At 45.9% G+C, this 121,896-nt stretch overlaps 3 protein-coding genes across 6 annotated transcripts; 2 read left to right on the plus strand and 1 right to left on the minus strand.

Moving 5' to 3' along the window:
• The first annotated feature begins 18,840 nt into the window (after positions 1-18,840).
• TAX1BP3 (Tax1 binding protein 3) lies at positions 18,841-41,044 on the plus strand. 2 transcript variants are annotated; one of them, XM_029612114.1, is made up of 4 exons: positions 18,864-19,047; positions 26,104-26,223; positions 26,604-26,681; positions 38,518-41,044. In XM_029612114.1, exons 1-4 carry the CDS (start codon positions 19,009-19,011, stop codon positions 38,653-38,655), a joined length of 375 nt encoding a protein of 124 aa, XP_029467974.1. In that variant the 5' UTR covers positions 18,864-19,008; the 3' UTR covers positions 38,656-41,044. The 2 variants fall into 2 exon arrangements, with proteins under 2 accessions (XP_029467975.1, XP_029467974.1); XM_029612115.1 differs by lacking the exon at positions 26,604-26,681 and having other exon boundaries at positions 18,841-19,047.
• Positions 41,045-52,871: 11,827 nt separating this feature from the next.
• Positions 52,872-80,486, minus strand: CTNS (cystinosin, lysosomal cystine transporter). 3 transcript variants are annotated; one of them, XM_029611343.1, is made up of 11 exons: positions 80,358-80,486; positions 79,135-79,218; positions 69,743-69,821; positions 69,512-69,596; positions 69,265-69,368; positions 67,865-67,996; positions 61,215-61,314; positions 61,013-61,132; positions 59,997-60,167; positions 59,400-59,517; positions 52,872-54,226 (listed from the first exon to the last, which is right to left on the minus strand). In XM_029611343.1, the coding sequence occupies exons 2-11, from the start codon at positions 79,196-79,198 to the stop codon at positions 54,084-54,086; spliced, it is 1,116 nt and encodes a 371-aa protein (XP_029467203.1). In that variant the 5' UTR covers positions 79,199-79,218; positions 80,358-80,486; the 3' UTR covers positions 52,872-54,083. The 3 variants fall into 3 exon arrangements, with proteins under 3 accessions (XP_029467203.1, XP_029467202.1, XP_029467204.1); XM_029611342.1 differs by lacking the exon at positions 80,358-80,486 and adding an exon at positions 79,668-79,826; XM_029611344.1 differs by lacking the exon at positions 80,358-80,486 and adding an exon at positions 79,736-79,811.
• On the plus strand, positions 79,858-114,545 carry SHPK (sedoheptulokinase). The gene is made up of 7 exons (XM_029611341.1): positions 79,858-80,098; positions 80,447-80,588; positions 89,333-89,516; positions 90,287-90,439; positions 91,402-91,577; positions 98,469-98,669; positions 101,332-114,545. Exons 1-7 carry the CDS (start codon positions 79,967-79,969, stop codon positions 101,724-101,726), a joined length of 1,383 nt encoding a protein of 460 aa, XP_029467201.1. The 5' UTR covers positions 79,858-79,966; the 3' UTR covers positions 101,727-114,545.
• Positions 114,546-121,896: the final 7,351 nt, after the last annotated feature.

A 121,896-nucleotide genomic window follows, 5' to 3' on the forward strand; every position in this document is an offset into this window, starting at 1 on the left:
GTGAAAAAAATAATGCAGAAGATTTGAAAAAATTTCAAAGTGAGCCTCACGGGGAGTTGTAAAGTCCCGGTGGGGCTAACCTCCCTGGTTGAGACAGACAAGTAGCGGGTTGGTAACCCTTCTTTAGCGTGCTCCAGTTACTGTATGGCTGACATCTGGTGGTCCAGATCCCTTGGCTCTCGTTAGGCAGCGCTGTGACCCGCTGGTGATCCTGTCCGCTCCATCAAGGACCCAAGGAAGTATTTTATTTCTTTTTCTTACCTTGTTTGCTGGTAAAGTCAGAGGATCTCTGTCAGTGGTCTGCGCAGAAGGTGCTGGACTGCTAACAGTTGCTTGGCTGGATGGTGAATCTTCCAAAGAGCCAGTTCATTTCCTCTCAGTCCCTGGAGTATTTGGGGAAGCAGTTCGACACAAAAAGGGGGAGAGTATTCCTCACAGAAGACAGGTTGCTGAAGCTTCAGGGGCAAATTTGTCACCCCCTGGGGTTGTCAAGGCCCAGGGTTTGGGACTGTTTGCAGGTCCTGGTTTCATGGCTTCGACCTTGGAATTGGTCCCTTGAGCGTTTGCACATATGCGACCTCTCCAGAGGGTTCTTCTCTCCCAATGGAATCCTTTGTCAGGGGAATTTCATGTTTCTCTTCCGTTAGGGGGGAAAGCAGGAACAGTCTCTTTTTGGCTACTTCTGGCCTATATGCAAGGTGTTGCATATAGGGAAAAATAACCCTTGCTGTAGTTACACGGTTAGGTTCCATATTGGGAGCTACCACCCAGGAAAAAGATCTAGGCATCATAGTGGATAATACTTTAAAATCGTTGGCTCAGTGTGCTGCAGCAGTCAAAAAAGCAAACAGAATGTTAGGAATTATTAGGAAGGGAATGGTTAATAAAATGGAAAATGTCATAATGCCTCTATATTGCTCCATGGTGAGACCACACCTTGAATACTGTGTACAATTTTGGTCGCCACATCTCAAAAATGATATAGTTGCGATGGAGAAGGTACAGAGAAGGGCAACCAAAATGATAAAGGGGATGGAACAGCTCCCCTCTGAGGAAAGGCTGAATAGGTTAGGGCTGTTCAGCTTGGAGAAGAGACGGCTGAGGGGGGATATCATAGAGGTCTTTAAGATCATGAGAGGTCTTGAACGAGTAGATGTGACTCGGTTATTTACACTTTCGAATAATAGAAGGACTAGGGGGCATTCCATGAAGTTAGCAAGTAGCACATTTAAGACTAATCGGAGAAAATTCTTTTTCACTCAACGCACAATAAAGCTCTGGAATTTGTTGCTAGAGAGTGTGGTTAGTGCAGTTAGTGTAGCTGGGTTCAAAAAAGGTTTGGATAAGTTCTTGGAGGAGAAGTCCATTAACGGCTATTAATCAAGTTTACTTAGGGAATAGCCACTGCTATTAATTGCATCAGTAGCATGGGATTTTCTTAGTGTTTGGATAATTGCCAGGTTCTTGTGGCCTGGTTTGGCCTCTGTTGGAAACAGGATGCTGGGTTTGATGGACCCCTTGGTCTGAACCATCATGGCAATTTCTTATGTTCTTATGTCTGGAACAGGGAGTGCCTCTGGAAGTTCCGGATTGGGTGGTGGTCACTACCGATAACAGTCTCTCAGGCTGGGGAGCTGTGTGTCAGGATCAGATGGCCCAGGGCCGGTGGTAGAAGAGAGAGGCTTCTTGGTCTATCAATCGGTTAAAGATGAGAGCGGTGCAGTTTATATTATGTGCCTTTCTTCCAAGATTATGAGGTCATTTGGTGAGAGTTCTGATGGACAATGCGACCACGGTGGCTTACATCAACTGCCAGGGTGGAACCAGGAGTCTGGTGATGGCTCAGGAGGTGCAAGAATTAGTCCTCTGGGCAGAGCAGCATTTGGAGAGGATAGTGGAATTGCCCATTGCTGGAGTGGACAGCATACAAGCAGACTTCCTGAATCGCAAGGCGTTGGACTCAGGAGAGTGGGAGCACCGTAGTTCTTCAGCCGAAGAAGAGAGGACTGTGTGGAAAGCATCGACACTCTGATCCTGTCGTGGCCTCACAAGGCGCTGCTGAATGTCTTCCCACCATGGCCTCTGATGGATAAGGTGATACGGCGGATAGAGAAGCATCGGGGAGACGTGATTTTAGTGGCTCTGGCATGGCCATGCCATCCTTGGTTCGCGGACCTCATCAATACGACCATAGATGGGCCCCTGAAATTCAGACATCTAGGGAATTTTCTCTATCAGGACCCTATTTTTTCAGAACAGGTGGTTCACTTCTGTCTCATGGCCTGGCTTTTGAGAGAAGGCAACTAAGATGGCAGGGTTATCCCAAAGCGGTTATTACTACCTTACTGCAGGCCAGGTGGACTTCCATGACTCTATCTTATGTGCAGGTCTGGAAAGTCTTCGAGTCCTAATATGGGTCCAGATATGCAGGCACTGCAGGCTATAGTGGTGCATATTTTGACAAGCATAGAAGCAACAACATATTTTGGAGTACCTGACATAAGGAGTTGAGATTTATACATTGTTTGGAATCTACAAGTTTGAGGAGTTCTTTTTTGATAATAATCCCTGAAGAAGGAGTATTTCCGAAAAGCTGCAGTGTCGGGCGTTCAAGAGATTGGAACATACAGCGAGTTTTGAGTATTGGTTTCAATTTTGGCTCCTTGATGTGATAGTTTCTTTTCAATACGTGGTTTGTGAAAGATTCCTACAATCAAAAGATAAGTGAACTTTAAATTTTCAAAAATATATAAAAAGTGGATGGTGTTAGCACTGTTGGACTGAAATCCTGCACACTATATCTTTGAGTGACTGATGATTAAATTGTTTTTAATCATAAGAATCTGCATTTGAAACAGTAATTTTGAGAAAACCCAGTGCTTTATGATGGTCACATTAAAAGATAATTTTTAAGTGTGACAAGTAAAAGTTCTGTTCTCATTGATTTGCAGCGAGATATATTTAAGTGATTTCACATTGTTCTTGCACTTTTTGGGTTTGGTTTACCTTATTTTGACATTCCTGCAGGAGGGTTTGGTAAAAGGTTTGGATTTTAATTGTCTGAGGGTACAAGTAGTGCCCTTGGTTGTCTTCCTGGTAAAGTACAAGGTTATTTCTTGTCCACGAATCTGGATGTTATATGTTTATTTCGTGGGGTGAGGAACTTATGCCACCTGTGAGGAAGCCGTTTTGTCTTGGAATCTGAATTTGGTGCTTGCAGCTTTATGTGCAGTTCCGTTTGAACCTCTGAGGAGAGCAACTTTGAAGGATTTAATGCTTAAGGTGTTTTTTCTGGTGGCCATTTGTTCAGCAAGGATGATTTTGGAATTACAGGCTTTATCCTGCCGGGATCCATTTTTGCAGATTTCAGAGGCAGGGGTGTGGTTGTGTACAGAGCCCTCCTTTCTGCCAAAAAGTAGTGTTGAGGTTCTATGTTCATCAGACTGTGGAACTTCCGGCCTTTCCACATCTGGTTTCCTCAGCTCCCTCATGCAAGGGAGCTAAGACTTTTGGACGTCTGCCAGGCTTTGTTACGATATCTGAAGTTCATTAATGATTTTTATACATTGGATCACCTTTTGTACATTGAATCACCTTTTCTTTCTCTGGAATGGCCCAAGGAAGGGGCGTCAAGCTTCTCTAGCTGATAGTCAGTAAGACAGTGAATAAACAAGTTAGACTGTTTGTATTTTTAAATAGTCAGTCAATAAGGCAGCTAGTAAGCAGTAGGTAGTGTGTTTATTTTTAAAAGTCTGTAAGGCAGCTAGTAAGCAGAACTGAGTGTTTGTATTTAAAAAAAACCAACCCCCTCCCCAAAAAAAAAAAAAAAAAAGTAGCCAGAAGCTAGAAATAAGTTAGGAGCAGTGTATACCTAAGTAAAAAGGTTGAAAAGTTCAGTCCAGTTACTCACCTTGGAAAGGTGTTGAGGTAGTGTGACTTGGTTTGAATAGGTACCAACATTTGTTAATCAAGAGAACAGTGAGTCACTCTAGCTGACTAACTGAAGTTAGACTGTTTGTATGTCCGGGATGGTATAGAGTCCAAAGGATAAACATCCTGCATGAGACTAAATGCACAATTGAATATGGGTAGAAATCCCTTGTGTGTTGGGGAAGACTATAGTGATAGGAGTATACTACCGTCCACCTGGTCAAGATGGTGAGACGGACAGTGAAATGCTAAGAGAAATTAGGGAAGCTAACCAAATTGGTAGTGCGGTAATAATGGGAGACTTCAATTACCCCAATATTGACTGGGTAAATGTATCATCGGGACACGCTACAGAAATAAAGTTCCTGGATGGAATAAATGATAGCTTTATGGAGGAATTGGTTCAGGAACCGACGAGAGAGGGAGCAATTTTAGATCTAATTCTCAGTGGAGCACAAGATTTGATGAGAGAGGTAACGGTGGTGGGGCCGCTTGGCAATAGTGATCATAATATGATCAAATTTGAATTAACGACTGGAAGGGGGACAGTAAGCAAATCCACGGCTCTCGTGCTAAACTTTCAAAAGGGAAACTTTGATAAAATAAGAAAAATAGTTAGAAAAAAACTGAAAGGAGCAGCTACAAAAGTAAAAAGTGTGCAAGAGGCATGGTCATTGTTAAAAAAATACCATCCTAGAAGCACAATTCACATGTATTCCACACATTAAGAAAGGTGGAAAGCAGGCAAAACGATTATCGGCATGGTTAAAAGGGGAGGTGAAAGAAGCTATTTTAGCCAAAAGATCTTCATTCAAAAATTGGAAGAAGGATCCAACAGAGGAAAATAGGAAAATGCATTAACGTTGGCAAGTTAAATGTAAGACATTGATAAGACAGGCTAAGAGAGAATTTGAAAAGAAGTTGGCCATAGAGGCAAAAACTCACAGTAAAATCTTTTTAAAAAATATCCAAAGCAGAAAGCCTGTGAGGGAGTCAGGTGGAACGTTAGATGATCGAGGGGTTAAAGGGGCACTTAGAGAAGATAAGGCCATCGCGGAAAGATTAAATGATTTCTTTTCTTCGGTGTTTACTGAAGAGGATGTTGGGGAGGTACCTGTACTGGAGAAGGTTTTCATGGGTAATGATTCAGATGGACTGAACCAAATCACGGTGAACCTAGAAGATGTGGTAGACCTGATTGACAAACTGAAGAGTAGTAAATCACCTGGACCGGTTGGTATACACCCCAGAGTTCTGAAGGAACTAAAAAATGAAATTTCAGACCTATTAGTAAAAATTTGTAACCTGTCATTAAAATCATCCATTGTACCTGAGGACTAGAGGATAGCTAATGTAACCCTCATATTTAAAAAGGGCTCCAGGGGGATCTGGGAAATTACAGACCGGTTAGCCTGACTTCAGTGCCAGGAAAAATAGTGGAAAGTGTTCTAAACATCAAAATCACAGAACATATAGAAAGACATGGTTTAATGGAACAAAGTCAGCATGTCTTTACCCAAGGCAAGTCTTGCCTCACAAATCTGCTTCACTTTTTTGAAGGAGTTAATACACATGTGGATAAAGGTGAACCGGTAGGTGTAGTGTACTTGGATTTTCAGAAGGCATTTGATAAAGTTCCTCATGAGAGGCTTCTAGGAAAAGTAAAAAGTCATGGGATAGGTGGTGATATCCTTTCGTCGATTACAAATTGGCTAAAAGACAGGAAACAGAGAGTAGGATTAAATGGACAATTTTCTCAGTGGAAGGGAGTGGGCAGTGGAGTGCCTCAGGGATCTGTACTGGGACACTTACTTTTCAATATATTTATAAATGATCTGGAAAGAAATACGACGAGTGAGGTAATCAAATTTGCAGATGATACAAAATTGTTCAGAGTAGTTAAATCACAAGCAGATTATGAGAAATTGCAGGAAGACCTTGTGAGGCTGGAAAATTGGGCATCAAAATGGCAGATGAAATTTAATGTGGACAAGTGCAAGGTGATGCATATAGGGAAAAATAACCCATGCTATAGTTACACAATGTTAGGTTCTATATTAGGTGCTACTACCCAAGAAAGAGATCTAGGCGTCATAGTGGATAACACATTGAAATCATCGGTTCAGTGTGCTGCGGCAGTCAAAAAAGCAAACAGAATGTTGGGAATTATTAGAAAGGGAATGGTGAATAAAACGGAAAATGTCATAATGCCTCTTTATCACTCCATGGTGAGACCGCACCTTGAATATTGTGTACAATTCTGGTCGCCGCATCTCAAAAAAGATATAATTGCGATGGAGAAGGTACAGAGACGGGCTACTAAAATGATAAAGGGAATGAAACAGCTCCCCTATGAGGAAAGACTAAAGAGGTTAGGACTTTTCAGCTTGGAGGAGAGACGGCTGAGGGGGGATATGATAGAGGTGTTTAAAATCATGAGAGGTCTAGAACGGGTAGATGTGAATCGTTTTTTTTCTCTTTCGGATAATAGAAAGCCTAGGGGCACTCCATGAAGTTAGCATGTGGCACATTTAAAACTAATCGGAGAAAGTTCTTTTTCACTTAACGCACAATTAACCTCTGGAATTTGTTGCCAGAGGATGTGGTTAGTGCAGTTAGTATAGCTGTGTTTAAAAAAGGATTGGATAAGTTCTTGGAGGAGAAATCCATTACCTGCTATTAATTAAGTTGACTTAGATAATAACCACCGCTATTACTAGCAAGGGTAACATGTAATAGACTTAGTTTTTGGGTACTTGCCAGGTTCTTATGGCTTGGATTGGCCACTGTTGGAAACAGGATGCTGGGCTTGATGGACCCTTGGTCTGACCCAGTATGGCATGTTCTTATGGCTTACGCAGGCAATCAGATCGGCATATATTACTAGGGGTCGGTCAGTGCCTGAAGGTTTGAGGCCTCATTCAACGCATTCGCAGGCAGCGTCTTGGGCTGAGGCCAAGCAAGTGTCACTGCAGGAGATTTGCAGGGCAACGACTTGGAAGTTGGAGGTCAGGGCTCCGACTGAGGCCAGTTTTGGGAAGAGTGTTCTGCGAGCGGGACTCTCCAGGTCCCACCTAGTTTAGTGGGCTTAGATACATCCCAGAAGTCTGGACTGATATGGGTATGTACAGGAAAGGAAAATTGGTTCTTGCCTGCTAATGTTCGTTCCTGTAGTACCACCAATCAGTCCAGACACCTGCCCATGGTATAAAGGGGAGAGTCATCTGCTTGTTTTCATAGTTGTCAGAGTTACTGCAGAGTTGTTAGCAGGTCACTGAGTTGTTTTTACTTTACTTGGGTTCTTTCTTAGTATGTTACAGTATCTCCACCCTCTTGTTCATGGGGATTAGGGTGGGCTGTTAAAATTGTTTTAGTTTTGGTGTCTTGGCTTGGATACAGTTTCATATTGAGGGACCAAAGGTGGAACACTTTGTTATATGGCAGTTTCAGTATCTCCATCTGCTGGCAGGGGTACAAAACCCAGGAATCTGGACTGATCTGTGGTACCAAGATCATAGATTATAAAACCAAATACTCAGTAATCTGAGGAAATCACATCAATTCAAAAAAATAACCAACTGTTCCCCAGTTATCCCTTAATTTTTCTTAATTTGTTATCTTTTTTTGTGTGAATTATTTTTTTTTATTTCTAAATTTCAGTATTATTACAAGAACATTCGTCATCGCAATTTACAGAACAAATTTATACATTACTCAATACAAACAATCCACATATTATTAACAAAGAAATAAAACAATATTTGTTCTGATCCAATCAAATGGAAAAAATTTTAGGGACTCCTCTCTAGGAAAATTTGAGCAATACAATCAGGAATATTTTAAATTTCGAAAAAGTGTTAGGGATAACCCTATTTTCATACTTAATCCGGCTATCTAAGATAACAACAAAGCTCTAAGTTGATCTGGATCTATAAAGGAGTAATCTTTATCCTCAAATTTAACAATACACCTGCAGGAGTATTTTAAAAGGAAAAAACCTCCCTTATCCACCACTTGCTTTTTTAAAGCTAAAAATTCCCTCCTGCGTAATTTTGTTGTTCTAATTAAATCAGGAAACATCCACATTTTTTGCCCATAAAAGGTAGTCAATCTATTGTGGAAAAACTGTTTCAATATATTGTCTTTATCAGTGATAAATGCAAATTGTATTAACAAAGTACCTCTACTTTTGATTTCTAAATCTTCTTGTGATTTCTCTAGTAGATCTGAAATATTTAAGGAAACTTGAATATTATCTTTTTCCTCCTGTTGTTTTTTTCTTTAACCCCACATAAAAAAGCTCTATCACTGGCTAACACTGCTCAGGTACTTTAAGAACATTCAAGACATATAGTTTAAACAATTCAGCTGGCCCTAGATGTTTTAAAATGGGAAAATTCGTTATATTTAAAGACCTGACAGTATTTTCAAGATTTTCTAATCTTTTTTGAACTTCAAACTCAGTTTTAATTTGTTGGGTTTGCACCTTCTCAATTTGTACCATCTTATCTTCTATTTCATTTATCTTTTTATTTTGGATTTCTAATTTCCCATTATTAACCTTTACTGAGTTATTAGTTTCTCTAACTTCTTCAGTTAATTTTACTATAGATCTATCCAACTTTACCATGTAATTTCATAATGTCTCTAATGTAATGTTAGCAGGTTTCGAAACAACAAGTTTAAACATTTCAGATTTACTAGGTCCAATAGCTTTAGGAGTACTTTCTTCCTTAGGTATTATTTGAAGATTTCTATTTTCAACTACTTCCGATGTTTTTATAAATATTGGAGATTCTTGTTCCGTAATATTTACTTCCTTAAGATCTTCCTGGTTTACCCGTTGGATCCAAATCAATAAGAGATTCCTGGATAATTTCAGGCATTCCCGAAGAGATGCAGATGTGATATCGAAATATGGATCCATGTCGGGGCAGTGATTGAATGGAACATTAAAGTAAAGTTTTGGTTTTTGCTCTCTCTGACAAAATAAGAATAAGATGCTAACTATAAGGCTACCTGGGAGGGTCCTTCATGATGAGTGGTGGATCCGGAGATCCGGTTGAAGGTTTTAATAGAAAATAAAATTGAGTTTGAAATAATATTGGTACAAATTAAAAAAATAAATAAAGTAAAGCTGGACTTAAAGAGAACATATTTTGCGCTAATTACAAACTGTACTCATGAAGGTCCAACAAAGAGATATAACTCATATAATTCACAAAAAAAGATAAAAAATTAAGGGATAACTGGGGAATAGTTGGTTATTTTTTGGAACTGATTTGTGGTACTACAGGAATGAAAATTAGCAGGTAAGAACCAATTTTCCTTTCACCCTCTGTTGAAGGCTCATTTTGTGAGCGTAAACCTTACCTCCTATGCAGCAAGGAGTTTTATGCTCACAAAATGAGCATTCAAAAATATGTGGTCAGCTTAGCGCCCTCATGGAAATTCCTTGCTACTTAGTAGCAGCGGCTGTGACCAGATAGCCGGATAAATTGCGGGATAAATTGCAGAGGATGTCAGAACTCTCCCACTTGCAGCTTCTTCACCCTTCCCCTCTGGAGTAAAAATGTGTTTTAACTGGCTGAGCGCATGTTTTAACTCCCAACGCATTAGCATTCCATTAGGCTACTGCTTTCTACACATAAAATACAAACATGATTTGTGCATAATTTGTGTTTTTTACGTGCAAAAAGTCAGAGTTACAGGAATTCAAGATTCAACCAAATAGACTAACACTAGCCCCAGAAACTTTACTCCACTGATTACCAGGAGTCAAATTTCTGTTCAGGTTAGGAAACCATGAGTTAAGCCTGCCCACTTCTCTGCATTGGGCAATAATAGTTGATGCCTTCATTAATGCAGGATTTACATGGAGGAGGAGAATTTGTGTGCACGTGTAACATACCTCTAGGAACTAGGGCAGAGAAATGTTGAATCATCATTGTGACATGAAAAGACTGACAATAGAGTGCTGTCTCTTTAAGAGCTGGGGGGGGGGGGAAAGGAGATTCAAAATTGGATTGTCTGAGCATGTGCAAACAGATCACTGCTCAGCTTGAACAGAGTTCCTGCCCTGCTCTGAATTAATAAATATTATCTGTACTGATTAAGGTGAGCAGCCCTCTATAATTGTATTCATGTGTAATGTATTTATGTTAGTTAGCATTGTTTTGAGATGTATTGAAGTTGTTTTTACTTTATCTAAAGAGATTTATAAAAATTGGATTGTCTGAGCATGTGCAAACAGATCACTGCTCAGCTTGAACAGAGTTCCTGCCCTGCTCTGAATTAATAAATATTATCTGTACTGATTAAGGTTCTCTTTTCTGGAACCCTGCTGTGGACGACTTGGGAGTAATTGAACTGTGCCCTGTCAGGATTTGAAGCTCTTCTTTCGGATAGAGGCTGCTGTATTGTGGATTTGGCAGTTGAAGCAAAGAGCAGTACTGACGCCCTCTTCAGCTCTAAATTCAAATGGACACACAGTAGGATACAATCTGGGACTTTGCTTGTTCAGAGACTGCTTAAGGTCGGGTGCTATATCACATGCTGATTCTGGTTGAAATACTTAACATGAGTTATGACAAAGTTGAGTTTTCTCTTGTACTCTATACATGTGTTTATATGACAAATGCAGATGCTTAGGAAGTGAACAGATTTATTTCAGTCATTCATTCCAGTAAAGATAAAACTGTTACTCACTAAAGAGCGTGTGGATTCATTTCTGATACTGGGTTGGGAATCAAAGTGCAGGTTTCAGACACAAGGAGTCATAAAGAAAATTGAACTTCAAGGGTTACAACAAATTCTGGCGCCCAACGTGGGGCAGTGTTTTTTTTTTTTTCTTCTCTCTGTCTGACCTGCTACTGAGCGACCCAGCATCATTAGTGAAGTGAGCACAGTATTCTCTTTGTTTCTTTCTCATACAAAATGGAGTATTGCAAGTACTATGATTGTATTCCTGATAGATCTGTTATTCTGAGTTCTGTAAATCCTGAAATATCTTTAGCAAGTGTAGAAGATGCATTAAGCCCAGCGGGTGTAGTTACAAAATTGAAACGTTTAAGAGCTGAGTCATCTGATCAAGTTTTGTGTGAGTTTGAAGAACCGCTTTCTATAATTATTTTAGAAAGAATGAGCTTAAAAGGGGAACTGGACAGTCAGTGGATAATTTTACCTGTCTTAGATGAGACAGTATCAGAACAGAATGTTGAGTCGATGTCCCCTGAAGCATGCACTGACCCACTAGTGAGTGACATACTTTTAGATATGACAGATCGACTTCAAGAAGAATTAGCATATATAGCTGACAGTCATAAAATCAATATTCAAGATCTGAGGAAAAGAACATCTGCTCTCATGATTGAGAGTTTGGGGTCACAAGAAAAAGAAACACGAGATATGGATCAATCACCCCAGAGTATATTGCAGACTCCAGTTAAAAGCCAAAAAAACGTTCCCAAGTGGCGGGATGCTATGCTGACCCAACATTCTGTGGCAGTCAATTCTTCTCAATATTCCATTCCACCAATTTCTATTCCTGCGGATGTTTCAAAGGTTATAGTGGAGCATGTGATCAAAACTCCTAAGGAAAAGGGTGCAGAGTTGAATCATACGTACTAAAAAATTAAAGTTTTCTCTGGAAATGTCCCTAAACCTAGTAATGAAGGAGACTATGAAACTTGGCATATTCAAATTAAGCAATTACTGCAGGATCCAGATCTCACCGCAGGTGCAAAAAAAAGGAAATTAATTGAAAGTCTCCTTCCTCCAGCTTTAAATATTGTCTCTTACATAGATAAAAGCGCCACAGCAGAGCAGTGTTTAGAGGAACTGGAGAAGGCATATGGCAGTGTAACTAATGGAGAGGAATTATTTTTTCAATTATTGAAACTTTCCAGAATGGCAAAGAAAAATCTTCAGACTATTTGAGAAGGCTTCAGGTCCTGTTACAGAAAGTCGTGGAGCGGGGAATTTTCTTTGGGCTCGCCCCAGACAGGCAGTTACTACAACAGTTTGTACGTGGGTGCTGGGAGGAGACCCTGATTACCCGACTGCAATTGAGGGACTTATTAGAGAGCCAGTCGAAGAAACTGCCACAGTACTCGGAGCTGCTATTTAAAATTAGAACGATTGAGGAAGAAAGAAACATGAAAGAATCTAGGAGGATACGTCAATTGGGAGTTACCCAGATTAAACCTGTAAGCAGGACTTACCTAGCAAATGACATAAGCATTGCTCAACATATGACACCAGAGGCAAGTGAGTTTAAGGTGGGATCTGAGTTGGGAACATTTTCAGGAGAAGATAATGTTTTGCTCGCCCCATTGATCACTCATTGTAGAGCTGCCAATTCAGAAATAGTAAATAGCCCTGCTGCAAACAGCATGATGCGAAGAAACTCTTGGGTAGAGAAGATGCCTCAAAAAGGGAGGCATCATCCCAAGATACTTTCATTTTGCTATAACTGTGGAGAGAATGGACACATGATGGGAGAATGCATCAATCCTGTAAATGCTGCTCTAGTCCAACAGAAATTGCGGGAAAAATTTGAAAAAAAAAAAATACCCAGCATTAGGCAGGTTTCAAATACTCCTTTAAACTAAAAAGGTGCTTTTGCAAGGGGCAGACAAAGGCACCAAATGCAATTCAGATAAGTCCCAAAAGAAAAATATCCAGTGATCATATCCCACCATGTCCTCTACCAGATGATGTTTTGAAACGCCTCGTGGGAAAGGTTTGTTCTGCAACCGCTTATTTGGATGGTGTTCAGTGCCCTTGCTTAGTGGACACTGGCTCTCAAGTGACGTGCATAACACAAACCTTCTATGAAGACTATTTATCACATCGGAAGCTATACCCGCTAGAAGACTTACTTTGTGTTACGGGTGCAGGTCAACCTGTTCCTTATCTGGGGTATATTGAAGTTGAAGTACAGTTTCCCAAGGAGGCCTGTGGAAGTGGGAACAAATATTCTGTCCTTGCTCTAGTCTGTCCCGATCAAAAGAACAAACCCCTGCCTTTAATAGTGGGAACGAATATTCTCAGACATCTAATACATGACTGTAAAGAACTGGCTGGCCCAAATTACCTTAAGGAGTTAGCCATGGACAAAAATTGGGTAACTACATATCAGACCTATGTTTCTCATCAAAGTTCCAATCAAAGAGTTACTAGGCCAATGATGGCTAGATTGACCAGCACCAGACCAATAGTGTTCGAAAGGGATGAAGCGAAGGAAGTGGAATGCATTCTGAGAATGCCCAGACATGGTCAGAGTTTGTCCATATTGCTTGAGGCTTCAGAAAATTATCCTCTACCCGGAGGCTTACTAGTACAACCTCAACTCATCCGAACTGGCAGTAAGTCGCACACAAAGGCTAGGGTGCTAATGAAGAATATATCAGATTGTAGCATCAGTTTGCCTCCTAGAAGGACACTGGGTGTAGGTGAGCCAGTCGATATAGTGAGGACCATGAACGTTACAGGCTCGACCTATAAGGATGGTGCTAAACTAGAATCTATTGGAGAGGGTAACATGGAGTCTGAGAAGGTGTTGCTAGACTTCGGAGATTCTCCAATATCTGAAGAGTTTAAACAGCATATAGAAAAGAGAATTAATCAAGAGGCAAAAGGAGCATTTTCCTGTCATGACCTTGATATTGGATGTATTCCAGGAATAATGCATAAAATCACCCTGTTGGATCCAACTCCATTTAAAGAGCGCACACGTCATGTATCCCCAGCTGACTTTGAGGATCTCAGGCAGCACCTGAAGGAGCTATTAGCCACAGGAGTGATTGAGGAGTCTGATAGCCCTTATGCTTCACCTGTGGTATTGGTTAGAAAGAAGAATGGTACCTTGAGGATGGTTGTTGATTATCGTAAATTGAACAACATAACCAGAAAAGACTCCTATCCATTGCCTCGAATTGAAGAGACATTCACTCTCCTATCAGGTAGCAAGTGGTTCTCAGTACTAGATCTCAAGAGTGGGTACTATCAGATTGAGGTAGAAGAAATGGATAGGCCTAAAACTGCATTCACCACGCCCTTTGGAAACTGGCAATTTAAGAGAATGGCTCAAGGACTGACAAATGCTCCAGCAAGTTTTCAAAGAATGATAGAGAAAGTAATGACTGATATTAATCTACATGAAGTTGTGGCCTTCTTGGATGATCTTATAATATTCTCGGACACACTGGAAGAGCATGAGGACCGATTGATGAGGGTGTTACAACGACTGTTGAAATGCGGATTGAAGCTCTCTCCATCTAAATGTAAATTCTTTCAGAAGTCAGTGAAATATTTGGGTCATCATATCTCAGAGAAGGGGGTGCTCCCCGATGAAGAGAAAATTTCAGCCATTACTAAGTGGCCACAACCTAAAAACATTAGAGAGCTGCGATCTTTTCTAGGATTTGCGGGCTATTACCGAAGATTCGTGAATCAATACTCACGCTTGGTGAAGCCGCTCAGTAATCTGTTGGTGGGACTAACAAACAGTCGAAAGGATAGGAAAGAAGCCCGGATTCAAAGTCAGCAGCTATTGGGTACGCGGTGGACCTCAGAATGTCAGAAAGCATTCGAAATTATAAAGGAAAAACTCACGGTTGCCCCTGTGTTGGCTTTCGCAAATTGAAAGCTACCTTATGTATTACACACTGATGCCAGCACTACAGGGCTAGGCGCTGCACTTTACCAAATTCAAGAAGGAAAACTGCGAGTGATTTCATATGCCAGTCGTGGGCTCACTAAAAGTGAACGGAATTACCCTATCCACAAATTGGAATTTTTAGCCCTTAAATGGGCAGTTTGTGAAAAATTTCATGATTATCTATATGGTGCAGAGTTTAAAGTAGTGACAGATAATAACCCTCTGACGTACGTCCTGACGACTGCTAAACTGGATGCCACAGGTCATCGATGGTTAGCATCCCTCTCCCTGTACAACTTTGACATCGGATACAAATCTGGTAAAGCCAATATAGATGCTGACGGGTTGTCTAGGAGACCACATGATCCTGAAGAAGATGATGAAGAATTTTTGAAATATGAGGAGAGGGTTGCCAAGATGCTATCTCGTGTGAAGACAGATCAAGAAGGAATGGACACTCTATCTAAGGTAATATGTAAGGCGGCATTCCAGAAGCATGATGTCTCTATTTTGACACATATTTCAGAAGATTCGGGAGACTACGACACTCCCATTACACCTCATTCTACTTCCAAGTTTGAGTGCAGCCCTGGTGCCTTGGTGGAAATCTTACCTGCAGGAGGAGATGCTGTTCCAGATGATTTTGATGACCCGGACCTGTGGCCTGGACAACCCACCCTACCTGGGTTTACCTTGGGTGACTGGAGAGTGTTCCAGAGGGAAGACCCATGTTTATCCCAAGTCATAATGATGCTGGAGAGAGGTGAGAAATTTGAAGATCGAGACAGGAATCGGGAGCATCCAGAATTTCGATTATTCTTCAGAGAATGGCAAAAACTATGTCTTCAAGAGGGAGTACTTTTCAGAAAAGTGATGAGGAGTGGAGGACCACACCAACAACTTGTGATTCCAAGAAAATATCGTCAGAGAGCTCTGGAGGGGGTACATGATGAAACTGGCCATCTGGGTTGTGAACGGACCTTGGACTTAGCACGTGCACGTTTTTATTGGCCGAGAATGGCACATGGGGTAGAGCAATGGGTGAAGACATGCGAAAGATGTGTGCGGAGAAAAGCTAGAGCAGAAAAAGCAGCCCCCTTGGTAAATATAAAAGCTTACGCCCCCATGGAGCTAGTTTGCATTGACTTCCTTACCTTAGAGCCTGACGACAAGGATACACGAAATGTTTTGGTAGTCACGGATCACTTTACTAAGTATGCTCAGGCATATCCCACTAGAGATCAGACTGCAAGAACTGTTGCTGTTACCCTGTGGGAGAATTTCATCTGCCACTATGGATTTCCAAAACGAATCCATAGTGACCAAGGAGCCAATTTTGAATCTGAACTCATTTCAGAGCTATGTAGAATAGCAGGCACTAAATCCAGAACCACTCCATATCACCCTTGAGGAAATCCAGTAGAACGCTTCAATAGAACCTTAATAGAAATGTTGGGTACATTAGAGGATAAGCGTAAGGAACATTGGAGAAAATATGTTCGGCCACTAGTACATGCCTATAATTGTACTCGGAATGACAGTACTGGAATTTCTCCGTTTTTTCTCATGTTTGGAAGAGAACCTCGACTTCCAATAGACTTATGCTTCGGCATCAGTCCAGTGGGTCATAACGCTAAAACTCATCACCAATATGTACGAGAGTTACGTCAGAGGTTGAAGTATGCATACGAGCTGGCTACTCAGGAAGCTGAGAAACATCAACTAGCCAACAAACGCAGATGGGATGCGAAAGTAATGCCATCCTCAGTGGAAGAGGGTGATAGAGTATTGGTCAAGAATGTGAAGTTGAGGGGCAAGCACAAATTGGCTGATCGATGGGAGTCTTCAGTGTATATTGTGGTAAAACAAATTGAAGGTATACCAGTCTATGTGGTGAAGCCAGAAACAGGGGATGGACCCGAAAGGACGTTACACAGGGATCTACTGCGCCCCTGTGGATTTATTTCTGGAAGAGAAGAGGCTGATATTCACTGTGAACCATTCAATAGTACCAAGCAATTGAGGAAAAAGCAGAAGGAGGACGCTGAGGATAGTATGGATGGCTCTATTATGGAGAGCGGAAGTTCAGATCCAGCTGAACTGGATGAGTGTCCAATTACTGGTGAAATTCAGTCAAATGGAACATTAAATCCTAATGCGGAGGAGTTTCATCCAGAGTCATGGGAAGAGGATCCTGTGGAAGTTAGTATACCAGTAAATCATAACAATTCATGCGATTTGAACAGCTCAGTCAATGAAGAACAGCATGCATCCTCCTTGGGGAAGAAGAAAACTCTTGATGAATCAATGACTAAAATAGGACTTCTACCGTTACCTCAAAGATCGCAGAGACCAAGGAGACTGCCTAGTAGATTCGATGACTTTGAAGTGCAATTGCCCAAGGGGTTGCACAGCCACAACATATTGAGACAGTCATATTCAAGGAATCCATTAGAGGCGTGTATATCCATGCAGCAACTAAGTAGTATGATGCAAGAGATATTGAGCAAACAAACAGAGTTAATATATAAGCTGTGGACATAAATACCTGCCGGGGACGTCAGGTTTTAGGAGGGGACCATGTAACATACCTCTAGGAACTAGGGCAGAGAAATGTTGAATCATCATTGTGACATGAAAAGACTGACAATAGAGTGCTGTCTCTTTAAGAGCTGGGGGGGGGGGGGGGGAAAGGAGATTCAAAATTGGATTGTCTGAGCATGTGCAAACAGATCACTGCTCAGCTTGAACAGAGTTCCTGCCCTGCTCTGAATTAATAAATATTATCTGTACTGATTAAGGTGAGCAGCCCTCTATAATTGTATTCATGTGTAATGTATTTATGTTAGTTAGCATTGTTTTGAGATGTATTGAAGTTGTTTTTACTTTATCTAAAGAGATTTATAAAAATTGGATTGTCTGAGCATGTGCAAACAGATCACTGCTCAGCTTGAACAGAGTTCCTGCCCTGCTCTGAATTAATAAATATTATCTGTACTGATTAAGGTTCTCTTTTCTGGAACCCTGCTGTGGACGACTTGGGAGTAATTGAACTGTGCCCTGTCAGGATTTGAAGCTCTTCTTTCGGATAGAGGCTGCTGTATTGTGGATTTGGCAGTTGAAGCAAAGAGCAGTACTGACGCCCTCTTCAGCTCTAAATTCAAATGGACACACAGTAGGATACAATCTGGGACTTTGCTTGTTCAGAGACTGCTTAAGGTCGGGTGCTATATCACATGCTGATTCTGGTTGAAATACTTAACATGAGTTATGACAAAGTTGAGTTTTCTCTTGTACTCTATACATGTGTTTATATGACAAATGCAGATGCTTAGGAAGTGAACAGATTTATTTCAGTCATTCATTCCAGTAAAGATAAAACTGTTACTCACTAAAGAGCGTGTGGATTCATTTCTGATACTGGGTTGGGAATCAAAGTGCAGGTTTCAGACACAAGGAGTCATAAAGAAAATTGAACTTCAAGGGTTACACACGGTTTTACTCATGTTTGCGCACCTACTTGTTAAATCGGGAGTAAAGTTTTATTGAGAAAAATATGTGCACACAGCCCAATACACCTTTTCTGGGGCCTTAAATTATGAACCCTCTGGAGCAGGGAATTTCCTACTGTACCTGAAATGTAACTTTCCTTTTTGCTCAAATATGGAAAAGTATCAAATCTATAATCGAAATCCAAATGTGCACTACATCCCACATTTTGGAATGTCATCATAATTGCTGCTTTGGAAAATCAGATTTGCTTCATTTGAGATAGTACCAGGGTGAGCCAAAGTAAAAACATGACTGTAGACTAGTCATGCACAGAATTGAAATTACAGATGGTGCCTAAGCATACTCATGCAGTATCCTTGGGGCCGGAAACACGTTCCTGCACCGCGGGTTCTGTAAACGTGAGTATGCAAGCGACATTGGCCTACTGAAGGGAGGAAGTAAGTGGGAGAGACGGGATTACAGACACGTTACGTTGCCTTTGGGCTCTGTGGGCGTGAAAGACCAGACGCGCATGTGGTCCTGGGATCCGGGGCCAAGTCGTGATAGGAGCCGCGCTCCTGTGTTTCTGGGCTCTGTGGGCGGACTCGCTCGTGCACCGAGGGCGAGGTAGAACAGCGGACGCGCACGCGTTCTTGGGATAAGGGTGGCGTGGCGGGACTGCGGACGCGCTCGTGCACCCCTGAGCTCCTTGGGCAAGGTGGAACAGCGGACGCGCTCTGTGGGCGTGGAAGGCCAGGCGCGCGCGCGCGTCCTTGGGTTGCGGAGGGCGTGGCGGGGCAGCGGACGCGCTCGTGCACTCCTGGGTTCCGTGGGCGGGGCGCGCGCGAGTCTCTCCTCGCGCCGTGGGCTGCCGTTAATCTGGTGGGCTGCTGCCTGCGGGCTAGGAGCGCCGAGCCGCAGCCATGTCTCACACCCCGGGGCAGCCTGTCGCCACCGTCGTGGTAAGTCTGTGACCGGGAGGGCTTGACTGAGGGAACCCGGGCTGGAGCTGGCGCAGGCCTCCTCTCCTGCGGTAACGGGGAGCCTTCAGGCCCGGCTGTAGCACCTCTACACTTCCTCCGCCATTGCGGGCCGGATGCACTTCCACACGGGATTAGAAAGGAAAGCACTAACCTGCATCCAGTGTCAGTTAACTCTCGTAATTGACTTCCCAGCATTGTATCATATTTTCGCTGTTTTAGGTCTATTGTGGAGTTCGCTGTTTGCTTGCAGATGGCTTCTTGAGCTGCTGCAGTTTGTCTTTTCCAAAATCCGCAGCAGGGATTTTCTTGAACGTTTTGTCTTGCATCCTTTCTGTGTTTCTCTCAGAATTTGTTGAATGATGGACAAGAGTGTAGTTACAGGCATCACTAGAGGCTCCCTTTCTTTCTCAATCAATAGAGTGATATTTAGGTGGCAGATTGGTAACGGTACATTTCTGTATCAGTTATCAATTCAGATTATTGGTTTACTATTGGTAAAAGATGGCAGATAAGGTGAGCAGAGCACCACATCCCAAATTTTGGAATTTCATCATAATTACTGCTTTGGAAAATCAGGTTTGCTTCATTTGAGATGGTACCAGGGTGAGCCAAAGTAGAAATATGACTGTAGACTAGTTGTGCACGAATTGAAAACAGGTTTATCTTATAACTGCAGCCTGTTGGACTAAAGTAATTTTTCAGTAGTCTCTCAGTTTCTTTCAGAAGTGAAAGAGGATAAAAAATCATAAAGGAAATGATGTAATTTATTATAAGAAGTTTGGTGCAAAATTTTACTTCCTTGAAATGCTTGAAACTTAGTTTGGGAATAAGAACATAACATTGGAACATAAGAAGTGCCGTGCTGGGTCAGACCAAGGTCCATCGAGCCTAACATCATGTCTCTGACAGTGGCCAGTCCGGGTTACAAGTATCCAGACTGGCCACGGGTTCTCTATTTGTTGTAAAGAATCTCACTGTTCATGGCAGCCACGTTATCCCATATTGACTAAAAGCTTTTAGTTCTTTGTTTATAAGTTCATATAATAAAAAACAATTCTTAAGGCTCCGGTGCTTCCAAACTATTTGAGGACAAATTTTGATAAATCCTTTTGTCTATGCAATAACATCAAATGGATTTTTTTTCAGCCCTGCATTCTGTTTATAGTATTTTGACTCCTTTATATGTGAAAAGTAGTGGCCCATGTGTTGTAAAGAATTTGACATGTATTGAATGGCATTTGGCATTGGTAAAATCGATAAAACTGGTTCAGAATGTTACTAGCACTGCATTTTATCACTTTGGAGTTTTGTTAACTTTTGGTGCCCCCCCCCATCTAACTGAAGAGGAACAGAAGGAAATCAGAATTACTGTCATTTGTTTTCCTGGCACTGAGCCCAATGTCAGCACTTTGATTTTCATGTGTTGCAATTTTCTGCTGAGATGGTTGGAGGAAGAACTTTGCATGTCACTGGTCTTTGAATGTTGTCAGTATTTCCAGTAAGATTAGAAGCTGTTCTGTGTGAAATTAACACAAGGCGTTTTGTTTACTGCAGTTGAAATGAATCCCTAAGTTGTACTTTTTGTTCTGTTTGGTTAGACATCGCCCAGAAAAACATTTCTGTGCACAGAGCGAGAATTTGATTTTTCCCAAGATTTTATTTTGGTCTTGGCATCATTCTTGGAAATTGCTTTTATCTAGGACTGTCCAGTTTTTAGATCTTGATACAAGCACCAATTGTCACAGTTTAATTTCAGATGATGATCTTCATAGCCCAAGAATGAAAGAAACTCTTTTGAAAAGAAGATCCAGAGAAAGTTATAATGGGTGGACTGAGGGAAGTAATATAAAGCATAAGCCTTTCAGCTGTAAGAGTAAAAAAAAAAATAAATAAAAAAAAAGTGAAAACCGAAAAAGCTACCTGTTGAGAGTATGGGAATGGAGACATGGCATCTGCTGTACTGTATGACTTTTTCCCCCCTGTTAAATGCTTATGAAATTTAAAATAAATACCCCCATGGTAAATGACCCCCTAAGGTTGTTCCCAAGGCAGTGGAGGATGAATGACAATGCCAAGGTCACAACAGAGTCCTCTCTTCCATTAGGTAAACTAAGTGATTGCCTAGGGTGCCAAAATTTTGGGGGATGGCAAATGGCATCGCAAGAGAGAAGGGAATGGATGTGAAGGAGTTGTGGAGAGGGTGCTGGACAGGTGGTGTGGGGAAAGAGGAGAATGCTGGGTGGAAGAAGAAAAGAGATGCTGGACAAAGGGGATAGAGAAGGGGTGCCGAGCACTGTGGACAGAAAGCAAAAGGGTAGGGGGATGCAGGACTTCGCAGAGGGTAGTTGCTGAGCCAGAGCTGCTGTTGATAGGCAGATGTGTAAAGGAGATGACATAAGATTGAAGATTTGCCTACCGATGCCTAATATTCCTGCAGACTTAATTTTCAAAAAAGAAAACCATTTCACGGGACTGCAGACTGAAAGCTTTTTGACTGCATGTGAAAGCATGGAGATTCCAGTGCAGAATGGTAATTTATCTGTAAACTGGTTGGGCGATTGAATTTGGGCATGCCTACTTTTGTTCCTTTAGTTTGTATTTGTGCTGGGTGTGTTCTGGAGGCTGCTTGTGCAGTGTGATACTGACAGGGTGGTGCTCTTTTTCTTGCATTGTAGAAAGGAGAATCATATACTTATAAATTATTTGCAAATCCCAGAATTCCACATAGTCTTTTTGTTTGTTTTGTGAAAATGTTATTTTATATCACACTTTATCACCATTACGTTCTATTTTTCTATGAAAAAGACCATACGGCACATCTACATCTCCTGATCAGCTTTATAGTCCCTGTACTTGCCCATTTTTTCCTGAGTTTTGATACAATGCTCATCCCCTTCCCCTCCACAGAGAGGCAATTCCATGCATTTCTCTTTCTGTAAAGAAATATTTCTTTAATTACTCCTGAGTCTGCCCCCTTTTACTCTCATCCCATAACTTCATTCCAGAGCCTCCTTTCCATTGAAAGAGGCCTGATTCTGTGTTTTAACAGTACTCTGTCATATTTCCCGTTTCCCCGTCTTCTGGACAGAGTCTATCTGATTTATATCCATTTGAAGGTGAGGTCTCCAAATGAGGTCTCACCAGAGACGTATACAGACACATTATCACCCCCCCCCCCTTCCCTGCTTTTTCAATTAATCATTTTTTAATGGGGACGCACATTTCATGACAGTTAAAAATCTACAAGAAGAGCCTGTTTTCTGGAAAGCTCTTTGTTGGAATGTGATATTGTTTATGGTTACTAGGGGACTCGCTCAGACAAGAGCTGCCCAGGTTTTTTACGTGGAGGACTAAGAAAAGGAAAACAGCTGTTCATACTTCAGCTTTGCTACTGGTATATAATAGCCATACCCTAACTGGCTGAGCTGTGGTCAGTCATGGGAAGATGTATAAACTAGCCACTTGGAAACTTTAGTTTTTTGTGTTGTGTGGCATCCTGTTTGTGACCCATCAATGTTTTTAATGTGGCTGGGTTTTTGTTGTTTTTTTTCATCATTCTGAAAAAAATGGTTAAGTGCCTTTTGACTTTATGCTTTGGTTACAGGGACAAAAACAATACTTTCTGTAAAGATAAGAGCATAGTGCAACTCTGAATTCCCGATCTCGGTAATCTTTTGATTTCAGGATTTTTCTTCTTTTAGGTTAAGAATTATATGGTACTATTTTATGACCTTTCAAGGCAGGAAAGATTGTTTTCTGTTATCCCTAAGCTCTCTTGGTATCTCTGATTTCCCCCCCCCCCCCTTTCTAGGAAGGTCGCATATGGTGTGGGGTGGGAGCCCATCGTAATATCTTGGTGGCCCACCTCGTCACGTCCTCCACTACAAATTGAAAACTGCAGAAGTAATGGGTAGGCTGACACTTAAAAATCTCCTTTCAAGGTTGTAAAATTGCTTCTCTCAATTGGATCTGTAACTCTACCATTTAATGGGCCAGACAATGGAGTGCTGCAGCATTTTCCAAATTTTGTCACCTCCAGGATTTTGCTGCTGTAAACAAAGGTCGCATATGCTTGTTTGGAAATCTAGTCCTGTTTTCAAGGGGGAGCATTTTAGAGTTCATAAGTTTTGATGTTAGGGAAGTAAGGCAGAGGTGAACTGGGTGTATCGTGATGATACTAATAGGAGGAATTGCAAAAAGCAGGATTTTTTTGTTTTTATCAATGATCCCTTGAGTGTGGCATACCTTTATGCCAGCCCCAGACTGGTGTAAAAGTTGCCTCATTACAAGGGGTGCATTGGCCACATGGGAAATTTTTTGCATTGTGGGTATTAGCTAATAACATCATCTACATGGAATTTACATGTGATGAGCACTGTTAGCTATGTGCGTTTTGGATGCGCTAATCCCCGTATTGCATTGGGGATTATGGACACATGTCCAAAACACCCATCCAATCACGTGTTAAGCCAGGCGCTAGCCATAGCGCACGGTATTGTAATCAGCCCCTAAGTGGGCTATTGCTACTATTGCATTTGATTACTGCTGTTTTTGTTTTATTTAATTATTCTTGATTGATTTTTGGATTTTTAATCCATCTTTCCAAATAATGTTCAAGACAGCTTACAACATGTAGTATACAGATACAATAAGTGGATATCTGAGGCAACAAGTGATAGTGAGTTTGCCCAAGGTCACAAGGAGAAGAGCAGGATTCCCTGGTTCTTGGCCTATTGCTCTAACCACTAGGCTACCCCTTTTCTTTTCTTTTTTTTACTGTTTATTTAAGAGATTACATGCGGCCAAGTTACATTAATACACAAATAGGCTCAAGGTGTTATATAACATTACACAAAGTAGGGAAAAATATAGAGAATTCCAATTTACAGCTGTCAGCATATAGTGTGATATGCCATAAAACCTCCAATAACATTCCCAGAAAAGGTCGTATTTGAACTTGCTGTCTACTAAACAATAACGCAACTTTTCAATGCCAGCTATAGATCTAGTCTGGGATCTTCAGCTGCCAAACTTGGGTTAGTTTTCCAAGTAGTGTCAATTGTAAACTGGGCAGTCAAAAGCAATTGGGAAACTAAAGCCCTGCATTTAACAGGGACACTGGATCCTGCCTATTTATCATGCAGGCACAAAACCCTAGATAGATGAAAGGGACTCTCAAGAATATTGGATATTTCCTGCATGACAGCTGTCCAGAACTGGTTAACCCCCGGGCCACTCCCATCACATATGCCAATAAGCACCCAGACTGCCACACCCTCTCCAGCAGCCAGGGTCTGCATCAAGAAATATGGCAGCAAAGTAACTAGATGTTAGTTAGGTCCTATGAAGGAGGCAAATCATTAATTCCACTTTTTATAATGCAAATAGAACGTTTATGGGCCGAAACCCACAAGTGTTTCCAAAATATTTTTAGTAAAACTAAGATTCAAGTCATTATTCCATTTGTCTATTAGTCAGGGATCAGTGCCGTATCCAGGTTTGGCCTGCACAATACCCCAATAACCAACTGTAACACCATGCTGATGAGCATCCAAATCTTAAAAAAACCCAAAAAACTCCATTGAATTATGTATTCAAAACAGACGCAACACATCAATCAGATTAAAGACAGATTTGTGTACCTGAAAATACAAAGTCTGAAACCCATCCCCTAACTCCTTCACAAGATCCTCAAATGTTCTAAATCCAGAATCATCCATTTGTCCTATAAAAATAAAATCACACAAGAACATGAGTTGGGATTTACCAGAATTCTGAAAGATAAGAGAAAGAGGTGATAACTTTTTTCATCAGCAGTATTTAAGTGCAGTAAGACCTCTTGCCATACCCTTAAAGTATGGGCAACAATAGGACTACGCCAACACACTGACCAAATCAGCGAAGAAGGCGATGAGAGAAAAAGAAAAGCATGCAGACCCACCTCCCCAACACTGCTCCTTTTCTTGATGACACACGTGTATAGAATAGCTTACTGGATTTGAATAAAATTCACTGAGAGAATGAGTGGCAGCCTATGAGGGAGGATGGGAGCTTCTATTTCTGGGAATATCATCAGCACGTACTGCTTTGAAAAAACCCTGATATTTGTATTGCAGCAGATACTGTTGCCATGAAACAATGAGATTACACTGGTCTGCATGAGTGTAGTAGGTATATCTCACTGTTAGTGCAGCTGGCTGCAGTATTTTCTGATAGACTATTTATTTTTAAATTGGTCTCATATGAATAAAATGTAGCCATTAAGTGGCTTATTCATTTTTGCATACAAATTCAACACCATGAATCTTTTATCTTGGTGAAATGTGAAGTATATTATTATTGAATGATCCCCATTACTCATGAAATGTTTTTGAAGTCTAGGCAAGTGTACTCACCTAGACTTCAAAACAAAATGGCAAGAAACAGATTATAAGTCCAACATGAGAGCCAGTGCAAAATGTATTAGCTTACGTCTGCTTGTGAGATAAATCTTTGTTATTCAGACTTCAAAAACATACTTTATATTGAGAGGAAAATGCCACAGGCTAAATCCCAAACCAGTTGGTGCAGTCACCAGTCTGAAAAAACTTTTTCTTTATGTTTATTTTTTGGAATTTTTCTAAAAAAGCAGTCATATGCCCAGTATTGCCATTTCATTTTAAATATCTTGCTGGAGCAACTAGCTTATTAGCATATTTCCTTCAGCACATTCAATTCTAATTTTCAATAGTTTTCCAGTGGCTCGGCTATAGCTGTTAAACAATTTCTTTGATTTCATTTATGTTTGTGGCAGTCTTTATAACACAATCTGTTCCAATGAACATCAATTTCAGTAAATGCCACAAAATATCTTTATTTTTTTGAATTTTTCTAAAATAAGCAGAAGAATGCCTAGTACTGCTCTCATGTTGGACTTTCTGTAGTAAACCAGTGTTTCCCTGATATAGATTTACAAAGAAACAGATTGTATACATAATTTGGCCTTTGGTTTCATGTGAATGATGCATTATATTAGATGCTCTGATTCTCTTTCAGCAACGAGTTGAAATTCATAAACTGCGTCAAGACAAGAATTTGATTCTAGGATTCAGTATTGGTGGAGGGATTGATCAGGACCCTACTCAGAATCCCTTCTCTGAAGACAAAACTGACAAGGTTCGATGGGCTTTCATCACCAGATGTTGGGTTCCAATAGCCAGAGTCAGACTAAGAAAAAAGGCTAGCAGTAGTAAACAAACAGTAATATCACCTCTTTCTTTTCCTTTCTTCTTTCCATATCTCCTTTATCTGGACATTAAAAGAAAAGTGTTCACTTCAGTACTGGGCATATAGTGGTTCTTAATGGGTTGGGTACATAGCTTATTTAGAAAACAGATTTGGGATGGGACAATATATAATACATTTGACACATTTCATTACAAAGAAAGCAAGATCAGTAATGATATTTTTCCTTATATTGGTGGCATAAAATTTTTAGTTTTAATGGTGGTTACAGCTTTTTTTTATTGCTCTAACAAAAATGTTGCCTTTTACAGGGCATTTATGTAACCAGGGTAACAGAGGGAGGTCCCGCAGAGGTGGCAGGTCTTAAAATGGGCGACAAAATAATGCAGGTAACTAGAGAAACGGGATTCAGCAAATGCCTGGTTTGGAAACGAAGTAGATACCTTAGCTGTGCTCTCCTGCTTATCTATTTATAAGAATTAGAATGGTTTTTTTAATAGTAATTCCTTTTTCGTCTTGCAGACCAATCCAAAAACTTCTGGGATTTTTCCCTCTTTCACCAGCAGTCTGAGGAAGAGAATTTCTTTTTTTCCTTCGGTGCAATATATTCTGGGATAGCCAGAAATCCTGCAGTAGTTCTTTTCTTCCAGTGGGTGAAGACAGACTGGGATAACAGAAATTGTTTAAAAACCAAACAAAAAAAAAAACCAACCCACCTTCAAAGAACAAAGAGAAGCAGCTGTATGGTCCCCTTTATAAAGTCCAGACGTTTTCAGGCTGGTGCAAGGTTCCCCTTTCCCTACAGAGTGCTGGTGTTATGCAAACCAGGAAAGTGAAAGCAAAACTAAAGGGAACACTGAGGAGGAGCAGGACTGTGGCCCTAATTAGAACAATGGCGGATAGAGGGAGGAAGTGTCCCCACTGCGGCCACTGCAAGCAAAGCACCATAGTGGGCTCTTTCTGCCACAGATGCGAGAATGACCTGCTCAAGGAAGCCTCCAATGTAGGGAAAGGGAAATTGGTGGCGGGGAAGCAAAACAAATGCAGCAGCCACAAGTGAAATAGTGCAGGGGAAGGAGCTAACTCCCGCACAGAGACAGCCGTGGAAGGGCTGAACGTGGCAGGCCCAAGAAGGGAGCCTAGAGAGGAAGCAGGGCTAATAAGGGGCAGACTTCTAATAAGACGGAAGAGGAAGTGAGTAAGGATGACTTCTCTGAATTTATATTGATGCACAAAGCTTATCGTGAAATGAAGGGGGGTGAGGTAAAACAGAGTCACTTCCTGGATAAAGCTGGAGGAGGAGGGCCCAAGAGAGCCCCATAGAAAGCCAAAGCCCCTTAGGTCTCTTCCAGCAGAAGACAGTGGACCTCTAGAGTCAGGAGAGGATTCTGAGAGAGGGGAAGGAAAGGATATGGCAGTGAGACTGTTTAGAGGAGAACTAGGCCCTCTTATTCAACAAGTGGTCCAGTCCCTGGATCTGGGGGAAGAGGAGAAACCTGCAAGAAGAGGGGATACCCCATTCTAAAAGTTATAGAGGATAACCCCTTACACCAGGATGTCAAAGATATGATAAATCTAGAATGGGGCACCCCTGATACAGGGTTAAGGTCCAAATGTGCTATGTGTAACCTATATCCGCTGCAGCAAGAAGAAGCTGAGCAGTTTTTTAAACTAAGGATTGATGTCCCAGTAGCAAGAGGACCAATATTCCAGTAGAAGGCAGCGTAACCCCTAATGATATGAAGGCCTGTAAAATAGATTCCTTTCTGAAAAGGCCCTTGCAGGTGGCAAGCCTCTCCCTTCAGGCTGCAGTTTGTGGAGGTTATGTGGCTAGAGCCCTAATAAGGTGGATCCAGAAGTGGCGTGAAGCTGCAGGCCTATTAGCTGACTCTTCAGTCAGCTCAGAAGCAGGGGCAGCCTTTGTGGCAGACACGTATGATTTGGTAAGATTCTCTGCAAAGCAAGTAGCAACTGGGATTATGGCCTGGAGATATTTGGCAGTGGATGCTCCATCAAAAGCTCGCATTACTAAAGTTCCCTTTAAGGGCAGTTATTACGTGGAGAGGAAGAGAAATTAATGAAAAATTTGGGAGAGTTCAAGGCCCAAAGGTTGCCAGACTAGGAGCACATATAAAGGCCCGAGTTGGAGAGTATGGCAAAATAGAGCTAGAAGAGCCCAAGGGAGGCATCCCTTTTGAGGTAGCCAGAAAGGTTTTAGGGATAAAGCCCCCAGAGGTGAAGAGGGATTGAGAGAAGGCAAGTGCTGGGCTGGGGACCTACTCTTTAATCCCACTTGTGAGTGGATAGCAAAATTCTATGAAGAGTGGGCCCACATCACCAAGGACAGGTGGGTCCTAGAGATTATCCAAAAGGGGTATGCTCTGGAATTTGCCACCCCAGTTGTATATTAGTTTATAGTTTCCCCAGGGTATGCCAAGCAAAGAAAGAAGCAATTCAGGCAACATTAGAATGATTGCATCTACTAGAAGCTGTAGTACCGGTACCATAACAGCAAAGGGGGGGGGGGGGGAATCTAATTCCCTGTATTTTATGGTACCAATGAAAGAAGGCACCTTTCAGCTGGTATTAGACCTGAAGAAAGTAAACACACCTAAGAATCCCCAGGTTCAAAATGGAAACTTTATAGTCCATAATGGGTCAGTAAGAAGAGAGTTCCTTATCTATCAGAAGCATACTTACACACTCCTCAGAAGTATTTAAGATGTGCAGAATTAGGAAATCACTTTCAGTTCAAAGCATTGCACTTTGGCCTGGTGACGGTACCACGCGCATTTAGCAAGGTAATGGCAGTGGGAGCGGCTTTCTTGAGAGAGAGTATTTTGGTTCATTTGTACCTGGACAACTGACTGACTAGTCAGGGCCAGATCTTGCCAGGAGAGCAGCGAGGCTATGGCAACAGAGAGCTGCTAGAGAAACTGGGGTGGGTAGTAATGAGAGCAAGAACCAATTAAAGCCCTCATGACCCAAGAGAGGACCCTGAAGATACAGAACCAAGTGAGAAAGCTGCCATGACAACAAAAGCCCACAGTCAAGTTATATTCCCTGTACGTACCTGGATCAGTCCAGACCCTGGGTTATGTCACCAGTCCAGCAGAGGGAGGCAGAGAAAACATTCTAATGACTCTGACATATACTCTGGAGCACCACCTGCAGTCAATCAGTATTTCTCTGTCTCCCAGCAGAGGTGGAGGTCCCTAACCCCTGCAGTCTGTGGTAGTTTGTTATTTTTTTAGTCCGGCAATGGATCTCATGGCCACATTTCAGAATGCCAAAGCCCCTCTGTTCTTCAGCTGCAGGAGGGAAAGAGGAGCAGAAGGAGTAGATGCTCTGGTACTTCCTTGGCCAAGGGATGTTCTTCTCTACGTGTTCCCTCCCTGGCCTCTAATCGGCAAGGTTCTGCGTCGGATAGAAGTTCAACAAGTCAACGTTGTCTTAGTGGCTCTGGAGTGGCCATGCCGTCCATGGTTCGCGGACCTGGTCAGACTAGCACTGGATGGTCCCCTTCGATTTCGAGATCTTCCCTGCCTTCTGTCTTAGGGTCTGGTTTGTTTGGAAGATGTTGAACGCTTCTCTCTAGCGGCATGGCTTTTGAGAGGCGTCTGTTAAAGAATAAAGGTTGTTCAGATGCTGTAGTGACTATTTGATTGCGTTCTAAAAAACCTTCTACATCTTTGGCTTATGCAAGGGTGTGGAAGGTTTTTGAATCTTGGTGTAATGAGCATCAAGTAGATCCAGTTCACTCTTCAGTATCCAATATTTTATCTTTTTTACAAGACTGTTTAGCCAAGGGTTTGTCCTGTAGTTCCTTACGGGTACAAGTAGCAGCGCTTGGATGTTTTCGTGGTAAGGTTCAGGGATTATTCTTGGCTGCGCATCCGGATGTAGCGCGTTTTCTCAAAGGTGCCCAACATCTACGTCCTCCATTTCGGAATCCTTGTCCTGCTTGGAGTTTGAATTTGGTTCTTAGGGCTCTGTGTTCGGCTCCTTTTGAACCCCTTAATCATGCGACTTTGAAGGATCTCACATTGAAAGTGGAGTTTCTTGTGGTCATTTCTTCAGCTCGTAGAATTTCAGAGTTGCAGCCCTTGTCTTGCAGAGAGCCTTTTCTTAGAATTTCTGATACAGGAATTTCATTACGGACTGTACCATCTTTTTTTACCTAAGGTAGTATCTTCTTTCCATTTAAATCAGTCCATAGAGCTTCCGGCTTTTCCGTCTTTAAATCGTTTGGATCCTTCCTCTAGGGATCTTAAAAAAATTGGATGTACGACTAGCTCTGTTGCGTTATCTTGAAGTTACAAACAATTTTCGATTGTCTGATCATTTGTTTGTTTTGTGGAGTGGCCCTCGCAAAGGTCATAAGGTTTCGAAGGCTACGATTGCTCGTTGGTTAAAAGAGACAATTCATTCAGCTTATCTTCTAGCTCGTCGTGTCCTTCCTGAAGGGCTGAGAGCTCATTCTACTAGGTCACAGGCTACCTCTTGGGCAGAGTGTCAGTTAGTTTCTCCTCAGGAGATCTGTAAAGCAGCGACTTGGAAGTCGTTGCATACTTTTGCTCGTCATTACCGCTTGGATGTTCACGCTCCAAGTTCGGCAGCCTTCGGAGAGAGTGTTCTCCAAGCGGGACTCTCTGGGTCCCATCCTAATTGAATCAGCTCTGGTACATCCCAGGGTCTGGACTGATCCAGGTACGTACAGTGAAAGGAAAATTGGTTCTTACCTGCTAATTTTCGTTCCTGTAGTACCATGGATCATTCCAGACGCCCACCCTTTATGTCTGTGTATTATATTTGTCTTTTCGGAGAGTCCGCTCGTTCACTGTTTGGGTGATTAAACCGCCTTTCATGCTGTCTATTTTTCTTAATATTTTCTTGTTTATTCCCAAGATTTATTTTTTTTCGGGATTCTGCTTCCATTTAGGATTTGTGAGTTGGAAATTCATTCTCCTATTTAGATAGCTAGTTAATATGTTAGTAGTTAAATTTCTGCTTTGATACTGCTCAATACTGATTGACTGCAGGTGGTGCTCCAGGGTATACATCAGAGTCATTAGAATGTTTCTCTGCCTCCCTCTGCTGGATTGGTGACATAACCCAGGGTCTGGACTGATCCATGGTATTACAGGAACGGAAATTAGCAGGTAAGAACCAATTTTCCTTTTGCAGGTATTGGGAGCAATGGCGGGGGCCATAGACGTAGTCCTGTGAGCAAGGGCCCATGTGCATGCTCTTTTAATCAGCCCTACTAGTGAGATGGGCCCCACAGGGGCAGGACTATAACAGGAGCCTAAGACCTAACAGTCGGGGAAAACCTATATTGGTGGATGTTGGATACCAACATGAGTGCAGGATTGCAGACTGGAGGGCAGTAACAGATGTCAGCCAGGCAGGGTTGGGGGCTCATTATGGCAGGCACCACAAAGAAGGGGGTCAAAGACAGAAGCATCCTGGTCGATCAATCGGCTGGCTCTGAGAAAGTTTCACCCCAGCTTGCAGGGACAAGTGGTAAGGATATTCTAAGAGAGTCTGTGGCAGTAGCATATAGAAACAAGTAGGGAGGTATGCAAAATGCCCAGCTGCAAAAGAAGTTGAAAGCATTAATGGGGTGCACAGAAGTCCACCTGAAGGCTCTGTTGGCAACATCTATAGAAGGAAAGGCCAACATACATGCAGATTACGTCAGCAGACACACCTTGGATTCCCAGAGAATGGGAACTGGTGGAGGAAGCGTTCACGAAGATAGTACAAGCATGGAGGACCCCCATGCTGAGATTTGATGGCAACTTGGGAAAACATGACAGAAATGTTTTCGGTCAGAATAAAGAATGAGTTTCAAGGTGTGTAGACTGATCCAGAAGTGGCCAACAAACAAGTTACTGTGTGTGTTGCTGCCATGACCAATGATAGGAAGAGTCATTAGGAGGACCTCCTACCACAAGGGCTGGGTCATGTTAATGGTGCCCAGGTTACCATAGTACAGGGATCTCGTGAGGTTGTGGAAGAAGAATCCAATTAGGCTAGAAGGTATCAAGGGCCTTCTGCATTAAAGACCAGTGGCCATGGAAGACCCTGATCCCTAGTGTTTTATAGTCTGGCTGTTGAAAGGAGAAAAGTGAGAGCCAGGGAGGTACACAGAGGCAGTCATCAATACCTAACTTAAATCGAATAAATGCGCAACCTCCTTAGCATCCAGGAGTGTATGGAGGGTGTTTAAAGCAAGGTATAAGAAAAAGAGCATTATCCTTGCTAGCGCAGGGATATGGATAATCCTGGAATTCCTACAGAAGTGCCTGGTACTGAATTCCTTAAGGGTTCAAGTGGCAGCTCCTAGCATGTTATAGGATGCCAAGTGAAGTGGTCCTTAGTGGGATCCCACCCAGGTGTGGCACATTTTCTGAGGGCAGTAAAGCATGTCTGACCAGCAGGTAATGGCAGTTCCCTGTACGTACCTGGATCAGTCCAGACCCTGGGTTATGTCACCAATCCAGCAGAGGGAGGCAGAGAAACATTCTACTGACTCTGACTTGTACTCTGGGGTGCCACCTGCAGTCCATCAGTATTTCTCTGTCTCCCAGCAGAGGTGGACGTGCCTAACCCTGCAGTCTGTAGTAGTTTTTGTTTTTTCTAGTCAAGTCAAGGAGTTAATCTTTATTAGGTTCTCTATTTCTCTTTGTGAGAGTTTGTTCTTTTTATTTAAGTTATTTAAAAAAATAAGTTTTTTTTTCTTCACAGCTGTCTCACTGCCTCCCAGGAGGTTGAAAGGTCCTGAAGGGACTATCCCTCCTGGTTTTGAGGCCGCCGGAGTTGGGGAGGTTTTATAATACTGGGGGGCCCGGCTCACTCACCCTACTTGGAGCAGCTCCCGGGGTCCCCGGTGTTTTGGTCAGGTAAAAAAAAATATTTTTTTTTTCCTATTTCACGACAGCTGATTTGCGGTTTACTTAACTTTCGGTGTTCAGCGGTGCCGTACCTATTTATTTTCAGCCGGGGTTTATTTTATATTTTCATTTTAATTTCGCGCTGTTTTTTTCTTTACAATGCTGCGAGGCGCGGCCTGCCGCGCGTCTCTCCAGAGAGAGTTTCTGTTCCGCCTTACTCCCCGGGGGGAAAGGTTCGTCCATTTTACCAGCGAAAGAAGTGACTCTGCCGCCTCGTGCGGCCCTGAAACCTCGGCGCGGCTGCTCCCCTACCCCGGACCCGTTCCGTTGCAGTGCAGGAACGGAAGCTATTTTATCTTCTTTGAGGGCAGCGACACGGCAAATTATTCAGGGAGCTCCGGACCCGCCTCCCTTGTCGCCACAGCCGACGGTCCCTGGGGGGGACAAGCTGCGAGATACAAGGGTATGCTTATCTGATGAGAGCCTGGAGGAGATGTCACTCTTATTCTCCCCTCTCAGGGGATTTTATTCATTTTCTTCGGAAAGCTTATAAGTCCAGGAAGTTTTATAAAAAGCACAGGGATCACTCATCTGGAAAGGGTCTGAAGCCCCGCTCCTCCAAACGGGCGAGACCTAGCGATTTTGGACCTGGGTCAGCTCCGAAGTGTCCCCTTTGTTTAGGCCCAGATCAGTCTATTTTTTCTACTTCTGAGGATTCTGAACATGACTCTTTACCTATCCCGGATAAGTCCCTACCGGATGGGGATCTTGGTGGAGATCCTGCTTTGGGCAGTAGTTCTGACCCTCATATAGCGGATGGGGATGATCCCAAAGTAGTCTGCCTTTTTAGAAGGGAGGAACTTAGTCCTTTAATTCCAGCAATTTTACTGGAATTGGGTCTGGAGGCTCCGGCAAAGGATTCTCGGATGGGTAATATTGACCCAGTGTTGCTAGGCCTTAGGGGACCGATGACATCTTTTCCTTTTCATCTTTCTGTCACTGACCTTTTGTACCGGGAGTAGGACACTCCTGAATTAGGTCTTAAGGTAGCACAAGCTTTATGTAAAGAACATAAGAACATAAGAAATTGCCATGCTGGGTCAGACCAAGGGTCCATCAAGCCCAGCATCCTGTTTCCATCAGAGGCCAAACCAGAAGAACCTGGCAATTACCCAAACACTAAAAAGATCCCATGCTACTGATGCAATTAATAGCAGTGGCTATTCCCCAAGTAAACTTGATTAATAGCCATTAATGGACTTATCCTCCAATAACTTATCTAAAACCTTTTTTGAACCCAGCTACACTAACCACATCCTCTGGCAACAAATGCCAGAGCTTTATTGTGCATTGAGTGAAATGCCTCAGTCATGACATGCAGTGCCATGCTGTATTGCTACTGGAATTCTATCAATGCAAAACAATCCTGACCCGTATCAGTCCCAGTACTATGTCCCTGTACAGTTCTGCCAATGCACTCTGTCATTAAGTTCTATTCGCTATTACATGCAAAGGCCTTCACGAGATCCTCCACCTCATTCTACATCTGTAGTGGCCCATGCCATTTCCATATCGGCTGTCCACATAGCTCTAGAAGACCCCCCTGCTGTTCCATTATTGTCTGCCCAAGCAGCCCTGCCAATGCAGCTCAGATCTATAACTCCCCCTGCTATTCCAGTACAAGGCTTGCACATAGCTCCGCTGATGGTCCTCTGGTCAGATGGTGGGGGCTCTAGGACAAATCAAGAATGAGATATACTGATCGAACTGTCCACTCTGCCTAATACTATCAGCCCCACAGCTTCATGAAACCACCAGATCAAACTGTGTAGCGTATAATGAAGCTGAGAGACGTTGCTCTATGTACAGTTGGTGTATTCTCGTACTGTGAATACGGTTTTCATAGCAAGAGACACAGAAAAGGGGTTGAATTAGCACAAGTCTGAAACTTGTAAGCAGCAGCAGCACTGATTGCCAAGGCTTCAACCCTGCTTACTGTCCATTCGCAGATCTCTCAGGTGCATTCAGAATTCAGTCATCCTCGCATTTGCTCATCTCATGCTGGAATCTGAGCTGGCTGAATAGCACTGTAGGCAGCAACTCTTCAGGGGTTGAAGTTGTATCCATTACCTGAGGAGGCTTTGGAAATTTTAAAATTTCCCAAAGTGAATGCTGCTGTGTCAGCTGTCCACTAAGAGGACGACTATTCCAGTGACGGGTGCTACGGCTCTTAAAGATCTACAGGATCGTAAACTGGAAGTTCAGCTCAAGCGAATTTTTTAGGTTTCTGCTCTAGGTGTACGGGCGGCCATGTGTAGTAACTTGGCTTTATGAGCTGGCCTGCGATGGGTCCAGGCATTGCAAAACAATTCTTCCCTCTCTGAGGAGGTAGCACAAGCTGGTAGATTGGAGGCTACAGTAGCTTACAGCGCAGATGCTTTATATGATCTCATCAGGACCACGGCTCGCTCTATTGCTGCTTCAGTATCGGCTCGCAGACTCCTCTGGTTGAGGAATTGGTCTGCAGATGCATCCTCAAAAGCTCAGCTAGGGGCTTTACCCTTTAAAGGCAAATTGCTCTTTGGTAAGGAATTAGAAGATTTTATTTTGACCCTACGGGAAAATAAGGTCCACAAATTACCAGAGGATCGTCCTAGACCTCGAAACTCTCTCATCCTGCTCTCATTTTCGGTCTAGTAGAAGATTTTGTTCTTCTCGTCCTTCGGCTCCACCTGCTAAGCAGTCTTCAGATAGGCAACAGAATTGGTCTCAGTCCTTTCGTGGCCACCGCTTCGGAAGACCTGGATCTTCCCAAGCCTCAGCTGGTACAAAGTCTACCCAATTAGATATGGCCAGTCCTTTTCTCTGTTCCGATTATAGGGGGCAGACTGTCCCAGTTTTACGGGGAATGGGCCAGATTGACTACAGATCAGTGGGTTCTTTCTGTGATAAATCTAAAGCGTAACCTTGAAGCCGCCGAACAAAATCAAGGTTACGCTTCAACGAGTAGACGTTTTAGTGGCTCCGGCGTGGCCACGCCGTCCATGGTTCGCAGACCTGGTCAGTCTAGCGCTGGGCGGTCCCCTACGGTTTCGGGATCTACCATGCCTCCTGTCTCGGGGTCCGGTTTGTTTGGAAGAGGTCGAACGCTTCTCTCTATTGGCATGGCTTTTGAGAGGTGTTGGTTAAAGAATAAAGGTTACTCAGATGCTGTGATAACTACTTTATTACGTTCTCGTAAGCCTTCTACATCTTTGGCTTATGCGAGGGTGTGGAAAGTTTTTGAGTCATGGTGTTCCGAACATCAATTAGATCCGGTGCACTCTTCTGTTTCGGATATTTTATCTTTTTTACAAGATGGTTTAGCAAAAGGTTTGTCCAAGAGCTGCAACTTACGTGTCCAAGTTGCAGCTCTTGGATGTTTTCAGGGTAAGGTTCGGGGATTATCCTTGGCCTCACACCCGGATGTAGCTCGTTTTCTCAAAGGTGCTCAACATCTACGTCCTTTGTTCCGGAACCCTTGTCCAGCATGGAGTTTGAATTTGGTTGTTAGAGCTTTGTGTGCCGCTCCCTTTGAGCCCCTTAAACATATGACTTTGAAAGATCTTACGTTGAAGGCGGTTTTCCTTGTGGCCATCTCCTCCACTCGTAGAATTTCGGAGATGCAGGCCTTGTCTTGCAGAGAGCCCTTTCTTAGAATTTCTGATACGGGAATTTCATTACGTACTGTGCCTTCTTTTTTGCCCAAGGTTGTATCTTGGAAACATGATCATAAGGGTGCAGTTGGCTGTCTGCTCAGGTTTCTCAGAGAAAGAAGAGGTAGACATGAGAAGTCCATAGATTAAAATCATATTATTTCACTCACCTACTAATCTGCTCCCTCTGTCTCCTCAAAAAACTTGTACAAGTAGGTTGGTTGAGCTATGGCAGTAAGTTATTGGACTTCCGGCTATCCTATAATATATAGCACCAAAGAAAAAAGGAAGTTCTCTGCCTCCACCTGCTGGTGAGAGGGAAAATCCCAAAAATTTTTAGACTGGTCTGCTAGGACTCAAGGAAAACAAATTAACAAGTAAGATTAAATTTCATTGTATTTCCCACCCAAGTAATACAGGTATTGTATTTTCATCTTGTATCACCAGGAATGCGCTGTTGCAGGTTGATGGCATCACTAAGGGATTTTGATTGTTTCATTCAAATGATGCAGTGATTTCCAAACTTTATTCTTTTCAGTTCCCACATAACATAGTAAATGAGGCAGAAAAAGATCTAACTCTGTTAATCACAGCATGTTTTCTTTTATAGGGTACTAACTGCCACTCCATGCAGGTTCCCCCCCCCCCCCACCAGTCAAGGGTAGCAGCTGCCACTTCTTGCAGCTTATGCCCCGCTTCTTCTTATCCTTGTCTTCTAATGTTCAAGGTATAACACAGTCATAGGACCGGGGGGGTGGGGTGGAAATCCTATGACCACCAAAATGACTTCCAAAACTAAAATTAAAGCATGGTGTGAATTTTGAGCCTGGCAGTATCCTTCTACTCTTTTGGGCTTCCAGTTCAAATCAGAACTGGAGCTTTCACATGCAACTACCCTGGAATTTTTTCCACTATTATATATCCCTTCCACATTCACTTAGCCCAGTCATCACAACTGTGCTTCTTCTGGAACCATCCAATCATGAGAACATAGGAGGTGCCATGCTGGGTCAGACCAAGGGTCTAATAGGCCCAGCATACTGTCTCTGACAGTGGCTAATCTGGATCTTCTGGAAGTGTCACAGATCCCAAAAAGTAGATTCATGTCTTGTTGCCCATGCCCCAGTCTACCCAGCTAATAATTATTTATGGACTTTTCTTCCAGGGAACCTGTCATGGGTCCTAAATCCTACCACTAGATGTCATTGATGCACAGTGACATGTCCTGAGGCTGTGAATGGTAACATCCCATGCTCTGATTGGCCCAGGGAGTAGAAGACCTAATTTGGGAATTAAACCCAGGTCCCTGCACAGGGCACTGTGACACCAAGCTGGCCAAAATGTGTGTTTTCCTGCTCCTTATGCTAGAGACATGTGAAACCTTTTATATCTGTCTTGCTGTTCTACTCTGTACTTTTTTATTTTTCCTGGCTGGGTAACTGAAATCTTTTTGTAACCCAATTGCATACCATCTAAAACTCATTAATAGATCCAAACTAATCATTTGAATCTGTGAAAGATATGCATTTATTTGTCCAAAAGGTTATAAAGGAATGCTTGGTGCAGCCATGCTTGTAGACAATGGCTTAGGTGGTGATCTAAATTCTCCATCTTTCCTCTTGTGTTTGCAGGTGAATGGATGGGATATGACCATGGTGACTCATGACCAAGCTAGAAAAAGACTGACCAAGAAAAATGAGGAAGTGGTGCGACTTCTGGTGACAAGAAATTCCCTGCAAGAAGCTGTGCGGCAATCCATGATGGCATAAGGAGCCAAAGATGAGAGAGAAATCCATAGCTGAATACTGCAATCTTAGTAAAGACTGTCTGAGAAACACATGCACATTTGTAAGGCTGCAAGGAAAAGCTGTTTAGAAAAAAAAAAAAAGTCAATGAAATGTGTGCATTTCATTCCCGTCCCTAAAATCGACTTCTTGTAGCTCCCTTTGCAACAAGTCTTCTAAGTCTGTAAATCTGATTCTTGGCAGCATCTATTCTGTTGAATTTTAAGACGTGGGGTAGGTGTGTTTTTATAAGCCAGGCCTATCCATAACATCTTTCTAAAAAGTCTGTGAAAATAATTGGTTTGACTAATATAGTTGGCTAACGGCATCAGATTAGGTAATAGACTAATTATGAGATATCCATGATTGTGAAAGAGCTTTGTTTGGGTACAGCTCTACTATTTCCTTGTTTCTGAAGGTCTGATCTTTAGGAAGATGGAAGGGTTGTGACCTCTGTATTATTGGTACCTGTGAGCCATAATATTTCACTAGTGGGGGGAAAAAACATTGCTTCTTTCAAGCTGAGTTTGTGCATTTATAAACTGAATGGTGTCTCCTACTGGCAACAGCATTTGGTAATTTCATTAAACTATGAGCTTATATGGTTCAGTAGTTTGAAAAAAGTATTGAATATTTACAGTTCTAAATTTTAGTGTACAACAGCTATGGATTTTTTTCCTCTTGCAGTTTGTAAGCTCATGTTTTGTACATCTTCTTTCACACTCTTCACATTCTGGTATAGATATCGCCTATGAGTGAGTTCAAGGAGAAGAGAGAATTAGAATCATACCAAAGGAATGTAACAATTGTGGTATTGATGCAAAACCTTTTGTAAACCTTTTCTTATATGGAACCCAGGAAGACTTTTTGTGATCTAGTTGCACAACAGATTAGAGCAATACGTACAAGGGTGTAAATTCAATAAGTGCGTTGAGCTTCAAGAATGCCTCTCTGTATCTTTAGTGGACCAGATGGTGTAGAATACTTGTCACTGTATTTGTTAGTAAAGTCGGTAGCTTTTTCACTCTGTTCCTCTTACCCACTTATTGGAGCATTTAAACTGCAGCTTGAAATGTATTTTGTATAATGACTTTTCTAACTTTATCATGAACCGTTAATCTTGCCATGCTGTGCATGAATCCTTTCTAATTTCAGAGCTGCCATTGGGCAAGGGCATTTACAAAATAATGAGTGCTGATCTCATAAAAATGGGGCTTGTAGGTGGGCTGGTGTTTATATTGCTATCCAAAAAAGTAGAGCCCTGTCCAAGTATTTTCTAGAGGTAGACTTTTTTTTTTTTTTTTTTTTTTTACTTTGGGATCAAGGATTTAGTTAACTATTATAGGAGCAGATATTTAAATAAATCAGTAGCTGTCTGGCAAATATCCAGATTTGAGCACGAGCTGGGACAAGGGATAGGCAAGTCTGGCACCCTGCTTAGGGCACAATCAATGACAGTTTGGACTTTACAACCTTGTAAATAAACTAGTATGTTGAGAGGTAAAACTGTGTACTGTATACTTTCATGGGAGATGTCATTTTTCCAGTCTTGGATAGGGCACAACACTAATATGATCCTTTCTTTTTGGATCAGCATCTAAAAACCAGTCTTTTTTCCAAGGCTTTACTTCAGTTTTGGTGGACATTGTTTTTATCTATTATTGTGGTGGGCATTATATGTGAGATACTGCTCATTAGTGAGCTATAATGCCCTCCTTTTTAGTTTATTCTGAAGAATGAGAGGTTTTGACTGTGCCTTGCTAATTTACAAGAAAACGGTAAGCTTGTACTTGTCTTCAGTAAATTATTTACTGAAATTCTATTAGATGGCGGGGCTTGCAGGAAAATGTTCTAGTGCCTCTTGCAGATTCCAGCCCGCCCTCTCTCTGAAAGCACATCATGCTTTTCCTTCCGTCTTCAGATTTCTGTGCTTGTAATATTGTTTAGTGTTACTAAGTGCTGGTGTTTGTGTATAGCAGGATGCCTCTGGGCAGTATTTCTGAACAGATTTAGTTATTCTTTAGCTTAAACTCTAACCATGTATTGTAAATTTTTGTATTTCAACTTGTAAGGTGGTTTTAATTAACCTTTAGATAGTATAAAATAAGTTGTAAATATTAACAACACTAGGGAGGGTGTACACCACTGCTGCAGCACCATGAACAGTAAGCAGCCGGCACCCCTCTCTTATATCTGATTGAAACAGTACTTAAGTTGCTTTTGTATTTGGTGACTTTTCACTCAAACGCTGTGGTACTACTTTTTAAGCAGCCAGAACTTTTTAAAATATATTTTACAGAAAGTGTTTGTATACAGTTTTGTACTGCTGCTTAAACTTCTATGTTTGACACAAATAAACTTGAAACTGGGTTCCCTAAGTTGTCTTTTTCTTGTAATTGGCTGAGCATGATTTATTTACTGGAACATAAAGCAGGAGCACATGGCACTTGCCTTTGCCCTTAAAGTGTATTCTTACTTTTTTTTAATTTTTTTTATTCAGTAACTCACAAAGGTGAAAGAGGCCAAACTTTAACATTCCACTTAGGTAGAACATCTTGTGCCTGAGCTAAAATTTTGCCAGAACTTCTCAAATCACATACCAAACATTTTGTTTTACTTCATTTTAAAACCTTATTCCCTGTACGTACCTGGATCAGTCCAGACAGTGGGTTATGTCCCCAATCCAGCAGATGGAGTCAGCACAAGCTTTGAGGGGGCGTATCCATATATACTACTACCCCCTCTGCAGGAGTTCAGTATCTTCTGACTCCAGCAGATGCGAGTAGGGGAATCAGGCTTCCCCTCCTTTTCCTTTTTCTTCACTTTCTTGCTTGATTATGGCTTGCTTGTTGTCTTTTTCTGTGGATCAAGTTTGTATCAAGTTGTATTAAGTTAAAAAAAAAAAAAAAAAGGCAGAGTTCTTTCAACTTCTGGGGAGTGGCTTATCTTCCTTGTCTCTTCTCTGCGGCCTTGCTGTTTATTTCTCGTTGCAGCCAGGGGTAAGTTTGTTTTTCCTTTGTAGTTTTTTCCTTCACAGCTCAGGCCCCGGTGCCCGCGAAAGCCGGTGGAGCCGGCCTCTTCGCTCTTTACTCCCTCACCCGTGGCCATTTTACAGCTCCTCATGGGCTGCTGAGCCATTTAGGGAAAGATGTCTGGGGCGGGTCGTGTGGCCGGGAAGGCCCCCCCCCGCGGCACCCTCCTCTATTTTCGGACAGCGGGCAGTGCGGGCCGACCGGGCCCCCGAACAGCGGCGCTTTTGTGCGTGTGGCCCCCCCCCCCCGTGGCTTTTTCTTTTTTCCTACAGCAATCCCGATGCCGCGGCCGTCCCGCTGTGCGGCCTGCGGAGACCCGGGGTCCCGGATTTCCCGGGAGGACATTTATTTATTTATTTTTAGTTTTTATAAACCGACGTTCCTGTATAAAATACATATCACACCGGTGTACAGTGAAATAAAACTGTCGCCACGTGGGCGGCTTACATTATAACAAATAACATTATAAAGACATCTGTGCACGATGCCTTCCCGGGGGGGGGAAGGTACCTCACAGTCCCTGACTGATTTCTCTTTTTTGCCCGGGCGGTGGCCATTTTACATTCTGAGCGCCCTGAGGCGCAGGCCACGAGGGGGAACGGATCCCTGGAGGACTCTACCAGCGGGGGTGTTCCCCCGATTTTGGTGCAGGAACCAAGCGGCCAGGGAGCAGGAACCACGCCGCCCCCGAAGCACACCCGAGCAGGCCGGGGTTCTCTCCGGAGTTTATCCTGCTCATGCATACCGCTTATCTGCAGGGGCTGGAAGCACCTGTGGGACCCCCCCCTCCTAAGATCCCTTGGATGTCGCCCTCGACGCCGGCCCCCCCCCAACCCTCCGGGAGTGGGGGCCTCCCGCCTTCCTACCCGGGTCCGATCCACGCCCGCGGCAGTGGGGGCGGTGCCAGACCCAGCGGGACATGGACTTGACCTCCCGGACGGGGGACAAGGGGACGGCACGCAGGAGGGGGATGATCCGCGTATCCTATGCCTCTTCCAGAGGGAAGAGCTGGACGACCTCATCCCGCAGATCATCCAAGAATTAGATTTGGACCCGCCACCAGACCCGCCTGCCCCAGTAGCTCCCGCTGTCGTCACCCCTTCAAGGAAGGGAGATCCTATCCTGGCGGCACTCTGGCTGAGGGCTCGGGCTTTTCCCATTCATGACTCGTTTTTACAACTTCTCACCAGGGAATGGGACACCCCGGAGGCCTCCCTGAAGAGCAGCCGGGCTATGGAAAAGCTGTACCCGCTCCCCGAAGATTTTCTGGACCTCATCAAGGTCCCAAAGGTGGACTCCGCAGTGTCGGCGGTCACGAAGAGGACGACTATCCCAGTGACGGGAGGTGCAGCGTTGCGGGACACACAGGATCGTAAGTTGGAAGCTTTCCTTAAGCGGGTTTTCGAGGTCTCCGCTCTAGGTATGCGGGCAGTGATGTGCAGTTCGCTTGCCCAGCGGGCTAGTCTCCTTTGGGTGCAACAACTCCTCACGTCTCAGAACCTGCCGTCCGATGAGGCTGCCCAGGCAGATCGGCTAGAAGCCGCAGTGGCGTATGGGGCGGACGCCTCGTACGACCTTTTTCGGGTCCTCGCAAGATCCATGGTTTCGGTAGTGGCAGCACGACGACTACTGTGGCTACGCAATTGGGCGGCTGATACGTCCTCTAAGTCGAGTCTGGGCTCTCTTCCCTTCAGGGGCAAGTTCCTCTTTGGGGAGGATTTGGACCAGATCATCAAGTCCCTGGGGGAGAACGCTGTTCATCGGCTGCCGGAGGATAGGTTTCGACCATCCAGAGCGTTTTTTTCTCGGACCAGAGCGCAACGGCGCTACAGGGGATACAGACAGGCGGGCTCCCGGTCATCCGCCCCCAGGTCTCAGCCCTGGTCGCGCTCCTTTCGCGGGCATCGGCCCGCACGCACTACTCCCGGAACCGGGAACCCCTCTACCAAGTCTTCACAATGATGCCAGTCTCGCCCACTCCCCTGTCCCCAGGATTGGGGGCCAACTAACGTATTTCTACGCGGAGTGGGCACGGATCACCTCGGACCAGTGGGTCCTGGATACCATAAAACACGGCTACGCATTGGAATTTGTCCGCCCCCCCGCAGGGAAGGTTCATCTTTTCCCCCTGTGGCTCGGACCTCAAGAGAGGACGGGCCACTATTCCATCTATTTTGTCGTACCAAAGAAGGACGGTTCCTTCCGGCCTATCCTAGACCTCAAGGAAGTCAACAAATCCCTTCGAGTCGTTCGGTTCTGCATGGAAACGCTCCGGTCAGTGATTGCGGCAGTGCATCGGGGGGAGTTCCTCGCCTCCCTGGACTTAACGGAGGCCTACCTGCACATTCCCATCCGCCCGGACCACCACCGTTTCCTTCGTTTCAAAATTCTGGACCAGCATTTTCAGCTCACGGCTCTCCCATTCGGATTGGCAACAGCGCCGCGCACCTTCACCAAGATCATGGTAGTCGTGGCGGCAGCTCTCCGGAAGGAGGACATCCTGGTTCATCCTTATCTGGACGATTGGCTCCTCCGGGCGAAGTCATTCGATCATGGACGCTCAGCGGTGACTCGAGTAGTACGGTTTCTACATTCCCTGGGATGGGTAGTGAACTTCTCCAAGAGCTCCCTCATGCCCTCGCAACGCTTGGGTTTTTTTTGGGGGCGAACTTCGACACCCTACTGGGCAAAGTTTTTCTGCGCCAGGACAAAGCTCAATCCTTGCGGGATCACACACGACGGTTCTCTGTGTTACCAGAGCCCACCTCCTGGGACTACCTGCAACTCCTGGGAGTGATGGGGTCCACCATCGACCTTGTACCTTGGGCTTTTGCGCACCTCAGGACCTTACAGTGGGCGCTCCTCTCCCGTTGGAAACCAATATCGCAGGACTACCAGATGATTCTCCCGCTCCCGCAGAATGCCAGGGACAGTCTGGGCTGGTGGTTGGATCCGCCGAACCTGGCGCGTGGCGTGTCCCTCGATCTGCCAAATTGGGTGGTGGTGACCACCGATGCCAGTCTAGCAGGCTGGGGTGCAGTCTGCGATCGAAGCGCCACGCAGGGGACGTGGTCCACAGTGGAGGCGAAGTGGTCAATCAACCGTCTGGAAACCAGAGCGGTCCGGCTAGCTCTGCGACATTTCCTCCCGCTTCTTCGGAACTGGGAAGTCAGAATCCTATCGGACAACGCTACCACCGTGGCCTACATCAACCGACAAGGAGGCACGCGCAGCCCACAGGTCGCGCTCGAGGCAGCGCTGCTGATGCAATGGGCGGAGCGTCATCTCGTCCGGCTAACGGCCTCGCACATCGCTGGTGTGGACAACGTCCAGGCGGACTTCCTCAGTCGTCAACTGCTGGACCCCGGAGAGTGGTCTCTCTCCGACAAAGCGATGCAACTTCTTGTCCATCGGTGGGGGGGCCCCCCACTTGGATCTGATGGCGTCCGCTCTCAACGCCAAGGCTCCACGCTTCTTCAGTCGCCAGAGAGAGCGCGGCGCGGAGGGAGTGGATGCCCTGGTCCTCCCGTGGCCGCCACATCTTCTGCTCTACGCTTTTCCACCATGGCCCCTGGTGGGCAGGATGCTCCACAGAATAGAAAGCCATCAGGGGACCGTGGTTTTCGTCGCCCCAGAATGACCCAGGCGACCCTGGTTTGCTGACCTGCTACAGCTGGTGATCGACGGGCCAATCAGGCTGGGACAACTCCCCCAGCTCCTACATCAGGGCCCGGTATTTTTCGAGCAGGCAGAACTCTTCTGTCTTGCGGCCTGGCTTTTGAGAGGCGCCGCTTCTGGCGTCGGGGCTACCCGGAGGTGGTAGTATCCACGCTATTGCGGGCATGAAAGACATCGACGTCGGCGGCCTATGTTCGAGTCTGGAAGGTGTTCGAGCTGTGGTGCACCAGCCAGGCCACGAGACCCGCTAAGGCTTCTGTACCTCAGATCCTTCAGTTTCTACAGGCGGTGGTGGAAAAAGGGCTCGCCTATAATTCACTACAGGTTCAGGTGGCCGCCCTTGGTTCGCTGTTGAGCGATGGGGGCTCTCTTCTACAGTATCCTGACATTGCTCGTTTTCTCAAGGGTGTCAAGCATATGCGTCCTCCGTTATGGGACCCTTGTCCCTCCTGGAGTCTTAACCTTGTGCTTCGCTCCCTGTCGGGACCACCATTCGAGCCGCTGCGCAGCGCAACGATAAAGGATCTCACTCTCAAGACTGTATTTCTTGTGGCCATCTGTTCCGCTCGACGCATCTCGGAGCTGCAGGCTCTGTCGTGTAGAGAGCCCTATCTCCGTTTCTCCGACTCTGGAGTTTCGCTTCGCACCGTTCCCTCCTTCCTTCCGAAGGTGGTTTCTGCATTCCATGTGAACCAGACGGTGGAGTTGCCGTCCTTCTCTTCCTCAGAGCCGAAGTCTCTCCGTCTCTTGAATGTCAAGCGCACTCTGCGCCTCTATCTGGAGGCTACAAATGAGTTCCAGACCTCTGACCATCTCTTCGTACTCTGGGCCAGCCCTAAGCAGGGGTCTCAGGCCTCGAAGACTACCATTGCCAGATGGCTGAAGGCCGGCATTGCTGCTTCCTACATTGGGGCGGGTCGGACTCCCCCCACCCGGAATCGTAGTGCATTCTACACGTTCTCAGGCGGCTTCCTGGGCGGAGGTTCGCTCGGTATCCTCGCAGGAAATTTGTAGGGCAGCCACCTGGAAATCGTTACACACGTTCTCGAGGCACTATCGTCTGCACCTCGCCTCTTCGGTCTCTGGACACTTTGGCGAGCAGGTTTTCCGAGCAGGCCTCGCAGGACCCCACCCGATTTAGGGAAGCTTGGGTACATCCCACTGTCTGGACTGATCCAGGTACGTACAGGGAAAAGAAAATTATTACTTACCTGCTAATTTTCGTTCCTGTAGTACCATGGATCAGTCCAGACGCCCACCGCGTTTGGGTTCTTGATCCTGCTCAGCTCTGCGCTACTTCTTGCTCGCAGTGTTCTGTGTCTTCACAGTCGTTTCTTTTCGCTGTTTTTCACAGCTCCCTACAAGTTGGTAGGATGTTTGCAGTTACTTGTTGCGGTTACAATTGTTTTCATTATCTGTTCCCACAAACTTGATCCTTCGGGGGTTTCTACTCGGGCTTTGATATACTCTATACTGAACTCCTGCAGAGGGGGTAGTAGTATATATGGATACGCCCCCTCAAAGCTTGTGCTGACTCCATCTGTTGGATTGGGGACATAACCCACTGTCTGGACTGATCCATGGTACTACAGGAACGAAAATTAGCAGGTAAGTAATAATTTTCTTTTCCCTGTACGAACCCTGATCAGTCTGGGTTTTGCACCTCCCCTAGCAGATGGAGACAGAAGTTTACAACCAAAACTCCACCTTAGCTAGGCTGGTGCCACCTACAGTCTGGCAGTATTCTGTCTCCTAGCAGGTGGAGAGGGTGCAAAACCTACAGTCTGTGCTGAGGCCTAGTTTGAAATTAAAAAAAAAAAAAAAAATTTGTAAATTTAGGAAGAGGTAGTATTTAGCTAGGAGGACCACAGTTGCTTGCCTGCTGGTCCAGTTCTGTGCCTCCCTGGGGATTGTGAGGTCCTGAGGGGACCATCCCTCCTGGTTTCAGAGGCCGCTGAACTTTGGGGGGTCTTCCCACTTACCAGTGCAATCTTCTGTTCTGTAACACCGGTGAGCCCGACTCACCCCCCCCCCCCCTTGGTGGTCCCGGAGCTGGCACAGATTGGTAAATATATTTAAAAAAAAAAAAAAAAAGTTCTCTTTCTTTTTGTGCGCCAGAGTTGTTTGGCACTGCTCCTTTTCCCGATCGTCGTGGCAGGGGGGCGGTACGCGGCTCTTGGTCATATTTCTCTCTCTTTCTTCCTTTAGTCTCCACACATGCCACGTCGGGCGGCTTGCCGGGCTTGTGGCTCGGCACGGGGACATCTCTCCCGCGATAATCTTCGCTCGGGCTGTTTCGGGGGTGAAGGGGTTTCTTCTCTCCCGGACAGGTGCCGGGGTCGGACGCAGCTCAAAGCGGCAGCTCCGGGGAAAAAGCCCGTGTCGGGGAGAGATCTGTTTCCACGGAACGGGCGCCATTTTGGGCGCATGAGTCCCGCCGGTGGCAGGAATGGCCGCCATTTAAGTGTCTCCGGGACCCGTGGCACCCGTGTCTGTTGGAGCAGGGGGAGGACGCCTCTCCGCCGCGTTTGTCACCCCAGCACGGGGTTCCCGAGGGGAACAAATCTGCGGGGTCACATAGCTTCAGTGATATAGAGGGTCCGGATGGGGATCTCGCTGACTGGTCCTCTGATTCTTCTTTTTCCTCAGAATTTGTATTGCTAATGCATAAGGTCTTCAAGGCACGCAGGCTAGCGAGAAAAAGGCCACGAGGGTCACCTGATCCGGGGTCGGGGAAGCAGACGCCCACCAGCGCGACGGGGCACCCCGAAGGGCCTCGGCCGTTTAGGTTTAGGGCCCCGCAGGGTGAGCCAGATACCTCGACGGAATCAGAAGTCCCAGAGGAACAGCAGGGGGACCAGGACGTGCCGTCTCAGCCCCCGAGGGGGGTTGAGGGGGACGGCGACCAGTCATCAGGTAGTTGGCACAGCTCCCATGGGGCTGACGGAGATGACCCCACGGTGGTACGGCTTTTTCAGTGAGATGAGCTGGGGCCCCTCATCCCAGCAATCCTTGGTGAATTGGGGATCCAGTTGCCACAGGAAGAGTCCAGGCTGGGAGTTACGGACCGGGTAGTGTTGGGCCTGAGGGGGCCTTCGTCCGCTTTTCCGTTGCATTTTTCAGCGTTGGATTTACTATTCAAGGACAGGGACACCCCGGATTTAGGACTCAAGGTCGCTAAGGCGATGGATAAGCTCTACCCCCTACCGGAGGAGGCTTTGGAGCTGTTAAAGATCCCTAAGATAGATTCGGCCGTGGCAGCGGTCACAAAGAAGACTACCATTCCAGTTACTGAGGGCCCGGCGCTGAAGGATTTGCAAGATAGAAAGCTGGAGATCCAGCTGAAGAAGATATTCGAAGTCTCAGCCCTAGGGGTTCGGGCGGCTATCTGCAGCAATTTCTCCTTATGGGTGGGACTTTGATGGGTGCAACAACTGTTGGCCAACGAATCTTTCTTCAGAGGAAGCGCTTCAGGCGGGGCGTTTAGAGGCGCTGATTGCCTATAGCGCAGTTGCCTTTTATGATTTACTTCATACATCGGCTAGATCCATGGTTTTGGCGGTGTCAGCAGGTCGTTTGTCGTGGCGTAGACATTGGTCGGCAGATGTGTCATCTAAAGCCCGGTTGGGCTCGCTGCCATTCAAGGGCAAGTTGTTGTTTGGTAAAGAACTGGAGGATCTCTGCGTCTCTAGGTGAAAACAAGGTGCATCGCCTGCCGGAGGACAGGCCCAGGGCTAGAGGAACTCCTCAGTACTGTTCCCGTTTTCGTGGAGGTCGAAGACCTCTGACTTCGAGAGGGTTGATTTCTTCTTTCCGTCACAGTGCCAACAGACAGCAGATGTATTTGCAGTCCTTTCGCGGGCATGTTTCAGCTGGCCAGGGGCCGGTCAGAATACACAGTGGTAAGCCTTCACAATGATATACAGCAGGTCCATGCCTCAGTGCCGGTGGTCGGGGGCCGATTGTCTCTGTTTTACGAGGAGTGGACCAGAATCACATCAGATCAGTGGGTCCTAGAGGTGATAAGTCAAGGTTACGCGGTTTTTCAGACAAGTGCCCAGCGGTAAAGGAGACACTACAACGTTTTCGCGACCTCGGCAAGAGCTTTGCAGAAGCCACTATTCCATTTATTTCGTGGTTCCCAAGAAAGAAGGAACTTTTTGTCCGATTCTAGACCTCAAAAGCGTCAACAGGTGTCTGCGAATACCTCGCTTTCGTATGGAGAGACCGCATTCCGTGATTGCTTCGGTAAGGCAGGGAGAGTTTCTGGCATCCCTTTACCTCACGGAAGCATACCTTCACATTTGCATCCGTGCAGAGCACCAGCGGTTCCTAAGATTCACAGTTCTGGGGCAACATTACCAGTTCCAGGCGCTACCGTTCGGCCTCGCGACTGCTCCTCGAATGTTCACCAAGATTAGGGCTTGTGATAGCGGCATATCTTCGCAGAGAGGGTTTCCTGGTTCACCCGTATCTAGACGATTGGCTGATTTGTGCGAAGTCGGAGAGGCTTTGTCAGGAAGCGATTCAATGGGCGATTCAATTGCTACAATGCCTCTGCTGGGTGATCAATACGGCCAAAAGTCGACTGGTTCCTTCTCCATCTCTGGAATATTTGGGAGCTCTGTTCGACACTCGTCGGGGAATAGTATCCCTTATGCAGGAACGCATGATCAAGTTGCAGAATCAAGCTCTGCGCTCGTTATCCAATCCCATGCCAATAGTCTGGGATTATCTGCAGATGTTGGGATCAATGACAGCGATGTTGGAATTGGTTCCCTGGGCTTTCGCTCCTATGCGACCCTTACAGTCAGCGTTGCTTTCCTGGTGGGATCCGTTGTCGGAACAATTTCGCCTACCTTTACCGCTAACGCAGGCGGCTCGGTCCAGCATGGATTGGTGGTTGTGGCCAGACAACTTGAGCCAAGGAGTACTGTTGGTGGTCCCCACCTGAACAGTGGTCACCATGGACGCCAGTTTGTATGGCTGGGGGGGCGGTTTGCCTTCGAAAGTCAGTCCAGGGAGTGTGGTCCCCACGGGAAGCGGGTTGGTCCATCAACCGGTTGGACACCAGGGCGATTCGCCTGGCCCTATAGGCCCTTCTTCCACTGGTTCGAGGCAAGTCTGTCAGGGTTCTGTTGGACAATGCGACCGCGGTAGCCTACATCAACCATTAAGGGGGAACCAAGAGTCAGCCAGTGGCATTCGAGGCCTGACAATTGATGGCGTGGGTGGAACAGCACTTGTGCAGCATTACAGCATCCCATATCGCTGGGCTGGAGAATGTTCAGGCAGATTCTCAGTCGCAATCGCCTAGACCCCGGAGAGTGGGAGCTCGCGGATGATGCGTTTCGTCTCATTTGCGCATGGTGGGAAACGCCTGCTCTCGACATTCAGGAATGCCAAAGCGCGCGTTTCTTCGCTCGTCTCAGGGAGATGGGAGCGGAGGGCGTGGATGCTCTGGTGTTGCCTTGGCCGATTGATGTTCTACTTTGTCTTCTCTCCGTGGCCCCTCATCGGCAAGATTCTGTGCCGCATGGTTACACCCGATGAAGGTAGTACTCGTGGCTCCAGAATGGCCACGATGTCCTTAGTTTGCGGACCTTCGAAAGCTGGCCTTAGAGGAACCCCTTCGGTTCCCGTATGTACCGGACCTCCTTCATCAGGGTCCCGTTTGTTTCGACCAGGTCAAACGCTTTTGTCTAGTGGCATGGCTTTTGAGAGGCGAAGGCTGAAGTCCAGAGGGTATTCGGATGCGGTAGTAACCACCCTCCTCAGGTCCCGCAAAGTTTCTACGTCATTGTCTTATGTGCGGGTCTGGAAGGTATTTGAGACATGGTGCCTTGATCGGGCGGTGGTACCTACTCGTGCGTCTGTGCCCGGTGTGTTATTTCTTCAGGATGGTTTGGCAAAGGGCCTCTCGTATAGTTCTCTGCGGGTTCGGGTGGCTGCCCTGGCGTCGTTGCGCGGTCAGGTCCAAGGCCTACCCTTGGCGTCTCCTCCGGATGTGGTTCCTTCCTGGAATCTGAACCTGGTATTAAGGGCCTTGTGTGGCGCTCCTTTTGAGCCCCTTTGCAGGTCTACCTTAAAGGATTTGACTCGAAGGTAGTATTTTTGGTGGCTATTGTCTCGGCGAGGCGGATTTCCGAACTACAGGCTCTGTCTTGTCGGAAGCCCTTCCTGCGCATCTCGGACATGGGAGTGTCGCTTGGTACAGTCCCTTCTTTTCTACCTAAGGTTGTTTCAGCGTTTCATTTAAATCAGATGGTGGAACTTCCTTTTCAGATTTGGACAGGGCAGATCCCTTGTCTAAAGACTTGCGCTGGTTGGATGTCCAATTAACATTGTTGCGTTATCTGGAAGTGACTAACTGTTTCCGGGTATCGGACCATCTGTTCGTGCTTTGGAGTGGCCCTCAGAGGTAATGCTGCTTCGAAGACTACCATTGCTTGCTGGTTGAAGGAGGCTATAAGTTCTGCGTATTTGTTGCAGGGTAGGTCTCTACTGGTGGGACTATGCGCGCATTCTACGCGCTCCCAGGCTGCATCCTGGGCGGAATGTCAGATATCCCCAGAGGAAATTTGCAGGGCGGCAACGTGGAAGTCTTTACATACTTTCGCCTGACATTATCGCCTGGATGTTAAGGATCCAGGCAGCAGGGGCTTTGGAGAAGGGGTGCTCAGAGCGGGCCTCTCCAGATCCCATTGAAGGTAAGCTCTGGTACATCCCAGGAGTCTGGACAGATCCGGGTATGTACAGGAAAAAAAATTGGTTCTTACCTAATAATTTTCGTTCCGGTAGTACCAACCGATCAGGCCAGAGTCCTGCCCATCTGTTCTGTTCTAGGTGGGGAGAGTCCCTGATCATTGAATTTTTTCCACTCTAACACGTTGTCTCTCTGTACTGTTCTCGGTGGCTCAGGTTCTGTTCCCATTTTGGGGGGGGGGGGGGGGGGGTGTATGAGTCGGTGATTGTTGTTCGTTTTATGTAGTTTAGTGTGATTTTGGGTTCCATTCTGCTTTGACATTAAGTAATACTGCCAGACTGTAGGTAGCACCAGCCTAGATGAGGCGGAGTTTTGGTTGTAAACTTCTGTCTCCATCTGCTAGAGGGGGGAGGGGGGGCAAAACCCAGGAGTCTGGACTGATCCGTTGGTACTACAGGAACGAAAATTATCAAGTAAGAACCAATTTTCTTTTCAAAATAAAACACTGAGATGGGGCTTGTAAATGCTTGGGAGCAGCTCCTAATTCCTGAATTATGTAAAATAAGATTTGCAGGGCAGATTAGCTATACCACTGCTGTCACCCCTAAGAGCTCTTGTAAAATGTTCCCTTAATAGGTTAGTCTGCAGTTTCATGCATATCTGCATTTGGAGTCCTATGACTTGTTACTTTCTGCACCTTAACATGATTCAATCTCTGCTTAAGAGCCAATGCTGCTTAACTCAACTGTCAATAACAGTATACAAATAAGCAGTCAGAATACATATCAATTCATTGACCTTTATTTTTCCACAGTAGGGTAGAAAAAAATCATGTAAAACACTAAATTCAGTTCAGCATGGTACAACCCATGGCAGCCATGGGAATACCTGTTCCTTTAAGAAGTGCAACATCCGTCTTAGGTTTACATCTGAAGTAGTACTTATGTTATTGCTTTGCTTCAGTAATATTTTGCCCATGTTGTAGAGATAGCACCATGTCAAGTTTATATATGATATATCAAGTCCTTCATGCTGTTGCCTGGATTTTTTTTGTAATTGTGCAGTAAGACTGAAAACAGGTTATATATTGCTCTGTGAATAAATCCTCCACCATCTAGTCCTTGTTTGAAATAACGTGTTCTTAAAATACCTATGCTGTTGATTTTTATACACCACCTTACAAAACACTAGCAATGGCTTTTCCTTTCATTTTTCGAGTGTCTTGTGATTTCAGAAATACTCCATGACCTAATTTCTATTTTAAGGTTTGGGATCTCACTCCCAACCTTTGGAAACAAGTTCTGAAAGTTGCCTTCCCTTGCCACATATTTATAAAAGCAGCCTGGGGAAATACAGGACCACATCCTTTGCTTGCTCCTGAGAATCAGATGAGAGAAAGCAGAAGAGCAAACATCCAAGCTATTACCTACTGTGTGTACTTACCTTTCATAAATGTTTAAAAATGTCTGCCATCAACCCTCTCCCACGCCCTAAGGCCTGTGTTCCTGCTCTCTGCATGTCAGCATATAGCATACAGAGTACTGGCTAAAATAAGCAAGCAGAGAGGAAGTAAAGAAATAGCATTATAAAATGTATCAGAATATGAACTATAGAAGTGGGGGTCATTTAGTGACATCAGAAACATTAGTGCAAACATAGCAGCTGTCTGCCTACAAAGGAATCCCCCTGGCCGTGCAGTGTTGTTCTAGTGCTCCACACACACTTTCATTTAGGCTTTTAAACATTTCTTGTTCATCAGCTGCCCCTCAGCTGTCTCCTAGAACTAGTCTTTTTCACTGAAATTACCAAATAATGGTAAGATCCACATAATTCATAGGAAGGAGAAAGATCTGCTCAGTAGTTCTTAGTTAGCTCATAAGTCTTGATCAGAAAGGCCATCCTCTTGTTGCAATGTTAAGAAGCTGCTGGCCCCCACATTTGCATTCACAGAGCTGTGAGTGTTCAGCAGATGCAGTACCGGGAAATGATCATGTGGGTTACTGGGCTTCAGTTAGAGATTCATAGTTATGTTTCTTCCTGTATAAACAATAGTGCTGGGTGATAAAAATGATGTCGAAGATAAGTGAGAAGAATCCTAATCCAAACTTGGTTGGATCCCCAAATATTAACTTCCATTCATCTGTTTAAAAGAACAGAGTAAGGATTTAGTTAGCATTCATAACAAATTTACTACATCAGCATGAGTAGAGTATTGTGGTTGCCCTGTTAATCCACTTCTTATGTTTTATTAGACTGACTCAAGCCATTTGTGATGAGCTTTGGCGTGCTCTGCTCCCTGCCTCAGATCGCAAGGAGTTCTGCATGTGAACTCCTGCTAGTTTAGGGTTTGGTTTGTTTTTTTTTGCCAGCTAAGCTTTTCTCCCCTTTTTTTTTTTTTTTTTTTTTTTTTTAATTTTGTCATTTTTTCCCCTCCCTTCTTGTTAAAGGCTAAGCTTTTCTACTACAGGAGGAGGATTTTTTTTTCACAGTCCCAAGATGGAGGTCCAGCTCTCTTGCTTCGTGGAAGCCAAGCTAGTGGGGTTTGTTTGAGGAAAAGATACAAATAGGAAAATTCAACACAAAGAGAACAATCAAGTGCCTTGGACCACACAGTGTGGAGAAAAGGCCACCTCCACAGCATGATTTGTTTTCTGGTTTCTGTCCTTCCCTGCTCCCTCAAGGCTTTTTTCCTGAATCTATTTTTTTTTTTTAATTATTTGTTCATAATTGTTTTCTTCAGAGAAGGTTTTTCTTTTTTTCTTCTTCTAAAGAAAAATAAAAATTAATTTAAGTACCCCTTACGAAAAGAGTGAAGGAGCACGTGAGGTTTGGCAGAATTTGAGGGATGCCTTCAGCGCTGTTGCTTAAGAGAATTCTCCTACACTCCCAGGCACTTTCTCCTGTAGGGGGTAGGAATCCCTGGACTCTCCCCTCCTGGTTGCAGGAGACCCTGGGAGCATTATGTGGAGCGAGCTGGCACTTCCACGGTGGAGGGCTTGTGATGAGGGACCCAAGCTCCAAGTTGAACATGGAAGAGAGAGCTGGCAGCTTGGAGAAGACCCTGAATAAGAGGAGCCAGCACTGAGTTGTCAAAGTTTATCGGTTGGTAGTGAGGGAAGCTTGGAGGGGGCTATCAGGAATGGAAGGGTTGCCATGGTAATGACTGTCAAAAGGGGCTCCAGTGAAACAGCTTCCCTTCATGAAATTCACGGAGGAGCTGGTAACACTGTGGAGAGTTCAGGAGTCCTGACAAGTTCTCACAGAGGTGCAACCTTCCTAAAAGGAGCAAAGTCTGGAAAAGCAAGGGAAAAAAAAATGATCAGGACTGATGTGGCAAAAGGCCCAACAGCAGCCTCGAGTAGGGGGCAGAAAACCCAGTCATGCTACCCCAGCCTAGGCAGTGACCAGAAACACACCACCATGGATTTCTTAAGGAAGTTATAACATGGCTCCTGGGAGTAGGAGAGATATTGTCTAGCAGCATGGAGTAACTTGCCCCAACAGCCAGGAATATGTCTTTACGATGGCAGATGGTGACAGGGCTCAAGCAATGATGGAGGCCAGAAAGGTAATGGTAAGCCTGTACTCCTGCTTTCCTTACTAACTGCCATCTGTCAAGCACTGGAGAAGGGGGAAAGCTCCATTAATTGGAGTTCTTTGTTGAGCTAGGGCCATGGGTGGGACTTTCTAATTTGCCACCCTGCAGTCCGGATGATGGTTTAAGGCTGCACCTGGAAGTCCTGGGGGAAATGAAGTTAGCAGTGACTGCAATTGCCCTAGAACATAAACTTAGAATGCTTGTGGAACTCATTCCCGGAGGAAACTGAAAATTTATTAAAAATTTATCTGGTTTGCAAAGCATTTAACATTGTCTTGATGTAGCAGAAGCTTGCTAACTTGTGGAAGCCCCTGACAAACTATTAATATCCACTAGTGTGGCTGGAGCTGTACCTTGGTTTCATTCTTTAATTTAATGTTATGAATGTAGAAGCAGGATATACATCTTTTAAATAAAATAAAGAAAGAAGAAAAGGCCTAGCTGTACAGGGTGATGACCCAGCTAGGAGATGGGTGTGGGTTCTATGTACTATACCCGGGCCACTCCTATAACGTTCTCTTCCCCTCATGAGGTGTGTTTTCTGTACCATGGTAAAGGGCACATCAAAAGAAGGTGCCCCAAAACCAATAGCTGAACAGGCCCACTGGTCCCCCTTCCAATCACCAAGCTCATCCTCTGCCTCTAAGATCCTAAAGCCCCAGGGCTTGGTATAGGCCGCTTGATTACTGCAGCCTCCAGAATACCTGGGCCATCTGGCTCTGGGTGTTTTACAGAGGACTCAAATTCCCTCATCGCTGTGAGTCCTCCTGGAATTATTTCAGTAGCTATTTCTCTGGAATTTGTTGCCAGAGGATGTGGTTAGTGCAGTTAGTGTAGCTGGGTTTAAAAAAAGATTTGGATAAGTTCTTGGAGGAGAAGTCAATTAACGGCTATTAATCAAGTTTACTTAGGGAATAGCCACTGCTATTAATTGCATCAGTAGCATGGGATCTTCTTGGTGTTTGGGTAATTGCCAGGTCCAACAGAGGCCTGGTTTGGCCTCTGTTGGAAACAGGATGCTGGACTTGATGGACCTATGGTCTGACCCAGCATGCCAATTTCTTATGTTCATCGATTAGTCATTCCCTGGTCTAAAGACCAGATAAGGGCAAGAAAGCATCTGGCCCCATGTGTGCAGGCAGTACGCTTGCCCAGCCTGCAGAACCTTTGAAGCAGCCTGAAGGGAAGTTGGTGAATGGTCAGGGTGACATGAGAGTACTGCAGGGGCCAATCCCTCCTCCCCCCCCCGCAGATGCAACAAGTGGCCCTAGTGAACAGAAGATGAACAGTGCTACTGGCACTCTCCTTTCCTGGTTCGCTGAATTATGGGTCCTCCCTCTCCCCTAGCTCAAACTAAGCTGGGAGTGAGAAGCACCGGTGAGAAGTTATGCACAGTAGCACAATGTGTTGCTGTAGATGCAGTACATAATGCGATTAATCCTCTGGGCAACCCTCCCCATGCTCCTTAGAGGAGAAGAAAGTCCCTACCCCAGATTTGAGTAGCTTCCTTTCTCACTGGCCAACTGAAGGGATAGGATGTCCAATAAGATGGTGTACATCCCTCCACCCGCTTTCAACCTTCGAGCACTTGCCTCCTTCTTACAGGACTTACAAGCCTGCCTCACTCATTTTCCATCACTTTGCAGGCCGATACAGTAAAGTTCGCGTGCGCACAGTCCACTCTCCTGTGCGCACGATTCACTAAAACAAAATATTCAAATTAGGGCCCGCGGTAAAAAGAGGCACTAGGACACTAGCGCGTCCCCAGCGTCTCTTTTTTGACAGGAGAGGTGGCTGTCAGCGAGTTTGACAGCTGACGCTCAATTTTGCCGGCGTCTGTTCTCAAACCCGCTGACAGCCACGGGTTTGGAAACCGGACGCCGGCAAAATTGAGCGTCCAGTTTTCAACCTGCGAGCCGATTTAAATTTTTTTTTTTTTAAATTAATTTTTACACTTTGGGACCTCCGACTTAATATCGCCATGATATCAAGTCAGAGGGTGTACAGAAAAGCAGTTTTTACTGCTTTTCTGTGCACTTTCCCAGTGCCAGCAGAAATTAACGTCTACCTTTGGGTAGGCGCTAATTTCTGAAAGTAAAATGTGCAGCTTGGCTGCACATTTTACTTTCTGAATCACGCGGGAATACCTAATAGGGCCATCGACATGCATTTGCATGTTGCGGGTGCTATTAGTTTCGGGGGGGGGGGGGGGGGGGGGTTTGGACGCGCGTTTTCCACGCGCTATTACCCCTTACTGAATAAGGGGTAAAGCTAGCGCGTCAAAAACGCGGGTTAACAGTGCGCTCCGCCAGAGCACCCTGTACTGTATCGGCCCTTTGGTTTTCAGAGTGCTTTAAAACTGGTGGAGGCTTAGGGATGATTGATGGCCATGTCAGAGTGAGGGAGACCCAGGTAATGGCATTAGCATTGCCTCTTCTGGGTGGATGGCTGTCCCTGGTCAGAGATGGAATAATGGGCACCTGAGGTGCATTTCATGCAGATGGCGATTTAGATTTTGGTTCTTGTTGACCTTCATGCCACTTGGTCCTACAAAGAGGGGAAAGGTTTTTATCCTTTAGGTGAGCATCCCTTCTCTTTTTGGCTGGATTGTTATTGCGTGGTTTGGTATCTTATTGGGAGGGACAGATGGGGTTGCTTGTGTTGCCTTTTATTAAGTCTCTGAAGAATTTTTTCTTGGAATACGATTTCCCCCTCCTCCCTCCCAAGGGGGGGAGGAGTTAGTTGCCTCTGATGTGTGGCCTTATATACTTTCTGGTTGAGGGCAGCAGGGATTCAGTGCTTATGGGGCATCTTTTGTGTTGAATGAGAAATTGCCTGACACTTGGATTGTTTGTCCATTGGGTAAGTATTCATCCAACAGTTAATTTCTGGTAATTTTTGGTTTTTCTTCAGGCAAAAGGCTGCCTTTGGCAGCCCTTCACTGGCCCTACCCTGTTTTAAAATGGGGTCCTTTCAATGATCTGTTGAAGGGAGCAGAGATCTGGAAAGCTAGTGACAGATTTATTGAGTTAGTTTAACCTTCAGCTTGTTCGGTGATCCTTATTTCTACTACATCAACATGAAATAAAGACAACTTTATACCAAATTTGGGCAGTTTGCCTTCGCTTAGTACTATAACCCAAAGGAGCTTGGACATGAGAAGGAAGCTAAATATAAGCCACAGGTAATAGAAGCCGAATTTGAATACAGATCTGCAGAGGTAAAAACCTGCAACACTGACTTCTGTCTCTTCCGATTGGTCAGAAAGACGATAACTTCCTAGTAAAAATTAAGCATCCTGATCCCAGAGTCTGAGCACTGACGTGCACAGAGCAGCTGAGTAGAGCCAGGTGTTTCACAAGGTGGCTACATTCGGTCACTTTTCAAGGCTATATTCCAGGGGCATTTGGGTCAGGAAGGTAGAAAACTATGCACGTATAACTGACGTGTCATGCATTGTTTCGCCCCTGGATCCCCAGCTGTACACAGGTACTTTGTACCTCTGTACAGAGAATTTACCTGGGTTGTTTCCCTTTGCAAACTGGCTTATCAAAAAATTGGCCCCGAAATGTCACCACCGACTTAAGTAGAAAATTATTTCCTATTTCAGGACCACCACATACCCAGGAGGTGTCCATCTGCTTTTGAGATGCGTTGCAGCTGCCATACAACCCCCTGAGCCCACAAGTCGAGGTCTGCACCCATATCTCCTTACCATTGTTATAGGACTGTAAAAACATCTGGAGGAGGCTGAGTGCGCCCCCTGTAAAATCTAGCAAAACATTTCCTATGCTCCATCCTGCAGTGCTTTTCCTTCGAAAATTCATGTAAGCCTAAATGATAAAACCAGTAAGAGAAAATGGTTTTTAGAAATGTAAATTCTTCCCATTTCCTTTACTATGAATACTTTTGTTTTAGGCATTAAAATGCATTGATGGTACTTAAAAAAATGCTTATTCTTTCCACCCAAATTCAAGATACTGTGCACCATGCTTCTTTGGTAGGACCTGAGCTCTCAGCATTTTTTCAAGTTTCATTTGTTTGTTAGACCATCATTCAAGTATAAAGAAGTTTACATTCGAACACAAAAATTAAAAATGAAGAAAAAAATTCACTTCACCCAAATACATAAAACAATCATATACTAAACAAACAAAAAGTAGAAAAATTACCCTCTACGTGCACTGCATTTCCCCCAGATATGTAACATTAGTAAACAGGTTCCTTAACAATCAAACTACAGCGACAACCTTCCTTCTCCCTTCCCAACGAGGGATGCACTGTAACCCACGCATCATGTATTGGCCCTTACCTGTGGAAAGTACTTGACCAGCGTGACTGCCAGTTTAATATAAGAGAAGCAAAACAAGAACTGAAGCCAGGTGATTCTGCCAGCTCCGGCCACAAACAGCATTGTAAAGGCGAAGATCCAGGCAACCACCAAGAGCCCAATTGCCACTTTTGATACTCGCTGGTCACCTCTCTGTGAAAACAATTTCAAATACACCAAAGTACACTCAAGGAACCGGGATGATTCTGAAGCCTCAACCTTTGTTAACTTTTCTTTACATTAAAAAGATCTGGTTAGCCAACTTCTTGCACTTGACTCCTATAATAGCCAGTGATTGGCTTTTAAATTCTCTCCAGGAATGTACAGCCCTTAAAGAGAGAAAATGAACTTCATATTAGAAGTTATTGTTTTACAGTTCTGGGGTTTGTTTCAGGTGCTATGCACCGACCCTCAGCTGAGAGTTATTCAGGGAGTCCCCAGTAGTCTCAGCAGCAGGTAGGAGCACCACTGGGGAGAAAAGTTTTAGGGTACACCACTCGCTGAATTACAAAGAAATATTTTCTTACTCGCTCCTTCCAATGGTGCGCATTACTGTAATTTAGCCCTGCACATCTGCTGGAACACTGCAGGATGCAGTAACCAACTGTATTCATTTATTTCTCCTGTCCTTACACCGCTCAGGGCGGGTTACAACGGATGCAAACATTACAGTGAATAGAAAGAAAACAAAACATACCATGCAATAATAAAAACGATAGCAAAAATGCATTATTTAATAAAATGTAAAAATAAGAGAATCATCAAAAAGCTTCCCTTAACATGGGTTAAATAAGGTATTCAAATAAATTTCTGATTCAGTTAAAGTGCTCCTGCAAGGTGAGTGCAAAAGCAGTTTAGTGCGACCGGTATACCAAGTTTCTAATGCTCTATACCAGTTTCCTAACCTTCTCCTGCAGGCACACCTAGCCAGCTGGAGTTTCCACAATGAATATGCATGAGAGAACACTGCGCTATACAAAGCGAGTCATAATTCCCACCTCATAGATACAGCACTGAATAATGGTGATGAGTACCAAGAGTACTCCATGGAGACTGAAGAACACATCGTTGGCATCTACGGGGATCACTCCATTAGGGTACACTTGTAGAAACTGCTCCTAGGAATTTAAAGAGGTTACATCAGTTACCTCACTGGCCACAATAATTACCTAGAAAAGAAAAATTGCTAAAAGAACCTACCCTAATGTATGGGATCCAAAAGACTCCTACATTGAAGACACTGTAAGCTATGAAACCAGTGAGATTCAAGGCCAGAAAATCAAAGCTGAGCCCGATGACACTGCACAAAAGAAAAACCAAACACAGGTAACAACCTAAAAAATCAAAATGGCGGCAAACATTTAAAACTGGTGAAAAACAATGTAACGCTTTTGCAAAGAATGCCAAGTTATAAAAGCAAAGCTAATTAAATGCAAAGACAATTCTTATTTTAAGAAGCTGAGATTTCAGTGAAAGCTCATTATTTAAGCCCCACCAAACACCAAGACGCCTCCTTCCAGTCTAACTTACTGCAGGTCACCTCTTTCCAGCTGACTCTAATGCATTCTATTACCAATCTGATGTCTGTTCATATTTTCCTCAGTGGATTATCCCTTTGACTGTGAATAAAAACTGTGACTCAAAAATCTACTTAAAAAACAAAACAAAAATCAAGCATTTTCCAGTTGGAAGGTCCTGTCAGTCCAGTGATCTGCGTGATTAAGAAGAGCAGCCATCTGAAACTGTCTTAACTATCGACGAGTGAAAGTACATGCGAGGATCGCCAGCGGGCACACTTATTTCTATTCCACATTTCCAATTTATCAATGAAGATTACATAAATACAAGTTAAAACATATTATACAAATAAAAAAAAATAACCAATTAAAACCTTCCATAAACAATGTTTTACTCACTGAGAAGTGGGGTTAGGTTGGGGGGAGACACCAATGTGTGTAGTTTTACAGGGAAAAAGTATTTGCAGAAAAAATGGATAAATTACTTTCCTGATAATTTCGTTTTCCTTAGTGTAGACAGATGGACCTAGGACCAATGGGTATAGGGTGCTCCTGATAGCAGTTGGAGGCGGAGTCAGATTTCAATCTGATGTCAGCACTACATAAACCCCTGCAGGAAGCTCTGCTCTTCAGTATTCTCCTTGAAAAGCAATTGTGGATATGTGTGTGTTTGAATAACTTGATTAACTTGAACTGGTTGACGTGAATTTTAGCTGAGACCGCCAGTGCACTCAAACGAGAAACGCCGATACCCGGTAACTATGGGTGTCCTAACTAGAGGTAAAACGTGGCTTACCCGTGCTTGTCTTGCTCTCGGGGATTGTCACCCGAGGTTTCCCTATTCTGAGGCAGCCGTGGGCGGGATACTGAGTCCATCTGTCTACACTAAGGAAAACGAAATTATCAGGTAAGTAATTTCTCCATTTCCTAGCGTGTAGCAGATGGACTCAGGACCAATGGGATCTATAAAAGCTACTCCCGAACCGGGTGGGAGGCTGCCCGTGGCCACTTAGTTCTGCCCTTGCAAATGCTGTGTCTTCCTGAGTCTGAACATCCAAGCAGTAGAACCTCGAGAAGGAGGGAATGGAGGACCATGTCGCCGCCCTACATATCTCGGCGGATGACAGCATCTTGGTTTCTGCCCAAGACACTGCCTGGGCTCTGGTGGAATGGGCCTTGACTTGTAGAGGTGAAGGCTTGCCTGCCTCTACGTAGGCCACCTTGATTACTTCTTTGATCCAGCGGGCTATGGTTGCCCGTGAGGCCACTTCCCCTTGTTTCCTCCCAAGCTTCAAATATTCTCCATATTCGTATGTAGGTTAAAGATGTGGAAAACTTGCATGCTTGGAGCAAGGTGTCAATCACTGCCCCTGAGTATCCGCTCTTCTTCAGGTGAGTCCTCTCAATGGCCAGACCGTAAGCGAGAATCGAGTTGGGTCTTCGTGGAGGATCGGTCCTTGCTGGAGCAGGTCCCTGTGTGGAGGTAGACACAGAGGATTCCCCTCTGAAGTCTTCGCATGTCTGCGTACCACGGCCTTCTTGGCCAGTCCGGGGACACTAGAAGCCCTCTGTGAAGTTCTATCTTGCGGATGATCCCGCCCAGTAGTGGCCATGGGGGAAAGGCATACAGCAGGTCTTCCTGTGGCCAGGTCTGGATCAGGGCGTCAATCCCCTGGATTGTGGTTCTCGTCTGCGGCTGAAGAACTTGGGGACTTGGGCATTGGACCAGGTTGCCAGAAGATCCATGGTTGAAGTTCCCCAGCGGTCTATTATTAGCTGGAAGGCTGTGGTTGACAGTCTCCACTCTACTGGGTCTAGACTTTTCCTGTTGATGTAATCCGCAGCGATGACGTCTTTTCCCGCGATGTGGGCGGCCGAGATCCCTTGTAGGTTTGCTTCCGCCCACGCCATTAGGGGGTCTATTTCCAGGGACACCTGTTGGCTTCTGGTTCCTCCCTGTCGATTGATGCAGGCCACTGCTGTGGCATTGTCTGACATGACTCTGACAGATTCGCCCCGGAGTCTGTGACTGAAGTGTAGGCAGGCTAGTCTGACTGCTCGGGCTTCCAGACGGTTGATGTTCTATCCTGACTCTTCCTTGTCCCATTGTCCCTGGGCCATCAGTTCCTGACAGTGGGCTCCCCACCCTCGTAGGCTCGCATCCATGGTGAGCGTGATTCAGATTGGTGGGGATAGCTTTACTCCCTTGCTCAGATGGTCTTCTTGTAGCCACCATAGGAGCTGGATCCGTACCTCGGCCGGTAACTGGAGGCGGACAGTGTAGTCCTGGGACATCGGGTTCCATTGTGATAGTAGGGAACATTGTAGTGGTCGTATGTGGGCCCTTGCCTATGGTACGACTTCTAGGGTTGATGTCATAAGTCCAAGGACTTGGAGGTAGTCCCATACCGTGGGGGGAGTGCCATTCAACAGTTTTCTCAACTGGTCTATCAATTTCATTCTTCTTGCAGGGGGAAGAATGACCTTGTCCTGTTGGGTGTCGAACTGGACTCCCAGGTATTCCAGAGTTTGCAACCCTCCCAAACAGCTCTTGGTTGCGTTGACGACCCATCCAAGGTTCTCCAGGAAGTTCTTGACTCTGGTGGTCGTCCGATGACTTTCCTCTGGAGATTTTGCCCTGATCAGCCAATCGTCCAAATACGAGTGAACGAGGATTCCTTCTTTCCTCAGTGTTGCCACCACTATGACCATGATTTTGGTGAACATCAGAGGGGCTGTAGCTAGCCCGAAGGGTAGCGCTCGGAACTGGTAGTGATGGTCCAGGATCGTGAAGCGTAGATGATCGTGATGGACCGGGATGTGCAGATAGGCTTCTGACAGGTCCAGAGAGGTCAGAAATTCTCCCGGCTGTATCGCCCTTATGACCGAGCGTAGAGTTTCCATACGGAAGTGTGGTACCCTCAGGTAGCGGTTGACCGACTTGAGGTCCAGTATGGGCCAGTTCGTTCCCTCTTTCTTGGGAACGATAAAATGGATGGAAAGTGTCCAGTATTTTGTTGATGCATGGGCACCGGTGTTATAGCCTTTAAGGCGAGCAATTTGGTTAGTGTGGTTTCCACTGCCGTCCTCTTGGAGGGGGAATGGCAGGGAGATTTCACAAATTTGTCTGGAGGGATGCTGTGGAAGTCCAGAAAGTATCCCTATCGAATGATGGTTAGGACCCACTTGTCTGACATTATCTCGACCTATCTTTGGTAGAATCGGGCAAGCCTGCCCCCTATGGCTTCTTCCTGTGGATGGGTCTGTTGATTCTCATTGTGGGGTGCAGCTGGGGCCTGGGCTGCCTCCCCTCTTGTGTTTGTTCCGAAAGGACTGGCCCCTGCCTGCAGGGCGAGGTGCTTGATATTTATTCTTGTACGGTCTGAAACGCTGTGATCCTCTGCCCCTGGATGTTTGGGGAGAGGGGTGTTGGCTTCTCTTGATCTTTTCCTCCGGTAACTGAGGTACTGGAGATTCGCCCCATTTGTCGGCTAACTTCTCCAGTTCGCTTCGGAACAGGAGGGTTCCTTTAAACGGCATTCTCGTGACTTTCATCTTAGAAGTCGCATCGGCTGACCAGCTTCGGAGCCAGAGCTGCCTTCTGGCTGCCACAATGGATGAGACACCCTTGACTGAAGTGCACCCCAGGTCAGAGGTCGCAGCCGTGAAGAAGGATATTGCTGGTTCTAATGCTTCGACGGGCGCGGTTGTGTTCCTGGCCTGTGACAAGCATGCGCGTGTCACCACAGCACAGCAGGCAGCGATCTGCAGTGACATAGCTGCTGCCTCAAATGACTGTTTAAAGATGGACTCCTGACGTCTGTCTTGGGCATCCTTGAGTGCCGTTCCTCCTTCGACTGGCATGGTGGTGCGCTTTGTGACTGTGTAGACCATGGTGTCCACTTTGGGAAACACCAGTAGTTCTTTGACTGAGGGTTCCAATGGATATAGGGCTTCTAGAGCCCATCTTCCCTTGAAACTGGCCTCCGGGGCATTCCATTCTAGGTCGATCAGCTGTTGTATGGCTTGCAGCAATGGGAAATGGCGTGAGGCCTGACTGAGCCCGACCAGAAGAGGGTTCGTCTTTGGATCCGCTGAGGCGTTTGTGTCTAGGATGGCCTGCTCCCTCAGGCTCTCGGACACGAGGTCTAGTAGTTCGTCTTTGGAGAAGAAACGCATCATGGTTCGGTAGGTTCCGTTCCTATGGGGATTTCCCCTTCCTCCAGGGAGTCTTGATCTTCCTCAGAGGTGTCCGTGTCTCCTAAGGTTAGGCTTTTGTCCGGGGGAGGCACGTCTCTGAGAGGCCGAGAAGGGCCTGGGAGGTTTGGGTCCTCTAGTGGAGGCTGTGGTATCGGTGGCGCTGATTGCACCTGGACGAAGGTTTGTAGACCATTAAAGAATTCCACCCAGGAAAAGGTTCCTGGGTCTATATTTAACCCAGCGGCGTTCCCTGAGGGCCCGGCTGAAGGGCTGAACTGGGGATAGAGAGGTCTGGGGTACTATCAGTGGATCTGAATTTCAGTACTGGCGGGGGGGGGGGGGGGAAGACACCTTGCCCTGGTTCTCCCAGAGCCATCTCACACTGTAGGCACAGGGCAGTAGCTTCTTCATGCTGCGCAGCTCTTATGTGGCGGGCTGGGCAGAGGCTTGTGCTTTGGCTTTCTTGGCCGGTGGTGCCATGGTTTGTGCACGTAGGGGCGTTCAAACCCGGTCTCTGCGTTTATATGCGGGCGCTGGGAGGCTTAGATATGCGCTCTGGGTGCGCAGAGGGTGTGCGTGCAGGCTGCGAAGATATGTGTGCAGGCCGGTCTGTGCGCTTACGAGGATGAGCATGTAGCCGAACTCATGCGCCCGGCGCTGTTGAGTGTGGCGCTATGTGCCCGGCACCCTCGTGCGCTTTGCTGTGTGCACAGCACCTATGCACATGCCGCTGTGCGCACACGTATGTTATGTGCCCAGCTCAGCTAGGCAGACAGTACGGCGATCAAGGGGAAGAAATGGTGCCGGTGACCACACGATTAAGATGGCGCGTGCCCCCCCCCCCCCCCCGGGAGGGTCTCCACGTGGGAGGACCCTCGAGCCGGATCAGGGTCTATCCTGGATGGGGCTGCTCAACCTGATGGGACAGACGCCGACAGGCGATCTGTGCAGCTATCCGAGCCTCGGAGACCGGAGACTTAAGAACGTTTTCTACCTTACCTTGTCTGGCGTTTCCCGGTCTCGAGCCGGCATTCTCCGGTTGCAGGGGGAAAGGGAAATACCTTCACCGCCGCGCTCGGTCTTGCACCCGCTGCCTCTCTGCCGCTCCCTCCTGGGGGCTAAGTCCTCGCCGGGAACAGACTGCTGGACCCAGGCTCACCTCTGAGGGATCTCGGAAATCACCTCAGGAATTCTCGACTGGGGGACGGACCCTTCGGTATCACTGCAGGAGAGCAGGGCTCGTCTTGTAGAGGTAAGATTTTGAATTTTCTTTGGTTTGGATTTCCTAACGCTGAGCAAGCATGTATAGAGTCCCAAACTGCTAAGGAGACGGAGAAATACTGAAGAGCAGAGCTTCCTGCAGGGGTATATGTAGTGCTGATGTCAGATTGAAATCTGACTCAGTCTCCAACTGCTATCAGGAGCACACTATACTCATTGGTCCTGAGTCCATCTGCTACACGCTAGGAAATGGTCTCTGTGGCTGCCTTTTCCTTAGGAAATATTCAAAGGGAATATGTGATTTACTCTTGATATTCCCTATTTCAAAAAAAAATCAAAGTAGTTTACAGTGCCATAATACATAAGTAAAAGCATAAACACAATGAATAATAAAAGACTGTCAAACAATGCCAATAAGACACAGAATGAGTAACAATTTACAAACAGAGTAAAATTCAGAAGTGATAACATAATTTGGGCCATATTTCAACTTAATAAAAGCCTGCTTTCACAGCCATGATTTAATCCCTTTTAACAGCAATCAAGCTAAGTAGACTTGAAAAGTTGAAAATGCAGAATGCGTTTCGGCGGATGTGACGGAGCATTTTGTATTTTTAATATTGAGATGCACGCATACTCTCCCATTTCCCGTGTGTACTTGTTGAAACGGATGTGACGAATGCACATCCTGACATATTGCAAAAAAAGCAAAGGAAAACATTTCAGAGATCTAGAGATTAGTAAAATGTAGTTAATTAATAGCATTAAGATTACAAAAGAAGTTCACGTCATTAATTCAGAGGCCCAGTAACAAACCTCCACCCCATCAACAGCAGTTTCCTATCGCACTCCACCTTGGTAACTGGAAAGCACAACAGAAACACAGGAAATGTTTCTTGAGCACAGTTTTACCTTTTATTTTTCCAGTTTTCAAAAACCTGAGGGTAGAAGGAGATTGACCAGGCTATGAAATAGATCCAGCCAACGATTTGGTCCAAAATCTGCAAACTCCTGCTGCGAATGACCAGGAATCGGATCCTGGGGCTGGAAGGTAGGTAGGGAGAACATTATGAATGGAGGGAATTTGGGTTTTTCTCTCTGCAATGTTACTGCATCCTGTATCCCCCCCTGCCGTGGCAGATAGTTTGAAGTTTATACTGAACTCCCTTATACCAGCAACATTGATCCTTTATTCTGGTTACCATATTTTCCAAATTTAACTTCTCAAACTCCTACTTCATGGAGGCCCTGTAATTCAGTAAATCCCTCCTCCATCAAAATGTAACTTCCTGTGAGTAACTTTGCTATCTGTATGCACCTTATCTTCTGCAGGCAAGACCCTGTGGCTTTCGCTTACCGTTGCTCTATATAGATTACCAGTGCCACAAAACCAGTCACAAGTACAGCAAAAGCAGAAGTGATACCAACAAGTGCAAGGGCTGCAGATCAGTCAGAAAAGCTAGAGCAATATGTATTTTATTATTTTTCATGTATCTCATTTATGAATCATATTTACAGACAACATTGTGTACAGCATAAAGACAGCACTGTAAAAATCATAAAAACAGAAGCAATATACAGCACATAAACCCTAAACAATATAGAGCATCAAAGTCAGTTCATTAAAACATATAAAAGCCAGCCACAAGAATAATAAATGTATTATCCTAGTGTTATCCACCTCCCCAGCTGCAGCAGCCTATATGAAAATCTTCCCCCAATCTACCCCAAAAGGCTGGAGCAGGCTACCATAATCTGCCCTCGGGACAGTCTCTATAAGACTGCTTTACTTGGGTTTCTAGCTTTATTCAACCACATTAAAAAAAGTCAAGCTGCTGGTCTCATGAGAACAATTAGACAATACTTTACAGAAGATCTACAATTTAGTAGAACTAGGGGGTCAAGATTTGAAATTCCAGGGAGGAAGACTTAGAACCAATGTCAGGAAATATTTCTTCACCGAGAGGGTGCTGGATGCCTGGAATGCCCTTCCGGAGGAAGTGGTGAAGACTAAACTGTGAAGGATTTCAAAGAGGCATGGGATAAACACTGTAGATCACTAAAGGCTAGAGGATGGGAATAAATAAAGCTTAACCAGCACGGAGCAGCAGTTACTACCCTTAACAGAAATGTGGGAGTAACCTGCACGGGGCAGCAGTAACTACCTTGGGAAGCTTGCTGGGCTGACTAGATGGACCGTTTTGGCCTTTTTTCTGCCGTCATTACTATGTTACTGTGTAAACCTCACACATCTGGGATTCACAAGCACTTCAGCAGAATTAGGATTAAAAGTAAGCAGTGTGTTAACTCACCCAGTTTTGTTAGAGACATTACTATGTAAATACACAGTAACTTGTCCTGCAACTTTAGCTGTCACTGGAAACAGGGAGCTCCGTACCCTGACAGGCAGTACTACCTGTTAAAGAAAAAGAAATCTTTTTACAATTATTTTGTATGAAAGAAAAATGAACCAGGTAATAAAAAAAACAAAACGCATTTTCAGTCAATATCAGGTATCTTTTAGGTTCCGAACAACAATGTTTCCTCTCTTTGACTTACTTGATCAGGGAGCTGAACAATGGTTTTATTCTTTGAAGCATACGTAATGTTGAACGTCACCACCGCCACCTCATTAAGAGCAACACTGCAAAGGAAAGCACAGGCACTACATGATGTTGATAGGGATTTTCCAGTATAGATATATGTAGTATCTATATATTTTGCTGAGCTCTGACAAAGCCTAATTGCTGAAGTCAGCAGCCTCAGCAAAATTACTGTGGCAAAACTTACTTTCGTGAGATGCTAATATTTTCCGAACTTCCATTTTCTAACGTAACCTCATCTGGAACAGACAGACCATCCTCCGCATCTGACAAAGGAAAACAAACAGGAAATACAAGTGAGAAACGAGAACAGATAAGGAGTCGTAGATGAGAAACAGCATAGACTGATCCAAATCTTGGCAGAGCCAGATGGATAAAATGCTTCACATCTGCATTGTGGCATTCAAAACCCTGCATGCCACGCGCTTGTGACTGCTAAAGGTTATTATAGCAAACAATTCTTAACAAGAAGTTAGAATAGAAACATATAGAACAGGCAGTGAAACAGAGAGGATATGCACACACCATTTCAACTAAGCTTTGCAGTATGATATTAATAAAAGAAAAAGTCCTTCTTTTCTAGTGCCATTTCAGGATTGTTAGAAACACAAGATCATAAGAACATAAGACTTGCCATACTGGGTCAGACCAAAGTTCCATCAAGCCCAGTATCCTGTCTCCAACAGGGTCAATCCAAGTCACAAGTACCTGGCAGGATCCCAAGAGGTAGAGAGATTCCAAGCTGCTTATCCCAAAAATAAGCAATGGATTTCTGCAACTCTACCTTAATAATGGTTAATGGACTTTTCCTCCAGGAACTTGTCCAAACCTTTTTTTTAAACAGCTTTCACCGTTTATTTATTTAAAAGTATTTATTGCCCGCGCCCTCCAATGTGCGGGGTGGGTTACAAAGTACATTCATAATTAAATAGACAGACATATCCTCTGGCAATGAATTCCAGAGTTTAATTATGTGTTAAGTAAGGAAAAAAAAAAAAAAGATGTTTTCAGTTTTAAATATATCACCTAATAACTTCAATGTCTGTCCCTTACTCTTGGTACTCTATGAAAGAGTAAACAACCAATTAACATTTACTTGTTTCACTCCACTCTATTTTATAGACCTTTATCATATCTTCCCTCAGCTGTCTCTTCTCCATCTGAAGAGTCCTAACCGCTTTAGCCTTTCCTCATAGGGGAATCGTTGCACCCCTTTTATCATTTTGGTCGCCCTTCTCTGTACCTTTTCTAATTCTGCTAAATTATTTTTGAGATGTGGTGATCAGAACTGCACACAAGATGAAGTCTCACCATGGAGTGATACAGAGGCATTATGATATTCTCTGTTTTATTCTCCTTTCCTAATAATCCCTAGCATTCTATTTGCTTTCTTGGCTGCTGCTGCACACAGATTTCAAATTATTATCAATGATGACACCTAGATCCTTTTCCTTGCCCATGGAACCACCTCTAGGGTGGCCACCATCAACCCGAGCACCTGTAGATAAGACCAACTTTCAGGCGTATTGTTTCTGTCAATAGTTGCACCTGCGCCAACATCTTCTGAATGTGGCCCTCCAACAGAAACATCCTACTCCAGTGTCTGGGATGGCTTCTAGATTGCTCTTGGCCACCACCCAACCTAGTTTCTGTAGCAAGGAGGCATCTTGCGTGAGACCCAAAGGCTCCCTTCCAGACTCTTGGCTTGAATCAGCCAATCATCTAAGTATGGGTGAACCAGATTGTCATCTTTTCTCCACACTGCTGCAAAAACTACTATAACCTTGAAAAAGGTTCTGGGCGTGGAGACCAACACAAAGGCAGCACTTGAAACCAATATCACCCCAAAACAACGAAATGCAGAATCCATTAATGCTCCAGATGGATGGGAATATGAAGGTATGCCTCTGACAAATTCAGAGACATCAGAAACTCCCCCGACTGTACTTCCATTATCACTGAGCATAAGGCTTCCATGCGAAATGAGTCACCCGCAAATGACAGTTGACTCCCTTGAGATCTAGGACGAGGGTGAAAGGAGCCCGCATTCTTGGGCACATGAAATAAATGGAATACCAGCCCATATTTTCTTGTGACCTGGGCTCTAGAACTACAGCCTGCAGGCTGAGGAGCCTTGTCAGCATACATTCCACTGCTTGCCTCTTTTGTGGAGAGTTGCAGGGAAATACCATGAAAATGTCCCAAGTGACACTGAGAAACTTCAGAGCATAGCAATCTCTTATCACCTGCAGAACTCACTGGTCTGACAGGATCTCGACCCATTTCTGATAAAAAGACAAGCAACCCCTTATCTCCTGTACCCGGAAGTGGGTCAGCACACCTTCACTGAGAGGCTCGTGGGGCACCACTATCCAAGCCTACGCCCCTTCTGGGCTGCCTGGGATTAAAGGACTGAGACAAACACCCAAAGGCCAAGTCCTCTAAGAAGCTGCTCCTCTGTAGGGTCAAAAGCATGTGAAACCCCTAGCACAATTGCTCATCCTGAAAGAGAGCGGCATTTGCTTCTTATCCTCTGGTAACCAAGGAACCTGGGACTCACCCCACTTATTGGCCATTTTTTTTTCCAGTTCACTCGAAACAAGAGTGATCCTTTAAAGAGCAACTTTGTAAAATTAGACTTCAAGATATCAGCCAACCAATTCCTGAGCCATAGCTGATGCCTGGTCACTATTATCAAACCCATCCATCTGGCCGAAGTGCGGACAAGATCGCAGCCCACATCTGCCAAAAAGGCAGCTGCTGGTTCCATCACTGCCCTGGAATTCACAACAGATTCATTGACTTCCTGAGAGAAGTAAACAAGAGTGAACCACTAGGAGCAAAAGAAGTTATCCACAAATTCATTGCCATTGCTGCAAGGCCTGCTTAAGGATTGCCCTCAAGAGATAGTCGCCCGCTTGTTGACGGCACACACAAGCGCATCCACTTTCAGATGTGCAATTGCAGTCTCGCAGCTGAATCCAGGAGGTACAGCCCTTCCCCTTTAAAATTAGCTTCCGGAGTGCCCCATTCAAGATATAGGGAAGAAACATGAGGCTTTATGCCAAGAAATCAAAATGGGATCTTTCTTTGGCTCAGAAATGGAATCAGCTCCTGGCACGCCCAGTATCTTCAATGTCTGGGAACTCAGCCCGGTACTCATCTCTATGAAAGAAATGCAACATAGTTCTATATGGCTCCAGCCCTGGAGGAATTTTCCCCATCCTCTAGGGAGTATGGATCGGCTTCATCATCCATACGATCCGGGTCCCTAACAGCGTGACTCGCAGCAGGTCTAGATGTACTCCAAAGCTTACCTGCAGCACCAGGCGTGCGGGAAACCACAGCCTGCGATCCTGGTCTGTTAAGATTGGCCGGGGTTGATGACTACACCTGATGAAAGGACTGCAGCCTTGAAAAATTCCACCCAAGAAAAGATTCCATGCCAAACCAGGGGGCGGTCTTGCGCCCACTGAACTACCTTCCCCTGCTGACAAACCAGTTAGGGGAGCCCATTCCAGGTGAAACCTCTGGCAACTCTTATTCCGTTTCCACATCATACTGGGAAGGAGCAGGCTTAGTAAAATCAACCAGAGACAATTCTCTCTGAGCCTTCAAACAGGGCTGACACAAGTTAGCGTGAACACCAGGCTGAGATGCCCGAATATGGCAAGCAGCACAAAGGTTAAGGTGCTTAGGCTTCTTTGCTAATGGCGCCAGAGTTGTCAGTACGCTTCAACAGGCGTCTGAGAACTGTGCTCACAATAGGTGCTGAAAAAATGTAGGCGCCTAATACACTATTCATTTAGATGCAAAAAGCAAGTTTGCTTACCGTAAACTGTGTTTTCCGTAGATAGCAGGCTGAATTAGCCATTCTGATTTTGGGTGGCATCATCGATGGCTCGCTCTTGCGGACTTCTCCCAGAAGGCAAAGCTTCGAATGCTGTTGTGTCTGCGCGGTTCTTCCTGTGTGTATTGTGTGTCAGCCTCCTCAGTGCTTTTTTTTTAATACGCGCTCAGGCATGGATGTGATTATTTTCTCCCCGCATCTCCTCAAGAATTTTTTCTATCTTCGCTTCAGCCGATTCCACAAAAGCACTTTTCATTGCTACAGAACGATGTAAAAATAAAACCAAAAACCAGGCTTCAAGTATTGTCATGCGGACCCCATAATGTCCGTCACTGATAATCACTGTTACTGCTACCTATGTCTTGGTCCAGACCACGACCAGGCCTCATATAAAGACTACGGACAGAGAGCAGACAAAATCGCCCGTCTAAAGGAAGTAGAAGCGTGCTTTGATACCTATGCACCCTCTCCGTGGTGCTGTACACTCACTCCTCACCAGAATGAAAAACTAAATCCCACAAAGTCCATAGAAGGGCTTCTTTGGTGGACCTCCATGAAAAATTGAATTCCAAGCAGAAGAGACTGGGTGACAGGGTCACCCTGGCACCTTCCAAACACAGGCCAGTCCCGTGAGCCGCCCCAGAGTGGATAAGAACATTGCTGCACTGATGGAGCCGGACGCATTGAAGCACTGACCCGCACAGTCATCTGTGTCGTCCTCGTATCACTTCCGCAACACATCCACTCAGGCTTCGGGTAAGTCGTCCGGAAAAAAGAATTGCGTCACATGGGACACAGATGTAACCACTAAAGCCTGCGCTGTTACCCCATGCTTCAGCGCCAGATAAAGCGCACGATGCATTGGCACACACCGCGCAATGACACAATACACAGGCCACTTCAGACGGGTGCATGCATCACTTAAACTCAAAACCTGCATTACTTGGTGAGGAGCATCCACCCTGGGAGTCAAGTCCGCATACCAAGAAGAGGAGATGGGATTTCTCACCATCCCCTCTGACCAGAAGACCCAATTTTGGACACTCTGTCACAGCCACCTTGGGTGTCACCCCCAAAACCGATTTCTGTTAGCTCCAGATCTTCTTCCTCCCAGGAAGTTTGAACTGTCTACTCAGGCTTATCCAGTAGATCCCTCTTGCAACGTTCTATTCTTCAGGAAGAACTATCCCCCAGAGATAGATCAAGTCTGCCAGAAAAGGGCTCCTGCATGCCAAGTAAAAATCCTGAAGATATCTTGTCCGTACTTATTTGCTCCCAAGGCATTCGTTCCCCAACCATGGACAGAAAAGATCAATTATTGCGACCAAGTCCATCAATACCACAGTCCCAGCAAGCCACAATTGCAAGGGACATGCTTTCAACTTGGTATCCAGCATTGCCACTGAGTCCGAGCGGAGGTGGTCTCCCTAAATGTCCACGGGTCTCTAGAGTCCACAGCTTCTTCTCTAGAAAAACAGATCAAGCCTCAATTTTCTCCTACATTAGTGCTGAAGGAGACTCCACCGGATATGTCACCTTCGAGCTCCAAGGGCATCCCTTCTGACCCGCAGGAAGAGCCCACTGATCCTTCTTCACCACTAGAAGATCTGACATACCCCAAATTTGTAGAAAAGCTAGGATGAGATCTGGGGGTAGACCTCAAGAAACTTCCAGATCCTCGAGAAGAGATATTCAGAATCTTAAAGATCTGGAAGTACCAGTGGAATGTTCTGCTCTACCCCCCCACAAAATTCTTGACGCAATGCTGCTCAAGATATGGGATTCTCCTCATTCCATCCTTCCTGTGTCCAGAAAACTGGACCTTAAGTTTAGGTTATAGAAATCGAAAACTTATGGAGTAATTCAACTTCCACATGATTCTGTGGTAGTGGATTCCGCGATGAAGCGAGCTAAGAAAATCTTTCAAAGTGCGAGGCTGACATCCAGAATACAACACCATCAGTTTTATATGGTATAGTATTTGTATGAGTGTTTGCAGTCTTTGAAACCATTTCTACATTCTGGGACTGGCCAACCAATCACCCCCAACCCTTCTATGACATGAAAGAAGGTTTGAGACATCTGCTGAGAGTGGTCTAGGAATCTTTTGAGACCTCCTCCCGGTCATTTACCACTGCAATCGCGGAACGATGCTTGGCATGGCTTCATTCCAGTTCTCTCAAAGAAGACATCCATGACAAATTGGCGAACCTGCCATGTTTGAGAGACAACCTATTCGGTTACCATCTTAAGGACACTGACGCACAAAGGAACAAAATATGGCGGTGCAGTCGCTTTCATCATTTATTTATTTATTATGCACCTTCAGCAATACCAGCAGCTGCAGGATATCCTTCATGAGGGGATACAATTTTACTTTGGCTCTAGCCACCTTAGGAATCACCTCTGAGAAGTCCCATTCCTGATTCACCAGTTTCTTGATCCTTTTAGGGAGAGGAAAGGCTTTTGGTGGGCCCCAGAGTCCAAACAACACTGGATCCACCCCTTCATTGGCAGACTCCTCCTGGACCACTTTATTACCCAGTTCCTTCCGAACATGGGAAATAAGGGGCCTCAATTCCTCCTTACGGAAAAGACGAACCACCTGCGGGTCATCTCCCTCTGTTATTGAGACCCTTTTAGGATCAGCCCAATCGACATCCACTGTGAGATCTGCTGGGTCATCCTGATCCACCCCCGGATCATCCTGATCCACCCCCCGGACCATCTTCCGGGTCATCCAGGTCCAAATCATCTGAGCCTCCAGGCCCCTCAGGATGGTCCAGGCCCAGCCGGTGAAGGAGGCTCCTTGATCCCCGGTGGCTAAGGAGCCCCTCAGCCTCTTTGCAGCAGGACGAGCTGGCTGACAGAAATGCCCTTTTATAGCCAGTGCTTTTCCTGGTTAAAATGGCCTTATGTATAAGCAAGATGAATTCTGAGGAAAACTCCATGTCATCCTCTCCCCTGTCCGGCCCAGAGCTTGCATCTCCCCCCCTCCCCCAACAGGATCTCCGGAGACAACGGGGGAGGGGAGTCCCTGGGTTCCTGGGAGTCTGTCACCTCCAGGGCTGTAGCCCTTCTCCTGCATGACAGGCTGTTTAGGCTTCCAGTATTGATCCTGACAGGGCCTTGGGAACCTGTGGCTCTCCTACCAGCCTCGTTCCCCCTCCCCAGAGGGCCCCTCCCCTCCAGAAATGAATTGCGGCATAGCACCTCTGCATTTAGCTGTCCCCAAGCCAGGCTGCTAGCCTGACAGGCTCTTCTGTACTGGGAAACAGCTTTTGGCGCCATCTCCATGTGGCCAGGCCTGCTGCAGAGGAACAGAAGCCACATGATCGCGGCACGCAGAAGAGGAGGGGAACACTGCCCAATGCAGCCTCTGGCTCCCTGAGCAGCCGGAAGCTTTCCCACACTGGGAAATTGCTGTCAGAGCCATCTTGTGTCCCTGCGGCCGGGCCTGCTGCAGAGACACAGAAGCCATGTGATAGTGGCGCATGGGAGAGAAGGGTAACACGGCCCAACAAAGCCTGAAGCTGCTAACAGAGGAACTACACTGCTCCCTTCCCCCTCCCTGGGCCTGCCCTGATGATCAAACCAGAAACAGCCATACCAATTGCTGCTGAAAGAAAAATCTAACACTTTTTATTTCCTTTAAAGAAACAGCAGCCAAAGCAAAGGAAGAAATTCAAGCAAAAAAAGGAATACTTCCCTGCCCCTGGCAACACCTCTGGGAAGGAGCCTTCAGGGGATAAGAGGGAACCAGGACTCCTGGCTGTCAGACCCCTGGATCTGCTACAGGCTAAAGCTGATCAGGGATTACTAACCCCCCCCCCCCCCGCTCCTCACCCAGCTCAACCTGAGGGGATGGCCCATGAAGGCACCTAACAGGTCAGGGAGTATCTTCTAACTTCTCTTCTTCTATCCCTTCTTTCTTTCTTAACTATCCCTTCTTTCTTTCTTTTTTCTTAACTGCAGGTTTGCACCTCTACCATCTGCTGGAGACAGAGAAATACTAAGGGACTGCAGGTGGCACTCTCTGATATGTAGCAGTGCCTCAAGGTTTTTGGTTCTCTGCCTCCATCTGCTGGTAGGGATGCAAAATCCACTTGTCTGGACTGATCTGGGGTATGAACAGGAACTGTAAAATTTCCTTTGTGTGTGCCTTCAGTGGGGAGATATTTCTCCTTCTGCACCAACCTTCAAAAACCTTCCAGACCCTACCATAAGCCCTGAAGGTCGAATACTTCCTAGATTTTAATAAGGTGGACACCAATGCCCTTGAATACCCTTTTTTTCCTCTAATTTGTCCCTTTCAAGAGCCAAACTGTAAGATAATATCTGTCCTTTTCCAAGCGACTGGGCTCTGCCTGAGCAGGTTCTTGGTTTCCCTCAGTCTCAGAGGAAGGTCTATGCTTAACCTTACTAGGTCCACCTACCAAGCCCTTCTGGGCCAATCTGGTGTCACTCAGTATCTTTGCTATCAAAGGCTGTGGTGGGAACATGTTCAATAGTTGGTCCACTGACCATGGCTGGACAAGGGCATCTATTCCCATTGATCCCTGTTCCTAGTGTCTGCTGAAAAATTTATTTGCCTTGGTATTCCTCCCGGTTGCTATCAAGTCCCATTCTGGTTTTCCCCACCTTTCTACCACTCTTGAGAATACCTCCTGCGCTAGATCCCTTTCTCCCTGGTCTAGTGTGTGCCTGCTTAGGTAATCTGCTTGCGTATTCTCTTTCCCTGCTATTTAACTGGCAGTCAGCCCCATCAGGTTAGACTCTGCCCAGTCGTTTTACCTCTTACTCTAACTGCCAACTGTGTGTCCCTCCTTGTCTGTTTATATAGGCTACTGCTTGAAAGGACTCTTACAGACTTCTTTCTCGATTTGGTGCTTAAGTCTCTGAGCCCTGGCCTTACAGCTCTCAACTTTAACAGGTTTATTGAGGCTTCTCTTTCCTTGGCTGACCACTTGCCTTTTGCAGTGTGCTCCCCAGCCTAATCTGCTGGCATTTGTTAACATGGTCCATCTTGGTGGGACTAGATTGACTCCTGTTAAATTTTCTTCCCCCAGCCACCACCGCACATTAGACCTGACCTAGGAGGTCAGCTTGAGCTTCTGTCCATATTTTTGCTTGCCAAGGTTCCATGTGAAAGCAGCACTCTCTGCAGTGGGCAAATATAGGTTTTGCCCATGAGACCACCTCTATGGTCGACACCATCAAGCCCAACAGCTGCAGGTACTCCTTCGCTATGGGCTTTCTGGCCTCTGCAAACTCTCTCACCTGGCACCTTATTTTGTCCGCTCTCGCCTATGTCAAAAATACCTTTGCCTGCTCGTAATCGAATAGGACCCCTAGGTAGACCAATCTTTGGGCCGGCTGCAGAATGATCTTGGGCTCATTTACTACCCATCCTAATATCTTGAGGAGCGCCCTTACCTTCCCTGTGAAGTCCCTGCTTTCCTCCTCCGACTTGGCTCTGATTAGTTAGTCGTCCAAATGTGGGTGTACTAGGATACCCTCCTTCCTTAGCGCTGCTGCCACTACAGTCATCACCTTTGTATAACTCATCTTGAGCTACTAATGATAAGGACTGAGCTAAATGCAAATACATAAATAAATTATATTTCTAAACAGTCTATGTTGGAGATCAGATCTTTCTGTATTCAGTAGAACCTTATTTCTATACAGCCAGGGGGATTAACAGGGCTGCTTTACTAATTCAAACTTACCACATTGGTCCAGCAACTTAAGGGAAAAACATAATATAAAGACAAGTGCACATCTTTTCATCATCCTTCTGCACGTGCAGACAACTAAAAAAAAAAAAAAAAAAAAAAGTAAAGAGACATTTGTACAGTCTGGAACATTTAGAAGGGGCCTTGTTAGCTACAGTTTCTTTAGCATTTTGCTCTTGTTCATATACAAAAAGCAACAGGAATAGGACAGAAAATATTCCAGAAAACACAAATCTACTAAAACTAATGAGGATGTTACCATTATAAATACTTCATTTCATAATCGTACATTTATTCCCATTTCTATGAACCTTAGGTTGCCAGGCTTCAATAAACTACAAGTGGGAACATCTGCTAATGGAACTGCACTGGCTTCCTGTGGAAGGTTCCGACGAAGGAAGGAAGGAAGGAGTGATACTAAGTGTACTGGAATGATTCGGGGAAGTCTAAGTCTATGCTCCCGTTGCACCAAAAACCACCCTCGAGCATTTCCAAAGCCGCCAACAGCCCCTCGTCTCATCGCTCACCTGCGGTCACTGCCCTTTCTCAGCGGTCTTATATTCCGGAGCCGCCTTCCCTCCTCTTTCCCATTTACCCCCGTTCCCTGGATTCTTAATCCTCCTTCCCGGGTCCGGCTCGGTGCGCTCGAACAAAAACAACCGGCCGCTATCAACGACTGCTACAGCAGCTTCCGGGCTCTGCCGCTCGCTTCCGAGTTGGGGGGGGGGGAGTTCTGCGCGGCTGTGACGTCGCCGGAAGTCGATTTCTCCTAGCGGCTGAGCGCGCGCGCACGCGTTGCCGTGGAGACGGCTGAAGGCCGCGAGCTATGGAGAGGGAAGTCGTCGCTGTTCTCGGCATTGACCTAGGCACGAGTTCGGTGAAGGTGGTGTTGCTGCCGGACGGCCACAGCCATGTCCGGGATACCCGGGCCGAGGTGCCGAGCGCCGCTGCACCTCAGGTATCGACCGGGGCCAGGCTTTGCCACTTCCTGTGTGTCTCGCTTGTCGTTCGGGAAGCGAGAACGGCCCTACTCTGATTTCCTCTCCCCCTTACCGCCCAGAACCCGGTATAGCCTCAAAATATCTAGCGCTGCGGTGCGGAAAAAAAAGGCAGGGGTGCAATAGAGCAGCTGTGCTTGTGCATGTACTGGCGCTCCCACTGAGAAGCCTTCTTCTGTCAAACGTGCCCTCTTCTTTCCTGCCTAAACCTACACTTACCGTCTTACACACAGCCCCGCTGCTCTTCACTCCCACCTGTACCTGTTCTTCAGCGGGTTTTTGTTTTTTTTTGTACTTTGCTCCTGTAGGGGAGGGAACAGGATGTCCGGAAAATAATCCGAGCCTTGAATGAGTGTCTGGCGGCTTTTCCCAAGCAGCAGCTTCGTCGGGTCACACGTATTGGGGTTTCGGGACAAATGCACGGAGTCGTGTTTTGGAAAACAGGTCAAGGTACAGTCACATGTTGCAGGCTGAATAACCTGAGCTAGGAGGAAGGATGCATATTCACGTTTTCCTGATCCCTATAATAGAAGGTTATAGTAGATTCAGCAGGGGGGAGGGGAAATGACCAATGACGGTATGAGTTTGGAAGTTTTATCTCCCATTCAGTGTCTGTGGGGAAAGTCCATAATGATATACCACCATCACCTACACATTTTTCTCAGGATACGTCCACATAGTAAAATGTAGCTGCTGCTTTGGCCTGCAGACCAGTCTAGAGAAATTAGATTATGCTCGCTCACCAGAGAACGTCTTCCTTTCTTCTGACCTAAGTCTATATATTTTGGGATAGCAGGATCTGAAGTCAGTAGTTCTCTGCCTCTAGTTGGTGGTGACTAGGATGGGATAGAAGGAGGAAAAAAGGAAAGAAAACATTAGTAAAGGGCCCAAGATAAACCTGTTCTTCCCTCTCAAAGGCCAATTCCCATTTGGGCCTGTCTGGAGCATACCGATTGCCTGCATAGAGCTGGGCCAAAAAAAAAGGAAGAGCGAGCAAGGCAGTGAGAGAGAAAAGAACACTGCAGAGAAGAGGCTCAAACACCCACCTCACCCGTGGGAACCACAAACAAAGCTCAATAGTAGGCTCGTGTGTGCATGCAACATGCCAGAGGTCTAGAGTGAAGCAGTCATGGTGGGGAGCATTAGGAGGCCAGATCAGCGGAGCAGATGAGAAAGGTGCATCATTGGGGGAGGAACAAAGTGGGAAGTATTGGGGGGAGGGGGGCAAGTGGCCCATTAAAGAACCCCAGATTGGGGCAAAGACTCAGACCAGAGCACAAGGTAGGCCCGGTTCAGGTGAATGGTGGAATTGGGTCTAGGTGGGAGTAAAGGAGAAAGGGATTTTTTCCACAGACTTTGATGGTTGGGTCATTCTGGTAGCACCAGACTGGCCCAGGTGCCTGTGATATGCAGATCTGGCAAGACTGAGCAGGGAAAGTTTGCTTATAGTAGCAGACTGTAAGCCTCCTTTGTCAGTCCAATAGTGATGAAAGATTCATCTTACAACTTGGCTCTTGAAAGGAGAAAGGTAAGAAACGGGCTACTTAGACATAGTAGTCTTGACCCTCTTGAAAGCGAGGAAGCGATCAATGGTCTTTGGCATATGGCAGAGTCTGGAAACATTTTGAGACTTAGTGCAGACAGAAAGGTGTCGCTCCCTTCAAGTCAGAGGTGCGAATAATTCTAGATTTCCTGAAGGAAGGCCTATACAAGAATCTGATATTAAACTCATTCAAAGTACAGATTGCAGCATTAACATGTTTAGAGGCCAAGTGGAAGGGTCGTCAGCAGGTGCCCATCCAGATGTGGGGCACTTCCTCAGGGCAGTAAAACATGTACATGTCCCAAATCAGCAGGTAGTACCAGCATGGGTACTAAACCTGGTATTGAGGGCCTTAACAAAAGTACCTTTTGAGCCTCTAAGAGAAGCATTGGTAAAGGACTTGACATTGAAGACACTGTTTTGGTAGCAATCTGATCAGCCAGAAGGTTTTCGGAGCTCCAGGCCCTGTCACATAGGGATTCCTACTTGACACTCTGCGAGAACAAGATCATAATCTGCCCAATCCCATCCTTTATGCTAAAGGTAGTGTCAGAATTCCACATGAAATGGAAATATCTCGTCCAGCATTCAGAAGATCAGTGTATGTTGGAACAAAGAAATGCTTGCATCTTTTAGATGTCAGGAAAGCTCTGCTGATATATCTTAGTTACAAATGATTTTAAGAAGTCAGACATGGTCCATCTAGTTTGCCCAGAAATTTGCTTATGGTAGTATCTGCTGCTCCATGCAGGTTACCCCATGCCTTCTGTTAAGGGTAATAACTGCCACTCTGTGCAGGTTACCCCCTTGCCTTCTGTTAAGGGTAGTAACTGCCACTCCGTGCAGGTTACCCCCATGCCTTCTGTTAAGAGTAGTAACTGCTGCTCTGTGCAGGTAACCCTCTATGCAGAAATGTTACACCACTCTTCTTTTTTAACCTTAAGCCTGTAAGGATCCGCAGTGTTTGTCTGGTTTGGAGACCAAAGAAAGAGCCAGGCATCATCCAAGGCATCCATTTAAGAGAAGGATCAAGGAAACTAGTCTATTAGCCTATATTGGGAAAGGCAGACAGGTACCACCCAAATTAAAGACCCATTCAACAAGACCCCAGGACTCATCCTGGGCAGAACACAAGCTAATGTCTCCACAGGATATTTGTAGGGTAGCTATATGGTCCTCTTTACATTCATTTGTAAAGCATTATAGATTGGACCTGCAAGCAAGAGAGGAGGCAACCTTTGGTAGGAAAATTTTAGGGGCCATTGAGGCCTTATCCCACCTGGGATAGGCACTGCTTTGGCATGTCCCACTTGTCTGGACTGGTCTGCAGGATGAAGAGGAAGGTGAAATTTAAACTTAACTGTTAATTTCCTTTCCTTTAATCCTGCAAGACCAGAATGCTCCCTGAGGAGATATATAGGAAAATTGGTCCTTACCTGCTAATTTTCGTTCCTGTAGTACCATGGATCAGCCCAGATTCCTGGGTTTTGCCTCCCCTCCAGCAGATGGCGACAGAGAAGTTTTAACGGACTCCGTCCTATACCCCTGAGGTGCCACCTAGAGTCTGTCAGTATTACACTGTACCCAAGCAGAGAAAAGTAAACTAGTACAACCAAAATTTCCCACCCCCTCGTAGAGCAGAGGGAATGAAAACCATTAACATGAACGAAAACATGCCCATTCTTTTACCTTTTGAAGGTGGGTGCACAATATCAAAACTGCAGAATATGAACATCAACCGGCCGAGCGGACTCTCCATTTCCCCATGGGTGGGACTCTGGACTGATCCAAGGTACTACAGGACCGAAAATTAGCAGGTAAGGACTAATTTTCCTTTCCCTGTATGTACCCGGATCAGTCCAGACTCCTGGGATGCACCAAAGCTTCCCTAACTAGGGTGGGACTGAGAGTTCTGCTCGGAGAACACTGGCCCCGAAGGAACTGGGGCCCGGATATCTAGAAGGTAATGCCTAGCAAACGTGTGTGGAGATTTCCATGTAGCTGCTCGACAAATCTCCTGTGGCGACACCTCCTGACATTCCGCCCCCAAAGTCGCCTGCGATCTAGTAGAATGAGGCCAGAGACCGACCGGAATCGGATGGTCCTGAACTAGGTAAGCCGAAGCAATAGCTTCCTTCAGCCAGTGTGCAATGATGGCCATTGAAGCTTTCTGACCCTTACTGGGACCACTCCATAGGACAACAGATGGTCAGAAAGACGGAAACTATTCGTGACCTCCAAATAATGTATCAGCACACGTCTGACATCCAACTGTCTTAACTCCCTAGACTCGGAAGTAGAAAGATCTAGGCCCGCCAAGGACAGGAGCTCCACCGTCTGATTCAAATGAAAAGAGGACACTACTTTCGGAAGAAAGGAGGGAACTTTTTGTAAAGAAACTCCTTCGTTAGAAATCCTTACGAAGGGCTCCTGACAAGATAAGGCCTGTAACTCTGAAACATGCTGCGCCGATACAATAGCCACAAGGAAAACGACCTTGAACGTCAGATCTTTCAAGGTCGCCCGCTTCAGCAGCTCGAAAGGCGCATTACAAAGGGCACGGAGAACCAGGTTGAGCTTCCATGAATCAGAGGACGCAATGTTTAACGCCACACAGAAAACGAACCACATCCGGATGAGACGCTAGAGTGAGGTCCTGTACCTTTCCCTGAAAACTACCAAGGGCTGCCACATGAACTCATAGGGAATTGAAGGCTAGACCTTTTACTAGACCTGCCTGCAGAAAGGCCAGAACATCCGGAATAGTAGCCCTGAACGGCTCCACCGCGTGGTTCAGGCACCAGTCCTCGAAAATACCCCAAACTCTGACATAGGCTATGGAGGTAGAAGTTTTACGGGACTGCAAAAGCATAGTAATCACTTCTGACGAGTAACCCTTATTTCTCAATCTCTGCCTTTCAAAAGCCATGCCGCTAGAGAAAAGCGATCTACCTCTGTGAAATAAATGGGACCTTGTCGCAACAGACTCGGGGACGGATGAAATCTCAGCGGGCCGTCTACCGGCAGATTGAAAAGATCTGCAAACCTTGGGCGCCTTGGCCACTCTGGCGCAACGAGTATCACCTTGCCCAAATGAGCCTCGATGCGGCGTGGAACCTTGCCAACCAACAGCCACAGCGGAAACACATACAACAGAATTTCCTTTGGCCAGGGAAGTACCAGAGCGTCTACACCTTCTGCTCCTGGCTCTCTTCAACGACTGAAAAATCGAGGAGCCATCGCGGGCCTGGACCATCAGTTGCACAGGAGACTGAAAGCCTCATCGGAGAGTTCCCACTCTTCTGGATCCAACTGGTGGCGGCTATGAAAATCAGCCTGTGCATTGTCCATTCTGGCAATGTGAGAGGCTGCTATCCTGTACAGGTGCTGTTCTGCCCAGCTGATTAAAAGTTGAGCCTCTGTCACCACCGGATGACTCAGAGTTCCACCCTGACGATTGATGTAAGCCACTGTCGTCGCATTGTCGGTGAGAATCCGCACTGATCTCCCCTCTACTAAGGGAAGAAGGGCCTGTAGCGCCAACCGAACCGCTCCAACCGATTGATCGACCAAGAAGACTCTGACCTCGTCCAGTGACCTTGCACTGCCGTTCCTCGACAAACCGCTCCCCACTCGGAGAGGCTGGTATCGGTGATTACCACTATCCAGGAGGGAATTTCCAAATCCATACCCCATCGTAAATTGTCTGGACACAGCCACACACAGCCGTGCCGAATCCGTCAGTGGTAGGAGAAGATGAAACTGTTCGGAGAGCGGATTCCACTGGGAGAGCAAGGCTGATTGAAGAGGACGCATATGCGCAAAGTTCGAGAGTGGAAGCTATTGAACCAAGGACCTACAAATAATCCCAGACCCTGGGACGAGGCATGGATCGCAAGGACTCCACCTGAGTGAGAAGCTTGGACAATCTTTCCTCGGTAAGGAAAATCTTTCCCAAGATCGTGTCGAACCGAGCACCCACAAATTCCAAGGACTGGGAAGGAACCAGGTGACTCTTGTCGGGGTTGACCACACAACCTAACGAGCTCAACATCTGTAGCACCCTCTGCACTTCGCTCGAATCAGACAATCGTCCAGGTAGGGGTGTACCAAAATCCCCTCCTTTCGCAGGGCCGCTGCCACAACCACCATCACCTTGGTGAAGACTCTGGGCGTTGTCGCCAGACTGAACGGTAGCACGCAAAATTGAAAATGATGTCCCAGGATCGCAAACCACAGATATTTCTGATGATCCGGGTGTATAGGAATGTGCAAGTAAGCTTCTGTCAGATCTAGAGATGCTAGGAATTCCCCTATGTGTACAGACGCTATCACCAAGCGAAGAGTTTCCATCCGAAAATGAGGCACCTTTAGAGTCCAATTGACTCTCTTAAGTCTAGGATGGGACGGAAGGTGCTCTCCTTCTTGGGCACCACGAAGTAGATGGAGTAGCGCCCTTGCCTGCGCTCTCCTGCGGGTACTGGAACTATGGCGCCGCAGAGTGACCTGTACCGCCTGAGTTTTTGGTGGTACCTGCATGGGGAAACCATGTACCGCTCATGGATTGGCCGAGCAAAATCTAACACGTAATCATGTTCTACTATACTGAGGACCCACTGATCTGAGGTTAAGTTGGTCCACTCTTCTAGAAAAAGGGATAAACTCCCCCCTATTCTTGGGACGGAAGAGTGGACTGGCCTCGCTTCATTGCGCTGACTTGGGACCTCCATGAGATTGTAGGGCTCCATCTCTGGCAGGCCGGTGCCCTCGAAAGGACTGATTCCAAGAAGATTGGCAGCCGGAACCCTGTCGAAAGGACGAACTGGCAGAACGTGAAGAGCGAAACCGGCGATTTCTCCGAAATCTTACCCGTTGAAGAAAGGATCCTCTCATCCTGGGTCTATCCTCCGGCAACCTATGGACTTTATTCTCCCCCAGAGATTTTATCATATCCTCCAATTGTTGCCCGAAAAGCAGCTTACCCTTGAAGGGTAAGGAACTCAGTTGAGCCTTAGAGGAAAACATCCGCAGCCCAGTGTCTAAGCCAGAGGAGTCTGTGGGCTGACACAGCCGAGACCATAGTCCTGCCAGAAGTCCACAACAGATCATAAAGCACGTCAGCACTGTAAGTTACCGCCGCCTCCAGGCGCTCGCTTGCACTGCCTCACTCACAGAAAGGGATGCTGCCGCTTGCAAATAGTGAACCCAGTGGAGACTGGCTCGCAGCGGGAAACTGCTGCACATAGTGGCCCGATCTCCTAGGGCCGAAACCTCAAAAATCTTTTTAAGCTGCAACTCCAATTTGCGATCCTGCAAATCCTTCAGGGCAGTGGCTCCTGTTACCGGGATGGTGGTTTTCTTGGTCACTGCCGAGACTGCAGCGTCCACCTTAGGGACCTTAAGGAAGTCCAGCGCTTCCTCCGGAAGCGGGTATAACTTGTCCATAGTCCGACTGACCTTTAAACCAAGGTCCGGAGTGTCCTACTCCTTAAACAAAAGATCCGTAACTGACATATGAAACGGAAAAGATCGAGCTGGACCCCTGAGGCCCACCATCACCGGATCCATAGCCCCAAACTGTGAGTCCTCCAGAGGAACCCAGCTCTTCCAGAATGGCCGGGATAAGTGGACCTAGCTCATCCCTTCTGAACAGGCAGACCACTTTGGGATCATCACCCTCCACTAAAGGCACAACTACTGGCTTGGCCGGCTGGAGCTGGTGATCCTGATCCGCATCCGGTCCCTCACCAGGGGCTTGCGGAGGAGACTCTCCTTCATCCACCCTGTCCGTTTCTGAACTGTCTACCTGACAGAAAAAAGGACCAGAGAGGGCGTTTTGCCTTGAGGGCTTCTATGCCATTGTGTGACTTGGTACGCTTCTGGAGTGATGAGGCTCCTGTCCCAGCCCCCAGCCACGGCGGGACCTCACGAGGTACCTTAGTACCCTGGCTCTTTGCTGCTTTTCGTGCTTTGAAGGCTTTATGAAGCAACAAAACAAAATCGGAGGAAAACGAGGAAGAAGACGCATCCAAGCTCTTTCCCCATTCCTCCTCTGAGGAAAAGATCTGCGCTGCCTGAAAGTCACCCCCCCCCCCCCTCCCCAAGGGCAGCAGGACGTGGCGAAAGAGGTGGCAGAGAGCTCCTCTCCCCCAGGGCAGCCTTCTCCTGCAGTAAGGCTTCAGTGCCTGCGCTGAAAAGAAGGTCCTGAGGCTGCCGCAGCAATTTTGCCCTCCCAGAGTCCCTGCGTGCTCTAGAGCTGCTGCGATTTCGCCAGAATCTGCTTCTCCGAAGAGCCTTCCCCTTCCAACAAGCACCCGGTACAAACTCCGGCCCGCAGGCCTCACCATGCGGCATGATCCCCAAGCTAAATTAGGATCAGGGCCTGAAAAAAGAACCAGCGCGACCAAGACAAACCCCCGGGAACTCATAGGAACTGAAAAGGATGGCGAAAACGGAAGGAAGGAGGGCCGAAAGAGACCACTAGGTCATCTCAGAAATTAAATAAATCACCTCAGCGTTGTTTGTCCTGTGTACAGTTCTTTCGAGGGTGAGTGAACCAGGCTACCCTCAGCCGCGGGCAGTTACAGGGCTCCCAACCCTCTGCTACAGAGCCTCTGTTACCAGGGGGGATGGTCCTGCCAGGACCTAACAACCCCTGAGAGGCTTAAAGAGATATCTTCTCTCTCTCTGGTTTTTGTTTTTTTTTTTAACTAAATCCTTGTCCTTTCTTTTTTTTTTTTAGGATTCTCTAAGGAACAAATACCAACAAAACTAAAAACCTAACACTAAACCCAAACTAAAGGTTTTGCACTTCCACCATCTGCTGGAGACAGAGAAATACTGACAGACTCAAGGTGGCACCTCAGAGGTATAGGGACGGAGTCCATTAAAACTTCTCTGTCTCCAGCTGCTGGAGGGGAGGCAAAACCCAGGAGTCTGGACTGACCCGGGTACGTACAGGGAAAATCAAAATCATTCAATTTCTTTTCTCCTTTTCTCTCTTGCTGTTGAAAATGGAGAAGGAGGGTAATTTAATGTATAGTTTGGTACTTTTTCCCTCTCTTACCACTGAATGTCTCTTGGCGGTGAATCTTAAAAAAAAATAAAAGAGAGAGAGAAGGGAAAAAGATAATGTAAGCCCACTCTTTCTATACAGAACAAGAAGTAAGGGTGATACCAGAGAAGGAAGAATAGAAGAAACTGTTCGTAATCTGGATAAGTATCTGAACCTTTCTTTTTTTTTCTTTCTGATAAATATAGGGAATAAAGAAGGAGCAAAGTACAGTAGTAGAGGGGAAAAGGAAGCTAAGATAATAGTTTATTGACTTCATATCCTGTTATGCCAGAATATATAGGCTGTCAGAAAAAAGGAAGAAATTCTGTCTCCACCTACTGGTAGGCGAGTGTAATCCCATTTAACTGTGGACAGGTCTATCAGGTCTCAAGGAAAGGAAATTACCATTACTTTCTTTTGGCACCATGGCAAGTATTTAGGGTGGTGAAATAAGGTTAGTATTCTGCTGTTAATTTAGTGCTGTGTATACATGAACTGTGTACATATGAAATTCACTGCCTTGTCAAATGTGTCCGAAAAATGTTAGGCAGATTCCATGTTAATGTCCACTTTCTCCTCAATGTAAACATGTTTTAGCCTGCAAGTGGACAGAGAGTGAATCAGGCCGGATGTTTGAGCCAGCAGAGGTCAGTCACCTGGTTACGTGGGAAGATGGTCGCTGTAGCAAGGAGTTCCTGACTTCAATTCCTCAACCTCAGTCACATCAGAGCGTAGCCACAGGGTTTGGATGTGCCACGATCTACTGGTATTTAAAGAACAGGTAGTCTGCCCTTTCCATGGTTTAATCCTATTTACTGTGTCCATAATGTAAAAAATATTGGTTCTAGTTCACATTATGACTTCCCACAAATCCATACACGCTTTCTGTTTGGAGTAGGTGGGCAGCAAATTAACACATTTGAAAAATAGACAATAGGGTTGGTTCAGTGGCTGTGCGCGGTCATGCGGAGGATCTGCGTTCTGTTCCCAGACCAAGTCTTCTGCTTTCCTGGCTGTCCTGTTGGTTCAGTGTCTGTGCATGGTCATTCAGAGGACCTGGGTTCAGTTCCCAGGGTGGTTGGAGCTGGGGATGCAGCAGAGGGAATCAGTTATTGCACAGTGGTGACACCTGCTGGCTGGATTCCGTGCCCATGGCTGCAGGGTTCTGGCTCTCAGGTGAGGATTGCTGCTGCAATGACTGAGCTAAATGAGCTGAGAAGGAATATAAAGTAGAAGAAGAAAGCCCTGGTAGTTGCAGATGGTGCTGGATCCTAGCTTTGGTTCTGACTGAGCTGAAAGTCAAAAGAAGCAGAAGGAAATGGTCTAAAAAAGTTGCTGGTAGAGAATTTTCAATGAGCTGATCCCACAACATTTGCCATGGCAATAGCAACAGCTACTGGGGTGAAATAAATTCTCCAAGCTGAGTAGCCTTTGCCTAATTTTTACCTTGTAGTCGTGCATGTGTCGTCAAAATCATTGGCAATGTGATGAGAGAGAAAATTGCTGCTGAGTTCCTTCACTCAAGGATCTTTTTTCTTTCTCTTGAGGCAGCCCAGAGTTTCTGGAGCGGTATAATGCAGCAGGCACTATCCATGACTACGTGGTTGCCATGTTATGTGACCTGAAACATCCCCGGATGTCTGTACAGAACGCGACTAGCTGGGGATATTTTAATAGCAGAGACAAATGCTGGAATGCTGACATGTGAGTCTGCATAGCGAATGCTTTCATTTTTTTGATAAAATGTACTAGATTTTCACCCCTGTTCACAAAGGTGCGTTACACATTATTTGCTTTTTTCCTATGAGCTATGGATGATTACAGGTGACAGGAGGCAGTACAGACTTGGAAGGGAAAAGAATACCACGGTGGGAGGAAATATCCTAAGATAGTCAAACAATGTTTAATTCTCAAAGAGAGAGAGAGAGGGAGCGAAGGATTGAGGTTCAGATGAGGTGAGTAGAGCACAAGGAGTTGATGGTTGGCCATTAAAGATGGGCAATGGTGATTATAAAGCAAAAGTAGTTCGGAGGAGAATTTTGCAAGTTGTTTGTGCGGTAAATGATTCCCACATATTAATTGGCTGTTTGAAAATCTCCTGCCTTCGGTATGGCTAGAAGTGTGCACATTGTTTCACAATTCCCATACTTTTCCCTGCATTCAGCAGAGGAGTTTCTGGGGCATGTTGCATTTTCAACTCTGCATGTTATTTTGCATGAAAATCTCCCCGCACCATAGGCAGGTACAAATATCTGCACGCATTCTCTGAAGCATGGTACAGTATCCTCAGGTACAAATTACCCATGGATTCTTTTCCAAGCTCTGCTACTAGCTTTGTGTTGGATTATGGGCAAGTATTCTTATCTCCCTATATCTGTTTGTAATTGGTTCTGCATGGAAGTAGTTTTCCTATAGATCTAAGTATTCACTGAATGGCTGTATTTCTTTTTTCAAAGTTTGTATGGAAAGTGCTATATAGATTTGTAATTGATAAACCAGTGTGTGCACTCGGGACTTGATTTATTAAGCTTTTCTCCAATAGACAAAGAACAGGAGAAAAGCTTTAGTGAATCAGGCCCTAAATCAGCTTAATGCCTGATCTTACATATGTCCCTGAAGCACTTCTCAGACTCCAGTATTGTGAATTGTTTCTAATATTATTTTAGTTTGAGAGGATCCGGCTTCCCAGTTTCCCTGCTCCCTGAGATAGCTGAGTCTGGGAGCACTGCAGGCAGCACCTCCTGTGAGTGGTTCAGTGTCCCTTCAGGAACTGAAGTAGGAGTTGCCCTGGGAGATTTCCAGTGCTCTGTTTATTCTTGTATGACCGACACAACTGATGCAGGTAAAAAAAAAAGCAGGTTGAATTGGAAATAAAATTGCTATATGTTTAATTTTCTGTGATCCAAGTATTTAACTAATTTAAAACTAGATTACCTAACTTTGTGTTACACTGCCCATGTATACAGCACCATGTAAGGCAGAACTAGATAATTCAATTACAGTGAAATAATGTTTATTACTTTTAGTCAAACAGATGCAATAGGTAAGTGGGTTCTCTGTTCTAGAAGAGCCTTACAGTCTAAGCCTGCCTATTCTGGTGGCAAACATAATTACGGAGTTGGTTAGATTGAAAGATGACTGGAGCTCCATTGAGTCCAACCTTTTCCTGGTTGTCTTTCGGCTATCTGTAAATGGTAATTTCCCTGTACGTACCCGGATCAGTCCAGACAGTGGGTTAAGCCTCCCTTCCAGCAGGTGGAGACAGACCAAAACTGAAAGGACGTCCCACATTAGGACAGACCCTATCCTATAACCCTTCTGTATTCGTCTGTCTCCAGCAGGTGTAGCAGCTCCCCTTCGGTTCTCTGCCAGGCTAGTCAGCCTTTTCTTCTTCTTCTTCTTAGGTTCAAGCAAGTACTTATTGGGTTTATTCTTTAAAAAAAAAAAAAGTTCTCCTTCTGTCCTTAGTATTTTTTTCTTCTGTGAGGGAGATGGCTCCGTCTCCCCGCTCTTGCTGGACTCAGGGGGGCTTTGCCCCTTGTGCGCTGCATAGCCTGGGTCCGTGATCGCTTCCAGGTGTGGGGACCGAGTCTCTCTGGGGCTCCTCTCCCCCCCCCATCTGGCTGCCGAGAGTGTTTAGGACCTGCTGCTGCGCTCAGTAAAAAAAAAGTTTAATAAGTTGCAGGTATTCACCTACCTCCGACTTATTGCAGCAGTGGACCAGTATTTTATATTTTTTTCTGGTCCTCGCAGGCCTTGAACCGGCCGCCAGACAGGCAGGAGTCAGCAGGTTTCCCTCCTGCTCACTCCGGCCCTGCAGGCTGTCAATCAAAGCTTTTTTTTCTTCAGTCGCGGCAGGCAGCCTACCTCTCTTGTGGGCTGCCCTCTCCGCGTTTTTCGAGGCAGGGCCTCTGCTCTGCTTGCCTGCCGGGTGGGGAAGGCCCCTCCTCGGCAGGGCGGGGGTGGGGGAGGCAAAGATATGGCTGCCATTTTAGCTGCTCGTGGCAGGAGCCCTGCCTTGGATATGGAAAGCAGGGATTCCTCTCCCCCGCTTTTTCCTGTGGTTCAGGGGTCAGATGGGAGTGGAGAGGTACCAGCAAGCACCGGAAAGGATTCGGTGACCGCAGAGCAGGTGACCCACGGTGGCTTTTCTGTGGATTTCATTTTGCTGTTGCATGAGGCCTGTCTCACCAGGCAGGAGCTGGCGAATAAGTGGCCAGCCTCTCAGCCAGTCCGGGTTGGCTTTAAGAAGCCTTGGGCTGAGGCACCTCCGCGGAAGTGGGGGCATTTTGTGCCTGTTGGGTCTCAAGTGTTCGCTTAGTGATGATACTTATTCTGAGGGCGCTGATCCAACGGGCGATGATCTACAGGAGCCGCAAGTCGTCCAAGGCGCTGGTCAGGGCACGGATCCGGGGGCTGGGTTGCTGGGGGACCTGGATGGAGGTCCCTTTGACGGAAGGGGATGATCCTAGGGTTGTTAGGTTGTTTTGCAAGGATGAATTGCGACCACTCATCCCTTAGGTTTTGGAGGAACTGGGGATTAAGGTGACTGAGGAGGACTCTGACACGGGGTAAACCCGGTGTTGAAGGGTCTGCGTGGACCACCAAGGACTTTCCCCTTGCCAAAGCAGGTGAAGAAGTTGATTGACCAGGAGTGCGATTCCCCAGAAGCCAGATTGAAGGTGGCCAGGGCTATGGCCAGGTTGTACCCCCTGCCGGAGAGCATCATGGATGCGGCGGTATCAGTGGTGATGAAGAAGACCATTCTGGTGGCAGGGTCGGTGGCTTTGAAGGATATCCAGGATCGGAAGCTGGAGATTCTGTTGAAGAGGCTATTTGAGGTCTCTACTATGAACCTGAGGGCTACAGTCTGCACCAGCCTTGTGCATAGGGCTTGTTTGTGCTGGGTCCAAAGGTGCAGGAGTCCACCAGAGGTACCCCTGGGGCTGCTAGGCAGGTAGCTCACCTAGAAGCAGGTGTGGCTTATGGTGTGGATGCCCTCTATGATTTGTTTCGCACTTCGGCTAAGAACATGTCTGCACGAAGGCTTCTGTGGCTTCGCAATTGGTCGGAGGATGTTTGGTCGAAGGCGCAACTTGCTAATCTCCCTTTTAAGGGACAGTTATTTTTCGGTGAGGACCTGGAGAAGCTGATGAAGCATCTGGCAGACTCTAACGGGAAAAGGTTGCCCAAGGATAAGAAGGGCACTAAAAAGACCTTTCCTCTTGCTCTCGCTTCCGTGAGATGAGATTTTGTGCCAGCAGAAGTTCATCCAGTTCTTCACAGAAGCAGGGATCAGGATGGCAGCAGTCCTTTTGGGGGACCTGTAGACCAGCCAGAGAGGGTTCTGGACAGGGGTCTGGAAGTGCCAAGCCTGTCTAATGAAGGCGAGCTGATCCACTCCTTCCTCGTGGCTGCCTGAGGAAGGTTGTGCTGTTTTTACGAGGAGTGGACCAGAATTACCTCTGATCAGTGGGTGCTGGAAATAAGAGAGGCTACGCGTTAAAATTTTCTCAACCCCCCTCAAGTAAGCCTTTGTAGTGTCCTGTTGCGCTTTGCCTGCCAAGCAAGCAGCAGTACGGGACACTCTTCTACGTCTGCAGCAATTGGAAGCCAACCCCCCGATGCCGCTCAATGGGCACTGTCAGGGAAGGTATTCCATGTACTTCGTGGTTTCCAAGAAAGGGGGCTCATTTCTGCCCATTCTGGATCTGCAAAGGGTCAATGCGACATTGCGGGCTCCACGTTTTCGGATCGAGACATTGTGAACAGTGATTGCGGCAGTGCTGGTGATGGTGATGGTAGTAGTGGTGGCAGCCCTCAGAAGAGAGGGAATACTGGTTCATCCTTATCTCGATGATTGGCTCATTTGGGTGAAGTCGGAAGCAGAGTGTTTCGCCTTCATACAGCCAGTGACGGAGTGCCTGGAGTCCCTAGGCTGGGTGATTAAACTGGGTGAAGAGTCAGCTGGTCCTGTCTCAGTACTTGGACTATCTGAGTGTGAGATTCAACAACCTGGTGTGCAAGGTGTTCCTCACCCCGGAAAGGATTCTCAGGTTGCAGTCGCAAGTGGTTCGTCTGAGGGATCTGCCGGTCCCCAAGGTCTGGGATTATTTGCAGTACTAGGGTCCATGGCTTCTACGCTAGATCTGGTGCCATGGGCTTTTGGCACATGTCCCTTACAGAAAGTTCTCCTATCCCATTGGAATCCAATGTTTGAGGAGTTTCAAGTGCTGTTGCCGCTCCAGGAAGAGGCCAGGTCCAGTCTCTCGTGGTGGCTATCACGATCCGATTTGGAGAAAGGAGTGGATCTGGAAGTTCTGAACAGATGCCAGTCTCAGCAGTTGGAGCGGTGCGTCAGGGATCGGCAGCCCAAGGGTAGTGGACCATGGTGGAAGCGTCCTATTCTATCAACCGTCTGAAAACAAGAGTGCTGTGGAGGGCGCAGTTCTTTCTCCCTTGGATTCAGGGCCGGGCAGTATGTATGTTCTCGGACAATGCAATGACAGTGGCCTATCTCAATCGGCAGGGCAGAACAAAGAGTCGTTTGGTGGCTCAGGAGGTTCACAAGCTCTTTGCCTAGGCAGAGCTTCATCTAGCGATTCTCGCAGTGTCTCACACAGCAGGCATAGACAATGTGCAGGTGGACTATCTCAGCAGGCAACAACTAGACCCAGGAGAATGGGAGTTGTCAGCGGAGGCCTTTGTGCTCCTTTGGTGCAGGTGGGGCGAACCCCAGTTCGATCTCATGGCAACAAGGAAGAACGCCAAGGCAACCAAGTTTTTCAGCCGTCTGAGGAAGTTCGGCTCCACAGGAGTAGGTACCCTATTTCAGCCATGGCCAGAGAGGCTACTGCTTTGTCTTTCCTTCGTGGCTGCTTGTAGATCGGGTGCTGCGTTGCATTGAATAGCATTTATTTTATTTATTTATTTATTTATTTAACATTTTTTATATACCGAAGTTCTAGCAACAATGTTGCTAATCATTTCGGTTTACATATAACATTGGGGTGACTTAACATGTGTGTCTTACATGGAACAGGAACATGAACTTGGAGAAAATTGAATAAATACTAATAACAAATAACATTAAAAACAACAGTAGTAATAGAAATGTTATATACAGGCGATTAAAATCAATTATGAATAAGGTATCTGCAAAATAGATAGGAGGGATTGGAAAATTAATTGTTTAGATGTCGAGCAAGAGGTATTATACGGCATAGACCTGGAGGAGCGATTTGGGAATAGAACTCAATCGTAGGCTTGAGAGAACAGCCAAGTTTTAAGTCTTTTTTTAAAAGTGAGGGGGCATTGTTCAAGCCTGAGATCCGATGGTGGAGAGTTCCAGTGGATCGGACCTGCAGTGGAGAAGGCTCTTTTGTTTGACGAAATTTTGAGTGGAGGGGTTTTCAGAGAACCTTTTTGCGCAGTTCTCAGTGGACGGGAGGAAGTATGTAACTGGAATGGGATCCTGAGGTCTAGGTATGAGGCTTTGTAAATGGATTTATGGATGGATGAAAGGGTTTTGTAGGTGATTCTGTATTTTATAGGGAGCCAATGTAGATTTTTTAATATTGGTGTTATGTGGTCCCTTTTTTTTGCTTTAGTTAAGATCCTGGCAGTGGCATTTTGGAGCATTTGTAGCGGTTTTAGCGAGATATCTGGGAGACCAAGTAAAAGGGAGTTGCAGTAATCAATTTTAGAAAATATGATTGCTTGCAGAACTGATCTGAAATCCTGGGGGTACAATAAAGGTCTGAGCATCAAGGACGCGTGATCCTGGTAGCACCGGAGCTGCTGCAATGTCCATGGTTTGTGGATCTGGTGCAGCTGGCAGTGAACGGGCTCGTTGGCTTAAGCCATTTGAAGGGTCTGCTACATCAGGGACCCATCTTGTTGGAAGAGGTGGATCACTTCTGTCTAGAAGCTTGACTTTTGAAAGGTGACGTTTCCGCCTGAAGGGGTATTCCAAGCCGATGATTTCTACTCTGCTTCAGGCTAAGTGATCCTCCACTTCTTTGGCATATATCAGAGTTTGGAGAGTGTTTGAGGCTTGGTGTGGTGCCTATCACACTGATCCCTTGCAGGCAAATGTGGCCCAGGTTTTGGCTATTTTGCAGGAGGGACTATTGAAAGGTTTGGCCTATAATTCTCTCCGAGTCCAGGTAGCAACCTTAGTTTGTTTTAGAGGAAGGCTGTAGGGAAGACTTTTAGCTTCGCATCTTGTTATGCTGCGTTTATTGAAAGGAGCAAAGCATTTGCACCCTCCAGTTCAAAAACTTTGTCCATCTTGGAGTCTCGGTTTGGTTCTGTGAGTCTTGTGTGGCCCTCCTTTCGAGCCTTTACATAGGGCTTCTTTGAAGGATCTTATGCTGAAGACGGTGTTTCTAGTGGCGATTTGCTCAGCGAATTGGATTTCTGAGCTCCAAGCCTTATCGTGCAGGGAGCACTTTTTGCGGATTTCCGATGATGGGATCTGGTTGTGGGTGGTTCCTTCCTTTTTGCCCAAGGTGGTCTCAGCCTTTCATCTTAGCCATACCATGGAGTTGCCGGGGTTTTCACATTTGACACCCAATTCTCCCCATGCGAGGGAGCTTCATCTTTTGGATTTGCGTTGGGTTCTCCTAAGATATCTTAAGGTGACTAATGAATTTCGGACCTCGGACCGCCTTTTTGTGTTACTCAGTGGACCAAGTAAGGGTGTAAGGCGACTAAGAGTATGATTTCTTGTTGGTTGAAGGAGGCGATTGTTTCAGCCTATGTTTGTGAAGACTGGCCGATCCCTGAGGGTTTGCGGGCGCATTCTACTAGGGCTCAGATGACCTCCTGGGCGGAGTGTCAGTTGGTGTCGCTGCAGGAGATTTGTCAGGCAGCAAAGTGGTCCTCTTTGCACACTTTCACTAAACATTACCGTTTGGATGTTAGGGCCCCAGAGGAGGGCGCCTTTGGGGAAAGTATACTGCATGCAGGTCTTTCGGGATCCCACCCAGTGTAAAGGAGCTTGGGTACATCCCACTTGTCTGGACTGATCTGGGTATGAACCGGAAAGAAAATTAGTTCTTACCTGCTAATTTTCGTTCCTGGAATACCACAGATCAGCCCAGACCCCTGGCACATTCTGAGTGTGGTTAATTTTTAGAAAGACCTCTCCTGTTTCTGGATGCTGCTGGTGATGCAGAGTTTAATTTTGTTCTGCAGAAGATAATTGTATATAGTTCAAGCAGTTTTGAGATTTAAAAATGGTTCTTTCTTGACCATAGTTCAGGGGTCAGTTTGGTTGGGGGTTATAACTTGATCCCCCAGCTCTTTTAGAGGAAGAGATCCTGGTGGTTTGGAGTTATGCATCTTGGCTTGGGTACAGGTCAATACTGAGGGACTGCAGGTGGCACTCTTGGTTTGTAGCAGTGCCTCAAAGTTTTTGTTCTCTGCCTCCCATCTGCTGGTAGGGATGTATAAACCCACTTGGCTGGACTGATCTGCAGTATTCCAAAAGCGAAAATTATCAGGTAAGAACCAATTTTCCTTTGCTTGCATGCGGCCCACATACACGCATATGTGGGCATTTTTGTACGAGCAACACTTTTAAAATCAACCTCCAAGTGTCTGTGGCACCACAAAGTTTTGTAACTCACTAGAGTACCAAGCCTCCAAGAGATTTATTAGTGTTTAAAGTAATAACTCCTTCACTGGTATAATGTTTGGCCACATACTCTCTTCATCCATTTTGTAGTCCTCAACATCAGCACCTCAGCCCAGCTGACTTTCTCCATGCCCTCGGGATTTGAGCCTCCGGAGACTCCAAATCATCGCTCAGCACTTGCCTATTTTCCTTATTTTGATGGCAATTACTTGGCAGTGGCTGCATCACTGAATGGAGGCAATGTGGTGGCGACGTTCGTCAGAATGCTGACACAATGGATTGCAGAATTGGGTAAAATGTTTTGCATATTTTAAAGTGGCAATATATGTTATGTAGTTAATTATTTGTGGTGATAGCCACTTTGAGACAAAATCATTTTTGTTCATCCAGAACTTGAAGGCAGTTCAAATTCCTCCCAGTTGTCTTCAACCTCTTGAAAGATCTCACCTAGGAAGTTATGTGCCAGCCTCAAACCCTTACTTAGCCACTCCCTAAATATTGCAGCAGTAAGGAGCATCTTAGAGAAAATAGAGATGTGACCATGATATACTTCCCCCTCTAAAGAATCAAGCCAATGTTAACTTCCAAATTGAAAAAAAATATAGGTTTTGTTTTGCTACTCGTGTTAGTGACATATGGAACTGAAGGGGGAGCTTTTACATTTACTCGATCAGATGTTTGCTAGCATATTCTGTACCAATGCTCCAAAGGAGAGGCGTAGTGAAACATGTTGCAATCCAGAACACCATATCTGAATGTTCTGACTTCGTATAATGAACCTGTCCGAGATTTCATCATCTTGATGTCTGCTAGAAATTTCCTGAACTCATTAGCAGACTTGTGAGAAACAATAACTGGAACTTTTCTTCTGAGTGCTATTATTATTTACTTTTAATGACCAAAAAAAACAAATTAAATTCTTGCAGGTTCCGACACTTGAGAGAGATAATTTAGTAATGGAAAAACCAAGGTATAGTACTGTAGAAATTAGTCATTCATGTTCCCATTAGAGGACTGGAAAGGGCATTATATTAATTACTTAAAATGGCACTGGCTGTATTGCATGTATAATTAATAAGCTCTAAAGGGCTATATTTTGCTGAAGGACAGATACAGTCATCGGTTATTTCTAAGAAGCTGCATGCTACCCATTTATAACTTTGGCTTCTGATTTTCAGTTGAAATCAAAACCCTCTGATAAAACATCCCTTTTGGGGAAATCAGATTTTTTGGTTCTAACCCCTCAAAATAGTTTTACCTGCTGGAACACCAATGTTGATATCCGGCTGCTGTGAGTCAAGAAGAGGCATACGAGCAGCAGTCAGATGACATCATCAAAGAGCTTGAGCAAGAAAGATGCACTGCCATAGGAATGGACCAGCAGGGAGCCCAAGAAAAAGAAGCAGAGGGGAGGAGGAACAGAGTGAAAAAGGGGAAAGGGAGAGGGGCTTCCCTGGGCCACACTCCTTGTCGCCTCCTAGTGAAACACACACACCCGCCTCACTGCCACCACCCCTTAATCACAAACATTCTGGACCCCCCCAGTCACAGACACCCACCCTGAACTTCACTCCCAGGCACCTTTTTACCCTCACCCTTGTTTTCTTTTTAAGTTGTGGTTGTTTTTTGTATAGTTCTTTTTTTTTTTTTTTAATAAAATTGAATCAACCTAAAAATGTCCCTAGAGGTATTGTTCACGACACAAATGCACCCGCCACTTATCTGAAAAATAAGCACATATATTTTCCATTTATAAACAACTTGGATCAGATTCCCTGGTTTTAATTTACCAGTAGGACTGGAATGTGTTTGATCTATTACCACTTTCCCTTCCAGAAGACCCTGTTAGCACAGAGGGAATGAGAAGGCTTGTGCATGTATTGATTGTTCTATTTTTAGCATTTGTCTGTCAAACAACACTACAGGCTCTGGATACATTGCATGAGTTTAAAACATATCAATTGGACAATCAAAGCAAGAGTCCTGAGTGAAAAAATATATAACAGAACCATTATATAGAGATAAAGAAAAGATAAACCGGATAAAACTACCAACAAAAAGACTAAATAGAATGTGTTAATAGGAAGATTGTGGGGTTGTCGGCATGCTGAACAGCTTATGCTGTGTCTGAGGTTGGTCCTCATAAGAGGAGATCACAATCTTACAAGCAAACATTTTCTCCAATGTAATTTTCTAATGTTTCAAAGAGCATAGATCAATTACCGATAGTACTGGAAATTAGAAAGGTATTTCCTGTATCTGAGCATGAAGGGAGAGTGCAGTGCAGCAATGATATCCTCGCAGGAGGTCCTTTAAATAAGACTGGAGTAATCAGGGGGGTGGGTACAGGGGTACAGAGTGAGGCATTGGGGGATGCATGCAGGGTTACAAAGTCCCTCACCTCTGGAACTGGAGGATTTGGGGGATGGGAGCAGGGGTACAGAGCCCCTCACCTCTAGAACTGGAGGAATCAGGGGATGGGTGCAGGTGTACAGGGAGCAAGTGCTCTATAACTCTTATGTTGCTGATTTAAACCTGGCTTGGATCAGAAGTCATCTGAAAGTCATTTATTGAAAAGTGTGAAATTAGTTTGCTGTCCAGTGTGAATTGGACTGAGACCACAGTCTAAACCAGCATCACAACTGGTAGCCTTGTCAGATCAGGGGAGACAACAGGAAGTGGGCCTGGAAGTTGAGGAAAAGCTCTTGCTGAATCAAGCTCAACAAGTGTTATGTGGTCAGATCAATCTCCAAAGAGGAAGGGAAAAAAGCAAGTATTAAATGGTGGTACTTGAAAAGGCAGCATAAGAGAGTCTAATGTATCATTATAAATCAGTATGCATTCTGTGTCAAAAAGCCAATATCAAAATAATTGGGTATCTGTTTTCAATTGTGAAAACTGAAACACTGTAATATTCTGAAACTTTGGAAACACCAGAATTTTTTTTTTTCAGGGCTTGATGTTCCAGAATCAACCATCTACACTCAAATGATCAAAGCTGCCTTACTCCAAAGTTCTCCCACGCTTGTAATCAACCCCACCATCTTTGGAGAGAGGCATGCACCTGACCACCTGGCTTCTGTGTCTAATATAGCTGCAACTGAGCTCTCGTTGGGTCATGTGACGCGAGCGTTGTGCTGTGGGATCATTCAGAATCTGCATTCCATGTTATCAGCTCAGCAGCTGATAGAGTCAGGAGTGAAAAGGATTGTGGGAAGTGGGAGTGCATTGTCCAGAAATGAGGTGTTGAAGCAGGAAGTGGAAAAAGCCTTTCCTCTTCCTGTGGTGTATAGGAAGGATGTGAACTCAGCTGTGGGTGCTGCCATGGTGATGCTTCACCGGATGTAAAGAGGCCTCTGGGTTATCTACATCTGCTTTAGGTTACCAGTATGCTGCCATATTTTTATATCCAAAAGAACCAAAATTAATTCATTCATTCTAAACATTCCAGGATGTTTTTGGTATTTCAGTGTTGCCTGGTTACATTTCTTCATGAGTTTCTGAGGATCCAAGTATACCACCATCACAAACAGTGGATTACAAATACACATGGTTATACATGGGCTGCGGCTCCATCCTGGAGGACCAGGTGATAAGAGATCTGGATGAAGAGAATTACAAATCACAATCCAAGATATTTCATTGTGAAAAAAAAAGCAAAGACCTTTTCTTGGGGATCATGGTTTGTGAATCTTATTGCCTGTTAGTGAATAACATCTTTTTCTATTTTTTTTCCCTTCATGCTTACAATATGCTGGTGCTTAAGACAGGAAAATTGGTTCTTACCTGCTAATTTTCGTACCTGTAGTACCACGGATCAGTCCAGACCGTGGGTTGAGCCTCCTGTCCAGCAGATGGAGACAGACCAAAACTGAAAGGGTATCCTGTACCAGGACAGAGCCTACCCTGCATCCCTTCAGTATAAACATTATCACAGATAACTATAAATGTAAACAGTAGAAGATCAAGCAAGCAACAAAAGAACTGAGAAATGGAACAATTGAATGAACTCTGTGAATAAATGCTCTTGCATAGATATCCATCGTCATCTAGTAGACGCTTCCGGTGCCTCAAACTATAATATAAAATTAAGATATCCGATTACCTGCAGAGAAAGAAAACTTCGAGCGGACAGACAGACAGTAGAAGGGAGGGTGTCCGGACTGATCCGTGGTACTACAGGAACGAAAATTAGCAGGTAAGAAACAATTTTCCTTTCCCTGTACGTACCCAGATCAGTCCAGATCGTGGGATGTCCCAAAGCTTCCCTACATAGGGTGGGACCGAGACAGTCCCCGCTCGAAGAACCTGCTGTCCGAAGGAGCCAAAAACTGGCGCCTGTACATCGAAGCCGTATGAAGAGCAAATGTATGCAGAGACTTCCACGTAGCTGCCCTGCATATCTCCTGCGGGGAGACCGACTGACTCTCCGCCCAAGAAGTGGGCGGAGAGTCAGTCGCAAGGAATGTGCCTTTAGACCCTCTGGAACCGAACGGCCTTGACAGATATAGGATGACGCAATCGCCTCCTTCAACCAATGAGCAATTATAGCCTTAGAAGCCTTTTGGCCCTTATTTGGACCACTCCATAGGACAAAGAGGTGATCCGATACTCGGAACTCGTTTGTAACCTGAAGATAAGCAGTAAGACTCGTTTCACATCAAGGCGCCGAAGATCACCCCCAGTCGTACTCGCTATGTCATCAGAAGAAAACGCGGGAAGCTCCACTGACTGACATGAAAGGAAGGTACTGTTTTGAGGGAGACCCCTGAATCAGAAAAACGTAGGAAGGGTTCCCTGCAAGACAACGCCGACACCCTTCTGGCAGAGTAAATAGCAATCAGGAAAACTATCTTAAGCGTCAAATCCTTGAGAGTAGACCGGCGGAGCGGTTCGAAGGGTGCCTCGCAGAGAGCCCGAAACTCTAAGTTAAGACTCCATGAGGGACAAGTAGCTCGGACAGGCGGATTCAAATGTTTGGCCCCAGTGAGAAAACGAACGACATCCGGATGAGCCGCCACTGCGTAACCATCAATACTGCCTAAAAGAGAGCCGAGAGCGAACACTTGCACCCTCAAGGAGCTGAAAGACAAACCTTTAGAAAGGCCCTTCTGGAGGAAGGAAAGGACCTGGGATACCGGAGCTTTATGAGCCGGAACACCCGATTCCACACATACATTCTCAAAAACTTTCCAGACCCAGACGTAAACGAGAGAGGTATACAGCTTACGAGCCCGCAGCAGCGTGGATATAACTTCTTCCTTATAGCCCTTCTTTCTCAATCTCCGCCGTTCAAAAGCCAGGCCGCTAGACAAAAGCGAGCCGCCTGATCGAAAAATACGGGACCCTGTCGGAGGAGGCGGGGAAGATGGCCGAGGTGAAGAGGGCCGTCCGTCCCAAGATTTACCAGATCCGTGAACCATGGTCTGCGGGGCCACTCGAGTGCCACAAGAACGATGGGTCCCCGGTGAAGTTCTATTCTTCTGGGTACTTTGCCCACTAAAGGCCAAGGGGGAAACATGTACAGGAGAATGTCGTGAGGCTAGGAAAGGACCAGGGCATCCACTCCTTCCGAACAGTGTTCCTTTCTGCGGCTGAAGAATCTGGGAGCTTTGGCATTGCTCAGAGTGGCCATCAGGTCCAGGTGAGGAGGGCCCCACCTGCAGACAGATCCATCGCTCCGTCTGACAACTCCCACTCGCCGGGGTCTAGACGCTGACGACTCAGGAAATCGGCTTGCACATTCACCTTTCCCACATTGTGGGAAGCTGCTAAGCGATCCAGGTGCTGCTCCGCCCAGGCAAAGAGCTTGCTGGCTTCCAGGGCCACCAGATGACTCCTGGTGCCCCCCTGCCAATTGATATAGGCTACTGTAGTGGAGCTGTCCAGAGCACTCGCACCGCCTTGCGACGGATCAGGGGAAGAAAGAACTTGAGAGCCAGGTGGACCGCTCTGGCCTCCAGCCGATTGATGAGCCTGCGGGATTGAACTGGGGACCAGTATCCCTGCATAGCCTGGGATTGACACACTGCTCCCCAACCTGAGAGGCTGGCATCTGTCGTGACCACAATCCACTGAGGGAGTCTAAGGGCATCCCCTTCAGGAGGTGCACGAGCGATAACCACCATTGTATGTCGGCGATGGTAGAGGTGGAGATCGGGAGAGCCATCCGAAACTGCTCCAACATTGGCTTCCTGCGGGATAGCAAAGCTTTCTGTAATGGTCGCATATGTGCAAAAGCCCAAGGAACCAGGTCGATAGTGGAAGCCATGGTCCCCAGGACCTGAAGGTAGTCCCAACCCGTGGGGAGCGGAAGCGAGAGAAAGTTGCGCATTTCCTTCCAGACGCTCGGGCGCTCAAACTTACGGAGCAACACCTTGCCGACTCGGGTGTTGAAGCGCGCCCCCAGAAATTCCAGGACCTAGGAGGGCTGGAGATTGCTCTTGGGAAAAATTGACTATCCAGCCGAGGGAAGTGAGGAGAGCCAGGACCCTGTCAACCACTATCCTGCTGAGAGTCTCCGACTTGGCACGAATGAGCCAATCGTACAGGTAAGGATGGACTAGGACCCCTTCTCGCCGTAGGGCGGCCGCCACCACCACCATGACCTTGGTGAAGGTGCGTGGCGCGGTGGTGATGCCGAATGGAAGCACCCGGAACTGGAAGTGTTGTCCCAAAATGTTGAAATGGAGATACTTCTGGTGATCGTGTCGTATCGGTATGTGCAGATAGGCTTCCGTTAAGTCGAGCGAGGCCAGAAACTTGCCTGAGCGAACAGCAGTTATCACAGCCCTCAGGGTCTCCAAGCGAAAATGAGGAACCCTAAGGGCCCGGTTAACTCTCTTGAGATCCAAGATCGGACGGAAGGAACTGACCTTTTTGGGCACAACAAAGTAGATGGAATACTGGCCGGCGCCTTGTTCCTCCACCAGGACTGGAACTATGGCTCCCAGCTCCTGGAGCCTGCCAAGGGTCTGGCAGACGGCTGTTGGCTTCCGCAGGGAGAGACTATGTACAGATCTGGCAAATCCTGAGCAAACTCTAAAGCGTAACCTTTATCACCTCGAGGACCCACTGATCCGTCATGATTTTGACCCATTCCTCGAGAACAGGGGAGAGACATGCACCTAAGTTTGGAACGAAGGAATGGGCCAGCTGGATCTCATTGGGGAGCGGACTTTGCAATCGAGTGTTCTGGGTTACCGTCTCGGAAGGCACAGTGGCCTTGAAAGGGATGAGACCTGGAGGTGGACCCCCTTGGGAAGGAACCCCGCGCTCTGTTATACCACCGCTGGCCTCTAAAGCAGGAGTGTGAAGGAAAGGAGGACAGACTGTTTAGGGCGGTCCTCCGGCAGCTTATGGATCTTGTTCTCACCCAGGGATTTAATAAGCTGTTCAAGGTCCTCGCCAAAAAGCAACACTCTTGAAAGGAAGTGTGACTTCCTTTCAAGAGTGAGACTTGGAGGAAGAATCCACAGACCAATAGCACAGCCAGAGGAGACGTCTGGCCGACACTGCTGAGACCATTGCTCTGGCCTGCACGCGGAGTAAGTCGTAGAGGGCTACCACCCCATACGCCACAGCGCCCTCCAGCCATTCTGCCTGTTCCGGCTCTGCAGACGGGAGGTCCTGGGTGCTGAGCAACTGTTGTACCTACCTAAGGCTCGCCCGCTGTTTGACACTGCTGCAGATCGTCGCCCGGACTCCTAAGGCCAAGACTTCGAAGATGCGCTTGAGGTAAAGTTCGACTTTACAGTCTTGGATATCTTTCAAAGCCATGGCTCCCACCACCAGGATAGTGGTGTGTTTGGTGACAGCGGATACGGAAGAATCCACCATAGGAATTTTAAGCATCTCTAGGCATTCCTCGGGGAGAGGATAGAGCTTGTCCATTGCTCTACCCACTCGGCACCTTGCCTCGGGAGCTTCCCATTCCCGAAGGAGCAGCAGCTTGTGCATGGGATGGAACGGAAAAGTGCGTGGAGGAGCCCTGAGTCCCGCCAGGACCGGGTTCACTTTAGCTGGCATCGCAGCCGTAACCGTATCCTCCGGTGGTACCTCAATACCCAGCTCCTGCAAAATGAAGGGAATGAGTGGCTCCAGCTCTTCCCTTTGAAACAAACGGAGCACTCGGGGGTCATCTCCCTCAAGTGGCGGACCTTGCAGCGACAAATCTGAATCTTGGTCCGGGTCAGGCACCGTGGGTGGCTGAGGCGGATCCGGGGGGGGAGGGGAAATCCCCGGCACTACCCTAACCCTGATGGAGCCCTACCCATCTGGCGCAGCCGGAGACTGCGGGGTGGGCATCCGAGGCATTTTAGCAGGGGGAGGACCTGGGGGGGGGGGCCTCCTCCTCCTCCTCCTCCTGTAGGCTTGCCAAATAAGAATTCTGCATTAAGAGCACAAAGTCAGCTGAAAAACGTGGCCTGGACTTCCCGAGGGGGAGGGGAGGGAGGGGAAGGAGGGTCAGGGATATCCTCAGGAGGACCACAGGGCTTAAATCAGGGGGAGAAACATGAAAATCTGGCTCCTTTCCCTCCTGCAGCCCCAATTCCAAAGTTGTATTGATACCCAAAATGGCCACGGTTTGCCGCGAAGGGAACGGCCTGGCCATGCGGCGAGAAGTCCGCCCCCGGGTCGCTGGCTTAAACGCTGCCGTGAAGGCCCTCCCCACCCGTCAGGCACCCAGAGCAAAGCCCATTGCGGGAGAGCCGCATGGCAGGCTCCCCGCAGGCTAAACAGAGATTAGAACGCGGCATAATCAAAAGGAGGAGCCACCGCAAGGAGGAAAAACAGCTGAGCTGTGCTGTTCCGGTGAGTGAGGGCAGGCTATCGAACCCTGCTCGCTACCGTCCCTGACTCAAACAGGGGTAAGAACAATGCTGCTATGTGCTAAATATTTTGTGGGGTTTTTTTGTTTTTTTTTTTAAAGAGACTGCAGGGGAATGAAGCTTCCCTGTCAGAGTACCCGGGGGATTAAACATCCCGGGGCCAAGGCAGCTAGGTAGGGGGAGTGAATGGACTACCAGTATCGCCCCAAACACACAGGGAGCCTAGGCTGAGTAATCAAGGGGCAAGCACCCCTAGGCCCCCCGAAGAGCGAGGAGACAGAGCTGTCTCCTGAAAATAAACTCAGATTTCTGAACTTTTTTTTTTAATTTGGAAAGATAAATAATACTTGCTTGATCTTTGCCAAAGAAAGCGAGAGAAAACCCCCACAGGGTAGTGGCAAACTAAGAAGGAAAGGGTGAGCTGCCTGCATCTGCTGGAGACAGACAAATACTGTACTGAAGGGATGCAGGGTAGGCTCTGTCCTGATATAGGATACCCTTTCAGTTTTGGTCTGTCTCCATCTGCTGGACAGGAGGCTCAACCCATGGTCTGGACTGATCCGGGTACATACAGGGAACATCAGCTGTTATTGAAGGAATGAAATAGTGGTCACTGGGGCATCTCAACACTCACCAAGATGCCTGGCCAGCCCAAGCTGTTTTAGCCACTTTCTCTGTCTCATGTTTTGGAAAGCATCTTTTTCCTTATTCAGATTTCACAGCATTCATTTCATTATCCTTGATCTATTCTAATCATACAGAGGACAGCTCCAAAGTGTACACTGGCAGCAAACGTTGAGTTCCTGAACATACCCAGATCAGTCCAGACAAGTGGGTTTTGCCTCCCTACCAACAAATGGAGTCAGAAAAACAAAACTTTGAGGCACTGCTACTTAACAGAGCGCCACCTGCAGTCCCCTCAGTATTTCTCTGACTCCAGCAAATGGTAGAGGTGCAACCCTGCAGTCGGAGATTAAGAAAGAGGAAGAGAGAAACTGAAGTAAGAGAATTTTGAAGGAAGCTCCCTGAGGTGTTAGGCTCCTTGGTGGATCATCCCTCAGGTTGAGCCAGGAATCCAGGGGGTTGGGAACACCTGCCTTGTGCTCACCCACATTGTGCCGGGGGCCCTGAAAGCCAGGGGACTGGTTACCTTAGGGCCTCTGTCTGCAAGGCCCTAGAATCAGGGAAGTACCCCTGTGTGGTTTTTTTTTCCTTTGTATCTGTGATTTTAAAGTTTAAAAAAGAAAAAGAAAGGAGCAGAAAGGCAAACAGCTGGTGCTGGGGGGCGGAAGGTACGGCCATGAGGCAGCGAGGGCTGCAGGCCTCGGCAGACAAAAGGTAACTACTGTGCAGGTCCACATGTGTGCCGGGGCCCCAAGGGGAGCGGCATTAGCGGCCAGGCCTGTAGCGGAGGGGACTTGGCATCGGTTGGTGCGGCCACGTTTGTTTTCCTGCTCGTCTCTGGACCAGGCTGAGGCCAGAGAGCAGTGGTCTTTTCTGCGGTGGTGCCTGGTTGATTTTTCCGTGCCGCAGGAAATAGCACAGCATGGTTTAAAAAAAAACAAAAAAAAATGCGCCAGAGCAGCAGTTGAGGTTGGCGGTGTTTGCAGGCTGTTGGGCGGCCATTGGTACAGTAGAAGTGTGCTGCGCATGTGGGCTGGAGTCTACACACTTGAATTCTCCCTCTGTCCTGGTTGCACTTTGGGAGATGAGGGTTCCTCGGTGGGGGCACACTGGGGGAAGTGGATTTCCAGCCCTTCAGGAGGGACATTGTTGTCAGCAGCCGAGGGGTTTGGGGACACCGTGAGGCGGCTGGGTTCACGGAGAGTCATGGGCAGGAGTCCTTTTTCACTGTTCCCCTCCCCCGTTTTCTCCTGAGGTTTAGGGGGTCTCTGAGCTGGGGGGACTCTGATGACAGCCTGGAGCAGGGGATGGATGGCCCTGAGGGAGTTTTGCCAAAATGTATCCTCTTGATGCATAAAGCCTTCCTGGCAAGGAAAGGGGCAAAGAGGAAGCGGGCAAGAGTCAGCTTCCCCTGTCTGCGCCAAAGAAGTCTAAGAGGGCCACAGGTGGGTCCGGGGACCTACTGCATCGTCGGGGACTGCATCAGGTGGAGTCGGAGATGGAGCTCAGGGATGGGGGGCCTCCATGGATGATCCGCAGGATGTCCCTTTGGACCACCTGGGGTGGTTCCAGACGCTGACGTGACTATGGCACCGGGTGTGGACCCTAATGTAGCTAAGGACCACCCAGATCCACATGAAAGATCAGAGGGGGATGATCCTTGAGTTGTCAATTTATTTAAGAAGGTGGAACTATGCCCTCTTATTCCACAAGTCTTGGAGAAAATGGGGGTGAAAGTAACTCAGGAGGCATCTGAAAACGAGGGGGTGAATCCGTTCCTGGATGGGCTGAGGGCTCCCCCTCCCCTGAGTACCTTTCCTTTATCTAAGAAGATCAGAAAGTTTGGAAGCTATATCCCCTGATGGAGGAGACTTTGGAGATACTGTGGATACTGAAGGTGGATGCTGCGGCGTTGGCGGTCACTTAAAAGATGACCATCCCGGTGGTGGGAGCTGCCATTTTGAAGGATGTGCAGGACCGCAAGTTGGCGATTTCACCTAAAGCGGATGTTTGAGGTCCCTGCACTGAGTCTTTGGGCCACTGTTTGTGCCAGCTTGATGCAGAGGGCCTGTCTGTGTGGGGTTCAGAAAGCACAGGATCTGGCTTCGTCAGGAGATGGTGCCCTGCATTCAGCTCTATCATATATCATATCATACCATATCATAGAATGCATCGGCTTATGTAGCCGATGCATTCTATGATATGGTTTGCATGTCAGCCAGGAGTATGGTCTTGGTGGTGGTGGCCCGCAGGCTTTTGTGGCAGCACAATTTGTCCGCTGACATGTGGTCGAAGGCTCAGCTGTGGAATCTCCCTTTCAAAGGGAAGCTTCTCTTCAGGGAGGATTTGCATCAGCTAATGAAGACATTGGGGGAATCTAAGGGGACCAGGCTGCCTGAGGATAAGCACACTAGTAAGAAGCTGTTCCTGCCTTGAACCCAGTTCAGGGATTCGAAGAGATTTCAGTCTGGTAGGACCACCTTCAACACGTCTGCAAAGCCGATGGGCGACCGCCAGCAGTCCTTTTATTGAGGCCGTAGAAGCTCCAGGGATGGTGCCAGTCAAAGGGGCCAGTGGTGGAAAATGAACACAAGGAAACCAGGGTGTCCCAGACCTGTATAGAAGCCATAGAGGGCAGCTTGCCCAGCTTTTATGTGGAGTGGACCAGGATTACCTCGGATCGTTGGGTGCTAGAGGTCATAAGAGATGGCTATGCTCTCAAATTTTTGTGCCCGGTTCAGGAGGCCTTTCTTGAGTCTCACGTGGTCTCTCGCAGCAAGCAGGAGGCTGTGATGAATGCTGCAAAGGTTACTGGATCTACGTGCTATAGTGTCCGTGCCATAGGAAGTACAAGGGCAGAGCAGGTACTCCATTTACTTTGTGGTTCCCAAGAAGGAGGGTACCTTCTGTTCCATTTTTGACCTGCAGAAGGTGAACAAGGCCCTTTGGGTGGCGTGTTTTCATATGGGGCCACTGCGCACGGTTGTAGTGACAGTCCGTAAAGGAGAGTTCCTGGCGTTCCTGGACTTGACAGAGGCATGTCTTTGTAAACTGATTCGGATGGACCATCAGAAGTTTCTTCATTTCATAGTGCTGGGTCAGCATTTTCAGTTTTAGGCCCTTCCTTTCGGACTGGCAACGGTGCCACAAACCTTCACCAAGGTGGTGGTGGTGGCTGCGGCCCTAAGCAAGGAAGGAGTTCTGGTTCATCTGTACCTGGACGATTGGCTCATTCGAGCAAAGTCTGAGGAGGAGTGCAAGAGGTAGCTTCAGCGGGTGATGAGCAACTTGCAATCACTAGATTGGGTCATAAATATGTCAAAGAGCCATCTAGTTCTGACCCAATCCTTGGAGTAACTGGGTGCTCTATTCAATACTAGGAGGGGCAGGATGTTCTTGTTAGAAGACTGAGTGAGGAGGTTGCAGGCACAGGTGATGAGCCTGCTTCTTCTTACATTGCCAACGGCTTGGGATTACTTTCAAGTGCTCAGTTCCATGGCATCCATGTTAGATTTGATTCCATGGGCGTTTGTGCACATGAGATCTCTGCAGCGCGCTCTGTTGTCCAGGTGGAACCCATTGGGTCAGTATCATCTACCGTTGCCCCTGCTGCGAGAATACAGGTCTAGTCTCTATTGGTGGCTGTCTCAGTGCAATCTGATGAAGGGAATGGCCTAAAAATCCCGGCCTGGGTGGTGGTCACCACAGACGGAGGTTCGCATGTTTTATGACAATGCGACAATGATGGCGTACATCAACCGTCAAGGCGGGATGAATAGTCGGATGGTAGCTCCGGAGGCATGGCATTTGTTCATGTGTGCAGAGCGCATCTCGAGGGCATAGCAGCCTCGCATATCGCAGGGGCGGAAATCATACAGGCAGACTTCCTCAGCAGGCAGCAACTGGACCCGGGGGAATGGGAGTTGTCCCACAAGGCTTGGAACCACATTTGTGCCTGGTGGGGTCTTCCCCAGCTGGGCCTCATGGCGACATGGTTCAACACAAAGACAGAGAGGTTTCTCAGTCGCAGAAGAGCGGTCGGTTCGGTGGGCCTGGATGCTATAGTGTGCCCTTGGTCGTCAGGGATCCTGTTGTATGTGTTTCTTTCTTGGCCTCTGTTCGGTCGAATTCTGAGGCATATAGCAGCATATCCCAGTTCTGTGGTGTTGGTAGCGCCTGAATGGCCACAATGTCCGTAGTTTGCAGAACTGGTGCATCTGGTGGTGGTCGGATCCCTTCGGCTGGCTCATTTACCAAAGTTGCTGCATCACAGGCCCGTATTTTCAGATCAAGAGGATCACTTTTGTCTCGTGGCTTGGTTTTTGAGAGGTGGTGGCTGCGCATAGAAGGTTAATGGGAGCAGGTTATCTCCATGTTTTCTCCAGGCTTGTTGACCTGCCACTTTGGCATATATACAGGTCTGGAGGGTGTTTAAGTCTTGGTGATTTCAAAGACAGGTGCATCCCCTGTCAATGGAGGTTCCTCTTATATTGGAATTTGTGCAACAGGGCTTGTCTAAGGGTCTCGCCTATAGTACCGTTCACGTTCAGGTGTCAGCTTTGGACTTTTAGGGGCAAATGGCGAGGTAGGTTCTTGGCCTCGTGTCCGGATGTGGTTTGTTTCTTAAGAGGTCAAGCATTTGCGACTTATGGTCCGGAGGTTATGCCCAGTTTGGAGCCTTAAATTGTTCTTGCAAGTTTTGTGTGGGGCTTCTTTTGAGCCTTTGAGGAGAGTGATGCTGAAGTCTTTGACTCTGAAGGCAGTGTTTCTGGTGGTGGCCTTCTATTCAGACAGGTTTCGGAGTTACAGGCTCTGTCTTGCGAGAATCCCTTTCTGCGGATTTCCCTTGATGGGGTTTCCTTGTGGACCGTCCCCTCTTTTTGGTCTATGCTGTCCTCCTCTCATGTTAATCAATCAGTAGACCTTCCAACTTTTTTCTGGAGTGGTCTAAGGATTCCCCTAGGGGCAGGGATCTGCATCTTTTGCATGTAAGGAGAACTCTGTTGCATTATGTGGAGCTGTCAAATAGTTCCAGAGCTCTGATCACTTTTTTGTCCTGTATGGGGGCAGGAAGGAAGGGAGAGAAGGCCTTTAAGGCTACCATTTCCCGTTTGGTTGAAAGCGGCTATTTGCACAGCCTATATTTGTAAGGGCTGTCGACTTCCAGCGGGGCTGAAGGTGCAGTCCACAAGATCGCTAGCCACTTCCTGGGGAGAATGTCAGTTGCCGTCAACTCAGGAGATTTGTAGAGCTGCGGTGTAGTCCTTGTTGCATACTTTCACCAGATATTACCACATGGACATGAGGGCACAGGAAGATGTGTTCTTTGGTGAAAGTGTTCTGCCTGTGGGTCTTTCGGGTTCCTGCCCAGTCTAGGGTGCCTTGATACATCCCACTTGTCTGGACTGATCGGGGTGTGTTCAGGAATGGAAAATTGGTCCTTACCTGCTAATTTTCGTTCCTGTAATACCAGAGATTAGTCCAGAGACCCATCCCATGTTTTTTGCCAACTGGTGGTTCAAGTTGGTTTGCCTTTCAGGGTATTTGGGCAGTTGTTGATCATGGTTTGGGTTTTTCAGATTTTATTTTTGGGAGTGTTTTGGGCTCCAGTTTTTGGGGGTTTCCAACCCTATAGTTTTCCCTGTTAGCCCAAGAAAGGGATTTTGGGGATACATCTTGGCTTGAGTACAGGTCAATACTGAGGGGACTGCAGGTGGTGCTCTTATGTAGCAGTACCTAAAAGTTTTGTTTCTCTGACTCCATCTGCCGGTAGGGAGGCAAAATCCACTTGTCTGGACTGATCTGTGGTTATTAGCAGGTAAGAACTAATTTTCCTTTCTGATCTTCAGTCCATTGCTTTTATAAATTGATAAATACCTATAAATCAGATTAGAGTTAATTTCAGTTTTGATACTGCAACAGGACCAATGAACTGATTCTGTTTAGATTACACAGATTACTGTGCTGCCTCCTAGTCTGCATTATCCTGGTAAAGGCAACTTTGTAAAGGAATAAAGTATATAGGTGTTACGGTCATTGGCACATATCACTATAAAAACAAAGGGGCAGTGTTTTTCTGTAGTGGTAGCCTATAATTTTATTAAAGGAAAGATGCATCTAAAGATCAGCATTTTCATCAGAAAACATTAATTTTACAGCACTAGAAATATGTCCTGCAGTCCTTTTTGCTTCTTGTTTATACAGTACTAATATTGTTCATATTAAGGAAGCTCATTCCATGCATAAAACAATTGCTAACTAAACACAGGCCTATGGTAATATTGTTGGTAATTTCCAGAATTTTCCAAATACCCAGATCATCAGCACGAAACCAGGAGAGGTACTTTGACTTTGGGCAGTTCTTGGCTGGAGTGTTTGGGCCTTTCTAACTGCATTCTGCATTGCATCGTGTCCATATGATTTATTAGGGCTGTAACTTAAATATTGTGAGAGAGTAATGTTTGTTTGCTGACGTTTTAAAGAACAAGACTTTTTGCCATATTGCAGTGTTATTACTACTTGTGAAATAAAGTGCTATTTTAAGCCACTCTGTTTCCTTTGATCCTGAAGAAAGTTTTGCATAGGACATACCATGTTGAATATCTTTGAAATGAGCTGACTTCCTGTACAGGGCAGGTACTGTTTGTGTGAATTAAATCTTGTGTACAGTAATCACTACAGAGTTGAGAAAAATAAAATGACTAAATTAGAATATGAATTCTTGCATTTTTACTTATTCTTTAGTACTATGTGAGTAAAATTAATTAGAATCTGCTTCAAATAAGGTGTTAGGGGTATGTGTGTGTGTAAGCACAAAACTAAGAGTCATTCTCATGAACTCAGATTCCCATTCTCCCACTGATACTTTGGGCAAGTCACTTCGGGCCCATTTCATCTATTTTCTGTCAGCTAAAGGTAAAAGGTCTTGGTAATGTGAAGAAGACAGAAAATACAATGATTTTCTTACCAAATAATCTTGCCCACAATAAGGTTCTATTTTAATTTAGCAATTCCTTCAGTCTTGCACTCAATTCTGATGGGGCTGTAGGTGCCTGATGTGCAGCAACGTCTGGGCAGTATGTTATTAAGGCAACATCTGCTTGCAGCAGGGATCTGGCTGTCAGGTTACCTCATTAGAAACAGACCTGACCAGCAGCATCTGAATGAAACATTTAATGTTTCAGAGAGGACGGTAAATAACGTAAGCATGATCTTTTCAGCTGTATGTCACCCTGCATTCATATTGTTTGAATTTTCTTATTCCAGAACAAGCATTTTCAAAACCTGAGAGGTAGGCCATGATAGGCCCACTGCAACCCAAATATTACATTCTTAGGAAAGAATTTCAGAGTTAAGATTAAATTTGCTACTACAATTCAATTTGCTTTCAGATTGTATTTTAGAGAAAAATCTTATCGCTTGGCATATTTTATATAAATGGCCCTATTCAAACAAATTTCATGTTTATATCAAAATGTAAACAAAACATTTTATGCTGTGCTAAGCAGAAAGAAAAGCTAAGTATAGAAAGAAGCAATTTCAGATTGCCAACTAAAACTTAGCTGAATGGCAAAATTTGGCTGCCTGGAGTTAGGTGGGAAAAGTTGCCTGCCTAGCACTGAAGATCAGCATCAGGTGGCAAACTCATAGCCCTACCTCCGGAGCTGCCTGTTTTTTGGAAGCTAAATTTAGACAGGAGTGAGGAAGCAAAGATTTCACCTGTGGGAAAGAGCCATAGTTAGGTGACTCAATCCTGCTGAAAATTTACACTAGAGAGACAGAACCAACTGGAGCTGAAGTTAAATGTTGAAAGCGTTCTGTTGCTTCACCCTTTTCTTGATTAGCCCTGCATATTTGTTCCTGCTTCTTTGGGCTTTCAACTGAATTGGAAGTTGCCTTGGTTGAGGGCTACTGCATCATGAGCCTTCACATTTACAACTATCTGGAGTGCTTTTGTTCCTAATTTTAGACCTCTGTTCCCTTCCATGTAGCTCATCAATTGTAGTGACAATCCTTAGCCATGTAGGATACAGATCAGAACTTAGTACACATATACCCTGATTCTGAGTAATGAGAAGTGTACATAGTTTCAGATGTGCGTTCTGTCAGGTTAAGAGGACCTAGTTTTTTTCAGGAGGCTCCAACCTTTAAGTATGTGTTTGCCCCAGGTTTATTGGGGTTTGTTAAGGTTGACATCTTGGCTTGGGTACAGGTCAATACTGAGGGATTGCACATGGCACACTCAGTTATGTAGCAGTGCCTCAGATTTGTTCTTTGCTTCCATCTGCTGGTAGGGATGCATAAACCACTTTTTTGGACTGATCCATGGTACTTCAGGAAAGAAAATTAGCAGGTAAGAACCAATTTTCCTTAAGATTTGAATTTGGAGAGAGAATTCTTTGAAAAAGAATGCTAATTTATTACATGTTTCCTGGGAGTTATCAAGCATTTGCTCTTCTGGTTTTGCATTTGTTAATTTTTTAACCATGGTAAAAAGTGCCTTGGGCTTAAATTTCAAATCGTGAATTTTCTTAGAATAATATTCATGTTTTGTACTAGTTATCAAATTTCTATATTTATGCAGCAAGGCTCTATAAATTCCTACACTGTTGTTGGAGGGATTCTTTCTCCATGATCTTTCTTTCTGCTTAAGTTTTCTTTTGAATTCCCTTATTTCTTGCAGGGGAAGTTAGGCCTATTGTCCTTCAATGTTTTAGTTATGATCAGGTTTAGTTCATCAGCAATGGTTGTGGTAATGTTGATCCAGGTGTAGACTACAGTTTCAACGCAGTTACATTCCACAATATTCAGAGCTTGTGGCAACTTATCCACCAAGTCTTCTGTTGAGAAGGGCTTATGATAAGAACAAGTGTTGATTCATTCCATTAGAATAGGATTTAGCATTAAACGGAATGGTAGCATGAATTAATTTATGATTAGAGCAAGGTACTGGTGTTATATGACTGGTGCAGGCTGGTTAACAGCAGCATTATTCACAAAAATCAAATCCAGTGTATGCCCTGCCTTAGGCATAGGTTCCTGTACAATTTGTGACCAAACTAGGACTGAAATTATGTCAAGAAAGCTGGAGGACAGTATGTTGCACAGACCTGTAAATGTTTTGATTTAAATAAATGGGGGTACCATAGAAAATTGAATTTGCTTCAGGTTTAAAGTTTTTTGGTGATTACCATAGTCCCACCACCTTTCTGTTCTTTTCGAGGAATAGAAAATACCGTCTATTGCTGCTGGGAAAGTTGGTTAACTAAAATTGAATCAAGCCAAGTTAACTAAAACTGAATCAAGCCAATTTGCCAAGTTGCAGTAATATAACAAATTGTTGGAGCATATTCCTCTAATAAATCTCTAATAACTGGAAATGTTTTAACTACAGATTGCGCATTTATCAATAGCACGGATAACATGAAACTAATAAAAAAAAAAAAAAAAAGCATTGGTCGATGGAATATGCATAATATGACATCCTCTTTAAGTTTATAATATGTGATCCCTTGGCATACCTTCCCTGATTCGTAAATAGGTCAGTGTGGCTATACAAAGATTCAGACATAATGTCGACTTACAAACAGGCCACAGAAATGTGCAAACAAAAGGTATTTTTCAGTCAATCTTGAGGGTCAACATGAAGCGCACGATGGGGCTTGCTCCTTATGCACGCTCCTTCGGTGCTTGACGCCAGGTGCACCCAACGTGCCTAAGTACTCATATTCCTTGATTATATCAGACGGAGGAGGGATCAATGTATCGTGGGTTCCTGGTGCTGTGGGCACTCTTTGTAGCAGGAACGAAAGGCTCTGCATCAAAGTAAGCTTAAACTGGAAAATGAGGCAGGTCGTGTGGGAGGCAAGCTGTGAATATTGCCTCTGGCCTGTCCAATGCGCCTAAGTACCTGCGCCCTTTGACATCAGAGGAGGGAGGGATCAATGGCCCATGGGTTTCTGGTGGGGTGGGTGCTCTTTGTAGCAGGAACGAGAGTCTAATTTATGAAACTCAATTCATTTTTAGTTAATAAACTCTCTGCCTACTCATATGCCCCCCTTGGTGGTTGTTAGTCCAGTCCTGTCCTGCATAGGGCAGGGTTGCAAGAAGCTTCTCCCACAGCTCATACCCTTAGTTGGGGATACCTTTTCTACTTGTTAAAAGCTAAAGTGAAGACAAATTTGAGGCAAGAAAGGTGTGTTTTGTTTTTTTTTTTAATTTATTCATTTATGAGTTTACATATCAAGAACCATCTTGAATACAGAAAATTTGTATGAAGTGAAATTACAATTTCAATTATTGCAAACCTCTATTAAGAGGAAGACAAAAAATAATAAACAATACTTCTACAATTTAAGTCCAAAATACTGAGGATCCAAGTCATTAATTATTGCTTGAAATGAAAAAAGATGAAATTTATCAGTAGCATCTTTAGGGGTCATTACTATAAGAGAGAAAGGACATTCCCTGCCATCTAGGGAGACTCACAGAGATTTCATTATCCAATATTTCTCTTAAATTATACTTTTATCACACAAAAATTGCATTAGTTGAGAAGGATAATAAAAAAGGTAAGAAATCTCTTTATATTTAATATTTATTTATTAATTAGTTTTTATATATAGACATTCGTGGGTACATCATGCCGGTTTACAATATAACATTTGAGGGGAATTTTAACAAGAAATAGGCCCCTATTTGTGGGACCTTAGGTCTGAGAAGCAAAAGTTGCTTCCTTTTCTTTTGTGTCGTCTTGGACACATAAGGAAAAATCCTAACCTACATATTCAAAAAAGATTCTAGACTATGTTTAAAGAAGAGTTTCAAAACCCATTCTTTGTCAGGTTCCAAAACAAAAGTCACTATCATAGTTGGTGATGTAACTTGCGCTGAATCCGAAGTTTCCAAAAATTCAGTAATATTTAACCCAGGTAAGGCTATTTCTTCCCCAGGATCTTCTGCAGGCTCTAGAATATTTCTCTTTGCTGTCCCATCCAAATTTTCTCCTCGTTCCTTTTTTCCAAAAGGTATATAGAATGCCCGTATCAGTGGTGGAATAGTTTCCTCATTTACTTTCAATATCTCCATTAGATAACTCTTAAATATATCTTTAGGGGATATATATGGCATTCTTGGAAAGTTCACAAAGCGGAGAGTCTTTCCTTTCAGGGCATTCTCAATATTCTCCATTTTATTTAGCAGAATTGTATTATCTTTAACAAAGGAATCCTGCAGGGATTTATTAGAACTCACAACAGTCACTCACAATCGCTGCAGTCTGCTGACTAGAAGCTTTAGTGGTATTTTCTAGAATTTTCATGATCCTCTAGTCTTTCTGTTAGAGGATTTAGTTGGTTGATAATCATGTTCCCCAAACCCTCAATTGCTTCCCAAAGTGATTCAAGTGTTACCTGATTCGGTTTTGCAAGGGAAAATCTCAGAGTAGGCTTCAAAGGAGTTGAAGAACCACCAAATGTCTTCAACCTGAACTCTCCCATGGCTGGGCTGCCGGTCAGCTCATCGTGTCCCAACGCCACGGTGTCCACGCTCTCTCCCAGGGATGAACTCCCTGCCTGGTGCCTTCGTCCACCCGCGGCTTCGGCAGGCGACTCCACCAGATTCATTTCTGGGTTTCTGAGCGTGGCAGGCTTCACCGGCGCGCCTCTCACCATCGGGGACAGAGATGTGTCTGAGTCCAGCAGGAAAACCTGCTCCTCCTCCATGGTTCCCTGCCATTGCGACTCCACTCCCACTGCCAATACTCCTCGAAGGGCGTGGGCATCCATTGGGCCAATCAAAGGTGTCTCCGGAGCAGCCTCAGTGTAAGCTTTCTCCCTCGCTCGCCTTTTCCTGGCCGAATGGGGAATTTTCAGGAAAATCTTCTAACATGAAATCGCCATGGCGTTCTGTGTTACCGTGCCGTCATCATCTTGCATCCCCTCCCGCCGTAGGTTTTAATGTTGCAAGAAAGTTTTTAATGGATGAAAAGGATGTGAGAAACAGAGCATTCCTTCAGCAAGTTCCTACAGCCCAGCATAGGATTATGGCAGTGGAGTGTTTGGTTCTAAGGCAGTTTTCTGGATCTTGCAAATACCTCCTGTGGTGGACAGCTGCAGTAAGGAACAAAAGATGCTCTTTACATAGGATACTCTGAAATAACTCTACATCAGGAAGGAGGAGGGTGTTATATATGGACCGGGACAATGTAAAACTCAGATTCAGTCAAAATCTAAAGACCAGCATTACCTAAGGAGTCTCCCATTTTAGGAGGAGAATGCATTGTGTATCTGATCCAGGTGTATCAGCGGCAAGGACCTTTCTTTTCAGTTTTTATTTTATCTTTCCTGAGCATTTCGGTGTCTATTATAATAAAAACATAAACAGGACAAATCAGTGGGAAAAAGTCATTTTTCCAGGTAAATATCATTTGTGTACATGTAATAAACTCTGCTAAATTCTTCCAGTGCAAATACAATTAAACCTGAAAACAAAGGTCCCTAATGAACTGAAATCTGTCACATCTCCTTGTTCAATGCCTGGAAGGTCGGGTTCAGCCTCTCAGAGGCAGAGATCTAGCAAGAACTGACTAAGCAGAATGGTCTAAAAAAACCTGGCCCTACTCACAGTATCAAATAAATGCAGTGATTTTCTAGTTCCCCTTGTGTTAGTTAGCTCTGATAATGTCCCTTTTATAAGAATGATTACTTATAAAGCCCCACTGTAATACATGATTCTGCAAGAGGAGAGAGAGGTACACAAGAAACAGTTACAGTGTGTGAGATTTGGTTTTCCTACAGCTACAAAAAAAGTACATTTTCAAGACTGCATGCTTCAACTCTTTCCTCCAGATTATGTCTAATGAGATTATCCCCTCCTACACTCCTCCTCTGTAATGAATTCTCTTAAAGCTCTTAGCCGCTGCTGTCCGAGCTCATCATATGATCTTATCCCGAGACCCATGAGAGTTTGCCTCTGGATAATGGAGACAAGTTGTAATTCTCTCATCTTTTATGTGGGTTTCCTGTTTTCCATCATGTTATTATGATGAACTCAACCCCTAACTATTCTGAGGAGCTTTTGCTCAGGCTGTCTTGGATGGAGAATGGCGTCAGCAGGCCACACAATGGTTTTATGCTGAAGACTGCAAATCATGCACATGGAAATCAATGGACAGTGAGAAGAACATAACTTTGAAAGAGCAGAATCAATACAGCTCACAGAATGCATGTAACATAATGCACTGAATTCCCAGAATGAGTGGCATACTCTAAAGAACTTAAAGGGGGTTTCATGGTCAAGCCCGTCTTTTTTCACAAATACTGTGAAGACTTTCAGGCTGATGCAGAAAGGTGCATTCAGTTAACCGCATCTTTCTGCCTGAACTTCAATGTGCATTTTCAGCGGGCAAGACTTACTGCCGATCCAGCAAGGAGTTTTGCATGTAGAAAATGTGTGTTTCCAAACGGGAGAGGTGCTTAGTGTCCTTGCATGGATATCCCATGCAAATGACGGCATTAAACATTCCACACCACCACCATCCCATGCAGAGAGACTGCATCTGACCAGGGTGTCTTATTTAGCACTGGCAACTTAACCTCTGGTTAGAACTGGAGTTAAGCTTCCAGCACTATGTAAAAAAAAAAAAAAGATTTAAAAAGTTTTAAAAACTCTCTGGGTAAGTGCCAGAAATCAATGCCACCCCTTACCCAGAAAAATATTGATTTATCCGACTGACAGCAGGAAACAGCCACTGTATAACCACATAAGTCAGTACCTACATGACTATCTGGCATGGTTTTGCTGCTACAATTCTTTCTGAAATCCAGCTGTTTTCTTCAAACTTACAGGCTGATGCAGTAATCTGGGCATTAAGAAATTGTGCGCTGGTTTTTAGAGAACATTTTTAACTCCCAGATTAAATTTTTTTTAAAACTCCTGATGCATTAAGCTAATAAATGCAAATGCACCAAGTGTTAAAAGAAAAGCATATTTAGAGTAAAATATGCATTTGGCATGGGCTGAACACACATTTTAACCTGAGAAGAGTGGTGGGGGGTGGCATC

Source organism: Rhinatrema bivittatum, chromosome 8 (assembly GCF_901001135.1).
Source record: "Rhinatrema bivittatum chromosome 8, aRhiBiv1.1, whole genome shotgun sequence".
Lineage (NCBI taxonomy): Eukaryota > Metazoa > Chordata > Amphibia > Gymnophiona > Rhinatrematidae > Rhinatrema > Rhinatrema bivittatum.

Bases quoted from the DNA above. Each gene is read 5' to 3' on its own strand.
- TAX1BP3 (XM_029612114.1), top strand. From the start codon at position 19,009: ATGTCTCACACCCCGGGGCAGCCTGTCGCCACCGTCGTG. The intron at 19,048-26,103 runs GTAAGTCTGTGA...ATTCTCTTTCAG, and splicing joins AGCCTGTCGCCACCGTCGTG to CAACGAGTTGAAATTCATAA. The intron at 26,682-38,517 runs GTAACTAGAGAA...TTGTGTTTGCAG, and splicing joins TGGGCGACAAAATAATGCAG to GTGAATGGATGGGATATGAC.
- CTNS (XM_029611343.1), bottom strand. From the start codon at position 79,198: ATGATGAAAAGATGTGCACTTGTCTTTATATTATGTTTTTCCCTTAAG. The intron at 60,168-61,012 runs GTGGGAATTATG...TTGTTTTCACAG, and splicing joins TTCAGTGCTGTATCTATGAG to AGAGGTGACCAGCGAGTATC. The intron at 54,227-59,399 runs GTAAGGAGATAT...TCTTTTAAACAG, and splicing joins TTTACAGTCCTATAACAATG to ATGAATGGAAGTTAATATTT.
- SHPK (XM_029611341.1), top strand. From the start codon at position 79,967: ATGGAGAGGGAAGTCGTCGCTGTTCTCGGCATTGACCTAGGCACGAGT. The intron at 89,517-90,286 runs GTAGTCTGCCCT...CTCTTGAGGCAG, and splicing joins TACTGGTATTTAAAGAACAG to CCCAGAGTTTCTGGAGCGGT. The intron at 91,578-98,468 runs GTAAAAAAAAAA...TCCATTTTGTAG, and splicing joins GACCGACACAACTGATGCAG to TCCTCAACATCAGCACCTCA.